At 37.1% G+C, this 121896-nt stretch overlaps 3 protein-coding genes and 1 pseudogene across 3 annotated transcripts; 1 reads left to right on the plus strand and 3 right to left on the minus strand.

The window, feature by feature from the left end:
* Positions 1 to 10850: 10850 nt before the first annotated feature.
* LOC131163110 (V-type proton ATPase subunit a2-like) lies at positions 10851 to 43747 on the minus strand. The gene is made up of 18 exons (XM_058119843.1): positions 43364 to 43747; positions 36861 to 36905; positions 33139 to 33261; positions 32953 to 33060; positions 32499 to 32606; positions 32230 to 32400; positions 31672 to 31809; positions 30536 to 30643; positions 30231 to 30338; positions 29948 to 30096; positions 14745 to 14898; positions 13850 to 14010; positions 13559 to 13765; positions 13135 to 13318; positions 12959 to 13042; positions 12653 to 12846; positions 11532 to 11591; positions 10851 to 11445 (listed from the first exon to the last, which is right to left on the minus strand). Exons 1-18 carry the CDS (start codon positions 43502 to 43504, stop codon positions 11241 to 11243), a joined length of 2448 nt encoding a protein of 815 aa, XP_057975826.1. The 5' UTR covers positions 43505 to 43747; the 3' UTR covers positions 10851 to 11240.
* A 12145-nt stretch (positions 43748 to 55892) lies between these two features.
* LOC131163111 (vacuolar-sorting protein BRO1-like) lies at positions 55893 to 111774 on the plus strand (annotated as a pseudogene).
* Positions 111775 to 112949: 1175 nt separating this feature from the next.
* LOC131162851 (loganic acid O-methyltransferase-like) lies at positions 112950 to 113599 on the minus strand. The gene is made up of 2 exons (XM_058119457.1): positions 113492 to 113599; positions 112950 to 113297 (listed from the first exon to the last, which is right to left on the minus strand). The coding sequence occupies exons 1-2, from the start codon at positions 113597 to 113599 to the stop codon at positions 112950 to 112952; spliced, it is 456 nt and encodes a 151-aa protein (XP_057975440.1).
* A 26-nt stretch (positions 113600 to 113625) lies between these two features.
* Positions 113626 to 114903, minus strand: LOC131162852 (loganic acid O-methyltransferase-like). The gene is made up of 3 exons (XM_058119458.1): positions 114796 to 114903; positions 114480 to 114524; positions 113626 to 114063 (listed from the first exon to the last, which is right to left on the minus strand). The coding sequence occupies exons 1-3, from the start codon at positions 114901 to 114903 to the stop codon at positions 113626 to 113628; spliced, it is 591 nt and encodes a 196-aa protein (XP_057975441.1).
* Positions 114904 to 121896: the final 6993 nt, after the last annotated feature.

Here is a 121896-nt window from a genome sequence, read left to right on the forward strand (position 1 = left end):
ACTAGAAATGTGTTGATATATATATAAATTTTTGGAATGGTTGAAAAGAATGCATGTATAGTAAATAATTTTGGCGGCATATAGAGCACTAGTAGTTTTATCAAATTACAAAGTATGGTTTAAGAATTCCGATGGACCATAAATCGCTCGGTACCGTAGCTACAGTAATGAAGAGTTAGTGCAACCACACGTCTCAAGGAGAGTGTTGGCATTGAATAGTTGATTGTGCCAGTGAAGTGTAGAGTTCCCCCTGGAGTCTAGACCCGCATGGGAAGGCCATTCGTACTAGCAGAGATGGAGTATAGTCGACTTAACTTGGTGGTAGGCTGACCAAGGTTAAGTCCAGCTTACGAACCGCACAACCCGTCATAGGGGGAAGCATGTCGTTTATCCATTCGAGGAGAGTTCTTATATTCATATTTGTATATTTAATCAGAGTATAACATAGTAGAGTATAAGAAAAAAGAGCATATTTAACAAAGTATAATAGAGCAAGAGTATTTCAGAGATTACAATTCACAGAATATAGTTGCAAAATGTTTACAGTACACATCTTATAGTTGCAAAAGTATTAACAGCTTACAATTTATAATATTTATATAGGTGTGAGTTATAGTTTTCGTGTGAAAGTTAATCATAACAAAGTATTAAATGTATTTTATTCTGTAGTTTTTCGTGTAAATGGGGCGAGGTAAACTCTCCGCCGAGGGCTTGCTGAGTAAGACGAGTGTCCTGATAGGTAATAGTTGTAGCTACGCCCAAGCTAAATGAGCAAGGTTACATAAGATATCAGAGCAAAGTGGCTTTACATATATAGGCGTGTAATCTTCCCAATCCTCAAGAACTCTCACTTTTAAATAATGGTGCATGTGTGAGTATGGTCTATAAATGATTTTACAATTGCGTTTATTAACAAATGGTTATTTTATGTATACACTAAACTCATTGGCACACACTAATTATAATTTATTCCATCCTTATTGAGAAGTGTCTCACCCCATCATTATCAAATATTTTTCAAATGTCCTGTGGAGAGAGACGAGAATCAGAGTAGCGTAGCGGAAGCGTGGGTGGGGTTAGAAATAGTAGTTTAGATTAATAATTAAATTTGTTATTTATGGTTTATCTCAGAACTTCTAAGAATGTATTTAAATTTGTTATTTGAGATATTCTTGTAATAAAAAGTTTTTAGTACTATGGTATATAAATATTGAGGTCTTCCACTGTATAATGATTTGGTATCAGAGATTTATTATTTTTAAATAACACTCCGGACCCCAGTTTCGGGTTTGGGGCGTTACAAAAGAAATAAAAACTAAATGGTCATTAGACTTATTTTTTAAGGGAAAAAACATGTAAATATTGTGAAGTGATCAACAATAGAAAGATGGTATTTGCAACCAGCTCTTGAAACATAAGGAGCTGCGACCCATACATCAGCCCATAACAATTCCAATGGCTTGACAGATTGTGTATTACTACTAAATGAAGGAAAAGGAAATTGATGTGCCTTTGCAATAGGACACTCAATATATACAGAGGAAGATTGATTGGGAACATAAGACGAACAATTTTGATGCGAAACATTAGAGACAACTGGAAGGGCTGGATGACCATATTTGATGCCAGCAACTTAAGGACGCCTTTTCACCAAGATGAACTGAGGAAGAAGACAGAGGCAGGGAGGAGGGAAACTTGTAGAGGCCATTATGAGTTGGTCCGCTGATGAGGAGCCTCCCTATCAGCATGTCCTTCACAGAGAAATGTGTATCATGAAATTCAAAGAAACACACCAATTGTCAGTGCAAAATTGTAAGATTGAAATCAAGTTTTTGGTGATAGAGGGTACATGAAGGAGATTATGAAGTTTAAAAGAAGAGGAGTTGATGGAGAAAGAGTATTCACCGATATTTTGAATGGTAGACCTATACCATTTCCAACCCGAATATGCTCGTTGCCACTGTGAGGTTATGATGAGAGGTTTAGATGAGAAAGGCCATGAGTTATATGGTGGGTGGCAGCACTGTCAAGATACCAAGTTGAATCTGTGATGGCTGAAGGTGAGGTGTAATTGGTAGAGAATAAGGTGGGTGGATCATATTGGTAAGCATAATCGAAACGATAATAACATTGCAAATCAACATGTCCAGGTTTGTTAAAAACTTGGCGAGTGGGTCGCTGGGTGTTGTTCTGAGAAGAGGGTCTGTAATTGGAGGAGAATCGTCCTCTGGAGGAAGGGAGTCTACCATGGCCTCGACCATTTTGTCCTCCATGAGAGTAACCACGGCCTCGTTGATCTCTTGAGTTGGTGGTGCTGAGATTCACTGATGGTTCAAATGGAGAAGATGTGGGGATACGGAGGGCATGGCTTAATCTGCTCTTATGGATAAGAAGAAGATAAGGAGTTCATTGGAGGATATGGGCTCTGCTCGAGTTGTAACAGAGGTGATGAAGGGCTCGTAGGTTGGACCTGGGCCATTCAGCAGGTAGGTGACATATTCCTTGTCCGAAAGAGGTGCTCCAGTTGCAGCAAGAGTATCAGCGAGCATCTTCACCTTGCTGAAGTAATCAATGATTGATTAGTCACCTCTCGACAGATTTATGAGTTGAAATCTGATCTGGAATTCCTTAGCTTTGAGAATGTAAGCTATAGATGGATTCCAGAGCTGTCCGCAGCTGGCATGAGGCACCTGCAGAAATCACATGAGCAATAATCGGCTTAGTTAGAGAGGTAAACAGAATACTCAATATGAGTTGATCAGATCTTTTCCAAGTGAGATAAGTTGGATTTATTTTGGGGTCTGCAATGCTCTCGGAATTGTTAGGAGTATATGAACAAATTCCCGAAACCTGTGAGAAACAAATAGAGAAAGAATAACACCAAAGAAAAATTCAATCACACGCACAAGACAATATTTACGTGGTTCGGCAATTTTGCCTACGTCCACGGAGTTGCAGGGATTTCAATATTATCAGGAAGAAAGCACAAAGAGTATGGCGATACAATTTTCTCGCTCTCGCTCTCTCTCGCGGATACAACCACTCTAACCCTAATCACCCGAAAGCACCCTTTTTATATGTTACGCCTAGGGTTCCGTTCCGAATGGGCTCCAAAAAATTTTCCCCGAGGGCGTTGCCCCCGGACCCCCACGAGTACGGCTTGTACCACGGCCCAAGCCGCAGCGCTCATGGACTAAGCCTTAGGATAGAAATCTCTAATTAAACAGAGGTCAAATCGTCATCCAAATTAAGACACAACTAGGCTCCACAAAAGCCCAACAGGAATGAAGCATTTTGGGTGGAGTTTTTCCATCCACGAAGAAAAACAAGTCCTATCCTCTGAGATAAGATGTGATTTGAACTCTCCACAACATATAGTTTCTAGAGTTTAGTTTAGTAGTCACTAAGTGAGGAAAGGAAGAAGATGACGATGAGTGTGTGCCATGGCAAAGGATTAAAGATACTACTTGTCTGGCAGCTCTAATACCATATCAGAAAAGAGAAGAAAATGATGCTCAAATACTAATTGAATTCCCTGTAATTACATTGTGCCTTTTGACAACTTATATAAAGCATGAAAATATAGCCAGCACTAACAGCTTAACAACTGAAGAATATATACAGCAGGTGAAGAAGAATATTGTTGGTTACAGGGGGAATATTGGTTATAGCTGAGGTGGCTTGTGCTGCTTCTTCTGTTGCTGAGTGGCATCATCTAGACTAGTGCTAGGGTGTTGGTGTTGAGTGACATATATCAGGAGAGAAGGGGAGGAATAAACGATAGGGAAAAAAATATGAAAGGAGGTTACAGCGACATGTGGCCAGCCACTGAGATCCATTCACCAGGGGGAGGGAGGTCAGGCGAAGACGAGAGTGTTAGGACCCTGTGAGCATCCAGAAGAGAATGACACCAAGAATTTTACGTGGTTCGGTCAAGAACGACCTACGTCCATGGAGCACGCACCAACTATTCAATAACTCACCGGAAAAATGTTACAATTCTCTCTCTCTCTCTCTCTTCCTCCCTTCTTCCTCTCAGCTCTCTCTACACTCTCTGTGCTCTCTCTGCACTGCTGTGCTATTCTGAGTTATTGTGCTATATAAAACATCTTCCACAACCCTCCTTTTATAGGGCTAGGATTAAATTACAATTAAGATAAAATTTAATCAAGAATGAGAGTTACAACAAAGAGATAAATTGCACCATAAATTCCACCGCGTGAAATTAAATTCACCACGCGTTTTCTGACTCAGCTCAACGTGTCTCCAGCTGTGTTTCTGGCTCCATCTCTAACAATCTCCCACTTGGAGACAGAGACACCTCCTCAACCAGAGTATCATGAATAAATGATGTGCTCATAATATATGTCTTCAAGCATGAAGACCAACTGAAGTTGAACACAACTTCAGCTTCTCTGTAGTCGCCACCTTCCTGTCTACTCGATTCTTGCGGACTAATCTGATGGTTGTCTTCACAACTAGTGTAAAAATGCCGGTGTAGTCAATCCCTTCCTTCTGTTCAAAGTCTTTGACTACCAACTGAGGCTTGTACCTTCTAGAGCAGTCATGCTCCTCTTCGATTCTGTACACCCACTTGTTATGAAGGCCTTTGGGCAACTTCCACATTCTATTGGAGGTGAGGGACTTCCTCTCATCCTTCATCGCAAGCTCCTACTTGCTCATATCTGCCACCTGACATGCTTCATCGTAGCATTCGGGCACTCCTCCATCTATAGGAAGTAAGTAATCAATATACCTTTTGTCTGGTATATGGGACCGAGTAGATCTCCTAAGCTCCGAAGCTATAGTAGGAGATGGTGGTGCGATGATCTGCTCCACTGGTTCCTCTACCTAAGGATTCTCGGTATTATGCTGATGTGTCCCAACACATTCATGGGTGTTTATCTGGAAACTAACCCTCTTCTGTTTCCTGACTATACAATCTTCACACATGTCAACCTGCACTGACTGTAGACCACTCAATTTTTCCTTTGAGTGCATCACCTTGAGTCCCTTCTCGCTCATGTGATCAAGTCGTTGGTGCCAGATGTTGCTGTCGTCATTTCTTGCAGCAACTAAAATAGACATTGAGGCATTGGAGGTTAGAAAAAGTGTTCCGCTTTTCTTATCTCGCACAATCGTTAGTACACCCTTTGAGACTTTCTATTCATCGCCAATGAATTTCGTCGTGTATCCCTCATCTGCCAGCTAACCAACTGAGATCAAATTCTTTCTTAGGTCTGGAATATACCTGACATCCTTCAGTTTCCATACTGACCCGTTTATATTGATCTTCACAACTCCCTTGCCGGTTACGTCGCAAGGTTGATTGTTACCAAGGTACACCTTACCAAAATTACCTGGTGTGTACTCCTCTAGGCAATCTCTGCAGCATGTGGCATGAAATGAGGCTCCGGAATCTAACACCCAAGACTCCTGCTTGCTCTCCGAAGAGCAGATCAACATCTCATCATTATCGGAAGCAATATTTGCTTCTGACTTTGCCCTCGTCTTGAATTCTTTCTTCTGACTCCTGCACTGGTTCCTGTAATGACCAGTCTTTCCACAGTTCCAGCACTTAATAACTTTAGTGCTCTGGGAACCTGTGTCCTAAGTACCTCTGGGATTTCCGAATTGAGACCGCTTGGGCCTAGATCTGATGCAGTTGTTTGATCGACCATGCCTATTTCCTCTGCCTCGATTCTCCATGTTCAAGGCTGAACTCGAATTGGAGCTATGATTCGGCTGCATTCTTATTTCCTCCGTCAAAATCATGCTGACCACCTCATCGTATACAAGCTTCGATTTTCCTACGGAGCTACTGATGGCAGTGACGACACCATTCCAATTTTCAGGCAACTGACTGAGAATCAGTAGAGCTCGAATCTCATTATCAAACGTTATCCCGATTGAGGCGAGTTGATCAGACAACTCATTGAAATTATTCAGATGCCTACTGAAACTCTCACCTACAGACATGCTCATCGTAAATAGTCTTTTCATGAGATGTACCTTGTTTGCGGCTGAAGGTTGCTCGTACATATTTGAGAGCGCATCCATCAGAGACTTGGTGGATGTTATATGCTTGATATTAAACGCCACAGATTTCGACAACGTCATTCTGATGGCTCTGAGGGCTTTTCGATCAAGCAACTCCCACTCGTCCTCGTTCATGGATGTTGGCTTACCCTTCAACAATAAGTGCAATTTCTTTCCAAAAAAATAGTCTTCTATCTGCAACTTCTAGAAACCGAAATTGTTCCCGTTGAACATTTTGATTTTTGAGCTCTTTTCATTTGACATCTCGATTTACTAATCTGAAGATGGAATTAGCTCAAATGGATAGCATAGATGGATCCGGAAAGATCAAAAACCCTAGAAATGGTTCGAGTCGCTCGAAAAAAGGACCCAAAAAGACCCCGAAAAGCTCAGTCAAAGTTTTCAGTCAAACCTAGTCAAACTGCTAACGTGGCAGTGGGGTCCACCTGCTGACGTGGCTGTGGGTCCACCTACTGACGTGGCACGCAGTGGGACCCACTTGATGACGTGGCAGTGCCCTGCTGATGTGGCCCTGCTGGCATTTGCGCTGTATGCGCGCTGACATGGCGCTGAGGTCAGACCCGGGTCAGGAACCGGATCTCGGGTTCACTCGAATCTGAGTCACCTGCAGGGTCGAGTCGGGTCGGGTCAAGGAGGAATGGGCGAAGAAGACGCGTGCAGTGCGTGAGGAGATGTTCGCCGGCGCGTGGACTGCGCGTGAAGAGGAGTCTTGTTGCAGCGAGACGCTTGGGGGCGCGTGGGGGCTTGTCTGAACTCCGTTCGAGCTCTGGCGGACACCCTTCTCTTCGTCTCGGCGAGGTGAATACGATGGTGGCCTCAAAACACACTTTCGATCTACTAGACAGAGCTCTGAATTTCAGAATCACTTCCGATCTGGATTTTCTGCTCCAACCAGACTCTGATACCACTTGTTAGGACCCTGTGAGCATCCAGAAGAGAATGACACCAAGAATTTTACGTGGTTCGGTCAACAACGACCTACGTCCACGGAGCACACACCAACTATTCAATAACTCGCCGGAAAAATGTTACAATTCTCTCTTTCTCTCTCTCTTCCTCCCTTCTTCCTCTCAGCTCTCTCTGCACTGTTGTGCTATTCTGAGCTATTGTGCTATATAAAACATCTTCCACAACCCTCCTTTTATTGGGCTAGGATTAAATTACAATTAAGATAAAATTTAATTAAGAATGAGAGTTACAACAAAGAGATAAATTGCACCATAAATTCCACCACGTGAAATTAAATTCACCACGCGTTTTCTGACTCAGCTTAACGTGTCTCCAATTGTGTTTCTGGCTCCATCTCTAACACAGAGAGAGAGAGAGAGAGAGAGAGAGAGAGAGAGAGAGAGAGAGAGAGAGAGAGATAGTGAGAGAGAGAGAGAGAGAGAGAGAGAGTACTGAGACTAGATGCACAAAAAAAAAAAGGCCAAAAAGTGCCCCTCGCTCTCTACCCTCTTCCCAAAAATGCCCTCCAAAATTACAAATCTCAGTTGTGATTTGCTTGTTTTACTATAAATTTTTTTAATCACATTTAATATAATAATCCTGATATCATGTTAAGCTGATAAAACATGATCAATCTGAACCCATGGGTATCAAGGATATACCTGAAAACAACTCTGATACGTAAGCAGCGGAAAACATAAAATTATATATATATCAAGTCATCGAACCAACACAATACCACAGTTCTACCAAACTTGTCAAATACATATACACACCCCAAAAAGACCAAAAAGTGTCCTAAGGTCATAACCTAAAAATCCATCAGACCCTAGCAAAATGACTTACCCTTTTGACAGGGTAGAACAATCGACCTCTAACGCTATGGAGCTCTATCCTCTCTTCTATCTAGGTTTCCTAAAATGTTCATATAGTTGGGGTGAGACACCTCTTAGTAAGGGAAATAAACTAACATCAGTGTATGTCATCATGAGTATTTTTGTGTTATACATGTAACAGTACATAAATCATATTTAGTAAGACTGTATGTATCATATCTAGATAAAACATAATTTATCATAACATGGTATAACATACTAAGTTTCTATACATGAAAAACATCTTATGTAACTGTACATGAAATAACACCATGAATGGATGGCTAATTGGTATCATGTCTTACCCCCACATGACTAGATTGTGTGGCCCGAAGGTGGGACCCAGTAATGACTAGCCGACTACACTAGATCAACATAAGTCTATAAGTACGATGGGTCTGCCCCTCCTAATCCGAATGCCAGAGGGACGCCTGCACTACCATGAAACCACATCAACTATCGATCTCCCACAGTCCCTTACGACATGTGGTAGCACTAACATATATATGATCATGATCATATAGTTACGGTACCATGTTTCGTGAAAGCCTTAACCAAGCCATCCGAGTTCTAATAACATATAGTAAGTTTCATATAATGATTTATAATTGTTTCATAATAATATCTGTCATACTGATATTTTCATGAACTTTTGCATATCATATAAAATCACAGCCCTTATACCGGCATTATATATCATATAAAACCACGACCCTTACGCCGGCATATTATATCATGTAAAATTACAACCCTTACGCCGACATATTATATCATGTAAAATCATGGCAAATCACAACCCTTACGCCGACATATTATATCATGTATAGTTTTGGAATCCTTGTACTGTTTCAACATCATGCTTTAAACATAGTTCATGTATCGTTTTTAGTATCTTCCTGAAAACATTGATAATATGCTTATTCTAAAAACATAATATTCTAACATTACATAAAATCATAGAATTTCATACTCATGCCACACAAAAATGAATAATGTTGTAATCATAAAATGTGCACAAAAATCATGTCCCCTGCTAAAATGATTTAAAATCATTTTCCTGTTAACAATAGTATTTCCAAACTCAGTTTTATAACATACATAATTTTTCTAAAAGTAAAAGTTGAATAATAATAAATAATTTCATGAAATTACTAACTTAATTTATCCTCTTACTTGACTTATTGAAAAGCCCACAAATTACTCCAAAATTACACCTGTGGTGTTCCTAACTCAACACCCTGAAATTTACATTTCCCCCAACAAACCTTTAGTATAAACTCATCTAATACCTTTCCTCAGTCCAAAAATACCAAATTGCTTAATAAAACTTGAAATAATCAACTTACCCAAATTTTGGGATGGTGTCCAAGTTAGCCTAACCAACAAATCACTTCAGTAGATTTGTAGAGAATCTTCTCAGGAGTAACGTGACAACTTTGGATCATTGAACTGGCGAAGAACGGAGCCGGAATCGAAGAGAGAAGGTGAGAGAGACGTAGGAGAGAGAGAGAGAGAGAGAGGGAGGGTTTTCCTGAAAATTTTAACGCTAAAAATCCGGAGTAGTTATATTTATAGAATTGAGACTCGTCAACGAGACACGTCACCTCGTCGACGAGTCCTTGAAGATAGCTCATCGACGAATACTTACTCCTTGTTAACGAGTTCCTGACCCTAGAAAATAATCTCGCGGTAAGTTCTCATCGACGAGATGCGTGTTCCCATCGATGAGCCTAGGAGCGCTGCTCGTCGACAAGCACTTCTTCACTCATCGACGAGACCCTGCTGAAATCCCTTTTTAAAATTCATTTTCTCTCCTTTCTTTATTATTTAATTACTATAATTCTTCGGGTCTCTACATGTTAAGCAAGGGCAATTATATATATATATATATATATATATATATATATATATATATATATATATATGGGTTGACATGGTTCGGTTAACTGAACAATTATCCTTGAATCATTAACTGAACTAAAGTTTCAATTTACTAGAAAATGCAAGCAAACTGAAACCGAACAATCTAAAATGGTTAATTGAAATTCAATTAACCTGTTTTTGGACTAATATCCATGTTTTTGGGCATGAATATTAGATCAATACAATTTTTTAAAATTTAAACCATCAAAATTTTTATATAATATTATATATAATAAGTATTTTTAAAATATATTTATAGTATATCAATTCAATTTGGATAATTGTGGTTTTTGAATGGACCAAATCGAAATTGAATCAAATACTGAAAAAATATAAAAAAGTTCAAACCAAAAAAATGGTTAATTGATTTTTCGGATCGATTTGGTTCGGTTTTGCAGTTTAGTTTGGTTTTTCAATTTTTCTTGCCTATCCCCATATATATATATAGGATCAAAATGCCCAAATCATAGGTTTTGAATCTTTTGAGTTAGCCTAACCCAAGTGACACTTGTAGATTTTTCGTGTAAATTTCTTATTGATCCTAAAACTACAATCAAATGTTGACAAAAACAAACAATGAAGCATAAACAACTACAGAAATAGAAATAGGTCATATTTGACTAAGCTCACCAGCAATAGGACATCAGTTTGACTACCTCACCCAGCCAATTATTTACTCAAGACTCAATTTTTTGGTGAAGCATTTATAATTTTTTGCAAATAATAAGAATATAAGAGAAAAGTATAGTGGAGAAGATTTTTCATCATTTAGCAACATTTGTCTCTAGCCAAAAAAAAAAAAGAAAAAAAAAATCATTCTTTTAGTTTTAAGTTTTGTGTGAGGCATTTGTGCCTCCCCTCCCCCCCCCCCCCCAACAAAATTAATAAGGATATAATAGACATGTCCTTTTAACTGTAGATTGTGTTAAAATGCAGGAATTTTTAACTCTCAATTTAAATGTGTATGTAGACAAAATGTAATACAATCATATACTAAGATTTGTCCAAAATTTAAAATACTCAAACATAAGATATGCCATAAAAGTGAACCATCAAACATAAGTCCGGATTTCATTACAATAGAGCAAAATATATTTAAAACGTACACAATGTAGCACCTTCTTGAAACCATTAAGTAGGCACTTACAAATACTCGCCTTCATAGGACTAATACAACAATAACTACAAATTTCCATCACCGTCACCAAACCCTTTTCCCCAAGAAAAAGAAAAAACTAAGACACAAGGGAACCCTAATGATAAATGAGAGGGGCAGGGTATTGAATATATATATATATATATATATATATATATATATATATACCAATGAAAGAATTGAACTATCCGTGCGAGAACAAATTTAATGTTATCTATTTCATTTTCTATGTATATTATTTTCAATGTTCTACCTTGCAACTAGGCTTTGCCAGCATATCATTCATCCTCTTCACCAAGTAATGAAAACGAGAATGGGTAAAATTTGTAGCCATCTCCCTCATAGAACTTGTTCTGGAACTCCACCCAGTGAAGCCGCAGAGCATGCAGGAAGGCACTCAAGGTTTCCATCACCAGCAGCACACCAACAGTCGCAAAAATGAATACGATTATACCAACAATGAGGATAAGAATATTGTTGAATCTGCAGTCATTAGCAAGAAACTAAGCTTTCACAAACATACCAAGTCATATCCTCTTCAGCAAAATAATGCTGACACAAAAACTTACCCCCAGGCAAGAAGTAGAACTTTTTCGTAGAATACACTTGACAACTCGGAATGGGCAAGACTGAACAAAGCCAAAAACCAAACCAACAACGTTATCAAAATTAAATAACCAACTAAATGAAATACCATGCCTACATGTCACATATACACCATGACAAAAGAGAACGGATGACAGACATACAAAGGGACAGATTATAATTCCCTTACAAAATATTTTTCTGCAATTTCTATGGAAAACAATCAAGTCAATAATTTTTTTTTTTTTTTTATGCATTGTAAGATTGAAATAAATCATTTAGAAATTATAAATATCCCGGAAGACAAATTTAGCAGTTAAAATATGTCATTTAACAAGTGGATGGTCGCTTTGCTCCAGTTTCAGCACCTTCAAAGCTGCAGAATTTAATCAAACCCAAACCCCATCCTTCAAATGTTCTTGCCATGTTAGTTGTAACACTTGGAGCACAAGGCTCCCGAGCCATACCTGGAGTCTGGGTAGGGCATGACATACACAACCTTGCCCCTGCATTTGGAGAGGCTGTTTTCATGAGTTGAACTTGTATCTTCCAGAATAGGATGCTACTCCCTTACCATTAGTTCAGGGCATGCCTTTGCTCCTGCTATATATTAGTTGACTGACTAAAAAGAATGTGGTACTTTCTAGGATGCTTGCCCCACTTTGACAAACTAACAAATTATTTTTGAAGATAAATTTATATATCAGAATTTGAATAGACTGTACTCCTCATATACTTTGTAATTGAATAAGAGAAAGATTTTTATGCACACAAAACTTTCAATAGCATGTATATAATGTAAATGATAGCATGCGTATCAGTAATTCCTTAACCTATTGTATCTACTTCCGAAAATAATCCAAACTTGACACTCTACGGATGTTATTAATACTAGAAATTGACTTGTGCTTTGTGCATACTCGACAGCTTTAGGACTGTTAACTCTTTTTTTGTCTAAGGAATTAAAAGTTGATGTAGGGGAATCTTAGGACATTAAAAAACCAGGCCAAATGTCACTGTGGGATGGGGAATCCCCATTCTAGTCGTATAGATTCCAACAGTTGTAGCATTTTTGTATAAAATTGTGAAGTAGCTGTCAACCTACCTGAGGGCCCATAAACGCAGATATGAAGCCGTATTTGAAACTGCTCCCAGAACGAACTCTATTGTGTGTATAAGTTGGTGTACAAAAACTTCACTGAATTCAAATTCCTCATGACTATGCAGCTCAGGATCCACCTCCATTTCAAATGAGTCAGCAGTGCTGTGAAGCAATGCATAGGATTGACCTTGGTGCCTCTGGAAAAACATTAAGGTACAGGAAGACAAGGAAGAAGATCAAAATTCAAAAGAATATTTGCATTTCAATCAATTGAATTCAGAAAAAAAAAAAAAAAAAAATTGACCATACTTCTTCATGTTGCTTCTTCAAAAGAAAAGGCTTGGGAAACAACATCCATGGTACAGCAACAAGGGCCAGAACTAACAACATAAGCTGGTAATGGAACAGAGTGAATGGTTTGAAATTGTTCCAGTATATTGTATTGCTGGAGAAAAATTCACGGATGAGCTATAAAGAGATTAAACCTGAAGTATTTTCTGGCCAACAAAAAGCTGATTTTCACCCAGATCATCAGTAGGACTCAGGAACATGTATATCATTACATGATACAGATCAGCTTGTGAACCCGTGCACCATTTCACAATTATTAGTAGTGAGAGGTAGCCAAATAGGCTGTTTAGAAATATCATCTGTGGAACAAATTGGTACCTGAAACAATGCATCAACGCTTATTATAAATTGATACTCTGTACTGCCCAACTTACTAATATTACATTAGAACACACAATACAACATCATATCGCACATGTTCAACACACACAATAAATAGAGAGGTCAATGATGACAATAGCTTAAGAATAATTTTAGAGAAAACATGAATAATTAATGGAAAAAGGAGCTCAGCATAAATGCATGCATGGAAGGATCCAGCTGAGCATTATAGAGTACCAGATATTAATGTTATTTCCAAAGAACTTTGCATTGAAATAGCTCAATATGATTCCAAGGTTCATCTGGGCTACTCCAAGTAGGATCGACATCTTCATCTTCAATGAGTTAAGGAATGGTAACTCACTGCGGGTACCGTGCCACTTAGGATCCACACCGAAGGGATATGTGGCACGCACCTTGATTAAGCCCACTGTAAAAGCATCCCTGAAAAGAATATAAAAATGAGTAAAGTTTACAATTGAGGAAAATATGATACAAGCGAACAACTCTACATATCTTGTCTATCACCTGCAGGAAGGGTCACGGCAATCATAGGCAGAGGGGCCAAATAGTTCGAATGGGACTGAAAAGAATTCATTGTATATCAATCCTGTGTATATTGAGAAAACTGCCATCATCAAAATAACATAACGGCCACCAAATGTCATCTCCATGATGTCTCCAAGCTTCTGTTATCAACAAAATCAAATAGGATAAATTTATATATTGACAAAAATAATAGAAAAGTGCAAGAAACAGAAAGATGATTAATCAAATCAAATGTATGTGAAAATCTGCATATAATTTCACCCACTATTATATTTGCACACAGGCATTGTTTTTTCAGAAAATTGATAGCCAATAGGGACGGGCATGTTATCAATGACCATAAAAAAAATTTAAGGGGCCATATATCAATGTGCATACCCATATTTTCTCTTGCTTTGATTTCATCATCAAGGTTTGCTTCTAACTGTGTCCCACATTCACTTGTGCTACTTATCATGATTTTATACCATATTAGCAGTTATAGGTACATGAGTTAGGCAAGACAATTCTCTGACCATACTATCCTCAAGATTTCTACATAGATCTTCCTCCATTTAAGTCCATGACAGGTTGCAAGGTGAAAAACCACAATGAGTTTTTTTTAGTCTTCCACACATAAACCTTATGCTCATATTGCAGAACATAAGAACGTCCATATCAGTGAAATCATTTTTAACAATAGATGTTGAGAAGAACAATTTAAAGAATTACACAAAATGCAACAAGGAACTACAGAGATCGAGAAAGTGAAAGAGATAACTAAGTCCACACTCCACATGAACTTGAGAATTGAACTGAATGATGTTTCCAAAAATAGAAATTGCAGAGCTTACAAGTCAGAATCAATCACCAAGCAGCTATGTGTGGCAATTACCTGACTGGAAAATTTCTTCTCCCTTATTATGAAATATAGTGTTGCAAGTAACAAGCATATACCATGACCCCAATCACCAAACATTACAGCAAATAAGAAGGGGAATGTAACAACTGTGTATACACCAGGATTAGCTTCCTGGTATTTGGCTACCCTGCAAAAATATCACATCTGTTAAATACTTCTATAAGAAGACTATTTGGAAAAAGATGACTAAACTGGTCAAGTAATGTATGAATAAACAAATTCCACGGGGCTTAATGGAGATTAACTCTGCAAGGACTACTGCCTCATGTACTGCTCAAGATATGAACAGCCTGTAGTGAAAAAGGTAAACAATTAAACAGTGGTCTTTTTACAAAATGAGATCCATCAACATCAGGTTTGAAAAGAAAAATACATTGGTTTACTTTGATATGATCAGCAATACTGCCAATAAAACTATGCTGCTACTCAGGCTTCTTACATGTACCATATTATCAATATGCACATCTTTCGAGTCTGTATGTTGTTGATATAGCATGGCTTCATCTTAGCATCATTTCATTGCATAGTTTTGTAAAACCTCGTTTAACAGTTATTCCTCGCTAGTAGCAAGAACCCATTGCAGAATATATTTCTCTCAATGAAATTATTTCTTGGTTTTCAAGTCTTCCCAAACAAAATTTTTTTCAACTTCCACAAAAAATCCATACCACATACAAAAGTATGTCTTAAAGGCCTAAACATTGTGTTTGGCCAAAATATTCTTATTCTTTGCATTAGTTTTTACAAAATTGCATTAATGTGCGCCTATCTTAAATATTTGACAAAATTATACTTATTTTGCTATGTTTTTTTTTTTAATAAAATCTTTATTATTCTATGTTACTTTATACAAAATTATTTTTAAATGGGTCTACTCTAAGTGATATATTCTTTTAAAATAAATATTTATTTTTAAATTTTTTTAAACAAAGGTATCTTTATTTGGGCATACCCTAAGTACAATATTTTATATTTGACATACGAATGACTATTAATGTCTACCCATGGCTATGGCGATATTGTTATCAATTTCCAGTATCTCATGTAAGATGAATTTGTATCATGCATGAAAGGATATCTTCCAATAAAAAAACTATCAAACTAAAAAGTCATATTTGAACCATGAAATTTTGATAAGAATAACAAGTAAGAAAGCAGCAAAATATTCCTCCAAATATTTTAGTACTACAAAGTGTACAATCCAAATCTACAATTTAAATTAAAAAAAAAAAAATCAACTAATAAAATTGCAATAAAATAATAATAGGAAAACAATATGCTGGCCTACAGACATCTCCTAAAAATTAATATCTTCATACATGGATGGATTATATATGTGGGGGCGGATAGAAGATTTGCCCATTGGATTGGGCATGGACAAGCCTTGATTGGGCATGCTTTCGATTCTAAACAAATTCGTATTATGTTCAAAAATGTTTTTGCTTTCAGATTTATTTTATTTTGGTGCCAAAATAAATGGGACAATGATATTAGTTGAACTCAAATCAACTTAATTCTATTTGTAATTCATGCCTTAAAATTCTCTTTCGTTCAAAATTAGATAAAGAGGAATTCTGAATAATCACAATTACATCTCTCATTCTCATTGTGAAAATCTATATTATACATAAAAGTACAAATGCAATAAGAGTGAAGAACAACATTGTGCTTGGAAAAATACCTTTAATTTTTTCAAAATACTGGCAATTATATATAGCTGTCATACAATAAATATTATATTTATGCACCCCTTTTGAATATTCTTATTACATATGCCTATATCAGTCCAACCTACTAATACACCTGTTTCACAACTGTCTAATCGCAACTTCACTGGAATTTTCTCATGTTGACGAGGGCTGTCACCTTTAACTTTTTAATCATACAAAGAGAATAAATATTCTAAGAGAATAAATATTTTAACGTATGATGGAATGTTGATTATTCTGAGATTGACATTTTAAAAAGAGATTATCTTTTTCACTATTTAAATTTATATTAAAATGCATTGAGTTGATTATGGAATGTCAATATTTAAAAACATATAAACTATAGATTGATTTTATGTTAAAAATGTCTATTGTATAGATAATAGGAAGAACAGTGGCAGGGATGTGTTGCTTAAGATGAGAGTGGAAACTGGCAAAATGTGGAAGTTGCTTAGGGTTATTTGAAAAGGTTGAATGGGAGCATCCATATAGATGTTAAGGAACTTGCTCAAGGCCTCAATGTCGAGAGTAAGGAAAGAAGACTTTGACTTAGAAAAGAGCTTGCTGATGCTATTTGCATGGAAAAAAATCACTTGGAAACGAAAAAAAAAAATCCAGAGCTTTATGGCATAAGGAGGAGGATCAGAACATTCTTCCACTGAATAGTAAATGTGCGTCACAGATTCAACACTTTGACCAGATTTGAAATTTCCGCCTGGGGGGGGGGGGGGGGGGTGGAATTCAGTGGCTTGAAAAGCCCTTCAATGTGTGAATCTATTAAGCCCTTAAAGATTCTAATGGAGATAAAGCACCTGGCCCTGACAGTTTCATTACAGCCCTTTTTCTTTTTCAAGCAAACTGGGGACTCCTTAAGCAAGACACTCTGAAATTTTTATGATCTTTCCATAAGCGGCAGATTAGTTAGCAGCACATCTCCACATTTGTTATGCTAGTCCCCAAAAAAATTGGGGCTTGCAAAGTTAAGGACTTCCGCCCTATTAGTCTGCTTTGTAGCGTCCATAAGATCCTATCTAAAGTCCTTGCTAAGGAGCTGAAGAAAGCAATCCCATACTAGCAACAGCATGCATTTCTAGCATGCGCTCACCCTCAGGGATCCCATAATCTTTATCAATTCAGCCCTGGTTGCTAATGAAGTTATGGATGCTTATACAAAGGACATGAGAGAGGGGGGGGGGAGTGGTCTGTAAGCTAGGCATGGATAAGGCTTTTGATCATGTTAACTGAACTATTCTCCTTCACATTCTAAAAAAGGAATGGCTTTTGGAGGTCTTCAGTGTAGGTGGATCCAACAATGCATTTCAACCCCAATTTTTCAGTGTTTATCAATGACTGCCCATCAGGCTTCTGTTGTTCTTCAACAAGTCAGGGTGATCCCCTCATACCCTTAGTGTTTATTTTGGTTATGGAAGTGATAAGTCTCATGTTCAATAAAGCTTTAGAGGCCTTCTAAAGTTTCAGTATTGGATTGAATGGGAGTGAAATCGAACTTTTCCATCTCTTTTTTGCAAACAATACCATCTTTTTTGTGAAGAGCATCTGCAGCAAATCCTTTATCTTACATGCATTCTTCTTGAGTTTGAAGCAGTCTCTGGACTAAAGGAGAATTTTTAGGAAAAAATGAATTCATTCCTGATAGAGGTCATATATGTCTTTTAGTATTATTATTATTGAATGTGTTAGTATGTTAATTAGTGAGTGTTAAAAAGGGTATTATTGTCATTAGAATGTATTTAAATTTGTATTATAAATAGAGGGAGAGACCTATCTTCAAGTTAGGTCATTCATTTTAATCAAATCTTAACATAGTATCAAAGCATGATCCTATCTAAACCCTATTCCCTCAGCCGTCACCGGAAAACACAATTCCCACGGCTATTCTTCCCTAATCCACCTCCATCCCATACTAAGTCACAAAACCAACCATATACTTGTAATAAGAACCCCCCCCCCCCCCCCCCCAAAAAAAACCCACCACACAAAACCCCATCGCCGGCATGTGAGTGAAGTTTTGGCCACTTTTCTCCTCTCTTTTTTCCCCCCTTCTACCATGCTCTGATTCCTTCTTTAGACTATATTATCAATTTGTTGGGCCAATTTTTAGCTAAAAAATTCAACCTTTTTCGACCATGCACTCATGGTATTCCGCTTTTGTTAAGGGTTTGTGAAGGCTTCCTTGTGAGTTTTTTGGAGCCATGGCAGCATTCGTATGTTCAATTGTGAGGCTGTGGCAGTTCTATATCCGTTGGTGAGTTGTTCACCTTGTCCATAGTTGCTTTAGTGCTTCACATGGTTTGTGATTGTTCCGATTATTGATTGTTCTTCTTGTTTTTGGTGTGGTTGCTGATTTGTGAGTGATCTCACAGTGCTATATCCATTTGTGAGTTGTTCACCTCGTCTGTTGTTGTGTCGGTACTTCACATAGTTTGTGAATGTCCCGATTAGTTTTGATTGTTCTTCTTGTTTTTTATGATTGCTGATTTGTGAGTGTTGTGATAGAATCTATAAATCCCAAAAATTTGTTTCCTACATCACTACCAAAAATAACAACTCAAAAGTTGGATGGAAAGACCTATGTTTAATGGTCTAAAGCTGTTAGGGTTTATTTAGCAGGATTAGGGAAATATGACCACTTACTCCAATCTGGTTCTTCTGATGAGAAGACAAAAGATGTGTGAGTTCAGGAAGATGTGTTGATTGTTTCCCATGGAGTTCAAAGGAGCCACATATTGCACGGATGTGTATGCATCTAGATACGTGCAAGGAGATTTGGGATTATGTCAAACTTCTATACTCCGATAACATTATACGTACATGTGATTTATCCCTGGAGTACTTTAAGTTACAACAAGGAGATAGGAGCATTGCAAATTATTTTGGAGAGATGAAGCGTATTTATGAGGAGCTTAACATCGTGCAACCTATAATTGCCGACATTCGAGAGATGCAAAAGGAGAGGAAGCAAATGATAGTTCTTCATGGTCTAGCGGGCTTAAGACCTGAGTTTAAGGCAGTTCAGCTCCAAATACTCAGTAGTGTCAAGCTGCCATCATTTGCTGATGTCTATTCTCATGTCCTTTGTGCTTCCCTTAGCACGCATTCTCCTGCTCGTGCATCTGGCTCTGAGAGGATAGCCTTTGCTGCACAAAGGGATTCTAGTTCTCTACCAAACAACTACAAAAGCTATCGCAGTGGTTCAAGTAGTCATAGCGGTAGAGATAGACGAGACAGAGGTACTCCTAACAACGCGCACTCATTATGGATGGAATAATCATACTATTGAGCAGTGTTGGGATCTTCACAACAGACCTTCACATGTTGCCAATGCAGCCACCATTGACTTCACACCTTTGGGGGCAGCCATTGCAGCCACCACCAACTCCTCACCTTTGGGGTCGAGTGGGGGGCAATGCACTATCTCTATGTTAGAGTAAGAGTATTCCAAGTTCCAGTAGTATCAAGTGTCACAACAAGCTTCTCTTCCCGTTGCATCTCTTGCCCAAACAAGTAATCACACAGTATGTCTGTCATCCAGTACTCCTTGTCCTAGTCCTTGGGTCATAGACTCCGTTGCCACAGATCATATCACAGGTATACCTTGCTTTTTCTTGACTCTTCAATATTCTGCAAATTTACCTTGTGATACTGTTAAAGCTTGATATACATTGTTAGCCCACAACCTAATATCTTTAGCTTTTAGGTAAAGTGGTAATCTAACATGGTATCATAGCAGGTTACTAGGAAGTCCTGGGTTCAAGTCTCCTTGCCCACGTTTATTGTATTATGTTTAGAAAATTATTTTTATTGCGTGTTTATCTCTCCACGTGCTGTCAGACTACACATGTAGGGGAGTGTTAAAGCTTGATATACATTATTAGCCCACAACCTAATAGCTAGCTTTTAGGTAAAGTGGTAATCTAACATCTCTACAAAATAATCTACAATGCTCTTATCTACTTGTTGTAACTGAAAGTACTCCTGGGATAAATCATAATACGTATAGAAGTTTGACATAATCCCAAATCTCCTTGCACATATCTAGATGCATACACATCCGTGCAATCTGTGGCTCCATCGAATTCCATAAAGGGGAAACAATTAAGGCATCTTCCCTGAACCCACATGTCTTTTCTCTTCTCATCAAAAGATTTAGGTTGGAGCAAGTGGTCAGATTTCCCTAATCTTGCTAAATAAATTTGAATAGCTTTAAACTATTGAACATAGTTCTTTCCATCCAACTTTTGAGTCGTTATTTGCGGCAACGATGTAGGGAACAAATTTTTGGGATTCATAGATTCCATTCCAACACTTACAAATCAGCAATCACACCAAAAACAAGAAGAACAATCAAAACTAATTGGGACAATCACAATCTATGTGAACCACCGACACATATGGACGAGGTGAACAACTCACCAATGGATATAGCGCTGCCACCATGGTTTTAAATCGCGGTGGCAGGTAGCGTAACGTAACAGTAACGAGTGTAACGGGAAGCGGAAGTAGCGGATGTTACATAATAGGAAGCGGGTGTAACGGCTGTGAATTTTTTTGAAGCACGCACAACCTTGTGCATATTAGTGTATTTGCATGTTTTAAGCTTTTAACCCTTCTTAGAAAGAGTTTTAGTGTATTTTGGATCCTTTAGTTCGAGTAACTAAGTTATTTGGTAAGGGCAACAAGTTTACATTTGTTTTAAACCACCATTGATAGAAAAATTATGTGTGTGTGCATATTTATACTTCTCATTGTTCTTATCTGTGATAAATTCTTATGTGTGCTAAATTAATTAATAAAACAAAGTACATTATACACTTCATTAATCTATTAGACACATAAGACATACGAATAATTCAAATATAAAATAGATAGCAAAGAAAGAAGGTTGAAGTTGAAAAATATAGAACATAAATATCACATTACTAATATTATCAAAATAAAATATTTTCCTAATAAGTTAGTATTTTCAAATTGTTAATTAATGCATCTATTGTGCGTATTTAAAGAAATAGTAAATTTTGTGTCATCGTCATCCTCTGTATAATCTTTTCCCCCACTTGCCACTTGGTATATTGAGAATGGTATATGAAAGAGAGGGAAAAAGTGAGAAGAAAAGGTAAAAAATAAAATAATTTTTTTGTGTAACAGTCCTGTAGCAGTTACATAACGGCCGTAGCGGCCTTTACGTAACAGTCGCGGTCCGTAACGGTTGCTACGGCCGTGATTTTTCTTCCCACCGATTTCGCGGTGTGTAATGGTATCGATAACCCAAAAAACGTTACATAACGGTCGCGGCCTTTATTTAAAACCATGGCTGCCACAACACTCACAACCAGCAAGCACACCAAAAACAAGAAGAAAAATTAATAATCAAAACAATCAAAAACCATGTGAAGCACCAACGCAACCACGGACAAGGTGAACAACTCACCGACGGATATAGCACTGTCACAGCCTCACAACTAAACATATGAACGCAGTCACGACTCCAAAAAAAACTCACAAGGAAGCCTTAACAAACCCTAAATAGAAATTAACGGAATACTGTGAGTGCCTGGTCGAAAAAGGTTGAATATTTTAGCAAAAAACTGGCCTAACAGCTTGATAATATAGTCTAAAGAAGGAATCAGAACATGATATCATGAAAAAAAAGTGGCCAAAACTGCTCTCACGTGCCGGCTCGTGGGGGTGCGTGGGGGGCTCTATGGCGATGGGGTTTTGTGGGGTGGGTCGTTAGGGGGTCTGATTATGCGTATATGGTTGGTTTTGTGATTTAGTATGAGATGGGGGTGGATTAGGGAAGAACAGCCACGGGAATAGTGTTTTCCGGCAACAGCTGAGGGAAATAGGGTTTAGATAGGATCATGCTCTAATACCGTGTTAAGATTTGATTAAAAATGAATGACCTAACCTGAAGATAGGTGTCTCCCTAATGACAATAATACCCTTACTACCTCTCACTAATTAACACACTCAATAATAATAATAATACTAAAAGACATATATAACCTCTAACAGTTACTCTTGCTGATGGATCCACTACTACAGTCAAGAAAATTGGGATTGTAACTATTATTTCTCTTCCTTCAATTTTATATATTCCCAAATTTCCTTTCAATCTTATGTCCGTTAGCAAAATTACTAAATCCATGAATTGTTTAGTAAACATTCTTCCCCGATTCTGTGGTTATTCAGGATTTGAAGACGAAGAGGACGATTGGCGGAGGGCGTGAAGCTAGTGGACTCTATCACTTTAAGCCGCTATCTCCTTCTGCCGCTTGCACTACTGCTGCCACACCTTTCCAAATTCATTGTCACCTGGGTCATCCTTCATTGGAAAAGTTAAAATGTCTTGTTCCTAGTTTGAGTTCTGCATCTAGTCTCAATTGTGAGTCTTGTCAGTTAGGAAAACATCATCGTGTTTCTTTTGCTTCCTGGGTCAATAAACAGGCTGCAAGCCCTTTTATGTTAGTTCATTCAAAAGTCTGGGGTCTTGGTAGGGTCGTGTCCAAGTTGGGTTCCCGGAACGTTGTAACCTTTGTGGATGATTATTCAAGAAAGACTTGGTTATATTTAATAAAATATTGTTCCGAGTTATTTCATGTATTTTGTGCCTTTTGTTCAAAAATAAAGACTCAATTTGGTTTGCCAATTCGAATACTTCAAAATGATAATACTAAAGAGTTTTTCAGTGCACAATTCACTACTTATATCACTCAGTTTGGTATTGTTCATCAATCATCCTGTGCCCATACTCCTCAACAAAATATGGTTGCAGAGCATAAAAATAGACATCTTCTTGAAATCACTTGCACTTTACTTTATCAAATGCATGTACCTAAAGTGTTTTGGAGTGATGTTGTACTTACTTCTTGTTATCTGATCAATAGAATACCATCCTTCGTTCTTAGTGGTAAAATTCCCTATTCCATTCTCATTCCTAATTCACCTTTATTTTCTATTCCTCTTCGTATATTTGGATGTGTGTCCTTTGTTCATCAACTAACTTTTGGGGTGGATAAGTTGGATCCTCGTGCAATAAAATGTGTCTTTTTGGGCTACTCATATACTCAAAAGGGATATCATTGTTAAAGTCTTGTCTTGCATCGCTTTTTTGCTTTTGCCGATGTTACCTTCTTTGAGCCTACACCTTACTACACCCAGTCACTGAGCACTTCTAAGGCTCTAAGCTCAATGTGTCTCTTCCTTCGCCTAATCTTCCAGATTCTACGTTGCTGTCCTTGCCCAACCAACCATTTGAGTCTCCATGTAGTTCGAGTCCTTTTCATCACCTTGATCATCCTAATTTGCAAGTGTATTCATGACGACTTCAAGGAAGAAAGTCCCCTCTAGCTTCCACTACCACGCCTTTGGTTTCCTCGTCTGATGATCATACTTCCCATGATATTGATCCTCCTACTGCTGTTCGGAAAGGTAAACACACATGTACTCAACACCCCATTTCCAACTATATTTCTTATGACTCCCTATCACCCTTATTATTGTTTTGTCATTGTTTTATTATCTACTACCCTTCCTGAACCTGTTTTGGAAGCCTTAGCCCATTCAAGGTGGAGGGATGCTATGGTTGAAGAGATGAGTGCTTTACATGACAATGGTACTTGGGACTTTGTACCTCTTCCTCTTGACAAGTCTATGGTTGGTTGTCACTGGGTTTACACTATGAAAGTCAACCTTGATGATTCTGTCGCTTGTCTAAAGGCCCGTTTTGTTGCTAAGGGATACACTCAGGTGTATGGTTTGGATTATACTGATACTTTTTCTCCGGTTGCCAAACTTACATCTATTCATCTCCTTGGCTACTACTTGTCACTGACCTTTGCATCAATTAGATGTGAAAAATTCCTTCTTGCATGGTGACCTTGAGGAGGAGGTTTATATGGAGCAACCACTTGGGATTGTTGCTCAGGGGGAGTCAGGCTTAGTGCGTTGGCTCAAGAAGGCTTTATATGGTTTAAACAATCTCCCAAAGCATGGTTTGGTTATTTCAGCGTTGTAGTACTTGAGTTTGGTCTTTGACAGTGTGATGTGGATAATTCCATGTTTTATTGTCATACTTCATCTAGTATGATCCTTTTTGTTGTTTATGTTGATGATATTATTATTACAGGTGATGATGATAAAGGTATTCAGAGTCCCAAACTTTTACTACAGACTAAGTTTCAAACCAAAGATTTGGGATCATTGAAATACTTCTTGGGTATAGAAGTATCTAGATCTCGTATCAGAATTGTTGTGTCATAAAGGAAGTATGTTCTTGATCTGTTAGATAAAACTGTCTTGTTGGGATCTAAAACGGTTGATACACCCACAGATCCGAACAAGAAGTTAATACTGGATATGGGTGATTTGCTACCTAATCCTGGACAATACCGGAGACTTGTTAGAAAGTTGATCTCACAATTACTCAACAATATATCTTTTGCAAAAAGTGTTGTGAGTCAATTTCTAGATTCTCCAAGGATAAGTCATTGGGATGCAGCAATTCGCATCTTGAGATATCTCAAAGGTGCACCTGGGAGAGGTATTTTATATCGTGATCAGGGTCACACTTATATCCATGGATATATAGATGCAAATTGGGCTGGATCACCTTCTGATCGGAGATCCACCACCAAGTACTGTATCTTGGTTGGTGGTAATTTGGTTTCTTGGAAAAATAAGAAACAAACTGTGGTGGCAAGGTCAAAGTGCTGAATTAGAATATAAAGCTATGGCTCACACTACCTGTGAACTTGTCTGGTTGAAGAACATGTTGGAAGAATCCCGCATTCTTAGCCTATGAAGTTGATATGTGATAATCAAGCTGCACTTCATATTGCCTCCAATACGGTCTTTCATGAGTGGACAAAGCACATTGAAGTTGATTGCCACTTTCTTCGAGAGAAACTTGTGCAAAATATTATTACAGCTGTTTATGTGAAATCGGGTAAACAACTTGCTGATTTGTTTACCGAAGTGTTGGGGGGTGCTCATGTTAAATTCATTTGTAACAAGCTAGGGGCTTATGACATTTATGCTCCAAGTTGAGAGGGAGTGTTAGAGGTTATATATGTCTTTTAGTATTATTATTACTAAGTGTGTTAGTATGTTAATTAGTGAGAGTTAGTAAGGGTATTATTGTCATTAGAATGTATTTAAATTTGTATTATAAATAGAGGGAGAGACCTATCTTCATGTTAGGTCATTCATTTTAATCAAATCATAACAATTCCAATTGAGGTCAGCATTAAAGGGACTTTCCTCGTCAGCCTCTAGGGCTGCAAGCCGGAAGGTTCCCAATTTCCTACCATGGTCTCCTTCTTGGAGCTAAATTCAAAGACAAAGGAGTTTGGACCCCATCATTAAAAGATTTGGAAGGATTTGTCTAAAGGTAGGAGACTTACCATAACAAATCTCCTGGTTTATTATATATGTCCCTCTTCCTTATGCCTTGCTTAATTGCTAGAAGGTTAGAGGGAATTCAAAAGCAGTTCCAGGAGGAATTCAAGCATTATCTTGTCAAATAGGGAGCTAATATACAACCTATCAGGTGTGGAATCCTAGGAATCAAATCCCTCTCTGCATTCAACAAAGCCCTTCTTGGGAAATGGCTTTGGAGATTCATGAAAGAGAAAGAATTAGTTTTTGGATAGGAACCATCGCTTCAAAATGTGGTTGTCAGCATCATGGTTGGATCACTGAACCTGGGTGAGGAGCCCATGGTGTTGGAGTTTGGAAATCCATCAAGAAGGGGTGGGATATTTTTCCTACCTTGTCAGCTTTCAAGTGACGAATGGGGATAATATTCATTATTGGCATGATATCTGGTAAAGTCACTCTAGAGCCATAGTGTTAAAATTCCCCTCCATTTTTAGTTTGCCCTGTAAAAAGGATGCCCTTGTGGGTGATCATCTTCAAATTTCTGACCGAAGGATTTCAGGAACATTCCCTTTATTAGAAATGCTTTTGATTGGGAAGGCTGTCTTATTGATTTTATGGTAGTTAATAAAAAGTCCAAGTGCGTAACTCTGCTAATGATTCCAAATGGATCCTGGATAAGAACAATAGATTTAAGATCAGATCTTATTATAAGAAACTTCTCCACAGGCAGAAATTTCTAGCAACTTTCTCCAGAAGCCCATTTGGAAAACTGCAGTCCCACAAAAATTGTTTTCATTGGAGGCAACTCTTAAAAAATCCTCACTGCGAGTAACCTGCAAAAATGGGCACTGTCTCTCATTAACAAGTGATTTTGTGTTAGGGAAGTGCTGAATCTATAGATCACATCCAGTCAACACTGCTCCTGAAATCCTTTGGGACTCGGCTATTTCTCCGACCAGACAGCACTGTGTTGCAGTCAAAACAGCAAAAGAAGAGCTGGGGACCAGGAAAGGTATTCGTTCCAGCAAGAAGAGGAAGAAAGTTTTGTCCCTCATCCCCCTTTCCATCCATTGGTTTGTTCGGGGGAAAGAAATAAGAGAGCTTTTGAAGGATCTGCCATAGATGCACATTAGTGAAGACCGATGGACTGATACTTTGACCAAATGGCATGGTGGTTTATTTTTTGTTCAATCCCTCATAATTCTTGGTTTGTTTTTTTTTTTTTTTCTACAACCTGCAATGCAGGTACAACAACAACAACAAAACCAAGCCTTAGACCCACTAAGTAGGGTCGTCTATATGAATCCTTTTCCGCCAATTTATGCGATCATGGACCATTTCTTTTGATAAATTCAAGGATATTAAATCCTCACTCACTATCTCCTTCCAAGTTATTTTAGGTCTACCCCTACCCCTTCTATTGCCCCCCACAGTAACTAAGTCACTCTTCCTCACAGGTGCACTATAAGGCCTACGTTGCAAGTGTCCATACCATATGAGTCATCCCTCTACACCTAACTTACCACGAATATGTTCATTCCTTAATTTATCTTTCAATGTTATACCACTCATCCATCTAAGCATTCTCCTTCCCTTAATTTATTTATACTTGCCAGGCATCCCCTAACCTTGAGGCCCTTTTAACTTTATTTGGTGGCGTTCTCTGATCATTCTATTTTTTATCAGGAGGAAAGAGACAAGTGTGGTGCTTCTGGTGGTTTACGTAGATGGCGTCATTATCACTGGCAAGGATCATACATGAATTTCAGATTAGGACTGTTGGATCCAGAAGAATTTCAGATCAAAGACTTAAGCACTTTTCAATATTTTTTTGTTATTGTGGTGGTTGGGTGTAGCAAATGTCTGAAATTGTCAGAAAGGAAGTATATGCTGGCTTTACACAATAAGATTGGTATGTCAGAAGCTAAACCAGATCATGGACCCAAATGAGAAATTATCATGGTATCGGCCAGATTCAGAAGATGAGCATCATGAAGTTGATCAGCAAGTTGATACACCTAACAAATTGTAAGGCCTAATTTTCCTTTGTTATTGGAGTTTTGAGTCAGTTATGGAAAATCTCAAGCAGGCCCACTGGGATGCTGCATGTATGATTCTTCGATATCTCATGGGTTCTCTCTGTAAAGGGCTGGTATACAGGGAGTCCTCGATGCAAATTGAGCTAGTTCAGTTGAAGATACTGTAGTTCTGCTGGTGGTAATCATGCCACCATCCATATGGAAAAAACGAATTACGATTGTAAGATCCAATGCTGAAGCAGAGTATCAGGCTATGGCCCATATAATGCGACTGAGATCTCTTAGGTCAGAGCTTGGTTTTCATTATGACAAAGCCAATTTGTATGTATAGTGATTAAACCAGAAATGACGAAGATTGTACTAGTCCATTTGTGAAGTCTGAAAATCAACTAGGAGATTAATTACAAGAGCCTTGCTCAGACTTGATTTTTATAACTATTGAACAAAGCTGGGGTGGGTGATATCATGCATCTCTGGCTTCAGGGGAGTGTTACAACAAGTAAGGAATATTTTTATCCTATTGTAGACAGGTTTCTTGGTCATAAATAATGCAAACATTGGGTGTGGCTGGTCTGGGAGAAATGATAATCCCAGGCTGGAACCTGTTGTTCCCTTCTTTCCTCTCCTCTCCTATTTTCTGGTTGAAAACCTTTCTTTTTCTTTTTCTTTTGGCATCAGCAAGGAAGAGTTTCATTAAAGGGCATCAAGGGGATGCCACCAATGCGCAAATAATAAACACTAACCTGCTCTGCAGGGTGTAAAAAAAATCAAGAGATACAATGGTAATCCATTGGCCTTTAAACACATGTAGGGGTGTTGTGTTCCTTCAAAAGCTTTCCCTCCACACCAACCAAAACATGGCAAGGGGAATGAGGAACAAGGCTTTATTCCTCCGCTTACAAGCATGGATTCCTTTCCAAGCCCATAACTCTCCTTCCACTGTTCTAGCAGTAGCCCACTGACTGAGGAAATGGCCAGATCCCATAGGGCTTTTGTCCAGGAACAGGCCAAGAGGATGCGATTAATAATTCCATATTTTCTAACCACAAGAAGCACCTGTTTACAAAGGGCAGCCCCTTTTTTGAAGGTTTTCCGTGGTATGAATTCTCCCAAGAGTTGCCTCTCGGGCAAAGAATGCAACTTTAGCGGGGGCTGCTATTTTCCCAATGAGCTTCAAAGGAGAGATATCTTTCTGCCAAGGAGTGAGTTTCCGATTGAAGGATCTGACCATGAACCTGCTGTTATTATCCAGGGCCCACTTGGGAACTTTCTGGCTTGAAAGCCTCATTCATCTCTTATTTGTCTAGCATAGATTTCTCAAGTGTATAACAGTTACTATGTGACTTTATTCTCTTAATTAATATTCTGCTTTATCAAAAAATAAATGTTATTACATGGTAAGGATAGGAATGATAGCTTTGAACTCATTTTCAATGACTTATCATTTTATAGTTACTGCATCCTCTATACAATTAGCTGTCGTATATGCATTTTAGTCACAATATTTTGTTCTGAATTACACATTTTATGCCTACTAACTATTTCAAAAGTTTCATAAGAAATTCCCATATTATACTACTAATTTAATTTCTATCATTTTTTAAAAAAGTTGAGAGTAAAAAACCAAAACCAAAATTAAGGCCAAAATAGAAATTTAAAACTTTGAGCAAGTTTGTTTAACAAAAAATTTGAACTCAATCTCAGAATAACTCAACCACATTTTCAGCAGGATTAATATAAAAATACATTTTAAAAAATAAGTAAATTTTACTTTCCTGAATTTGGCAAAAAATTCTTAATTTAAACTAGGATTGTTTCGCTAAACTTTGTCTCAATGTGAACTCCTATCAATATTCCGAAAACAGAAGTCAATACTTATGCCAGGACATTAGAACAGATCTAGAAAGCCCTTAAAAAATTGGAATTAGCATATAGATATAATGAGTAGTTCCTTAACAAAATGTAAATATTTAGTTATATAAATAAATATATATATATATATATATATATATCTGAAGTGACTCACCCATAAGAATCCACAATTTCTTGAAAAGCAGAAGTGAATTTGTTAGTTTGAAAATAGGTAGGTGGTGCTTCCTTCGTATGCAAAACCTGGAATATGGCTCCAACTTGTGAATTGCTATCAAATGTTGCCTGCTGCAATGTGTGCTGAATCTGGAAAAGAAGAATGAAATTCAAGGTGGTTAATTAATCTCACAGCAAGAGAGAGAGAGAGAGACAGAGAAGAAGAAGAAGAAAGCAGCACTTATAGCTGATGAAAGATTTAACCAGTTATTAATAGAACATACCTTAATTGTGGCAAAAACAGGACACCACCCTTCAGCCACAAGACACTTTTTTGTCACATCAATGCTGAGCATATTAAGTGTGTGGTAAATGGATTTCTCCTTCTTCACCTTTATAAATAGAAGCAAAGTTCAATAATCAAACAAGATTTTAACGTGCACTCATTCATCTTAGCAAAAGATAAATCTTGATCTTCTTATGCATATAAATGCATGAAAATACACACAAGAGGAGAAAGCAGACAAAAGCCTGTGCTTCAGCAGCAGAGGCTTAAGAGTAAAGTGCCCATAAACTAACAGTAACTAACCAAAAGATTCCACCGCTCAAATTCATAGCCAATTGTGCGTAACAGATTAGTCCGGTGCAGCAGTCCAACATCAATTGTAGTCTTCAGTTCTGAAAGTTTGCCGGACACCTTGCAATCGAAACAACTACAAATTTCAGACTGCACTCTAACTGCGAAGATAAATTTCAACTCACCTTTGTTAGCATTGGTAGTCTTCAGTTTCTCTTGTTAATTTTCAACATTGTGCCAAAGTAATTTAATATCCAAAATTCATTTTTGTGGATTAAATAATTGTGCACACAATTTTATTTAAAAAAATTTAAAGCAAATTTTCATGTGAATTTAATATCAAATTAAAATAAATGTCCCCAATATTTCTAAAAATCAGGAAAAATAATAAAAAATATCCACACACACATACACATATTCTTTTAATTTTTCAACCTTGGTAAAGTTGCTCCTTTGTGACTAGTTGGTCACATGTTTGAGTCCAAGAAAACAGTCTCTCTTCATTAAAGTAGAGGTAAGGCTGCATACACTGTGACAACCCTCCCCATACCCTTGGCAAAGCTGGGAGCCTTGTGGCCCAAGGGTATGCCCTTTCTCAACCTTTATGTAAACAGGAATGTTCTTGTAGTACAAAACAGTGAACCTAAAAATATAATAATTAAGTAAATAATTATAACTAATTTCTATTTTTATTATAATTTTTTTTCTTGCATTTTCCTTATTTTTAAAAAGGGTTTATTCAAAACATATTTATCTATTGTTAAAAATTATGAATGAAAACCTGACGTGAAAACTAAAAATCAAAAACAGAAACTAAAAAATGAAAATGAAAATTTATTTGGTTAATATTCCCAAAATTATAAAAAAAAAATGAAAACCTAATTGAATGCATGTTCATTTTTATCCAAACAGCCCTAAGATGCTATATTTGTTAATGTAAATAGAGTAGACGAAGTAAAATACAAAAAGATACCCCTAAGTGCATTTCAAAGATTAGAAAATGTTTCAGTAAAACAATCGCAAAAGAATTCATTTACTAGCTCCAAACACTTGCAAACCTATACAATATAACAAAATCACATTGGACAAAGTGAACTTATATTCTATGCCAAAGTAAAAATACCCCACCCTAAAGGAAAAATTCACACCTCCGAGATTGCCTGAAACTGCTTTCCCAGGTCATCTGTAAATGGATAACGATTTGCTCCAAACGCTTCGCATATTTTCAAAATTTTGCTCCTCGCCCTTTCTCCAGAATAGAAGGCAACAAATACATTTTTCTCAACCTGTAGACAGGGTACTAGTCAGTTTGCAAATAAATGGGGTAAGAGAGAAGCTTTATTTTCATACTCATGAATTAGATAAAACTTCAACAGGAAGTAAAAAAATACAGAAAGTTACAACACAAAAATGTGCATACGCATGCGCACTGACTCACCTGGATTAAATTAGAAGTGACAACTAGTTCAGAATGTTAAGAAAACTCTGTGCTACAAATTGGTGCTTTCTGGCTCTGGTTTTTCTTCTTTCTTTTTGGAGGAGGCAAGAACTTTTCTTTTAAAAGAAATTTCTGCTATGATTTTGTGTGTAGGTGTGTGGGGGGGGGGGAGGGGGGGAGGGGGGGTTGTGCAGCTTAATTAGGGAAAAGGGAAGCATATGTTAGACCACATACTCTCCATTAGCAGCTAAAAATTTTAAATATCAACCTTTTCTCCTGACACAGGATCAATGACAGGTTCTTCAATTACTGCTTGCTTGAGAAACATGTTACCCCTGGTTGCACGAAACAGAATCCTTTCAAATGCCATTGATTTTTCTCTGGGAACAAGACCACTCACAGACCCAAGTTTAACGTACTTAGAGGGATCCGTCATTTCCTACATAGCATTGAATCCTCAAGTATCACTTGGAGGAATATTAAAAAGTTTCCAGACGATACTGAAAAGTGAAATACTGCCAGTGTGAAGCTACATACTTGCTCCAGTAAAAGAGGACTGTCAATCGATCCTTCACCATCTTGATGCGCTTGTTCTCTTTGCTGAGCTGTAGCACTACTTTGAGCAGAATAGAAAAACTCACCAGCCTGAAATGAGAAAAATGGCACACAATTTCACTTCCCAACTCAAAGGATGGTGGAAGATTGGAAGAGATGCAATGCAAATTGATGCAAATCATGGAGCCAAATCTATTATCTAAAGATAAATCAGACCTCAAGTAAAAACAAGAAATTGGCTTCTCCCTCCAGCATGCAAGGAGATGCAACAAACCCGGTATACACACACACACACACATAATATATGAATTCAGTTGCTGTTTGACAAAAGCAAAGACAGAAGCAATATAATGCCACATAGAATGAACTCCTAATTTCTCAGCAAAAAGTTTGACAGCAGATGACCAAAAAGCCATAACAGCCAAATAAGCTTTACCTTCTGCAGAACAATCTTATATTCTAGTAGCTCATTATATGAATGTTGCAACTTTTCATTGTTTGTATTTATCTCTATCAGCTCAGCTTCAAGTTCTCCAAGTTTCACCTACATGAACCCCCACAAAATGTTGATACACAAAATATGACAAGCTTCAAAGCCAACAGTCATCATAATTTGGCATACCTCCAAGCTGTCTATGCCAATATCAGCACCTGTCATTGACTTTGCTGTGGGCAACAAACCAGCCTTTATCATTTGTTCCTTAAAGAAACGTAACTTGCGCGCCATTTCGCCACATCTTTTAATCTGCATGAAAGAATTTTAGAATCACACAAATGTTCACATTAAAAAGTGTACTGAGTTTTTTTTTATTATTATTATTTTTGTATCACATTTTTTAATCTAGATGAAAGAATTATAGAATCACACACACATTCACATCAAATAATGTACAGAGCTCTTTCATTAAAAAAATTCAGAAATTTTAATATATATATATATATATATTACAGCTGTATGGAAATTTATAGCTTAATGCATGCTTTAAAAAGAGGAAAGAGCACTTAATAACATTCAACAATGGACAAAGTAGAAATCAAATAGATTTTTTCTTAATTAGGAGGATAGATCAATTATCATGTCAAGATTGTAAAGTTATATTAGGGGAACATTTTGTTGATATTTATGTTGGATGTTTCAAATTAAAAAAAAAAAATCTATTTAATAAATATTATATAACAGTCATCAGTTTTATTTTAATTAAATATACGTTAAATTTTAATATATTAATTATTTTTTATATTTAAAAATATTAACTACTACTTTAACAGTTTCGTAGTTATGATGCTGGAAGTAATATTCGAAATCACCTATATAAACTGCTATCCAGTTTCATTTCAAGGTATGTTTTTCTTCTTCAAAATAACTCTATCTTCTATTCTCTCTTGATATTTATATTACGTTGGGTAATTAAATGACAATACGTCTCCTATCGCTCTGGTGTTTGTGAGTGCGCACAAAACCAAGCCAGCTGAGTAATCCTGGAGGTCATACGTACAGTGAATATATGCACCGAGAAATGTTCTCTGTAGGTGCAAAATCAGCTTTAAGGGCAATGGTCCATCCACGCCTCAACTTCTAATAAGTATTCGTATTTTCATTTAATACTATTTTAATTAAAAAATATTTTTCCTTCTATTATATTTCCAACACATTTGACAAAACATAAGTGTTAGCTATATGCATTTAAAAATGGAAAAGAAAATGTAAGAGAGCTATGTAAGAGAAGTAGATGGTGGAACCTTAAGGTTTGGTCAAAAAACGGATCTTCCCTTAAGTTTCAAAAATTTCATGTTCCTCCCTTGAGGTTTAGGAAAAAGACGCGTACCTCCCCTGATATTTGGTAAAAGACAAGCCTAGGGAAGGGATATAAACCTAGGGAAGGGATATAAGTGTCTCAGTTATCAAATGACAAAGGAGGTCTGTAGGATTTTTTAAACTTGATTGGAAGTTAGCATATTTTTATCAAATTTAAGGACAGGTAAGAGGAGGTCTACGTCTTTTTGGCAAACCCGGACACATCAGTGTCTTTTACACTAATAAGATAAAATGACAAAAGAAGGCAATTTTGGACAGTAGAAGTTAAGGTGGACTTATACAATCTTTGGAATAGGATTGGGCTAGTTTTATAAGGGTAGGTTAAAGGAAGATGCATGACTTGTAATAAGACTTAGGAGTGGGATCAAGCCATCCAAAAGGTAGTAAAGAGTGACAAAAGGAATGCAGTTTAAAACCTTTCTTTACTTATAAATCTTTCTTTACTCATTTTTGAAATTTGCAACCCCTAGTCTTTTTCCATGAACAGAGAAAGAAAATACAAACACTAGAAGACAAGAAATCCTCAAAAAAGAAAATTGAAAAGGACTTTTTTTTTTTTCAAAAAAAAAAAAGGAAAAACCAAATGGCATACCAGCATCCAAAAAAAAAAAAAACCTTAAACAAATGCTACCTAAGAAAACCCCTTTTCAATCCCTTCCCACCATAGTTAATAGAGCACTATCAATTAGCTACTTCCTGTGGTCCCTTCTTAGCCTCACTTCTACAGCCGGACCTCCTTCTACTGTGGGTCAACTAACAGCAAAACCCTTCTTATCCAACAACTATTGAAATAGAGACCCTTTCTTTTGTATCATGTTGTTTGGAAGGCTAAAGATTATAGGACTTTTTCATTTGGATCCTAACTCTTAACAAGATTAATACAAATGACTTGTTACAGCAAGGAGGCCTTATAAGGCTGCTTTGAATACTTTTTTTTCTCCTGTTTCAATGAAGCATAGGTGGCTCTGCAAAATGTTTATGAGTTGTAACTTTTGGGAGGTGTTAGGATTCCCAAATCGGTCGAGATGTATATTTAATGTTCTGTTGACCTTTCCTTGTTTTCCCTTGTTACTTTAGGAGCAATTATGGAAGTCCATTAAGGACTTGGGTTAGGATTCATACTCCTACAAGGAGTATGATTCCATACCTTATATATATGTAACTCTAACGGGCTTTTTCATTCAACAATAATATAATTTAGAGCCTTTGGCTAATTTGGAGGCAGATCTCCTTTCAGTGATCAACCCTATTTTTTCTTTTATTTTCCATCCATTCAATTTCCTCAATTTCGCTATGATAAGACCCTAGGGTCTTATCAAAAGGGGCCGAGGACGGACTTTATGGATTTATGCCCGTGTATGCAATCTTTTGGGAGCATTGGCTTGAGAGGAATACAAAGATACTCAAAGTGCAATCAACTTTCCCTTCTTTGTTGTGAGATAGAGTCAACTTTTTTGCTTCTTTAAGAACATATTCATCTAGAATTTCAGTGTGATATCGTTGCCTGATCTTCAAAGGGATTGGAGGGCACCGTTGTTGTAATTAGGTGATTTGTGGAGGATATCTTATCCTCCATCTACTATACTTTTGTTTGATTATTAATGGATTTTTGTTATCTTTAAAAACAAAATGGCAAAAATGTAGGAATATGGAAAATTTTGTAAGTATAAAGAAAGCCAAAAAAAATCCACTCATGAAAATAAACACTATTCAATAATGGCATGAAATGAAAATACTTGAAATAATCCCTTGTCAAGAGGAAAGATTGACATAAATTCTTCCACTCATGAAAATAAACTCAATTTGATATGATAACATCAAATATTTATGTAAATTTTCTAAATGCATACAACAACAACAACAAACCAAGCCTTAAGTCCCACAAGATGTGTTCGGCTACATGAATCCTTTTCTACCAATTTATATGATGAGCAATTTCCTCCAACAATTCAAGGGCTAATAAATCTTGTACTCATTATTTCATTTTAAATTATTTTACATCTACTCCAAACCCTTCTACTACCACTAACAAACACCAACTTACTCCTCTAGTGCACAATTTGGCCTATATTGCACATGCCCAAACCATCTCAACCGCCCCTTCTTTATCTTATCTTCTACAGGTGCTATGCCTAACTTACATGTTCATTCCTTAATTTATCCTTTAATGTCATACTACTCATCTACCTTATTATTCTCAATTCTACAATTTTTACCTTTTGGGTATGTTGTTTCTTAGTTGTCCAATGGTCTTGTAGCTGTCTATAAAACTTTCCTTGTAATTTTACGTGTATTCAACATTCATAAAACATCCTAAAACACTTCTCCATTTTACTAAACTTAATTTAACTCTATGTATTAGATCTTCCTCAATTTCTCCTTCAACTTGGATAAAAGATTCAAGGTATCAAAATTTTCTAAACGCATATTGATTAAATGCAACATATATTTAATGGACACAAGTAAATAACCATGCAGGCACTTCTTTGTTCATTCACCAATAATAAATAAGGAGAAATTAAGTGTACCTGAGTCGCATATGTTCGCTGGAATGGGCTCTTGTCAGCATTGAGCTGGAAAAGAAAATACAAGAAAAGAATAAGTTCAATCAAATGGGGAAAAGGTAAAACTGCTGCAAAAAGAGAATGAAAAACAAGAATACCAGATAAAATGTTCCAATAGTTTTTTTGATAAAACAATATTTCAATTATAAGTTAGGCAGCATATAAATCCACAATCACCAACACCAAATTATCGCATTAGATGCTCATACATAATTTAAAGAGCCTCTCTTATGCAATAATGGTTGAAGACTGAGTTGCTGAAGGCCAGCCCATTTCAAAACAATGCCTGCAAAAACTTACTTTTGGTACTCATGTGCACAAAATATCTTTATTTCTTGAGCACTTCGTTTATTTTCTGTTGATTCCTTTCAAGAATCAGATGGAGCCAGGATTTCCTGACGTTTCCTAACTAGCAGAAATGGATAAGAATTTAGAGTTTGTACGTCTCTCAGTTCAAGTTTCGTGCCTTGAAAAAACATTGCTAGGGAGAGGATAATGTTGGTTTATTCCCTTCCATGTGGAGGAAAGCCCAAGTGGGCTTTATTAAAAGCCCAAAGCCCAGCCCTTTTAGTGTGAAAACTTAAAGGAAGTTATAAAAAGAGAGGGGATAAGGGAGGAGCCGTCACTTCTCAAAAGAAAGAGAGAAAAACGTGATTTTTCTCATGCTGCTCAGATTTCATCAAGACTCCGATTCTGCTTCGTCTGTGGTCCGATTGAGCCGAAATTTGGAGGAGAGGTTCACGACTCAAGGAGCTACAATCTGAACGGTGGAGATCAGATTTTGAGTTTGGGAGTTGGGATTTTTTGCCATGAACAGTAACTGCGATTTTGGTATATTCTCTCCAACTCTCTTTGCATTTGTCAAGATCGTCGATATCTTGATGATATATTTGTAACCTCTAATTGAGATTAGAGAAGACTTGGTGTACCTATTATTTGATTGATAGTGGAGATTTCAACTAGATTAGGTCCCGTGGTTTTTCTTCCTCACACTGGGGAAGTTTTCCACGTAAAAAATTGATTGTGTTCTTGTGGCTTGGTGTGATTGATTATTTTTTTTTTTTTTTTCAGCACATATAAAAGTAGAGATACACTATGTTTGCTTGCATATAGGAAGAAAAATTATTCCACTGTGATTGTTTGTTGATATCTCTCCCAACAAAGTGGTATCAGAGCTTGGTTCACCAACATTCTCCCTAGTGTGCACGTGCCGGGGGAGACCCCGATGGTTGCCTTACCGGGAGAGACCTCGATGTGTGAGAGGGAGATTGTTAGGGTTATCCCACATCGGTTGTGGAAGGGGCTGGTGGTCAGTTATTAAATGTGAGGGAAAGCCTCACCCCATGAGCTAGCTTTTGGGGTTGAGAAGGCCTAAGACCACCCAACACTGGTATCAGAGCCAGGTTCACAGATTGTCAAGTTGGCAGTTTGAGTTATGGAAGCAAATACTAGTAGAATGATTAATCTCAATGAATTATCACATATGGAAAGGAAAAATGGAGGATCTTTTTTATGTAAAAGATTATTACCTACCGGTGTTTAGTGCTGAAAAACCAGAAAAAAAGTCTAATGTGGAATGGACTTTGTTACATCAACAGGTGTGTGGGTATATCAAGCAATGGGTAGATGATAATGTTTTGAACCATATTAGTAGAGAAACAAATGCACGTTCTCTATGGAGTAAGCTTGAACAGTTATATGCTAGAAAGACTGGAAATAATAAGTTGTTTCTGATTAAACAAATGATGGCTTTGAGGTACCAAGACGGGACTCCTTTATCTGATCACCTAAATACCTTCTAAGGAATTATTAATCAATTGGCTAGAATGGATATTAAGTTTGATGATGAGATACAAGGTTTATGGTTGCTTGGTTTATTACCGGACTCGTGGGAGACGCTCAAAACTTCAGTGTCTAACTCCGCTCCAGAAGGTGTAATCATAATGGATATGGCCAAAAGTTGTTTGCTAAATGAAGAGATGAGAAGAAAAACACAGGGATCCTCTTCACAGTTAGAGATCTTGGTTACTAGAAAATAGGGGGAGAAGTAAGAGCAGAGGTCCGAAGAACAGAGATAAAAGCAGAAGCAAGTCCAACAAGTTTGCAAATGTTGAGTGTCATCATTGCTGGAAAAAGGGACACATCAAGAAATATTGCAGGCAATTGAAGAAAGAAAACAAAAATGAGAAAGGGAAGGGAACAAAGAATGGAGATGACAAAGATGGTGATGATAGAGTTGCTACCACCACTCCTGCAGAATTCTTCATTATTTATGATGATGAGATGATAAATGTTGCATACCATGAAACCAGCTGGGTGATTGACAGTGGTGCCTCCATTCATGCTACATCTCGGAAGGATTTCTTTACATCCTATAGATCTAGTGACTTTGGAACAGTAAAGATGGGAAATGATGGCTTGGTTAGAGTTATTGAAATTGAGAATGTGTATCTGAAGACAAATAATGGCACGAGTTTAGTTCTTAGAGATGTGAAGCATATTCCTGACATTCGTTTGAATTTGATTTCTACAGGTAAGCTTGATGACGAAGGGTACTGCAACACTTTCAGTGATGGCCAGTGGAAGCTCACTAGGGGTGCTATGGTTGTGGCTCGAGGCACAAAGCACTCTGCATTGTACGTTCTGCAAGCAAAGATCTCCAACAACATAGTTAATGCGATGGAGGATAATGGTACAACAGAGTTACGGCACAAGAGACTGGCTCACATGAGTGAGAAAGGATTAGCTCTACTGGGGAAGAAAATTCTACTATGTGGACTAAAAAGTACACTTCTGAAAAGGTGTACTCATTATTTGTCAAGGAAGCAGAGCAGAGTTTCCTCCAAGAATTCCCCTCATTTGAGAAAGTCAGAGATACTGGATTTGTTACATTCAGATGTGTGTGGCCCTATGAAGACGAGAACACTTGGTGGCTTGTGACCTTCATAGATGATCATTCAAGGAAGTTGTGGGTATATACCTTGAAGTCAAAGACCAAGTATTGGCTGAGTTCAAGCAATTTCAAGCCCTAGTTGAGAGACAGACTGGGAAAAAATTGAGGTGCATCCGGACTAATAATGGTAGAGAGTGTTCTGGTCCATTTGATGAGTATTGTAGACAGCAGGGTATTCGGCATCAAAAGACTCCTCCGAAAGCTCCTCAATTGAATGGCATAGCAGAAATGACGAACAGAACACTAGTTGAGAGAGTGAGATGTTTGCTTTCACAAGCCCGGTTGCCAAAATCCTTTTAAGGGGAGGCACTGAGCACTGTTGTTCATGTGTTGAATTTTACACCCTGTGTTCCTCTACAGTTTGATGTGCCAAACCGAGTTTGGACAAGTAAGGATGTTTCCTATAATCGTCTGCGTGTTTTTGGGTGCAAAGCATTTGTGCATATTCCAAAAGATGAAATGTCCAAACTTGATGAGAAAACGCGACAATGTATATTACTTGGCTACGGTCAAGATGAATTTGGATACAAGCTTTATGATCCAGTTGAGAAGAAAATTGTGATAAGCAGAGATGTCGTGTTTGTAGAAGATTAGACGATTCAGGATATTGAGAAGGCAGAGAAATCTATGTCTCAGCAGGGTGACAGTTTGACTGATATGGATCCAGTTCTTTTGAAGAATTTTCCATCTCAAGTTGAGAATGATGTTCAAGATGACCACCAGGGTAGAGGTGATGTGAATGTTCCCTTATAGGTTCAGGGAGATGTTGAGACTAATGAGCAGTTGACAGTGCCAGAGATTCCACCAGAGATTCCATTCAAGAGGTCAACCAAAGACCGACATCCTTCCACTCGATATTCAGCAGAACAATATGTGTAATTGACTGACGGGGAAGAGCCCCAGTGTTTTTGCAGAAACCATGGACGATGAACACAAGACAGAGTGGGTTAAGGCCATGCAAGATGAGATGCAGTCACTGCATGATAACCACACCTTTGAGTTAGTGAAACTGTCTAAAGGAAAAAAAGCTTTGGAGAACAAGTGGATTTACAAGAAGAAGCCAAATGAGTTCTCTTCACGGCCACGATACAAAGCTAGATTGGTTGTAAAAGGGTTCGGTCAGAGTAAAGGTATTGATTTTGATGAGATCTTCTCTCCAATTGTAAAGATGTCATCGATCCGTACAGTAATCGCCTTAGCAGCAAGTCTTGACTTGGAAGTTGAGCAGATGGATGTGAAAATTGTCTTCCTTCATGGTGATTTAGAGGAAGAGATTTATGTGAAGCAGCCAAAGGGTTTCAGAGTGAAAGGGAAAGAGGATTATGTGTGCAAGTTGAAGAAAAATCTATATGATTTGAAACAAGCACCGAGACAGTGGTATAAGAAGTTTGAGTCTGTTATGGGGGAGCAAGGCTACAAGAAGACAACTTCAGATCACTATGTATTTGTTCAGAAATTCTCTGATGATGATTTTATTTTCTTACTGCTTTATGTGGATGACATGTTGCTTGTTGGCAATAATGTTTCAAGGATTGACCAGTTGAAGAAGCAATTGAGTAAATCATTTGTTATGAAGGAATTGGGGCCAACAAAGAAAATTTCTGGCGTAAGAATCAGTCGTAATAGGAGTGCCAAGAAGTTCTATTTGTCACAGGAGGATTACATTGAGAAAGTGCTTCAGAGGTTCAATATGGACAAAGCCAAAGTGGTTAGCTCTCCTCTTGCTACCCACTTCAGACTAAGTACAAAAGAATGTCCTTCTATAGATAAGGAAAATGAAGACATGGAAAGAGTTCCTTACGCCTTAGCAGTAAGAAGTTTGATGTATGCAATGGTTTGCACAAGACCAGATATAGCCTATGCAGTTGGTGTAGTTAGCCGATTCTTGTCAAATCCGGGAAGAGAGCACTAGAATGCAGTGAAGTGGATCATGAGGTATCTTCGAGACACTTCTAGTTTGATACTTGGTTTGGAAAACGGACAATCATTGTTAGTTGGCTACACAGATGCAGATATGGCTGGGGATGTGGATACTCGTAAGTCTACTTCCGGCTATTTGATAACTTTTGCAAGTGGGGCTATAGCTTGGCAATCGAGACTTCAAAAGTGCATTGCTCTTTCTACGACAGAGGTAGAGTTTATTGCAGCAACGGAAGCAACTAAAGAGTTGCTATGGGCAAAGAAGTTCTTGAGAGAACTTGGTTTCAAGTAGCAGAGGTATGTGTTGTTTTGTGATAGCCAGAGTGCTATTAATCTTACTAAGAATTCCAGTTTCCATGCAAGATCGAAGCACATTGATGTACAATACCATTGGATCAAAGATGCGTTGAACGATAAGTTATTAGAACTTGAGAAGGTTCACATTGATGATAATGGTTTTGATATGCTGACAAAGACACTACCAAGGGAGAAGCTTGAAGTTTGTTGTTCGATCGCTGAGATGGCGATTCCCTCCACATAGTTGGAAAAGGGGAGATTTGTTGGATTATTTCCTTCCATGTGGATGAAAGCCTAAGTGGGCTTTATTAAAAACCCAAAGCCCAGCCCTTTTAGTGTGAAAACCTAAAAGAAGTTATAAAAAGAAAGGGGATAAGGGAGGAGCCGTCACTTCTCAAAAGAAAGAGAGAAAAACGTGATTTTTCTCATGCTGCCCAGATTTCATCAAGACTCCGATCTCGCTTAGTCTGTGGTCCGATCAAGCTGAAATTTGGAGAAGAAGTTCACGACTCAAGGAGCTACAATCTAAACGGTGGAGATCAAATTTTGATTTCGGAAATTGGGATTTTTTGCTCGTGAACAGTAACCGCGATTTTAGTATATTCTCTCCAATTCTCTTTATATTTGTTAAGATCGTCGATATCTTGATGAGATATATTTGTAGCCTCTAATTGAGATTAGAGAAGACTTGGTGTATCTATTATTTGATTGATAGTGGAGATTTTAACTAGATTAGATCCCGTGGTTTTTCTTTCTTACACTGGGAAAGTTTTCCATAAAAAATTGATTGTGTTCCTGTGACTTGGTGTGATTGATTATTTTTCTTATTATTTTCAGCACATATAAAAGTAAAGATACACTATGTTTTCTTCCATATAGGGAGAAGAATTATTCCGTTGTCATAGTTGTTGATATCTCTTCCAACAGATAAAACATCCACCGGAGAAAGGGCCGCATAAATTTGATTAATAGAATTAATTCGTTCCAGAAGGCCATTGTAGAATTAGTTCGTAAGAAAGAGATCAGATAAAAAATTACATGCTTTAGAGCAATGGTTCTTGATCCTCACCAATCTCCAGTGGAAACAGTAGAAAATGAAAATAAGGATAGAATGTTACCCAAAAAAAAAAAAATCTGAGCCGAGAAATTCAAAAAAGAATTAAATAGCGCGTAAAAAACCTAGCTCGAAGATCAACATAAATGCCGCAGCGTGAATTAAATTTGACGAAGAAAAACAAGGACAAAATCGAAACGAAAGAAGATGTAAATGCTAACGAATTGTGGGCGTAATACTCACGTCTTTGAATTGAAAGAGGCCAAGTGCTCCGAGGTAGGAGATCGTGCGGTGAGCGGACTCCATTGGAATGATGAGTTGCACCAGCTGCATCGGCTCCGACCGCAGCAGATCCATCGTCGGCCAACACCCTCCCTCCTGCATTCTGTGTAGGATTCACACGATTGTATTCTAATTATAGCCGCCGGCCACACTTGGTTGGAGAGACTTTTCCCTTGGCTGACCGGCTCTCAGGCTCCGGCAACAATGCGATTTCTTGGTTCGCGTCACCAAACTCTATTGGTGCTGAGGACTCTCCCCCGGCTATGTTTCATTTGGTTCTTCAGCGACCTCGCGCGTCTGTGGTGGCGTCTGTGGTGCGTTAGAACGAGAACAATGTGTTCTACGATGTCGTCTATACGATAGGTATACGGTATACGACTTGTTTGGATTAGAATCATTTTAGATAGAATAGCACGGCTTTTGGCTTTATCGTTGGCGCGCTCACGCGCCATGACTTGGCATTTGCGAATGACAAACGCGTACTTAAAAGGACAAAAACGCGGCCGTTTTATTCTCTTCTTTTTTATTTCTTAGTTACCCGCCCAATTAACTGAATTCGGTTAATTAATCAAATTAATTAAAAAAATTTGATTAAAAAATTTCATTAATCAAACCAACTGCAATTTCATATTTAATCGAATTCAAAACCTACTAAACTGAACTTCGGGTAAATCAGTTAATCGATTTTAACTAATTTAATATTTTAATATATATTATATATATTTTTAATATATAATATATATAATTATTTATTATTAATTTATACTATTCGGTTAATTTGATTAATCGAATTAACCGAACCAAAAAATGAAAACTAAAATTCAACAAAAATGAAAATCGAACTGATCGAATTTACTCGATTAATTTAGTTTTAATCGAATTATGTTCACCCCTACGCTAGAGTATTGTGAAAACATCTCCTTAATGAACTTTATCTTTGACTCTTTAATAAATAAAAAATTACAATGACGAAATGAGTGAATGTTGATGTTATTGAGTAATCGAATGTTTTAAATGATTTTGGTCTTTAAGAGTAATAATCCAATTACATTTGAGTCAATTTAAATCTAACATAATTAAACTATTTCTAAAAGCATAAAAACCAAATTTTAATGTTCAATAATGTGATAAACTTTTTAATACTAATAACATCATTACAAACACATTATTTAATATTTAAACTCCTCCTATATTCCTTTAGTTTAGCTATTTGCAAACCATTGTAGTAATTACATCTCTTTCCCTCCACTCTTTGTAAGCTATTGGAATTTATTACCCTTCAATTTCGAACTCTCGTACTTATCCATATGTTTTCATACCCAAATTGATAGTTTTTTTAAATGATAATTTTAAATTGCATAGTATCCTTACATTTACCTTTCATTGTCCAAAAGTATAAGAAGTTATTGTATTTTTCCTTCCGAATTGTATGTCCCCATTCTTATATCTAGTCATGGCTTTCTTTCTTCATCGAAAAAGTCCTTTACCAAACACAAACCTCAAATCGCATTGACAAACTAAAAGAAATATCTTTGTCATAACCGTCCACATCCTTACTATTCTTCCACTAAAGTCATATGTTAAGATGATGAACAAAAAGATAGAGACTCTGAAATTATAACTATAATAAGAGGAGATGTATCCAAACGTGATGGTGTGCCTTCACTTCTTTATGATAACTTTAACTTATAAGATAAATATTTTAGATGTTATTTATTTTTTTTGAATGTCTATTTATTGGTTCTAGTTTGGTTCTTGTTATTTTACTTTAACTTCTTCTATCATTGCTCAATTGTGATGTATCTTTATTTAACTTTAACAATATTAACGACAACTATTTTTTTTTGTTAAATTTGAAGAAAGACATTTTTCTCTATTCAATATTCAACGTTACAGGGTTGTATATAATACATGAGGCAAGGAACAAGATCACAAATTATTCCTAAACATCTGCTCTATAATAACTGTACAATAATTGAAAGATGGAAAGTGTAGATATTTCTCTAATACTCCCCCTCAAGTTGGAGCATGGAGATCCGTAATGTCCAACTTGCGTGATAAGTTTTGGAAAGGTTCAAGACCCAAAGCTTTGGTGAAGATATCAGTAAGCTGATTGTGGGTAGGAATATGCTTAGTGCAGAGGAGGCAAGCCCATAACGGAATATGCTTAGTGCAGAGGAGGCAAGCCCATAACTTTTCACGAACAACAGTGTAGAGACCCAAATAATTATCGTAATTTAATAATAGGAAGAGGAGAGAAAAAGAGTTGAATTTAGGGATTCAACAGGGGTCTCGTCAACCAATGCAACACGTTCGTCAACGAACACGCTTGATGAGATCGTCAACAGGGACACGTGTCTCGTCGATGAGAAGTTACTGAGAGGCTATTTTTAGCTCTTAATTTCGTCGACGAAGAATAAGCATTCGTCGACGAACTCCCTTCGTGGTCTCGTTGACGAGAGCAGGTGTATAAATAGCCTAAACTTGATTTTTCTCTTAGAAAACACGCGAGAACCCTCTCTCTATCTCTCATGTTCGTCCTTTCTCTCTTCTTTCTAAGATTTTGAGCTGGTCTTTTGCCGGTTCGACAATCCAAAGCCGCCACAACACTCTTGGGAAGTTTCTCTTCAAGTCTACCGAAGTGGATCGTTTGTGGGGTTAACTTAGACTCCATCCCAAATTCAGGGTAAATCTTTTTATTTAATATTTGACTTTCCTACAATTGTAGAAAGTGTAGTACTCGAATAAATACTAAAGTTTTGTTTAGGGAGATATTGTTTTCAGAATGTTGAATGGGGAACGCTGCGGGTGTAAATTCGACATTGTAGGGGGTTTTCAGTAGTCAGGTAAGGGAGTAAACTAAAACAGTAATTTTTCATAAAAATTATTATTATTTAATAGCAGAATAGTTTTTAGAAAGCATGTATTATATATGAGTGTATTTGTGAAAATGTATTTTAGGAAAATACTGCTGTTACACATGAATGTATATTTTTAGTATGAAATGTCAGGAAATGTGATTTCAGAATAGAATTCATGATTTTATTCAGTTTGTGTGGCATAAATATTATTTTACGCATATTATATTATGTTAAGTCAATTTTACAGAAAAGGCATGTTTGTAGTTATTTTCAGGAACAACATGATAATACAGCAAATCATGATTTCAGAATATATAATATAAAGTACAGTTATTCATATCAGTATGTATGATATATTCGGTGCAAGGCCGTGATTGATAGCCGACGCAAGGCTGGAATTATGAATGTTTTCAGCGCAAGGCCGTAGTTATAAATGTAATCGGCGCAAGGTCGTTATTAATCTATTTATGTTCAAACAGTATATTATCATATACTATATGTTATCAGAACCCGGATAATAGTTCAGATCAGTTATCAGGAGCACGATACCGTAGTTATTCAGTTCAGTTTAGTTCAAACTTGTGCTAACTGCCCCTGCTAGTAGAGGGGGTAGGAGATGGATAGTCAATGTGACTTTCAGTTTAGAGTTGTAGATGTCCACCTGACAGTTCGGACCAGGGTGCAGCGGGCCCATCATACTTACAGACATTTTTGACTTGGCAGTGATCGGCCAGCCATTGTCGGGTCCCGCCTTCGGGCTGCACAACCCGTCATGGGGGATAATACATGACATCGGCTAGCTATACATTCCGGGTAAATTTCAGAATTACTAGTTATATCAGATAATTTTATGAACAATGAGATTCAGTATGATATAGTATAACTATGAAATTATATGTTTATTCAGTTATGATTTTATCAGTGTTTTCAAACATGTGACATGTACTGTGTATCTATTATAGCACGTAAATATTCATATTTCCACATAACTGTATTTAGTTTATTTCCCTTATTGAGAGGTATCTCACCCCAATTTAAACCATTTCAGGGAACCTAGAAAGACAGGCGGACCGAGCCCACCAATGAGACACTCCATACTACCCTGCTAGGAATGTGAGTTTAGAGCTAGGATTAGTTGGTTTTTTTTTTGTATTAGATCCTAATTTTATCTTTCGATGTTTTGAAGATTGTATATATTTATACAGTACTTGGTGGAATGTAGGTAACTCTAGTATAATGTATCTTATGGTATGGTGAATGAAACTTATATTTACTACTGCTTAGGTTTTCGCTGTGTATGACAGGTGTATCCCCGTTACCCACGAGTTCGAGTTGACATTGTTATTTGATAAGTTAATGGTATCACGGTATTACATGTGATTAATTATGTAGTAAATTAAGCAGGTCGTTACAGTTTGGTATTAGAACCTAGGTTGTTAGGTTCTATAGACTCTAGAATGCAGCAATAATAATACCAAAATATAGGATAAGGGAATTTGAGGTCTAGTTTTGTAGTCTAGATACAGGACTTCCATGATGGTTTGTGTCTCTTTCCTAGGGTGACGATTTCAGGAAAGTCATGGTAAATTATTGACGGGTTGAGTATCTAGGTTGCAGGATTGAACCTTGAATTAAAATTAGAGGTGATCAATTAGTTAAGGATATAATATACTAGTTAGATGATATGTAATGGTAACATGGTCCTAAGCTAAGTTTATTGTCTTTTCAATATGGACCCTAGTGGTAGTAGCGCCCATGGTAGTGGTAATGAGGGTGTTGGGCTCTCGGGCGTTGCAGGTGGCGATTCAAACACAGTATTGCGCAATGTGACTCAGCAAGTCATGGATGTAATTTTCAGGAACTCCAAAGAGCAGAGTGGTTCATCTATAGGCCACTGCAGTTCGATTGAGAAGTTCATTAAGATGAATCATCTAACTTTCTTATGAGAAATTGATCATGTAGCCACTAAAAACTGGATGTAGGAGATTGAAAAAGTATTTGCAGTGCTATAGTGTACTGGCCTTCTACATGGCAGGGACTCAGATTTATGCAAATTTTTTTTTTATTAGGCTCGAATTCATGCATTCGTGCACGAGTGGAGAAGAAGACAAAGCCAGAGAGAGAGAGAGAGAGAGAGAGCCGCTTGGCCGTGCTCTACACAGAGAAGAAGACACGATTTTGTGGGAGGCGATTCCGGTGAGGCAAAGGAGGATCTGATGTGAAAAAAGAGAGCACCAAGAGCAAGCTTTTGGGTGGAAGTAGGGGCTCGACGGCGACTGGTGTGCAACGGCGATAGCTTAGAAAGAGGAAGAGATTAGGGTTGTGGCAGCGGCTCGGTTAGGCTCTGATACCATATTAAATTTGAAGAAAGACATTTTTCTCTATTCAATATTCAACGTTACAGGGTTGTATATAATACATGAGGCAGGGAACAAGATCCCAATTTACTCATAAATGTCTGTTCTATAATAACTGTATAATATTTAAAGATGGAAAGTGTAGATATTTCTCAAATACTTTTAGATATAATCAATAACTACGCCTTTATGTTTAGGAGTCATGAACTCAAGTAGCTGCTTGGTGAAAGCCTTGTGGGAGATGAAAATGAATCATAGATTTAAAATTAGGACCTAATTTTTGTACTTGTTTTGAGGTAAAAAAGGGGTCTTGGACTTGCCTACTAATTGTTTGTAAAAATTAAAATGATTTTATTATATTCTAACTTTAACGACCTGCTAAATTAATTAAGATTTTTTTTATACTAAATACTATGAAATTTACACTGCTCTGATACCTTCTGATTTAAATCTAATCATCAACTTAAGCTGCAAGAAGCTGAATATGCAGAACATAACCACACATATATTACAATACCAGAGTGTTCTTCAAAATGTACATATACGACTATTCCCAAAATACCCTTAATTGAAACTAGGGCTATACAAAAATAATCTCCCATAATACTCACTCTATTGACTAGGCAGCATTGTAGCCCCTCTACCTACAAGCCTGATCTGCTCGCCTAACTGGATCACCTGAAAAATATCAATTTATTTGGATGAGACAACGCTTAGTAAGATGAAATATGCCATTGCTAGTGTGTGACAAGTGAGCTACATGCTTGTAAAATCTGATTTAGAAAAATATCATAAATAACACAACTGAATAAAACCTATACACTTGCTGCAAAATAAATCATACCTAGGTTGCTTAACATAAACTGATTTTTCTAAATATTATTTTCATAATACTACTTAAATCTATAGTTAAGACTATTTTTTATAAAGTTTATCATACATATATATAATAACTGAGAAAATCCCCTAGATGGATAACAGAAAGTCATAATTTAACCCCTCATGATAGGGCTGTGTGGTACGTAGGCGGAACCTAACCTAGGTAGCCGACCAGGGTAAGTCAATTGAACTCCGACAGTCAGATCGGCCCCCTCAACCCATATCTGATGGGGAGCCTATCCACAACATAGGCACGATCGACTTATGAATGCCACACACTATCTGAGTAATGTGGTTGCACTCTAAACTGAATATAGTTACGGTACCGTGCTCTACTGGCTGAATATGGTCCATTAGGGTATGATACTATATATATATAACTGATATTTCTAAAATACTGCTTTTACCATGATTTGTAACAACTGAAATAACCATAACATTATATAAACTGATCTAAATAAACTGTAACAATTGAATATCTGAGACATCTGCATAACTGAATAACTGAAATATGTGATCAGCTGTTGTAGCTGAAAATTATATAAACTCTGTGCTGATCTAATATTAAACTTATGGCACACAACTAAATATCAATATTATCAAGCTCTGAAAACTGTATATATGGTTTGAATAATAATTTGCTAAAAAACATATGATTTGTACTGAATCATAATAGAATTGTCTAACATAACATATTTCCCTTACCTGATTCAAACTAAAATCCCCTTCTATGATGGGTCCTACACCCGCAGGGTTCCCCACTTAATACCCTAAAAACAATATTTACCAAAACAAAATATCACTATTTCTTCGATTACTACATTTCCTACAACTACTGGAAAGCCAAATATTGCATTAAAGACCTTACCCTGAATTTGGGATGAAATTCAACTTTATCCCACCAACGATCCGCTCCAGCAGACTTGGAGAGAACTTTCCCAAGAGCGTCGTGGTGGCCTCATATCATCGATCTGGTGACTAATGGAGCCAGAATTGGAGAGAGAAGGGAGAGAAACCATAGAGAAGAGAGAAAAGGAAGATTTTGCTAAGAATTTCTCTAAAAATTTGAGATTATGACTATTTATACTCTGACCTTCGTCGACGAGCCACGTAACCTCATCGACGAGGTCAAGAAGGGGGTTTGTCGACGAATGCCTTCTCCTCGTCTACAAAATTTAGAATTTGGGAAAAAACAACCTCTCGGTATCTTCTCGTTGACGAGACGCACTCTTGTCAACTAGCCTAAAATGCCACGTCGTTGACGAACGTGAATTACTATTCAATTTTTTTTCTTTATTATTTAAATACCATTATTCATTAGGTCATTACATTCTCCCCTCCTTACAAAATTTCGTCCTCGAAATTTACTATCCATACGATTTACCATCCCTTAAGAAAAATGGTTTACTTATTTTATTATTTGCCTTCACTTATGACGGAAGAATACCGTGGTTACATAAGTAGTTCTGGGAAATTACAATTATAAAAGAAAATTTTCCCCAAAACCAAAATACTACCTATCCTATATTCTACATTACAATTACACTGAACTAAACAAAGTAAAATTATTATCTTAACATATACATCGCTGCTGTAATTCACTAAACAAGTGGGGGTATTTCTGTCTGATTTCATCTTCAAGCTCTCAAGAAACTTCTTCTATCGCCTGATTCTTCCACAAGATTTTCACTAGTGGTATTTTTTTACTACACAATTCTTATTATTTTCTATCTAAGATCTGTACTAGGGCTTCCTCATATGCTAGAACATCATTGAGTTCTAATTCTGTGTAGCTGATAATATGTTAGAATACACACTAACACTATCTTTTAACCAACTTCAAGAGGTTATTCCACATTATCATTTATAAATGACTTTTCTTTTTCCCCTCTTTCCAATGTAGGACAAATCCACATAACATTAAATACTTCTCATGAATACTTTAGAAAATTCATAAATGATAGACTTTGAAAACCCATAAAATTGACTATTTTAGAAAATATTTCAACATGAAGTGTCTAGGAGAGTTCAAAAGCTACAAATGCAAGAGCCTGGTATTCTACCTCGGTGTTGGAACGTGCGATGGTGACTTGCTTTTTAAAACACCATGAAATTAAATTTCGACCAAAATAAATAGCAAAACATGTTCTAGATAGTCGAGTATTAAGGCAACCCGCCCAATCGACATTAGAGTAACCAACCAGAGTTTAACAAGGACTCCACCCAAAGATGTAATGGAACACTAGAATGAAGCAAGAGGGTGAGATCAGTTTTAGTGATATCACGATGTCTTCTCTTTGCAATACCGCTTTGACTAGGAGTGTAAGGACAAGCAATACGTTGAACAATACCACACTTATGAAGACAAAGGTAAACCGGTTATTGGTAAACTCCGTGCCACCATCACATTGAAGGGATTTAATGTTTCTGTCAAATTGAATAGTTACATACTTACAAAAATGGACAGATATATCAAATAAATATGACTTAACCTTTAAAGGAAAAATCCAACTAAAGCAAGAAAAGTCATCAATAAATACACAATAATATTATAGGTGGAGAGCCCCATAAATTGCAATGTATTCTTTCAAATAATAAGCAACATTGATCAAAATTGGAGAAAGACAAACGATGATTTTTTTTTCCCAATTGACAACCAAAATAAGGTGTAGAATCAAACTTGCCTTCATTAGAAATGGTAATATCCCCATGCTTATTAAAAAAAGAAACAATGTGAGAAGAAAGATGTCCCAATCGGGCGTGCCAAATATCAGATGTAGCACGAGAAGTACATAAAGAAAAAATAGATAAAAAATTTGCATGAGTGCAGTCAAGAATGTATTAGGATTTTTCTAGAGTTGGGGGAGCAGTGCAAATTTGGGAAAGCCAAACTAAAGATAAAGCTAATCAAAGTATCTTTTTCAAAATATTTTCTTATTGTTATATATATATTTTTTGTAGTTATTCAAAATCAAGTTAAAGTTTATACAACAATAACAATTATAGTTGTTAAGTTAAAAAATATATATTCTTGATATTATATGAATGAAATAGTGTTATGGTTATCATTATTTATTGGACTGACAATTTGATTTTGTTGTAATTTGTATGTCCATATGTCTACTACCTTTATAATCCTATAGTGATTTGATCTTTTAACTATAATGAATATAATACTAAATTGAAAATATCAGTTGAATTTTTAAGTTACCATAACTACTTTTTAAAAGTATTGAAAGTTAGCAAAACTTTGGAACAATAATGAGAATTAATTTTTGTTGCATGAAATTTTTAAAACTTATTTTCTTCACAATTTTTTAATAATTTATTCATATTAATTTAACTTTTACTTTATATTAAGTGTAAAATATGTATATCCTAATAATATAAAGTTTACGACTTAGTTTATAAATAATTTGCTTTGTTATTGATGAACATAAATATATTGAATTTAAGATATATATATATATATATATAAATAATAATAATATAAAGTTTACGACTTAGTTTATAAATAATTTGCTTTGTTATTGATGAACATAAATATATTGAATTTAAGTTTTATATATATATATATATATATATATAAATTTTTTGTAACAAGATGTGATTTCATGTGCACCGTGATACCACATTTCTCCCATTCCCCGCTTCTTATTTATTTGCAACATTATTTGATATCATTGCCAAACTTTATAAAAACATAAATCAAAAATAATATAAAAAAAAAAAAACCTAAAAATCAATAATCTATTTATTTAATATTTATAAAATTAAAATAAATTAAAATTTTAGGTAAACTCAATTTTTTCCTTAAATCAAATTGTAATGTAATAAGTAAACAAGTTCAAATAAAAAAAAATAGTCAGGTTGTCCATTTAATTTTGAGCAAAAGACTTTAAACTTTCTGACATTAAGGAAAAAGACATTGATCTCTCGTAATGTGTAAAAAATTTCAGGGACTTCTCTTGAAATTTGGCAAAAAGACACAAACTTCCTTTTGTATTTTACAAAAGACAAGCCTTTTCGGGGGTATAAGTGTCTCAAAAATCAAAAGGAGAAGTATATAACATTTTTAAAACTTGGGTGGTTCATAAGATTTACGAAACCTCAAATGAAGTCATTATCTTTTTGTCAAACCTTAGGAGGTAAATGTATTTTGCCCTTTAATTTTTAAAATAAATTTTAATATTGATTTTAGTAGTATTTCACCCAAGCTACAATCCAGTCCCCAGACCCAGTAGAGAGCCGGTCCAAATTCAGCAACTCTCAAGCTCATTGGGCCATTCATCATAATCGAGAATCCAAATATGAAGTAGGCCATATGCCTTCAAGCCCAAATCCATCTAAAGCCACAAGCCCATAGCCCATTGTTCCCATTTACATAATCGCAATTTCACAAATTCACACTTCTAGTTTCCTGTTTCACAAATCAGAATGCACGTTGAGGCATCCATGTGTTAAGACTTGTTACAGGATAAAATTAGCGGGGCTACTCTTTCGATTTCCGTTGACTTGAAAAGGGAAAAAGAAAAAAGGCTTGAAGGATCCAAGGTGTACTCTGAGGGATTGCTCCGATGCCTAAGTAAGGAAAATGTTTTAAAGAGACTAAATGCAACAATAGAATGAGTGTCGAATGACTTACGTTGGCCTCTTCCTTACATCCATTCTTATAATGGTTAGGGTTGACCTTGAAGTTGATTTGTCTTTATGGTGCGGGGGCGTGAATCACTCTCGAGTCATAAAGTGCCCACATGTATTACTCCGCCCGTTTAAGTTACCGGCGTGGATCTCTCCTCCTCTTTATTGGATGGGAGTTGATTGCTCCTGTTAGTAGGTCTGACTTGGGGAGTGATGACTGGGTGTTAACTTCCTCTTATAAATTGAGATATTTTGGGGCACATCAAGACTTAAAGAGTGAGAATACAATTATCTTAATTTTTAATTAACATTTAAATTTAGGTGGTGAAATTTTTCTTACATTTTACAATGGTTGTAAAATGAAAAATTACATTTAGGTTGTGCCGTTAATTCATTATATTGTATTAAAGGCAACTAGTTTATAACTTGCCAGTTAATTTGTCAAGTTCGGTTATAAATTTTATGTATTCGTTTATAAACATGTTAACCTAAATTCTATAAGTTTAAATTTGACCAATTAACAATGCTTCGAACCTAATCCAATGATCTATTTTGTCACTCCTGAACTCCTCAAATTTTAGAAAATGCCCTATAGTCAACTTAACCTCTTTACTCTTGGAAATCTAGAGTTCGAACCATGAATTTGAATTTATGCCATGTTTGGAGAGACATTATATTTGAAGTTATATTGGATTTGGATAAAATGATGTATTGAATTGTACTGAAATTTGTCTAAATCCCTAATCCACCCGAATCTAAATCTATGGTCTGAAATCCATACTTCCAAACACTATCTTAAAGAATTTGAACAGTATCTTTTTTTTTTTTTGTGTCCAAATCTATACAAATCCGAGTGCGAGATCGAAAAGACTTGAGATATGACTTAGCCAAGGGAAAGATTAGTTGTAATATATTAGTCATAATTTGTTATATAAAAAATTATATTAATATCATAAGCAAATAATAATGTGAAACTTTCTATGAGTACATAACAAGAAATAGATAAAAAATAACTATTTTTTTTTAGTTTTTATTATAGAAATGTGTACTCATTCTTTATTACATGTCGAATGAAATAATAATGAACATATAAAGAATAACTATTACCTACACTTCTAAAAAATTTCGTTGTATGTCATTTTTTATAAAGAATATTTATCTCGCAAACCAAATGAACCTAACATTAGTAAACTTTTAATTAAATATTTTGTATGATCAAACTCTTCAAATTTTTTTGTGCTCAAATTCTTAAAAGGGTTGTTATCCTTTTAGTTTAAAAGTTAATAATTGTTAATATTTTATTGACATTTTTTGTGTACTTTGATATTTTAGTTTAAAGTTAATAATTGTTAATATTTTATTGAAAAAATGTCTTTTTTATTATTTACTTAATAGTGAGGAATTTGATTGACTGTAAAATTAAGTGATAATGAAAAGACGATATTGTAATTTTTTAAATCTTAACCAAAAAAGAAAAATTCTCAACTCAACCTTAAAAAAATTCTCCTAAATAAATAACAGCCACATTTTATACTAATTTATGCATCAGGATGACCTCTTTAATTCTTTGACATTTTACTTCAAATTTGTAACTAGAAACTCACTTTCAATTTTTTTGTTTGGAAAATTTTTCCCACATTTCCACGTGGACGCAGACTTAGGGGCGTTGCTGCCAACGCGCCATACTCACCGAGGTCCACCCCCGAAGTCGCGCCTGCTCTCTGCAGCTTCCTCAGCAAAGAAGAAAATAAAAATAAAAAAAATAAACTCCATGGAGCTCCGGTTCCTGATCTCATTTCCAGTCGTCACCGCAGGTCCTCTACCCCATCCTACGCCGCAGCATCAATGGCGGCTTCGGCCTCCTCTCCGGCCACCACCAACATCATGCTCGCCATTTACGAGAAGAAGACCGTGCCGGTCGATCTCTACCGTCCTCTCCGCCAGTACATCTGCTTCACCTACTCCGAGCCCTCAAAGACGACCTCCAATTGGTCAAGCAAATGGGATCTGATCTCGAGCGCCCCGCCGATTCTCCTGCCGCCCGCCGCGACCTCCTTCAGAACTACTACAAAGCCCTCTGCGTCATGGAGACTCGCTTCCCGATCTCCCCTGACAAGGACCACATCAACGCCATTACTTTCCAGTGGCACGACGCCTTCAAGCAGAAGCAGAAGGCGTCGCAGCAGAACATCCACTTGGAGAAGGCCGCCGTGCTGTTCAATCTTGCGGCTGTGCACAGCCAGATTGCGCTCACGTATGATCGGTTCTCCATCGAAGGCCGGCGACAGGCGTCCCACGCCTTTATTGCCGCTGCGGGGGCTTTTGCGTTCTTGAGGGATAATGCCGCCATGAAGGCGTCGATCGGAATCTCGACGACGATGGACTTGTCGGTGGAGTGCGCGGGGATGTTGGAGAGGCTTATGCTTGCGCAGGCGCAGGAGTGTGTGTTTGAGAATACGATTGCTAAGGGGAGCACGCCTGGTGTTTGCGCTAAGATATCCAAGCAGGTTAGTGTTTATCGTTGTTGCCCTTTTTTTTTTTTAAATTGCTGATAAATTTCTAGTTATGCGCTGAGATTTCTCCAACGATTTAGGTCTAGGCTTTGCAAGTTGTAAATTTTATTGAATTGCTAAAAACGCGTCATGACTTTTATGCTAACAATTGTTTAAACAGTGTAAATTTAGCTTAGCTGAGCTGAGCTAAATTGATTAAAGTTTGTTTATAGTAGAGCTCCCAATTATATATTTTGAACTGTTTCTGTTCGCTCACATCAAATATGCTTGGTTTTATTGATCCTTATTCCTAAGTTATCAATTTCGTGTTGAATTCTGACAGATATTTAGTGGGTAGGGTAATCATGCCGTAGGTATCTTGAAAATGACTTTCTTGTTTGTGTTTGCCTTCTTTGGTAATCCAAATTTGTTCCAAAATGCTTTGGATGTTGCAGGTTGGGCTCTACTATGAAGAAGCTTTTGCAGCGCTTGTTGTTGCACCTCTCAACCAGCATTTTGATAAAACTTGGATGTCTCGTGTGCAATTGAAGGCAGCCTTGTTTCATGCAGAAGCTTGCTACAGATATAGTTTAGAACTTCATGAGAAAGAAGATATTGCGGAGGAAATAGCTAGGTTGAAGAGTGGAATTAGTGCTTTATCTGAAGTGAAAAAAGCTTCAAAGGGCGCTGCAGCACAGATTCTAGATGCAATTAATAAGTTGGAGGCAAATCTAAATCGTAACCTGGAGAGGGCTGTAAAAGAGAATGATAGAGTTTATCTCATGAGGGTTCCTTCCCCAAATTCTTTGCCGCCTCTTCCAGCAATTTCCTTGGTGAAATCGATGCCAATGAATGAAGTCTTGGATGCAAGCAAGGAGAAGATGTTTTCGACTCTTGTTCCTGACAGCAGTGCGAAAGCTCTTTCTTGGTACACTGAAATGGTTGATGACATCATCAGAACACAAGCTGAGAAACTGCAAGAAGGGAGTGAGCTAGCCCGAGTAAGGCTCAAGGAAATGGACCTTCCTGATTCTATTCTTGCTTTGGAAGGGAATTTTACTCTTCCCGCAGATCTTAAAGAAGACGTGGAGGCAGTTCAGATCAGTGGGGGACCAGCTGGTTTGGAAGCTGAGTTACAGCAACTTCGGGACCTAAGGAGGGTGAACCAGGAATTGCTTGTTCAGACAGAGGAACTCTTGCAGAAAGAATCCAGGGAAGATGCTCAGTTCAGGAGTCAGTTTGGAACACGGTGGACGAGGCCCCAGTCCAGTACTCTGACAAAGAACTTGCAGGATAGGTTGAATAGATTTGCAGCAAACTTGAAGCAAGCTGCAGAGAGTGATGCACGAATTGAGCGATCAGTTAGAGATCATTCAGCCCTTATGTCAATTCTTGATCGTCGTCCAGTATGTTCTAATTTTTTGCTTGTCTCCTGTCTGTTTTGATGTTTTAGAAGTTCGTGGTGCAAGGTCCCTAGAGCCACAGTCATGTTGTGTCATGTAGGAATAGTATGCATGTGTCATGTGAACTTGTAAATTTAACCTGCATGTATCAATGCCGGTTATCTGTGTGCAAGTGATTATTTTTATGTGATCTGTGAAGACAACCCTAAGAATGTATATGGCATGTGTAGCCGGTGGACTTTCAAAATAACTTTGTCAATTATTTCTTTATTTTTCTGTTTCAATGGAGCTTCTGTACTCTGGAACTCCCTTGCCAATCCTCTCAGGGATGTTTGTTTTATAAATCATTTTCTATAATAAATGTTTACCTATTGACATGCCGATGGATTTGGTTGGTTTATTTTATTTTCCTCCATGAATCTAAGTGAATTTTTCTTGTATCAGATAGAGTCTGCTCTTCCAACTCTGGCAAGGCATATAATGTCCTTGGATGCCAATGAAGATGCTATAGTGGGAGCCCTCAAGCAGCTTGGTAATTTCTTATCCTAGGACACTACTTTTTTACCTGTCCAAGCTGTTTACTTCTTAGTTATTTACGCTTGTTTGCATCTTTTTTTTGGGGTATTGAAATTGTGTGGCCTCTTCTCAATTTCAACATTCGAAAGTAATAAATTATTATTTTGGTTAGTTTTACTATTCTGCCGGTTATTTTCTTATTTTTTAAAATAAAAAAATAGTTGGAGGAGCATTGGCAGAGAAGGGACACATGTGATGCCTGTGCCTAACTTGTTACTTAGTAAATAGTCTACTACTTTTACTCTCAACATTTTTCTGTTTTTAAAACCAAGGATTTAAAACCTGGACAAGACCGTCCGATTCAACCTGGTTTGACTGGAGCTGGATACGCAGCCACCGGTCACCATTCGAAACCCAGACTTGTGCTAGATGAGTATTAACTCGGTTGACCTGGTCAGCACCAGTGTGAACCAGCCTGGACTGGAGGCACTTGCACCTCCCTCCCATGATCTGCCTGATCACCTCCACCAAAATTAAATACATATAAATAGAATGGCGGCAGGTGGGGCAAAAACCTGGGACACTGCCCCTTCCCACTAGACACAGGGTCACATGCCAACAACCATCACCTTTGACCAAATATCATTGCTGTCAATAGTTACATAAGAATTACGTATAAAGTATAACCAACCAGTAATGCACATGGATTAAGTATGCTTTTACCTATTTTTTAATTTAATAATAAATAATTAAATCATACTCTGCCTTCTAATATTTGTGTTACCTAATAATATAAAGATAGTAAATTTCAAGAATATTTTAGAAAAATAAAAAATAATAAATTTTATCTATTTTTTTAATAATTGTTTTCTTGTAATTAACTAATCCACTGGTTCGATCGGTTGGACCAACCCAGTGCCCTTACCGGGTCAATCACTGGTCTAGTTTTTTAAACTATGTTTTGAAACATTCTTTTCTCTAACAAAATATTATCTGTGAAATAGGAAAAACAGGTTAACTCATAGAAGAAAGAATTTTATACATCCTAATCATATTTAACTTCAAATTGTTGTATATTCAAATGCATAATCAAAACAACCACCAAGGGTGTGTGTGTGTGTTCTTTTTTTTTTTTTTAAATTATTATTTATTGCTTTACAATGGATACAAACTACAGAGATCGGGAATACCTGAAAGTAGCTGGTAACTATTTTTGTGCAGCTTCATGAACTCATTTTGCCCTTTTGGCTTCCTTCTTGACCTTGCAATTTGTCCAGGGGGTATGCGTTAGGTCCCTTATTGTTGATTAATAAGCAGGTAAGTGGGCTTTGAATGGAAAAAGAGTTCACAGGAAAAAGGATGATACAAGCCTTCTGGTCATTGAGGTTAATTGTATGAGACAATGAACCACAGCTAGACCTCCTTAGTGTCTGCAAGACAAGAATTGCATGGTTTTGGGCACCGAAAAAAATCACCCAACAGGTGTTGGGACTAAACAAACAAATTCCTGAAACCTGTGAGAAACAAATAGAGAAAGAATAACGCCAAAGAAAAATTCAATCACACGCACAAGACAATATTTACGTGGTTCGGCAATTTTGCCTACGTCCACGAAGTTGCAGGGATTTCAATATTATCAGAAAGAAAGCACAGAGAGTGCGGCGATACAATTCTCTCGCTCTCGCTCTCTCGCGGATACAGCCACACACACGGCCCTAATCACCCGAAAGCATCCCTTTTATATGTTGCGCCTAGGGTTCCGTTCCGAATGGGCTCCAAAAAAAATTTTCCCCTATTTCCCTTCTAGATGACCAGGACCTGTCAACCTTCCAAGAGTACTGCCATCCACCCTTAGGTGAATCCAGCTGCTGCTATTTTGTCCTCAGACACTGGTAATGAAATTCCTGTCAATAGAATCCAACTTAGTTTCCTGCAGACATCTCACGTCTCCTTTCCAGTCTTTCAAAGAACATTTCACAACAGACCTTTTGGCTTTATCATCAAGGGCCCTGAGATTCCAGTTAATGGGTTTTTTTCCAACAAATGTACCCTGCTGCAGCCAGCCCCTTCAGGATCTGGAAAACTCCCATTTCTATCATAGTTAATAGAAAACTCCCGTCATGCCAAACCCCTACTCTTTTCTTTCTTTCTTTGCTTTTTTTTTTTCCTGCTATAAACATTCGTCCTAAGGTTTTTGTCTGCTTTCCTCTCTTTCTTCTCAGTATCCTCAAATAAGCTCATAGCTTTGTCCTCAAAACCATCAAAAGAGACTCTAAGTCTCCAATGGCCTTTTCACCATATTAACCTTCCGGAGAACCCATTAGACATATGGTCCATAAACGCATCAATCTCACTGTTTGTGCTTCTGAAATCCTCAAAATTTGGTGGTTCTGAGTCTTTTGAGTTTAAGTCCAAGAGTGTTCTTCATTCACTGGGATCAAGGCTAGGTTTGGATTGATTTGCTGCAAGTTGGGGGATGTGAAGCAGTTCTGAACCTCCTGACTGTGGGCTGGAGTCCTTGGAGTTGGAGAGGCATCTGAGTTGGTCCCTTCCTTCTCAGAATGTGTTGCTATTTATGAGTTACGGAGGAGTGTTAGGGGAAGAGATTCCAAACTCCTTTGGAGGATCAGTGAGTAGGATGGGCCCTGGGTTAAGAGTGGGGATAGTAGGGAATTCTGGGCCTTTGTTCTTGAAGAAAAAGGCAGAAGGCCTAGGTTTTGGGCTGGAAGGGGGAGGTGAAGCTATTGAGCATGTAGAGTTTCTCACCAGAGCCTTTAAAACAACTGAATACATTGAGTTGTATTGAGTGGAAAGGGAGTCCTTCTAGTTGGAGAGGCATCTGAGTTGGTCCCTTCCTTCTCAGAATGTGTTGCTATTTATGAGTTACGGAGGAGTGTTAGGGGAAGAGATTCCAAACTCCTTTGGAGGATCAGTGAGTAGGATGGGCCCTGGGTTAAGAGTGGGGATAGTAGGGAATTCTGGGCCTTTGTTCTTGAAGAAAAAAGCAGAAGGCCTAGGTTTTGGGCTGGAAGGGGGAGGTGAAGCTATTGAGCATGTAGAGTTTCTCACCAGAGCCTTTAAAACAACTGAATACATTGAGTTGTATTGAGTGGAAAGGGAATGGGTGGGATTTATTGAGTAGAAAGGGAGATTTATTGAGTGGAAGATTTCCCTAGTCAATTGAAATGTTAGATGCCAATTTATAACAAAGTCCATATGGGTCTTGGCAAGTCGGTGTCTAAAAACATGGCTCTTCTAGCTAATTGGCTATGGAGTTTCCCTCTAGAAGAATCGCCCCTTTGGCATAGAATAATAAGAAGTAAGATTGGGTTGGATGAGGTCAGGTGGGATATCAATGCTAGTTTAAGATGCTCTTTGGGGAGTCCATGGAGATCCATTTCTCAGATTTATCTTTCTTTCATCCCTCACACTAAACTTGAGGTGGGAAGGGGTTCTCATAGTCGTTTTTGGAAAGACCCTTGGCTGGGAAATGCACCATTTTCTACTTCTTTCCCTCGTCTATTCATTTTAGTTCTTACCAAAATAAAGCCATTTTTTTTTCTTTGTTGGCGAATTGAGTTGTCCTTTGGTGTCTTGGAATCTTCATTTAAGGAGACCTCTAAATGATAGGGAGACGGTGGAATTGTCATCTTTGTTGTCTTTATTGAGTGGGAGTAATCTGTCTTTGGGGAGGGACGTTTGTTCTTGGTCTTTGGACTAGTCAGGTGTGTTTTCTTGCAAATCTTTTTTTTTTTTTTGAATTTTTTATTTGTTCCAACTCTTCTTTCTTGCTTTACTCCTCTACTTGGAAGGCTAAGGTTCCCCCTAAAATAAAGACTTTTTCTTGGTTGATTGTGCTTAATTAGATAAATACCAATAACTTGTTGCAAATTAGGAGATCTATGAAGTCTGTCTCGCCCGATGTATGTGTACTTTGTTACAAGAACTTTGAGACAGCTTCTCAACTTCTTTTGCAATGTGAATTTGCTTAGAGTATTTGGAATATGCTTTTTGGCGTTTTGTGAGAAAGCTGGGTTTGTCCTTCCTTGGTGGAAGACCTTTTAGAAATATCCTTCTCAGGTTTTGGTAGAAGAAAGGACAAGACAACTTTTTGGAAGTGTAGCTTATTCTCAGTACCATGGGGTGTATGGATGGAATGTAATACCTGGATATTTTCTGGGGAAAAAATTAAATTAGATGTTGGTTTGGGAAAAATAAAATATTTGGCCTCTTTGTGGTGTGTTAGGCATGGATTTTTTTAAAGAGGCAAACTTTCAGGAGCTGCAAGGAGATTGGAGGAACATGTGACTGGATGATTTTTTTCTTGGGCATTTTTTATGTTTTTGTTTAGTCTTGGAGAGTCTCAGTTTGTCTTGGGAGATTTCTCGTTCTCCCTCTTGTAAATTCTCTTTTATTAATGATATCTTCTTTTGTTATGAAAAAAAAAAAAAAACGATAATAATCTATACACGCGCTTACACACTCATATTGACACTTATTATATTATTACTGTGCAATTTTGTTAATGTGATATAAACACCTATTATCTAATAAACGAATTGTAAAATTGGTACAGGTATTATTGATATTTAATAATATAAAAATTACAAAATAAAATAACTGGTTAAGATTTAAAATATACTTATGCACAAATTAATAAGTAGACAGTGAAGTTATAATCAATATGAGCTGAATGTTAAATGAATAAAAACAGTTTCATTTTTACTTGTATTATGAAGTACTTTGATAGTTTTATTAGAGAGTGTGGTTTGAGGTATTTTCCTATGGATAATGCTTTATTCTCTTGGTGAAGGGGGAGGGGGGGAGCGGTTGCGAATAGGTTTGGTAGTTACTTGTTTTGTAGTTAGTGGGAAGATAAATTCCCAATCCTTATATAGTTTCTTTGCCTAGGCTGATGTCTGATCATTTTCCTATGTTGTTAGAGTCCAATAAGTTTAAGTGAGGCCCTATTCCATTTCAGTTTGAAACTACGTGGCTTGATCATTAGCCTTCCAGTCAGGTCATGTGGCAGGAACAAGTTATTTGGTGTTTTGGGTGAAAGTTGGGTTTGTCCTGTATTGGTGAGGAATTTGTAGGTTTCAGGAGGAGGAAGGATAGGGGCTGCATTATGGACAAGTGGTAATTGGTATCTTTGCAGTATTGTGGGGGTTATGGCTGGAGTGTAAGGCATGTGTCTTTTTCGGGAAGAAGCTTGCTTGGCTTCTGGTTTGGAAAAGATTCACTATATGGCCTCTTTTTGATTTGTTAGTTTTGGGTTTTTAGGGGAATAAGCTTTCCAGATATTCAGCGAGATTGGAGGAATCTGTTGGCTTAATTTTTCCTTTTCTTTGTTGTTTTTTAGTTTTTTTCTTCTGGTTTGTTCCAGATTTTTATGGGGAGATGTCTTATTCTCCTCCTTGTAAATTCTTCACCTGTTTATGAAATTTCTTCTTTTGATATTAAAAAGAAAAAAATCATTACCATTCTTATTCTTTGGTTAGGAATTCTTGGAGTGAGGGTTATGAGAGTGGTTGGACAGTGTTTAGGTTTTATGAAAATGCTCAAGTGTCTTAAAGTGGGGTTGAAGAAAATGGAATACTAAAGTTCTCGGGGACATTGGTGCTCAGAAGTCTCACATTCTAAGCAAATTTGTTGGATAGGAAAGAGGAAGAAGAACACTTTTTTGGAGTGTGAGGAGAAGACGGTGCCGTTGAAAAATGAGTTAGAGAAGGTTGACCTTTAGGGAAGCGAGGATTTGGAGGGAGAAGACAAAGTTTTAATGGGTGAGGAAAGGTGATTGCAATTCTAAATTTTTCCATAAGTTGGCTAATAGCAAGATTAGATGGAATGTGGTTAGGGAATTGGAATTGGGGGCAGAGGGGAACTGAGGTGGAAGAGGGTGAGATTACTTCTCATTCTTGTCTAATCAATAATGAAATTACAGATTTTTTTTGTGGATGTTTGTAGACCTATGATTGAGGCATCGGGAGTTTGGATTGGGATCCTATTTCTGGTGCAGAAACTTAGTTGGAGGGGCCTTTTGAGGAGAGTGAAGTGAGGGCAAGTATCTGGGATGAAGGAGTAAGGCTTTGGTCCTGATGGCTTTTATATGTCTTGCTTTAAGGATTGCTAGGATTTGATTAGGGAGGCTTTAATGAGGATATTCAACAAGTTCTATTTATGGAATTTTGTCAAAATTATTAACTCCACTTTTATACTTTGGTGCCTAAAAGAGCCCATTTTTAAAATTGTCGATTTTAGGCTTATTTATTTAGTTTCTAGTGTGTATAAGATTATTGCTAAGGTTCTTGCTCACAGGCAGAGTTTTGTGATAAGGGATACTAGGCCTTAGGCTCAAAGTGCTTTTTTAGGCAGATTGTATATGCCATTTTAGTAGCAAATGAGGTAGGGGGAAAGAGAAGGGGTTGTGTTTAAATTGGATTTTTGAAAAATTTTATGATCAAGTAAGCTGCAATTTTTGGATCGTGTTTTTTTATAGGAAGAGATTTGGTATGAGGTGGCAAGCTTGGATGGGGGTTGTTTGTTCAATGGTTATTTTCCAGCAATTATTTATGGGTAACCTAAGTTGTCATTTATGGATGAGGGGAGTTGGACAGGGGGATCCATTATCTACTTTCTTGTTTGCCCTTGTGGTTGATATCTTAAGTAGAATGGTAGAGAGGGTGGAGGGATTGGTGTAGGGAGTAAGGGGGTTGTGGGCTCTCATCTCAGTTTGCACACGACACTATTCTTTCTTAGAAGATCATAGTTTTTTTTTTGAATGTGCGTACTTTTTTTTTGAGAAGGTTTGTGTCATTAAAATAAATTTGGAGAAGAATGGGATTGGACGTAATTGTCGGAGCGATCTTTGAGTTGGTTTCTTTAGCTGAGTGTGGTATTCTAAATTGGCCTTTGACTTATTTAATGGTTCCTTTGGGTGTTACTTGCTAGGTTTGTTGGTTTTTTGGATCCTGCGGTGGAGATGGTGTCTAAGCACATGGATAGGTGGAAGGATGTTTTATTTTCTTTAGGTGGTCACATGAATCACATCACACTCATTTCAGGCTTGCCTTTCTTGTATTACCTTTTATTTATTAACTATTTTTAGAATTTAGGTAGGGTAGCTAGGATTTATAAGATATTTTCTTTGGTTTGGGGTCGGCGAGAGGAAGGATCGTTTGTTAATGATGAGATTCTGTAGGTCTAGGGGGGGGGGGGGTGGGGGTGGTGTTTGGGTCTCGGTAAGTTGGTGTTTGGAAAACACTGTTTTATGGGTAAATGGTTTTGATGGTTTCCTTTAGAGGAAAATTCCCTTTGGCAAAATTATTAAAAATAATTTTCACATGCAGGTAAATGGATGTGATGAATATTTGGGTTTAATATGTTCCTTCGAGGCTCCTTGGGTGTATATTGCAATTCGTTCTTTCTATTCCTTATGCCAAATTCGTTGTGGGTAATGAATCTTGCATTTGTTTTGGGAAGACATATGGTTGGGTGATTCTCCTTATTTCTTATCCTCGTCTCTCCTTGCTGCATAATGGAGTTCTCTTCTTTTCTGATTTCTAATGGGGATAATTTAAATTGGAATTTCCATATTTTGTAGGTCTCTTAATGATAAGTTGGTGAAGGAGCTTTCTGTGTTGTGTTTAGTGGTGGGTAGTTGTCTTTCCAATAGGAAGGATTTTTGCTCGTGGGTTCTATATTCATCAGGGTCTCTCATGAATCCCTTTTATTTATTTATTTATTTATTTATTTTTTTGTTTTTGTTTTGTTTTTGGTTTTGTTTTGGGCATATAATTTGTGAAAACACGCCTTTTCCTCTTCATTGTAGTATTTGGAAGGCCAAAGTCTTCTCTAATATTAAGTCTTTTATTTGATTGGTGGTTTTTAATGGAATTAACACCTGTTGCAGAGTAGTACTAGTAGCCCTCCGAAGGCAGTATCTATGGATGTTTGTACTGTGTGTTTTGACACTTCAGGATCTGCATCCCATCTGTTTGTGCGCTTTTCTTGGGAGAGTTTGGAATAAGTTGTTTGTTTGTTTGTTTGTCATTTTTTTTTATAAAGAAAAACGGGTTTGCCCAAAATTATTGAAGGATTTGTTGGCAATATCTTTTATAAATTTGGAGAAGTGCTGATGCCCTGGCTTTATGGAGGTGTGGATATTTTCTTTTTCTTCTTTTTGTTTTGCAGGATTTTTGATTGGTACAGAATGCTCCTATATTTGTAAGGAAGAGATAACTTGTTCTATGCTCTGGGATGGGATTCATTTTTTGACTTCACGTTGGTTTGTTGTGGCTGGTTGTTGTGAAGGGGTGTGTTTTCCGGATTTACAAAGAGACTGGCTGACCCTGTTATTTTGATTGTAACTTTTCTTCTTTTCGTTAAAGGAGGATTTTTTATGCTCCTTTTGGTACATTCTTTCACCTTTAACGAAGCTGATCAAAGAAATTCTTCTCCTTAAATGGAATATCTTCTTTTTTTTCTATCCAAAAAAAAAATCAGCGAACTGAAAAATCCAAAAATTACAAGGGCTTTATTTATTTATTTTTCAATAAACAAAGATTTCTACTTAGAGAGAGAAGAATGTACATGAGAACATTAGGAAAGGAAAGGAAAGTAAAAAAGAAAAGAAGACAGGGGAACAAGAAATCCTCCCTTTACATCAATAGAAACTAGTTACAAAGAATGCAACCTAAACAGAGAGCCAAACTCAATGTAACAGGGCCAACCAATCCTGCTGCAAGTCTTCCAGAGAAACATGATGGGAAAAACCATTCCATTTTCCGATGTCCACAGCGATGCAAGATATACCACTCAACTCCAAAGAAAATTGTTAGATATAACACACCTTTGAATATTCTAGCATTCCTTTCAACTAAACACACCAAAGTAATAGCCATAACAGTGCAATGCCATAGAGATTTCCTATCCTTTCCTTTGCCAAAACCTCTGAATGTAATGGTATGAAAAGCCTTCGAAGTGTACAGACCCAATTTTCACCAAATATACCAAATAACTTATTCAAAATAGCCAACATGAAAGGGCAACGAAGAAACAGATGTGCACAAGTCTCTTCACTCATAAAAAGGACTCAGGGGACAGGGCCTTATTAGGTCTTCTCTTCTGAAGCAAATTTTTGGTATTAATTCTTTCAAATATTGCAGTCCAAATAAAAAGCTTTTATTTTTGAGGGAGCTCTAGCTTTCCAAATCAAAGTGTACAAAGCAAAAGGATCCTAGTAGAATAACAAGTCAAGTAGGTGAGAAAAGATCTACAAGAGAATTCCCCAGAAGGATCTAAACTCCAAACCCTATTATCACTCCCTAAACGAACAAAAAAAGAATCGAGCAACCCAGTCAAAAGAACCATTTCATTAATCTCTCTCATTTAGATTTCCCCCAAAATGGAAGTTCTAAGAATGCTCATCTTCTTGCAAAAGAAGAAAAGCAGAAATTGGGGTGTCATGAAGATTCGATAAACGAAAAAGACAAAGGAAAGTACTAGCCAAAGGCATCTCCTCTCCCCAATGATTCTCCCAAAAGAAAATACTTTTCCCATTGCTCACTGCATAATAGACTTTAGGAAGGAAATAATCATAAATCTGAGATACAAATTTCCAAGGACTTGAATAAGTTCCCACTTTAGCATCCCGTCCATTTTGTAGCATTCCAAATTTACTGCAAATTACCTTATGCCAAAGAGACTTAAGTTCTAAAGGTAAGTGCCTCCCTTCCTTTTAGCCCTACAAATAGTCTACCAACCTACAAGATCATGTTTACCACAAGAAATCCCTCATTAATTTCTCAAGCCTCCATGCCAATCTCACAGAGATTCTAAAAAGAGAAAGGTAATGCAAAGGGATGGAAGATAGACAAGTGTGATAAGGGTAGTACAAGCACCTAAAGTGAAGAAAGCTCCTTTCCACCTGTCCAGTCTCCTAGCCACTCTCTCAAAAACAGTGTCCTGGGAAGAGTCCGCATTGGGATTACCACCTAGGGGGGACACCTAAATAAGTAGTCGGCCAAGTCAAAACAGCACCAACCAGCTAGGCTAGCAAAAGGATCCACATTAAAACCCAGATCCACCAGACAGCTCTTAGAGAAATTAATTTTCAGCCTGGACACTTTTTCGAACACCTGTAAGATAGTCAACAAATTAGAGAAGCAGCTTATGTTGTCTGATATAATTGTATATTTGTCAAAAATTGGCTGTTCAAACATCACACCTTTAAAACTCTTTCTAAATCAAGAGTTTTATTTAATGAAAGTTTTTGTTTTTTTTTTTTCAAAATTTTGTGATGTACACTCTAAATTTTTGTTAGAATTTTACAAAAATGAGTCTATATTGAGTTTTAGTAGGTGGAGGGTTTTGAATCTCAATTTCAATTTCAAGGAAGTATTGTTCCATAATTTTCAACAAATTTTATTGAGGATTAAAGATTTTGATGGATGTGGGGAAATTTCAAAGGAACTTTTTTCATGAGATGGAAACTGGGTTTTTTTTTTAAAATAATAAATTTGAGGGTAGTGGAAAGTGGAAATTTGTGACAATTTTAAGGAAAGTTAAGACTCTGGTGTGTATATAGTCTCTCATATTCTTTAATTTTGCATTTTGATGTTGGAACTATCGAGTTGTATATATACATGAAGTTTTTCTTTTCTTTTAGTTTTGTGGTTTGTTTTGTTGTTCTCATTTTCCAGTTTGCATATTTTTAGATTTTTTTATTTTTTATTTTTGTTTGCATATTGATGCTAGAATGCTTGAGTTGTGCATAATCCATGTTTATAATTGGGTGATTACCTAGTTTGGTAAAAATGAGAGACTTGTGTAATGACTGACAAAATATTGTTGTTCTGATGAATGCACTTGCATCTCATGGAAGTGTTAAAAGGCACCAGTAATAGGCATCTACAAGTTGAACAAGTGCAATCATGTGCAATAAAATATATTTTGAGCAGCTTTGCTTCATAACCGGCTTGCAAGATATTTGTGTGTGTTGAAAAATGTACTAGTAGCCTAGTAAAACAAAAGTATAAAACACAAATAATATCTAGATTTTTTAGCCCTACAAAGTTGTTTGATGGTTCAGATACAGTAAAAAATGAAAATAAATAAATAAAATAGTTGGGGTGAGCATGTTGACAAATTATAGAAATTGCTGTACAGTTTTTGAGAAAAGTAAATAAGAAAAATTTATTTCAAAGCAGGAAAGTGTAGGAGTTAATACAAGTCATGGTGAATCATGCTTATTTAGTTTAGTCCTGCAGTATTAGCAAGAGCCTGTAAAATTAATCTTTCCATGGTTTCATCTTCATCTATGCAGAGACAATTGGAGGCTCTTGGTGCTCAACGGGCAGGCCTTGAAGATATGCTCAAAGAGATGAAAAGGAAGGTGCACTTAACATATTAATGATGCTCTTTATTGGTTTGTCTACTTGCCTGCAAAAACATTCGTGCATGGTTGTGCAATTTTGCACATCCACAATGTGATTATTCGCACACATGCTTATCTAGCTGAAACATAGAAGTGTTTATCAAGTAGTTATGCATTTTAGGATAAGTTGCCAACAAAATTGATGCATTAGATATTTGATTATTAAAAATAACTTGAACGTCCAACAATGTGAAACATAAAACCAGGATTCCTCTATTAGAGGAGATCATAGTAGTTAAAGGCGTGCCTAGGTGCAAGGCGCACTGAGGCGATGAACTGCTCCTTCCTTATCCTGAAATTTCTGCTCTCCTGCTGCTCAGCCTTCTTCTTCATCTTCTACTTCTGAACTGCTCTTTTTTGCTGCTTTATTTGGAAACTGAGCTGTTTTTTTCCCTGGAAGCATTTCTTTTTCTTGGCATTTCTGCATCCGCTATCTGGAATTTCTGGCATTTCAGTCAGAGCTGCACTGGTGCTGCTTTTGCTGTTTTTTTTTTTTTATTAACTTTTTTATTTTCTGTTGCTTATTTCTGCTTCTATTTTGTGTTACTTATGGCATGAACATTGCATATTATTGAAAATTTGTGTTAATATTCATTTTTGTGTTCTAGTATAAAGTATTTTGATATTTTAAAACTCGAATAATGCGTTTACCATAAAGTATCCATTATATATGGTATTTTACAGACAATTAGCCTTACCTTAGTGAGGCGCATGCCTTCCTCTCATGCCTTTGTGCCCAGGCTCCAGGTCTCCTTTGTGCCTTGCACCTATGGAGGAGATCATGCAGCTTCATAGAATCCTTGGTTTCCTTTCTTATTTTGCATCTTTGAACATTATATGAACAGGTATTATGGTAGTCTGTGGTGATACATATATAATTCCTTTGCAAGATTTGTTTCTATATTCTCTTAGCCTGTGTTTGGGAGCTTGGATTTCATTGCTTAGATTTGGATTTGTGTGGGTTTGGACAAAACATTATGTGAAATTGTATTGAGTTTCTACCAAATCCACACAAACCCAAATCCAAAGCCTATTGGCTACCTTATAGTAACTTACCGTTGTAATTTGAACTGCTTGATGCAGTGAGACGTACATCTCCTTGGTATCTTTTTGGTTTAAAAGTAACTGTGGATGAGGTCACGAGGCTTATTGACTATACACTTTGGATTTATAAACCACATGCCTTTTGGCTAGTGAGAATGATTTACCTGGGTTTTTATATATCGCCTTCTAGCTATGGCTATTGTGATTTCTTAACGTTCTAAATTATGACCAACACAGTAACACCTTTAATAAAACCATTTATGACACAGAAAACATGGCAAGGCAGAGTGCCAATGATCTTCAGATTAACCACCTCTTGGTTTAATATTGTCTCAGTATACCCTTTGCGTTCTTGTTCTTAATCTTATTCTTGTTGCTCCACTTTGTGGAGAAGCAGGGGATTGGATGTGGCTAATGGAGTGTTTTTCAAAGAGGTTCAAGTCAATGCTTTTTTTGGGTTATTTTCACTCATTGGTCTACTGGCTTGTTTTGGTCTGTCTACAAAGCTGTGTAGTCATGCGACCAATAGGGTAATGTGGTGTGGGGTGTGGATGCAAACTTACAGCTAAAATTTTCCACTCTGTGAACAAAGTTGTAGAATTGATTTGAAAATAATTTTTAACTGTGGCATTATGTTTGTGCTTGAAGCACAAATGTTCATGTTGAAACTGTTATTGTGATTTTTTAGATAGGAAAGTCTGGTACAATAAAAATAATCTTAAAATTTTGTACTGCTTATAGAAAAAAGCTATTTTGAATGATTATTGCACAGTTTTCAACGTATAATCATTGTTGAAGAGCTTGACTTGCTAAAAAGGGCACCCTTGGGCCATAGGCTCCCTGCTTTGCGAGAGTAAGGAGAGGGTCATCACAGTATAAGCAGCCTTACCCCTACTTTTATGTAGAGAGGCTGTTTCCTTGGACTCAAACCCTTGACCAACTGGTCACAAAAGAGCTTGACTTGCTAATAGCCCTTAGAAAATATTTTTGCACAATTTCTAAGACATAGTATCATTCTCGAAGAGCCTGATTAGCTAAGAGTTCTTTGGTTATCTTCTTGCCTTGTAAAATGTAGATGCTCACTTGTGAACCACAAAATCACGACTGACACATTATACTGTTGTGGTGTCTCCTATCCAAGGCCAATCTTCATTTCCAAAACCTGTGGATTATAAATAATTTATGCCCACTTTGGAATAATGAATTTAAGTGAATTTTGTAAGGAATAACTTGAAGCATACTACAAAAACTGGATTGCATTAAATATTCATCAAAGACATCTCATTGTAAGCGTTTGGAAGGGTTTCTATGAAGGCACAAGCAGCATGTTAAAAAAACCTGAGTTTTGTGCTTCCTTTTGGATAAGAATAATGTAAAAACAGCTATTCAAAAGGGTACAATAGGGGGAGAACAAGATGGGTTTAAAAATTTTTTGTATTCCCTGTAGTGGGTGTTTTACTTGTCATGTGTTTATCAGTCCACATACTATCAGGCTGAATCTGTGGGGGAGTATTAAAGCTCGATTTTCATTGTTGGCCCAAAATCTAACAGCTTAAGCTTTTAGATAAGGTGGTAATCTAATATGGTATTGGAGCTAGTTATCAGGAGGTCTTGGGTTCTAGTCTTGTTGCTCGAATTTATTTTGTGATGTTTGAAAATTATTATATTCCCTGTAATGGGTGTTATTTCTCATTTGTTTATCTCTTCATGTGCTGTCAGGCTGCACGTGTGGGAGATATTAAAGCTTGATATATATTGTTGGCCCACAACCTAACAGCTTAAGCTTTTAGGTAAAGTGGTAATCTAACACTCTTGAACCTCAATCTTTCTGAACTAATCGAGAGTTGCATCTTAGATCAAAATAACTTCATAAAATTATAACCATCTCTTGGCATGACTTAATGAATTCATTAGTATTAGAATGACCAACATAGCTTACAAATTATATTTGATTTTTTTCAGTTATATTTATAATTTTCTTAACTTCTTTAATTTTAAAAACTAATGTAATTTATTTACAAAACATTATCTAAAAAGTAATATTTCCAAATGGCTAGTTTCAATGCCTAAGGCTTATACCTTGCCTCACAAGCGCCTCCTAAGGGTTAAAATGCCTCACCTTACTTCTTTGCCTTCCTGAACATTGGGTGGAATGACTAAATCGCCCAGTAGAGATGTTTTAGTTATTTGTTTTGAAGGAGAAAAGTTTGTTAAGAAATAGGAAGAGAATATGGATGAGAAGAAGTCCTCCAAAGGAAAAGAAAAAAATTACATAGGCACAGTACTGCAATCTCTCTGCTAGTCATTCAAAGAGATGCTCCTAGAAATACCAAAATCTGAAGCCCAACTTTGTCCTAAAGCAAACAATTTGATTTGACCTGATCACTAAACAGTCCATCACTGATCATTCCTATGCTTCCACAACACTAAATGAACAACAATGAAACACATTGCTACAATAACATCCTTTGCTTCTTATGTTGTCAATACTTCAGTTGTATAGTCTCACACATTTTCCAGACAAACCCGAATGTTAGTGATGTCTAAAGAAAAATTAAACAGAAACTCCAAAGCTGTCTGGCTATTTGTCAATGAAGAGAGAGGTGATCACATATCTTGTTAAAAGCTTTACACATCAAACAGATACCTAGCCAAGGGCCCTGTTAGGAATTCTCACTTGCAATGAATCACACAAATTTATATTTCTAAAAGTGCATATCAAATTTCAGAGTAAAATTAGGATTTATATGAATCCAAAAGCTACTGTCACCCATACTTGTGTGTGCAAATTGAGTAAAGCAGGTGAGACTAGACCTATTGGAGAGTTTTCTTATGAATGTGTATATATTCCACTAAGTCAACAAATTGAATGGTTGAAGATGAAATTTACTTGCCTGAATTCATCAGGTATTTGGTGTCAAGCTGTCTGTTATTTAGGCAGTTGGAGGGCCACAAAGCATTTTCAATCTTTATAAATTGAAAAATGTTTTCTTGGGGGGGGGGGGGTGGGTTGGGGCTTTATTATTTTCGCTTTTTTTTTTTGTTTTGTTTTGTTTGTTCTTTTGTTTTTTTTTGTTTTTTTTTTCCTGTTTTTTCCCCCTGCTATGAGGATCTTTTGTCCTCTGCTTGATTGTAATTCTCTCTCTTCTATATCTTAATATATTTCTTTTGCTATTAAAAAAATGTAGTTTTGGGGGGGGGGGGGGGGCATAGTATATTAGTTAGCCTATGGTTGAAATAATTTTAAGTATTTTCATGTGTTAGTGCGTAGAAAATTTTCATTGACATTTATTTTGTTGAAATTGTAAGTCGACTAGTACGGGTCATTTTGGTATTTAAAATTTATAACTGGAAGTATTCCCTACTAGATTGTTTTGCATGAGATCCTCTGCTGTATTGGGATATCGATTTGTCTATTTATTGCTCAACATGTCTTTCTTGTGAGTGATTTCACTACCACTTGAGTGCGGAGCAGGGGCATTTTTTGTTTATCAACCTTGTTTTTTAGGAAATATCAATGGTTATTTAGTCTTTTAGCATTATTATTATGTGTTAGAGTTTTGCTAGTAATAAGTGTGAGTTAGTAAGGATATTATGGTCATTACAATTGTACTTACATTATAAATAGAGGGAGAGACCTATCATTGAGTTTAGGTCCCATTTTACCCAATTACTCAACATGGTAACAGAGCGTGATCCAAACTAGACCCTACTCTCCTCAGCCTTCGCCAGAAAACACCGTTCCTGTGGCTGTCCTTCCTAGATTCACCTCGATCCCATATTATTTTACAAAACCAACCATACACCCATAAACAAACCCCTTGACAACTCACCCCACAAAACCCCATCACTGAAGGGCCTCCCATGCGCCCCCATTCACCAGCCAAATGCCGATAGAGCCAACCCCACACGTCGGCGCATGAGTGAATTTCTTGCCACCTCTTTTCTTTTTTCTTTTTTTTTTTCCTCTGCCATGCTTTGATCCCTTCTCTAGACTACGTTGTCAAGCTGTTAGGTGAGTTTTTTGCTTAAAAATTCAACCTTTTCTAACTATGTACACTCGACATTCCATTAATGTCATGGTTTTAAATCGCGGTCGTGGGTGTTGCAGGATGTGGGAGACACGAGTGTTACGTAACGGGAAGTGGGCGTAACAATCGTGAATTTTTTTCACGCATGCACAACCATTCCAAAATTGAAAAATAAGCATGAAATCCAATAACACTAAAAATGTGTCAATACTCAATATACAAATACATGAATTTGAAAAATGATTGGTATCAATAGTTGAATACATGAATACATTATTACAAATTTATAACATAGCACATCTCGCCACCAAAAAGAATGATGTGGAGGGTCTTCATAATCTACATCTCTATCTTGAGATTGGGATTGGGAATTATCTCCCCACCCTTGTGGAAATACATAGTTGAATATACCCTTGTTTATGTTATTTCGTTGTTGCTCCTGAAAATCTACTGGTAGTGAAAATCCAACTAATAGAGGAGATGCATAATCTCTTCCTTGATCATATCTTGAATAATATCCATAAGTTGGGACTGGGGCTGGCTCTGGGTAGTGTGTAGAAGAAGACTCACCAGATCCCGTCCCACTTGGATAATGATGAGATGCATAATATGGATCTTAGTGTTGAGGTGGTGGATATGGTGGTTGAGATCCATATGATTATGATGAGGAATCATCTAAACCAAAGTCGTGAAAACTATGAACCACGCTATATGAATCTTTAGCAGAATCATGATCTCGGTGTCAGTGACTTCTTCTAGTTTGTGCACCATGACTCCCACTAGGGCCACCACTAGAAGCACTTTTCATCCTGGGTTGTGTAGATTTGTACTCTGGAGGAATACCCAAGTCATAATTTTCGTGTATATCACGTAGTCCATAACGACTAGGAGGATATGCATCCCCTACAAATGATGTCCCTGTGTTATACCCATAATCATATTCTACACTGCTACTACCACCACCGCCATCACTCTCATGACCATTACCACCATCATCATCACTTGGTGGGCTCAAGCCAAAGATTGTCATTACTTTGTGTATGTTCAGGGCTTGAACTTGGATCATACACGTTTATTGGTGGTTGATCACCTCCTTCTGCAGTACCACCAACTTCATCATCTAACCAATTTGAGTTGTCCTGACCATCGAGTAATGGCACCTCTCTCTCCTCTAACCATGGACTAAAAGGATCATCTTCTTCGAAAATATAGTCCAAATTGATAGGGTTGAAACAATCTTCTATTTCCTATTGGCTTCTTCTCATTGTATGTCTTAACTTTAACCTCATGTTGTAATGCACGAAAACAAGTTTTTGTAGTCTCATGTACTTTAGTCTAATTATTGTTTTCGTATGGATGAGGCTAAAGGTGCTCCAATTACACTCATAGTTCGAAATTGATGTGATCTGGCCAAGAACTCTGATTGCTATTCTTTGGAGCTCAGGAGCACACATGCCATAATGAATCCACCATTCGACTACATGAATAATTAAAGAGAGTTTTATGTCAGTATAGCATATTTTTCAAAAGTAAAATTTAAAATAAAAATGACAAAATAGATCCATTCATCCTTTATTTAACTATATTTACCAGGATTTATTTGTTTCACTGCCAATGTCTCCTGCCTATGCCGCGATATACCAACAACTAAAAAATGATGATTGTGAAGTATAATTAATTAATTTGGTATATTAATATATATTCTAGAAAGTATTGCATAGCTTTAAAATAAACGAACCGCACTCCTTCGTATATTATATGTCAAGAGTCCATTGATGAGAAAGGAAAGCTCAAACCCAATTCCTACAGTGATGAATATAAGTGCAATTGAAAATCTTGGGGAGTTATCCATTTGGGTATTGATAAGACCATTCACTATTTCTTGAGGCTCGATCTCTTCCTCGGATGAACCATATAGCCAAGAGAAAGCATGAACTAGAATAGAAGAGCTTGCCCCACCCATGAGTCAATATTTCATAGTAGCATCATTAGACTGTACATCTTTCTTGGTATAGCCAGATAATAGGTAGGAGCATAAATTGAAACATTCTGGAGCTACAAAGATAGTTATTAAATTGTTAGCATTGCATAAAAGCATTCCTCCTAGAGTAGCTGTTAATAACAGCGTGTCTACCGATTTCACCATAGTGGCTTTCTCGAAATCATATAGAATCTTTACGGATTACAATTTTAGTACAACATTCAAGACCTTTTTGTAAAGTAAATATTTGTTTTGTATATATATACATATTTATTTAATATTATATTATTAAATATAAAAAAACCAAGATACTTTGTGATGTCTTACACTTTTATTAAAGTGATTTCTTACACTTTTATAAAACTGATCATGGATTGATTTTAATTTTTTATTAGATTAGGATTTTTACTGTATAGATAATTTTTGTTAGAATTTAGTAAACTAAAAGTTAAAAAACAAATTTCAAACGTCATCAATTATTTTCAACAACCATTAATTTTGAATAAAGATTTTATAGTGGCTCTTTTGTTCTGTCTAGATAGATATTGAAAATGTATATTATTATTGTGATAAAATATATATTATTATTGATTTTGGGAATGCCTAGTCCCAAAGTCACTGAATGGGTAAGTCACGAATCCCTAAAACAGACTATGTAATGTACTTTATCTGCTGGGTTATGGGCGGGCATTTTACTAGAGGTTTCTATTGTATCAATCTACCTTTGTGTGATTCCTGTTGAAATATATACTCGAGGGGTGGGTGTAGGGCGGATGATTTCAAAGCGGACTCCCCATTCATTAGATAGAGAACCGATTGTATGGGAAATACTTCAGGAAGTTATGCAGGGGTGTTCGGTATTGCTGAATAGAGCACCTACTCTGCATAGATTAGGCATACATCATAGTAGTTAAGGCGTGCCTAGGCGCAAGGCGCAGTGAGGCGATGAGTCTGCCGCCTCATACCAGGTGGGGCGAGGCGACCTGCAAGAGGCGACACCAGGCGAGACGAGGCGCAGTGAAGTGCGAGGCGCAGTGAGGCGCGCCTTGTGTATTTTTAAGCCATTTAAAGGAGACAAATAGCCTAAGCCAGACTCATATCCCTCATTCGACTCAAACAAACAGAGCCCTAGCCCCTTTCGATCCTTCGAAGCCCTTCGTGAGTTCGTTTGCGAGCCTTTGAACCAGCTGGAAGCCTTCGCGACTTCATCTTCGAGCTTCGACCAGGATCGTGAGTTCATCTTTGACATTTTGAAGAAGCACGACCTGCGCAACTTCGTTTCGAACCAGCCGGAGCCCTCGTGAGTTCGTCTGCCTGCCTTCGAAGCTGTCGTGAGTTCGTCTGACTGCCTTCGAGCACGACGTGAGTTCGTCACGTCGCCTTCAACATTTCGAACCAGCTGGAGATCGTCTTTAAGCCTTCGAACCTTTGTAAGTCTTCTTCTTCTTCTTCTTCTTCTTCTTCTGCTGCTGCTGCTGCTGCTTGCGTCCTGCTGCCTGCTGCCTGCTGCCTGCTGCTTCTCTTCTCTTCTTCTTCTTCTTCTTCTTCTTCTTCTGCTGCTGCTCCTGCTGCCTGCTGCTTCTCTTCTTCTTCTTCTTCTTCTTCTTCTTCCTGCTGCATGCTTGCTGCGTGCTGCTGACTGCTGACTGCTGCCTGCTCTTTTTCTTCTTCTTCTTCTTCTTTATATGTAAGCTTACTGTTTTTTAATTTATAATATTTAGTTTAATTAATGTAAGCTTATAAATTATAACTAATAACATAATATTTATTTTTTTCACAGAAATTTAGCTACTGTTTTTTAATTTATAATATTAAGTTTAATTAATGTAAGCTTACAAATTATAACTAATACATATATTTATTTTTTTTACAGAAATTTAGCTACTGTTTTTTAATTTATAATATTAAGTTTAATTAATGTAAGCTTACAAATTATAACTAATACATAATATTTATTTTTTTTACAGAAATTTAGCTATTGTTTTTTAATTTATAATATTTAGTTTAATTAATGTAAGTTTATAAATTATAACTAATACATAATATTTATTCTTTTTATTGAAATTTAGGTACTGTTTTTTAATTTGTTTGGAAATGCATTATGTAAGTCTTAAATTTTAAATATATGATGCATCGTTTTTTCAGTTAGGATACGGGATACCAAGTCTAAAATCTTAAATGGGTTCTAGTTCTGGATGTGAAGCCTCGTCAAAGAAAGATCCCGCATGGAAGTATGCACATTTGGAGGATCAAAAAAATAGAAATAATTTGACTTGCAATTTTTGTGCTAAAGTCACAAGGGGAGGAATATTTCTAGCAAAACAACATTGTCGGAGGATTTCGAAATGTGAAAGAATGCTCTAAGTGCCCTGCTCATATATGTGAGGAGATTAAAGAGTATATGTTGAAGAAAGATATGGAAAATGAGGAAAATGAGTTATTGCCCGACTTTGATGATATAGATCATTACGGTGAAGATGAAGAAGATGAAGTTCAAGAAATTGACATTCGTGGCAAGAGAGTGTTTACTAGTGATGGAAGTAAAAGATCATACCAATCCAACTTGAAGAAACCAAAACAGAAGGGGCCTATAGACTTGTTTTTTACTCCCGATCCAAAGAAAGCGATTCAAGCTAGGAAAGAAGGGAAGATGAAGCAAACATCAATAAATGAAGCGTGCAAAAAAGAACTTAGAAAAAAGGCAATGGGAGATTTTGCTAGGTGGATGTATGATGCTGGGATACCATTTAATGCTTTACGTTTGAGCAGCTTTGCAGTGGCACTTGAATCGATTGGACAATATGGTCTTGGAATAAAGCCACTTAGTTATCATGAAGTGAGAGTTCCTCACCTAAAGGAGGAAGTCAGTCGAATGAAAGAGTTGTTGAAGATCCATAAGGAGGAATGGACAAAATATGGCTGCTCAATTATGTCTGATGGTTGGAGAGATTTAGTTGCTAATAAGGACATAATCAACTTTTTAGTGAACTCTCCAAGGGGATCAGTATTCATCAAGTCTATTGATGCTTCTAATATTGTCAAGAATGCAGATAGAATGTATAGATTACTTGATGAGATGGTTGAAGAAATTGGAGAATCAAATGTGATTCAAGTGGTAACTGACAATGCGTCAAACTATGTTGCAGCAGGTAAGAACTTATATTAAGAACTACTTTCTATAGTGTATATATTGTTTATTTTAATATTTTAATGGCTTCATTCCTTGATTTTTCAACAGGGAGATTGTTGGAAGCAAAGAGGCCACATTTATATTGGACACCGTGTGCTGCTCATTGCATTGATTTAATTTTGGAGGATATTGGGAAGATGCCTTCAATTCATGCAACTTTGAAAAGGGCAATTTTTTTGATTGGCTATATCTATAATCGTGTTGGCGTTGTCAACTTGATGAGACAATTCACTGGAGGAAAGGAGTTGCTAAGACCTGCAGTTACAAGATTTGCAACTGCCTTCATCACCCTTCGTTCAATCCATCTTCAAAAGAATAACTTGAGGAAGATGTTTACTTCTGAAGATTGGAATACTACTAAATGGGCAAAGGAGGCGGCTGGCAAAAGAGCAGCTACTATTGTTTTGATGCCTACTTTTTGGAGTACCATCGTCTATGCTCTTAAGTTAACAGGTCCACTTGTTCGTGTACTCCGTTTGGTTGATGGGGAAAAGAAGCCTGCAATGGGATATATTTATGAAGCAATGGATAGGGCTAAGGAAGCCATAGCTAAGGCTTTTGGTGAGAGAGAGGATAAATTCAAGGAGGCATTTGAAATTATAGATACGAGGTGGGGATGCCAACTCCATCAACCGTTGCATGCAGCTGCACACTACTTGAATCCAGAATTTTTCTATTCAAACCCCAACATTTTGCAAGATGAAAAAATTATGACAGGTTTGTACAAATGTATTGGAAGGTTACTGCCAACTATTGAAATGCAAGATAAAGTTTCAAATGAGTTGGAAAAATACAATGCCGCTAGTGGCGTCTTTGAAATTAGTTTGGCAGTGAGACAAAGGAAGACAAGAGCACCAGGTAAAGTGGCATTTGTACTACCTCTTCATTTTTGAAAATTATTTTTGCTATTTACCTAGTAGGTATTCAATTAAAATTTATTTTATAACAGCGCAATGGTGGATGGCATATGGATCAACAACTCCAAACTTGCAAAAGTTTGCTGTGAAAATTCTTAGCCTCACGTGTAGTGCTACCAATCTACTGCTTTTTAGAATCATTATTAACCATATTACTTTAAACTTTTTGCAGCTTCATAGCAAAAGGAGAAATAGGCTATCCCAGCAACGCTTGAATGATTTGGTATTTGTGAAATATAATCGATCCCATTGATGATAGTAATGAGTGGTTGATTGGTAGGATGGATGGTGATTCTGATGAGGATGATGAACTTGTGTTTGAAGATGATAATTTGACTTGGGATTTTGTTGCTAGAGCCGCTGGACTAAATAACCCCCCGCATCACACTAGATCAAGAATAAGTACAAATATGCCATCATCGTCTAAAGGAAGAGGAAGGGCTTCATCTAGTAGTGCAATCACTGCTAGGGGTCGGACCACAATGTTGGAACTTGTAGATGAGGATGAAATCCAAGTGGATAGTGCAGAGGAGACGGAAGAGGAAAAAGATGTTGGAGAAAATAGTTCTAATGATGAAGAGGAAGATGATGATATCTTCACCGACCTGGTTGATGATGAGTGATGAGTGATGATTGAGGAGGATTTTTAGATTTTATATTTTGAAATCTTTTATTGTACTCTTTTCTTTTGATGTTGAACTATGTTGAATTGTTGATGCTTTTGGGCTTCGTCTTGGCAATTTTATTAAATTTTCAATTTTTTTATTGAATGTTTTGACATTTTAAATTCTAATATCACTAGATATTCATATGTTCATATATAAATTACCCCAAATAGATATTTTACACCATTTTAATAATTGTGCGCCTCACCTTCGTGAGGCGCGCGCCTTCGCCTCGCGCCTCGCGCCTCGGCTTCAAAGACCCTTTGCGCCTCGGCTCGCCTCGCGCCTCTGACTACTATGGCATACATGCATTCCAACCCATTTTAGTGGATGAACGTGCTATTTGTTTACATTCTTTAGTTTGTAAGGGATTCACTGCAGACTTTGATGGGGATCAAATGGCTGTTCATGTGCCGTTATCTTTGGAGGTCCATGCAGAGGTCCGTTTACTTATGTTTTCTCATATGAATCTATTGTCTCCAGCTATTGTTGATCCCATTTCCGTACCAAGCCAAGACATGCTTATCAGACTCTATGTATTAACAAGTGGGAATCGGCAAGGTATTTATGCAAACAGGTATAATCCATCTAATTGTAGAAACTATCAAAATGAAAGAATTTACGATAATAACTATAGGTATACAAAAGAACCCCTTTTTTGTAATTCCTATGGTGCAATCGGAACTTATCGGCAGAAAATAATCAATTTAGATAGTTCTTTGTAGCTTCGGTGGCGACTAGATCAACGCGTTATTGCCTCAAGAGAAGCTCCTATTGAAGTTCATTATGAATCTTTGGGTACCTATCATGAGATTTATGGAGACTATCTAATAGGAAAAAGTTTCAAAAAAGAAATTCTTTGTATATATATTCGAACCATGGTTGGTCATGTTTCTCTTTATCGAGAAATCGAAGAAGCTATACAAGGGGTTTGTCAGGCCTACTCATATGATACATAATCATAGAATTCTATGATACTGGTGGGGATTCGTGTGTTTTTGGTTCAACTAGGATCATAGTTCCTGAATTTCTATGTGAATCAAGATTGAGAAAAGGAAATTTTCCAATCACTAACTCAATCCCATTGTTAAATTCTACTCAGAAGAATATGGAGGTACTTATGGCAGAACAGTCCAATTTGGTCTTTCATAATAAAGTGATAGATGGAACTGCAATGAAACGACTTATTAGTCAATTAATAGATCACTTCGGAATCAAGTAAAAACTCTGGGTTTCCAACAAGTTACTGCTACATCCATTTCATTAAGAATTGATGATCTTTTAACAATACCCAGGATGGCTAGTCCAAGATGCTGAAAAACAAAATTGGATTTTGGAAAAACATCATCATTATGCGAATGTACACGCACAAAATTACGTCAATCCATTGAGATATGGTATGCTACAAGTGAATATTTTAGCGATGGTTTCATTAGATATCTTACAACTAGAATCCCTCTTTTTTCCGATCTAGTTCCTACACCATCGTGAACCTCAGTTAGATTCAAGCATGATACACTTTTTAGTTATTGGGAGAACCCAAGTACTCTTTTTCGGATCCAGGAAACAACTCTCAGAGATCTTTTTTCCTTTTGGAAGATACAGGAGCGAAACAATCAACATATTGATATTGGAAAACACAAAAGATTCCTCCAATGTATCATTTTTGGGTCCAATGGAATTCATAGGTATAGGAAGAAGCCCTATCAAATAGAGATTTTTTCTTTCGACCATATTTCGATTGTTAATACGATATATAAGGACCGCTCCTACAAAGAGTACTACACCCATGATCGTGAAATATCAATTGCTTGTTGAACCTTGTGAATTGCGTGAAAGTAGGATACTCCAAATTTGGGGGTCAAAGAGTTTTATAAAACGTTATTGGTGGAGAAAAATGTGAATGAAAGATCCCACTGAATTGAATTGGGTCCATGAATCTAAGAAATAGTGAGAATTCTTGATCTCTCTCAATTTGAAAATCCAGGATTTGAATTGATGTCCTTTCATTGATTCCTCCTAAATTGCATTGATATATCCTAAAGATTTCATTTCAATTGGAATTTGGTTATTCACCATGTACGAGGATCCCCACTAAGCATCCATGGCTGGTTAAAGCGCCCAACTCATAATTGGCGAATTCGTAGGTTCAATTCCTACTAGATGCACGCCAATCGGACCCTTCAATCCAATAAGTCTATTGGAATTGACTCTGTATCAATGGAATCTCATCATCCATACAAAACGAATTAGTGTGGTATATTCATATCATAACATATGAACTGCAAGAACTAGCATTCTTATTGAGACTTGAATTCATAAGGAAGAAAATTTATGGATGGAATCAAATATGCAGTATTTACAGACATAAGTATTCGGTTATATCCTTCTAATGTCGAATCAGGTGCAACTAGGACAGAAATAAAGCATTGGGTCGAATACTAGACAATCTGAAATTTTTTTGAATGATATTCTAGAAATGAGTATTCTAGAAAAATTCATAGAATTAGGGGAACTCTTCTTGTTGGACGAAATGATAAAAGAATATTCGGAGCCACATCTTAAAAAATTTCGTATAGGAATACACAAAGAAACGATTTCATTATTCAATTCAATAGAACCAATAATTAATAGCTCGAATTTGAGTATCTATATCGGGTACAAACTTGGTTATCACTTTTTAACCCCATCAATGACTTCTCGAGCAACTTCAAGAGAGTGTGGGGCACGATAAAGAAATTGGGGGTTAAAAAAATATCTTAAAACTAAATTTTCAAACATGTTAATTAATAATAGTGTTTTAATGCAACTATGCATAATTTAAAAGATAAAATAATAAGAAATTGTATTTTATTTACACTTACCAGTAGCATGCAAATCTTGGTGCAATTGGGAACTCCATTGGTTGTCAATAATTTTCGAATAATCTTTGTAGAACCAGCAATCTTTTTGAATGGCCAACTTTGTCCTATCAAATGCCTTGTATATGAAACCCATGGTTGGTTTTTCATCACCATCAACTAATATAAGAATTTTCACTAAGGGTTCCTATACTTTAATTATATTGGAGGTCTTTTTCCAAAATTCTTTCCCTAAGATAATCTTTTTTGCATCATACGCTAGGCTTGATTTTGCCATCCCAAACTTTGGGTTTTACAAGCATCAGATGTGAACATTTTCCTTAATGCTTGTTTATGCCTAACAATAGTCTCCAAGGCAATAAAGTTGGTGGCAGATTGAGTGATAGCAGGGCGAAACAACTCTTTATTATTTGTGAATTTCTTCATGAAATTCACTGTCCTTGTGTGGTTGTAAATAAAAGAGGTTATTGCTCTTGCATCTTTTAAGACCTTCTTAATGTTACTTTTCTTACCAATATCTTCAAGAATAAGGTCTGTGCAATGAGCTGCACATGTTGTCTAGTAGAGATTGGGCATCTTTTGCATTTATAATTTCCTTTCTGCCTTCATTGTAGCTTCATTATCAGTCACTACTTGGACAATATTCTCCTCTCCAATTTCTTCAACCACCTCGTCCATTAATTTGAAATGAAATTATAGATTTAATTATTGCTACTACTTAATTAAAAATATACAAGTCCATAATATTATTTGTATATACAATCAAGCTTAGAAAATTATCCGAAGTAACATTCAGCTGTTCGGCTTGGCACATCAGAGACATCAACTAACTTATGAAACACGGTGCTGCTATTGCAGTAAACTAAAAAGTTTATGATGTGTTTTGTAGTTGGTCCTGACCAATTATCACACATAATGGTTACACCTCTCCCCTTCCAAATGCTAGCAAAATAAAATATATAATATTTCATTTCCCGATACTCTTGCTCCAAATAAATTTGAGATACCTCAGAGGGTGATGGAACTTTCACCCTCTTTCCAACCTCTGCAGCAACATCAAGAATAAGCTACATAAATGCAGAGTTAGCTACATTTGCTGGAATCCAATTATAAATTAGGAATTTTCCAATTGATTTTTCTAATTTACTTCTTAAACCTTTCAATACCTTAGAGTTTATTTTTGATTGTTTCGCACTCTTGCTTCTTCCTAAAATAGGATCCATTGCCCTTAGTTTAGCTTTAGGGGCATCAGGATTGATCCATTGTTGTCCACTACCTCCAACTTCTCGAACGCTATAAGATCGAGGTCCACTGAAACCATGGCCACCACCACTGCCAGAGTCACCTCCCTCTTCATAAATATTACCCCCTCCAGTTGTTCTTGCTCGAAATCTCTGTCTCTCCTCCCATTGTTGCTATGACCGTATGCTTTCTTGTCGAGCAAATCTCATTCTTTCTTCTTCCGAGTCTTCTTCATTGCTCAAATTCTCAACATCTCCTTTAATTTGAGCTTCCGCTTCTTGCCTTTTTTGTTCATCTATTTTCTTCTCAGTGTATTATTGTAGATGTTTCATCATTTGTTCTCTTACTTGTGTGGCTACATTCAAGTATCCAATCACTTGACCTTTTTTATGTGCCAAGTGTTGTTTCAAGCGTGTAATGCCTCCTTTAATTATCTTCCCACACAACTTAAACATAATACTATGTTTGTTACCGTCCACTGGAGTACCAAAATGCCATCCAATGTCCTCACTAGGTAAGTTCTCATTTCCTTTTTCATGTGGCATCTTGAAAGACTTGATTTGATGATCTCTACACAAAACGTATAGAAAAGACAGTTATAGTCCTTATAAAAAAATGAAAATTAGATATAATATAATTAGTAAGTACTAATTATTTAAATATTTATTACACAAAAATAAAATATAATCTTTGGTTAAAAATAATTAGTAGTATTTATCTAAAATTTTTAAATAATTAAAAATTTAAAATATTAGATATTTCATCTATTAATAAAATAAGAGTCATAAAATAAAAAACTATTAATTATTTATATACAATATATTTATTTTAAGACCATTAAATTTATTTCTCAAATCTTAGCAATTAGGAATTTATGATTTTAGGTAGATCTCATATAATAATATATAAATAAAGTTAAGCCTAATATAATATATAAATAATATGATATAAATTAGTAAAGGGATATATAATATATAAATAAATCTAAACTTGATATAATATATGAACAATATAATATATAAATTATATACTAGTTTAAGATTTAAGTAAACAACCAGGAAATTGAGGGAAAAAAAAAAAAAAAAACAAAAAGGAACCTGAAGAATGAAGAGTCAAGAGAGAGACAGAGGGTGCACTAGAGGAGGAGTCTCGAAGAGTCCACTCCAAGACTTGAACTCTCGAAGATCAGTAGGGAGATGGGGCTGGCGGAGCTGCTGCAGGGCTGGCGGCTACTTGTGGAGCTGCTGCAGGGCTGGCCGTGACTCGCGGAGATGCTGCAAGGCTGGCCATGACTTGCGGAGATGCTGCAAGGCTGGCCTGTGACTGCCGAACAGGCTAGGACAAAGCTTCAAGCCTTCGACTGCTTGAGTGGGGGGGGGGGGGGGGATCTAATCCTTTGACAGTTCGACTGCTTGAAGGGGGCAGATAGCCTTCGAACTTGAAGAAATTAGAGAAATGGAGGAGGCGGAGTGCTGGCCAACTGCAAACAAAGTGTCCTTATTCTTCAGCTTCCAACAACAAATCAAAGGTAGGATTTCTTGATTTCAGTTTTTGGAATGGTAGATCTGCCAAGATTGAGTGGTTGGGAGAGGAGGAAAGCAGGGAATTGTGAGAAAGTTGGGTGGATTTGAAGGAGAAAAGTCGAATCGAAGTGGCAGCTGCCGTGACGGTCCGTAACGCAGCGTAACAAACTTAATGGTCCGTAACGGCTGTGAACCCCCCCTCCCCCCCCCCGGGGGGGGTGGCAATATGTTTGTAATTGTTTCGATCTCCCAATTTTCCATTGTTTAAAACCATGGTTAATGTCTGTTCAAGGCTTGTGAAGGCTTCTTTGTGAGTTTTTTGGAGCTGTGGCAGCATTCATATGTTCAGTTGTGAAGCTGTGGCAGTGCTATCTCCGTCGGTGAGTTGTTCACCTCGTGCGTGGTAGTGCAGCACCCAAGGAATGATTGATGCTTTGTGAAGCTGTTTATGAATTATTATTGAGCTTATTGGATGTGAAACAGTGGGATTTGCTGTGTTTTTTGATTCCCTATTCTAATTCCTTTCATATACCAAAATATCAAGCTGTTGGGCATGTGTTTTTTGCTCCAAGATCCAATCTTTGTTGTGACAATGCACTCATGGTAATTCTTTAGTTGTTGTTCAGTGTTAGTAACGGTCATTGATGACCTTGGGGCAATGGCAGTGCTCATACATCTGAGGTTGTTGGTGATTTGTTCATGGTAGTTTCGATGGTTCACCTCTCCAATTGTTCCAGTGCTGAGTGTTGCCTTCTTGGGGCTGCGTGTGAGTTTCTTATGATCATTGGTCTGAGTTTGTGAATGTTGGGATGGCATTTGCAAATCCCAAAAGTATGATTCCTTCGTTAGTCACTTGTTTGAGTGAACCGCTTACTGTGAGGAGGAGTATTCAAGGTTTCTATTATATCAATTGTCTCAACATGCATCTTATCACATTGCTTCTTTTGCTCATAAAGGTAGTCTTACAATCTACATTTCATTTGGTATCCTTCCTACTAGTCCTCACAGTATCAATTTTTCTGCCCATGACCATATAACAATTGCAACCAACTTCTTTTTTGATCTCCAATATTCTAAAAATCTCCCTCAAGTTACTCTTGTTGATGGGTCCACTATTGCTATTAGCGGGATAGGAATAGTAAATCCTACTCCTTCTATCTCTCTTTTTTCTACTTTATATATTCCTAAATCTCCTTTCAATTTTATGTCAGTTAGTAAGTTTACAAAGTCACTAAATTGTTCTGTCACATTGCTTCCTGATTTGGTGGTTATTCAGGATCTTGAACAATTGGCACAGGATGTGAGGCTCATGGACTTATTACTTGGAGTTGCCTTCTCCAGCCATTTCTTGCACAGTTGCTGCTACACCACTTCAAATCCATTGTCATCTTGGTCATCTGTCCTTGGACAAGTTGAAACAGCTAGTTCCTTCATTGAGTTTTGTGTCTAATCTTGAGTGCGAGTCTTGTCAATTGGGCGAGCATCATCGTGTTCCCTTTGCTCCCCAGGTTGACAAACGGGTGGTTAGTCCTTTTATGCTTGTCCATTCTAATATTTCGGGTCCTAGTCGTGTGACATCAAAGTTGGGTTTCAGTACTTTGTTACATTTGTTGATGACTACTCTAGGATGACTTGGTTATATTTAATGAAAGATCGTTCCGAGTTGTTTGATATCTTTTGTGCTTTTTGTTCCCAAATAAAGACTCAATTTGATATGTTAGTCAAGATACTTCATAGTGATAATGCTGAGTACTTTAGTACCCAATTCAGTACTTATATGACTAACTCTGGTATGATCCATCAGTCCTCTTGTGCCCACACTCCACAATAAAATGGAGTTGCAGAGCGGAAAAACAAATATGTTCTTGAAGTCACTCGTACCCTATTGTATCAAATGAATGTCCCCAAAGTCTTTTGGAGTGATGCCATGCTCACTGTTTAATTAATAAAATGCCATCCTTTGTCCTTGGTGGTAAAATCTCATATTTAGTTATCTTTCCTAAGGCTCCTTTGTTCTCTCGTCCTCCTTATATGTTTGGTTGTGTGTCCCTTGTTCATCAGCCATCTCCAGGAATGGATAAGTTGGATTGTTGAGCTTTCAAATGTATTTTTTTGGGCCATTCCTTTACTCAAAAGGGATGTCGATGTTATTGTCCTACTTTACATAGAATCTTTGTCCTTGCTGATGTCACCTTTTTTGAGTCTACACCATACTACTTTGATTCGTTGAGTTCTGTTGACCTTGATGAGTCCCTTTCTTTTCCCTGCCTTCCAAATCCAGACCTAGTATTTTTTCCTAATCCTCCTACATTTTCATCCAGTTTGAGTGCTTCTCGTCGTTTGAATCATCCCAATTTGTAGGTATACGCACGACGACCCAAGGGGGAAGTGCCTCCTCTAGCTTCTACTACTGTGCCTCTAGTTCCTTCATCAAATGATCTTAATTCTCATGATGTTGATCCTCCAATAGCTCTTCGAAAAGGTAAACGCACTTGTACCCATTATCTGATCTCTAATTTTGTTGTTATGATTTCTTGTCACCCTTTTATTACTGCTTTGTTAGTACTCTGTCTTTTGTTGCTCTTCCAAGATCTATTTCTGAAGCCCTATCCCTTTCTGGGTGGAGGATGACAATGGTTGAAGTGATGCATGCATTAATGATAATGATACTTGGGATTTGGTACCACTTCCTCGTGATAAGTGTGTGGTTGGTTGTCGCTGGGTGTACAATGTGAAAGTCAATCCTGATGGTTTTGTGGCTCGTCTGAAGGCCCTTGTTGCTAAGGGAATACTTAGGTGTATGGTTTGGATTATTCGAACACATTCTCCATGGTTGCTAAACTTGCCTCAGTACATTTGTTCATTTCTTTAGCCATTACTTGTCATTGGCCTCTGGCCCTCTACATCAGTTAGATGTGAAGAATGCTTTCCTACATGGTGATCTTCATAAGGAGGTATATATGGAGCAAACCCTTGGGTTTGTTGCTCAAGGGGAGTCAAACTTAGTATGTTGGCTCAAGAAGTCATTGTAAGGATTAAAACAATCTCCAAGAGCATGGTTTGGCCGTTTTAGTGCTGTAGTACTTGAGTTTAGCCTGGTGTGTAGTAGATCACTCTGTATTTTATCGTCATACTCTATTGGGTAGTATTTTGCTTATTGTATATGTGGATGACATTGTGATCACTGCTGGTGATGATCTTGGCATCGAGGATCTAAAGCTTTTTCTACGGAGTAAGTTTTAGATCGAAGACTTGGGACCATTGAAGTACTTCTTGGGTATAGAAGTGTCGATATCTTGTACGGGAATTGTCTTGTCACAGAGGAAGTATGTTCTTGATCTTTAGATGAGACGGGCTTGTTGGGATCCAAACTTGTTGATACACCCATGGGTCCCGATAGTAAGTTAATTCCAGATATGAGTGATTTGTTCCCTAACCCAGGTCGGTGGTACTTTAAGACTTTTTGGAAAGTTGAATTATCTCACAGTCACTCGACCAGATCTATCTTTCCCAACAAGTGTTGTGAGTCAGTTTCTCGATTCCCCGAGAACAAGTCAATGGGATGCAGTAATTCGCATTTTGAGATATCTAAAAGGTGCACTAGGGAGCGGTCTCTTATATCAAGATTAGGGTCACACTCGTATTCAGGGATATACAGATGTAGAATGGGCCGGATCACATTCCAATCGAAGATCCACAACGGGTATTGTGTCTTTGTTGGTGGTAATTTGGTGTCTTGGAAAAGTAAGAAACAAACTGTGGTTTTCAGGTCGAGTGTTGAGTCAAAGTATAGGGCTATGGTGCACACTACATGTGAACTTGTTAGGCAGAAGAACATGTTGAAAGAACTGGGCTTTCCACATTCCCAGCCTATGGAGTTGATGTGTGATAATCGAGTTAGTATTCATATTGCCTCCAACCCTCTCTTCCTTAAGCGGACAATGCACATTGAAATTGATTGCCACTTTATTCAAGAGAAACTTGTACAGAAGCTCATTACGACCACTTATGTGAAGTCTGAGTTTTGGCTTGCTGATTTTTTTACTAAAGCCTTGGGGGGGCACTCGTGTGAAATTCATTTGTAACAAGCTATGAGCATATGCTATAAATGCTCTAGCTTGAGGGAGAGTGTTAATGTGTATTTAGTCTTTTAGCATTATTATTATTATTATTATGTGTTAGAGCTTTGTTAGTAAGAAGTGTGAGTTAGTAAGGGTATTATGGTCATTCCTATTGTACTTACATATATTATAAATAGAGGGAGACACCTATCATTGAGTTCAAGTCTTCCATTTTACCCAATTTCTCAACAAGAAATGTGAGATGGTTTGCTGTTGGTGTGCTTTGAAGAATGGTCGTTGCTCTATTATTGTTCAACTTTTTCTTTTTTGAAATAATATATTTGAGCATGTTGCGTGTTTTCTACTTTTTTAGCTTGCAGAGGAAATGATGTATCATTATCAATCACCTTCCTCTTTGTGCATTTTGTTATTCCTCTAATAGCTATGCTTTTTCCTTTTTTTCTTTTTTGTGTTGAGCATGTGATTGGTAGGCTTATCTTATGTTTTGCTTCAGGATGATATACTGCCAAAGTTGATGACATCTACTGGCTCCAATGAGGATCTTTTCAGGAAGGAGATAGCAAAGTATGATCACATTTGTGGAGAAATTGCACAAAATATTGAGGCGCAAGAACAATTATTGTTGCAGATTCAGGTTTATTTCTTTTTCCTGCTTTAGTTTGATTTTGTGTTGCTCTTATATCCAATTATTTTGAGAGTTTAGTCATCTACTTTCAAATTTTGTGTGACAATTTCACCTGTTGGACATTAATTTTGACTGGAGAATGTAGTCTGTTTTAGATTACTTGGTGCTTTAAAAAAAAAAAAACTAAAATTAAAATGATGGGTTAGTGTTCAGTTGGCAAGGGAGATAGACGTAAGGCTGCCTTTGGATGATCTGTAGTTTAACAATGCTGCAGTTTAATTGACGAAAATGGACCTTTTACTTAGGAAAGAGCCTAATAATATTTGAACAATTAGTCTTGTAAATATTTTTTCCCCCTTATCTGTTTTGTTCTTCTTATTCTTTTCCTCTTGTTAATTGGTTGTGAAAGCCAAAATTCCTTTTAAAGTTAAGGCTTTGTGTGAATGACCATCCTTAATAGGGCAAACCGAAACAATTTGTTGCAGATTTGAAGACCTTATACGAATCTGTGTGATGTGTTATGCCAGTGGATTACTGCTTTTCTATTTTTCATTGCTTTGTGGTCTAGAGTTCATGGAACAAGCTTTGGTTTATGTGGAGTGTTGGATTTGCTCTAGTTCATTGGAAGTTTTTTTGTTGATTGATTTAGAGGTTTTGGGAGGTGTAAGGATGTGGGAGATTGTGGTAGTGTGCAGTTTTTGCTCTTTTGGGTGCTTTGTATTGGGAGAAATGCTTGTATATTTGTCATTTGATTTTGATCTTGGATATGATTGTGTTTTTTTCTCTGTGTGGTCTTTTCTTTAGATCTTTTTTTGGAAATGTTGGATGTTGGTGTGTTTAATCTTCAGCATGTCTTTAATCTTCAGCATGATTGGAAGCTTTGTTAGCCTCATTTTTCTTTCTTTTCTTGTATGCACTTGTTTTCTTCTTCCTCTTTTGTTTTTCTGTTCTTTTTTTAAGGAGGATTTCCTATCCTCTTTGTACATTCTTTCTTCTCTTAATTTCTCCTCTCTCTCTCTCTCTCCATAAAAAATAAAATAAATACAGGAATCAAATCATGAAGATCGTCATAGTAAATTACTGTTATATTGTTCTGTTTCTATGATTGGTAGTATTTTCAATATGTTAGCCCTCGACTATTCTGTATGTTATCTGGATGAGGGTTTTGTGCTAATTTTTGTTGATCTTCTAGTCCTCATAAGCAGTTTATTCCAGTTATGGTTATGATTTATGGTAATTTCTAGGATGCATTGCCTGTTGGATTGGGTTTCAATAATAATTTTGTTGTAGGTATCTGTAAATATAAATTTGATGACATAGATTGGATGTACTAAAAGCCCGAGAAGGAAGGGGATTTAACAGGATGTATTTTTAAAAGTTCCTTTGTGGTTATCTATCTGAAAATTAAACCCTCGATCAAATATTTAATTGTTCTGTTTATTTTCATCATCTACCTGAAGATAGAGAAGCGACTCATGAGAGATGGGCTGGATGCGACCATTCCATCTTTCAAATTTCAGTATATTAAACATTCATGTTTTATTCATTGTCTACCTGAAGATAGAGAGACGACATGAGAGGTAAGTCCTGAGAGATGGGCCAGCGTGCCCCTTTGATTATGGCAACCCATCTTTCCGATGGAATTAATTGAATTATTGTGGATTTTTTTATTTGTTTCAGGGAGAAAGTAAGGCGACATGGGATGCGATGTGATGCCATAGATTCTGGAAAGTTATCTTTCTGATTATGATATTTGAAATGTAGTGGATATTCCGTTTTGTGTCAGGGAGAAAGTGAAGTGACAGAGCTTGAATCTAGATAATAAAACCTTGAAGTCCATTTGTTCTTGGTGTAAACTGGTTTCTTCAGATTTGTTGGGTTGTGGTCATACAAAGTTATGTCAGCCTTTCAATATGTATATTGGCAACTATTTCAGATCTGAAAGGAAGGTTTTTAGTCTGAACTTTTTGAGAGACTACTTTGTTCGTCTAATGGAGTTTGCAGGGAGAAGCATTTCGTTTCCTGTTTCTGGATTTAAAGGAACTACTATGGCTGATTAACAGAATTGATGAGTTCTGGTGTGGACATTGTTATATAGAGAAGGGTTCAAGGGTGGTGGGGGGGGGGGTGGGCACGGTTTAAGGAATGAAGGAAGTTTTTTCATTGTTAAACTGCTTTCCAATATTGGGGTTTGTTTCTTGTGCCTGGAAAAGATGAAGGGAGGTGGTGTGACTAATTCTGTTAGAATAGCAGTAGGAAGAGAGGAAATATGAATGTCAGGGATTCTTTTGTGAGTGTGGCTCGAGGAACGTCAGAACTTGTGAGAAATCAAGGCAGATCTTGCAGCATCTATCTTATGCTGACATTCTGTACTAGTCTCTGATGAAGGATTTCAGGACCTCCAGCGAAACTTCCATCAGAACTGGTTGTGATACAGTGGTGAGATTTCAGGGGAGAATCCAGGACAATAGTTTGGATTTTAAGGGGAAGATCTTTGATAGAGGAGGATACTATGGGAATTCAAATATTAGGAGATTTGGGCCTTCAAGTATTAGGTCCAATTGGAATGGGCATAAGCCTTGGGTTACAAAACAAAAGTTAAGTGAGTTGGATGAACCCAAGACAAATAATCATAAATCTTGGCTGAGAAATGGCGGGATGGGTCTGAAACAAGTAACATAGGTTTGGGCTTAAAGGGAGTTAGTGAGTTAGGAGCTGAAGATGCAGAAGGGTCGGTTTCTTTATTGTATGGAGGTTTGGCAATTTAAGTAACAAGGGGCTGGTGATATATTTCAAAGTGGGTCAGGTAAACTTGGGAATGGGTTGGGAGGTGCTGTTTCTATTTCTTGCCTGAAGCAAAAACTGAGATGAATTGATGCAGTCTTGGTGAGTCTATAAAGAAATTATTCAAGGGATTCAAGAAACGGGGAGAACAGGCTGCTGCTAGTTCTGGGGAAGTTTTGGATGATGGTGATACAAGAGAGCGTCCTGGTATTTATGGTATGCAGAATACTGTCCCAGTTCAGTAAGTTATATCTTCAATATTGACTGCTTTGGATAAAAAATATATATATACACTCATGAGGAGGTTTTAGAGGATGAGCTGGAGAGTTAGTGAAAATGATAAGGGTCTCTTACTTGATCAATTGATGGAGGAAATTGGGTCTCTTACTCGATCAAATGATGGAAGAAAATGGGTTAAATTGGTGAGAGTGAGTATTTGAATTCTCCTCAGAAAATTATTGAAGGGTCTGCTGAAGGCATATTAAGTGGGAGAAATCTTTTTGTTTTGCAAGAGAAAGTGAGGGATGATGGAACTGGAAGCTCCTCTAAAGAAGCACAAGTTCCTGTTCTCCATTTAAAGAAGACAGAAAACCAATTAGAAAATGTAATTGAGGGAACTTTGGCTTTCATCTCTCATTTGGGACGTCATATAGCTGTCTCTATTGTGTGTATTAGAGGTTATGTATGTATTTTAGTATTATTATTGTTGTGTTAGTATGTTAATTAGTGAGAGTTGGTAAGGGTATTATTGTCATTAGAATGTATTTGATTTTTATTATAAATGGAGGGAGAGACCTATCTTCAAGTTAGATAATTCATTTAATCAAAATCTCAACACGATATCCGAGCATGATTCAACCTCAACCTTATCATACTCAGCCGTCGCCAGAAAACACATTCCTGTCGCTGCCTTTCTCAAATCCACCTCCACCCTTCATTATTTCACAAAACCAAACATATAGCCGAAAACACGACCCTTCGAAGCCTACCCCCACAAAACCCCATCGCTAGAAACAGCCCCACACGCTGGCCAACTGCAGGCAGTGTTGACCCCACATGCCGGCGCGTGAAAGTTTCTGGCCACCTTTTTTTTTTTTTCCCTCCGCCATGTTTTGATTCCTTCTCTAGACAATATTATCAAGCTGTTGGGCGTGTTTTTGGCTCAAAGATCCAACCTTTTTTGACCATGCACTCATGGTAATCCGTTAGTTTTTGTTCGGTTTTTGTAAAAGTTTCTTTGTAAGTTTCTTGGAGCAGTGGCGGTTTTTGTAAAATGTTGTGAGGCTGTGACAGTGCTATATCAGTTGGTAAGTCGTTCACCTTATCTGTGGCTGTGTCGGTGGTTCACATAGTTTGTGATTGTCCCGATTAGTTTTGATTCTTCTTCTTGTTTGACATTGGTGTGGCCTCAAGTTTGCGAGTGTTGGGATGGAGTCTATGAATCCCAAAAACATATTTCCTACATCACTGCCACAGATAATGTCTCAAAAGTTGGATGGAAAGAAGTATGTTTAATGATCTAAAGCTGTTCGAGTTTAGTTAACAGGATTAGGAAAATCTGACCACTTGCTCCAGTCTAATCCTTATGATGATAGGAGATAAGAAGTGTGGGCTCAAGAAGATGCCTTGATTGTTTCCCTATTGTGGAATTTGATGGGGCCACAGATTGCAAGGATGTGTATGTATTTAGATATGTGCAAGGAGATTTGGGATTAGGTCAAGCTTCTGTACTCTAGTAACATTACACGTATGTATGATTTATCCTAGGACTACTTTTTGTTACAAGGAGATAGGAGCATTGCGGATTATTTTGGAGAGATGAAGCGTATTCATGAGGAGCTTAACGTTGTGCAACCTATAACCCTCAATGTTCATAAGATGCAAAAGTAGAGGGAGCAAATGATAGTTCTTTGTGTTCTGGGGGGCTTGAGACCTGAGTTTGAGGCAGTCGAGTCTCGAATACTTAGTAGTTTGTCATCATTTGCCGATGTTTATTCTCGTGTCCTTCGTTCTTCCTTTTGAACACATTTTCCTACTCTGGCATCTGGCTTTGAGAGAACAATTTTTGTTACACAGGGTGATTTTGGTTCTCTACCAAACAACCTCAGAAGTTATCGAGGTGGTTCGAGTGGTCAAGGTGGTAGAGATGGACGGGGTAGAGGCAATCCTTGCAAATGCACTCATTGTGTACAAAGTAATCACATTATTGAGTAGTGTTGAGATCTCCAAGGTGGACCTTCACGTGTTGCCAATGTGGCCACCACTGACTTCACACCTTTGGGGGCAGCCAATACAGCCACCACCGACTCCACATCTTTGGGGCCGAATGGGGGTCAGTGTATTGTATTCGTGTCAGAGGAAGAGTATTCCAAGTTCTAGAAATATCAAACATCACGACAAGCTTCTCTTCCCATTTGCACCTCTTGCCCAAACAAGTAATACCATAGTATGCCTGTCATCTAGTACTTCTCGTCCTAGTCCTTGGCCCTTGCCATTGATCATATCATAGGTATACCTCATTTCTTCTCTACTCTTTAATATCCTACAAATTTACCTTGTGTTACTTTTGCTGATGGATCTCCACTGCAGTCAAGGGAATTAGGATTGAAAATGCACTTCTTCGATTTCTCTTCCTTTGGTTTTGTATATTCGCAAGTTTCCTTTCAATCTTATATCCGTTAACTAGATTACTAAATCCATGAATTGTTCAGTAACATTCATACTTGATTCTATGGTTATTCAGGATTTGAAGATGAGGAAGACAATTGGTGGAGGGCGTGAAGCTAGAGGACTTTTTCACTTTGAGCCGCTAGCTCCTTCTATTTCCTGCACTGCTGCAGCCAGCAGTGCAGCCACACCTACCCAAATTCATTGTCGTCTTGGTCATCATTCACTGGAAAAGTTGAAACGTCTTGTTCCTAATTTGAGTTCTGTGTCTAGTCTTGATTGTGAGTCTTGTCAGTTGGGAAAACACCATAGTGTTCATTTCGCTTCCTGAGTCAATAAATGGGCTGCAAGCCTTTTCATGGTAGTCCATTCTAATGTTTGGGGTTCTAGTAGAGTTGTGTCCAAGTTGGGTTTCTGAACTTTGTAATCTTTGTGGGTGATTATTTAAGAATGATTTGCCTATATTTAATAAAAGATCGTTTTGAGTTATTTCATAAATTTTGTGCCTTTTGTTATGAAAATAAAGACTAAATTTGGTTTGCCTGTTTGAATATTTCAAAGTGATAATGCTAAAGAGTATTTCAGTTCACCATTCACTACTTATATGACTTAGTTTGGTGTTGTCCATCAATTATCTCGTGCCCACACTCAACATAATGGGGTTGCAGAGAGGAAAAATAGACATATCCTTGAAATGTACCTTAAGTGTTTTGGAGTGATGTTGTACTTACTGCTTTCTATTTGATCAACAAGATGCTATCCTCGGTTCCAAGTGGTAAAATTCCTTACTCCGTTCTATTTCCTAATTCATCTTTATTCTCTCACCCTTTCATATATTAGGGTGTGTGTCCTTTGTTCATCAACTAACTCCCGGGGTGGATAAGTTGAATCCTTGTGCTATAAAATGTGTCTTTCTAGGCTACTCATATACTCAAAAGGGATATCATTGTTATAGTCCCGTGTTGCATCACTTCTTTGTTTTCGCAGATGTTACCTTCTTTGAGTCTACACCTTACTACACTTAGTCCCTAAGTGCTTTTGAGCTCAATGAATCTCTTCCTCTGCCTAATCTTCCAAATTCTACTTTGCTGTTCTTGCCGAACCAATCATCCAAGTCTTCATGTAGTTCAATTCCTTCTCATCGTATTGATCATCCTAATTTGCAAGTGTATTCACGACTGTGGCTCCAAGGAAGAGAGTCCCCTCTAGCTTCTACTACCACACCTTTGGTTTGCTCGTTCAATGATCATATTTCCCATGATGTTGATTCTCCCGTTGTTGTTTAGAAAAGTAAAAGCATATGTATCCAAACATCCCATTTTTAACTATGTTTGTTTTGATTTCTTATCACTCTCCTATTATTGTTTTGTTACTACTCTATCATCTATTGCCCCTTCCTAAATTTGTTTTGGAAGCCCTAGCCCACTCTACGTGAAGGAATGCTATGGTTGAAGAGATGCTTTATAGGACAATGGCACTTGGACTTGGTATCTCTTCCTCCTGACAAGTCTATGGTTGGTTGTCACTAAGTATACACTGTGAAAGTATAACCTAATGGTTTTGTAGCTTGTCCAAAGGCCCGTTTTGTTGTTGAGGGGTATACTTAGGTGTATGTTTTGGATTATTCTGATACCTTTTCTCTGGTTTCCAAACTTACATCTCTATGTTTGTTCATCTCCTTAGCTACTACTTGTCACTGGCTTCTGCATCAGTTAGATGTGAAGAATGCTTTCTTGCATGGTGATCTTGACGAGGACATTTATATGGAGCATTCACCTGGGTTTGTTGCTCAAGGGGAGTCAAGCTTAGTGTGTCGGCTCAAGAAGGCACTATATGGTTTAAAACAGTTTCCCAAAGCATGGTTTGGTCGTTTCAGCGCTATAGTACTTGAGTTTGGTCTTCGACAGTGTGCAATGGATCATTCCATGTTTTATCATCATACTTTATCAGGTAGGATCCTTCTTGTTGTTTATATGGATGATATTGTTATTATAGGTGATGATGATAAAGGCATTTAGAGACAAACTTTTTCTACCAACTAAGTTTCAAGCCAAAAATTTGGGACCGTTGATATACTTCTTGGGTATAGAAGTATCTAGATCTTGTATGGGAACTGTTTTTTCATTTCAAGCCAAAAATTTGGGACCGTTGATATACTTCTTGGGTTATAGAAGTATCTAGATCTTGTATGGGAACTGTTTTTTCATAGAGGAAGCATGTTCTTGGTCTGTTAGATGAAATTGGATTGTTGGGATCCAAACCGGTTGGTACACCCATGGATCCTAACAGAAAGTTAGTGTCGGATATGGGTGATTTGTTGCCTAATCCTAGAAAATACTAGTTACTTGTTGGAAAGTTGAATTATATTACAGTCGCTTGGTTGGATATATCTTTTTTGCAACTGCTGTTGTGTGTCAATTTCTAGATTCTACGAGGACAAGTTATTGGGATGCAGTAATTCACCTCTTGAGATATGTCAAAGGTGCACCTAGGAGAGGTATTTTATATCTTGATCAGTGTCACACTTATATTCATGGATATACAGATGCAGATTGGGTTGGGTCACCTTCCAACCGGAGATCCACAACTGGGTATTGTATCTTGGTTGGTGACAATTTGGTTTCTTGAAAGAGTAAGAAACTAACTGTGATAGTGCTATGGCTCACACTATGTGTGAACTTGTTTGGTTGAAGAACATGTTGGAAGAATTGGGTTTTTAACATTCTCAGCCTATGAAGTTGATGTATGATAATCAAGCTGCTCTTCATATTGCTTCCAACCCAATCTTTCATGAGTAGATGAAATACATTGAAGTTGATTGCCACTTTGTTCAAAAGAAACTTGTGCAGAAGCTTATTGTCACTTATGTAAAGTCTGATATGCAGCTTGCTGATTTGTTGACTAAAGCTTTAGGGGGTGCTTGTGTTAAATTTATTTGTAACAAGCTAATAGCATATGACATTTAGCTCTAGCTCGAGGGACGGTGTTAGAGGTTATTTATGTCTTTTAGTATTATTATTAGGTGTGTTAGTATCTTAATTAGTGAGAGTTAGTAAGGTTATTATTGTCATTAGAATGTACTTGATTTGTATTATAAATAGAGGGAGAGACCTATCTTCAAGTTAGGTCATTCATTTAATCAAAATCTGAACAGTGTCAGACTCCAAGATTGATGTGTGGGTAAGGCTGAGACTGAATCAAACAAGGAAAATAAATGGGACTTAGATTCTCAAGAAGGTATTTTACCCATTCTTAATTTGTTGAGAATTATTGATAATAACTTGTGCCAAAGAGAGGAATCTAATAAGGGGGAATTCTTAGCAGTTTACTCTCTGGGGACTGAGAGGGACAATCTTGACTTGCAAGACCACCTTGTGGGGAAGGGTTTTAGGTTAGTCATTCCTTTAGGAAGGATTGGAAGGCGGTTGTCACTCCTAGGACCTATGAGAGGAAGAAGAAAGGTGGAAAAGGAGTTGAATAAGTTTACGAGCGCTATTAATTATAAAAAAAAAAAGAGGGGGGGGGGTTAGTGTACAGGCAAAGTGGGTAAAATAGTTAAAATATTAAGATAATAAGTTGGAAAGTGATAGGTTTAGGGGATATGAGGAAGAGAGGGCTCATTGAAGTCTTGTATAGAAATGCTCTTGATATTTTTCTATATAGGAAACTAAGTTTGAGAAAGTGGATGGGGGGTGGTTAGTGGTATTTGGGATGGGAGATGTAAGGAGTGGGAGTTTCTTTCTTCCCAAGATGTATCCAGGGGTTGGTCGTGATCATCTAGGACACTTGCTCGTTGATTATGTTTGTTGACATAAATTAGAGATAGGATTAGTGGTGGGTTGTTTCTATGTCTGGTCTTTCTAGGTTAGTGTTTAGGTCTTTTTTTGGGGAGACCTTTGTGCAGTTTTTGTGTTTTGTTCCCTTATATGTTTACTTGGGGGGCGGGAGATTTCCTAGGGGGAGGTAAGTTTTTTTCTAGCATGGCTAACTTTGATAATTTATTATGGAATGTAGATTAAGAGACTTTAAAATGGATAATGCTTTATTTTTTTAGTCGGTGGGTGGAGAGAGAGCGGCGACATGTCATTTAGATGGGTTCTTATTTTGTGGAGAATTAGAAGATGAATTTCCAAATTCATGTTGTGCACCAGGCTGCCTTTATTTTTTTTATTTTTTTATTCATTTTTTTTTAAAAAATATTTGGGAAGATGAATTTTCAAATGGTAAGAAGAGAGAGTAATAAGGGAGTTGGAGGTGAGGAAGGGGGAGATTACTGTAATCTTGTACTAAGAGCTAGGGAGCTTATTGATTTTTTGCAAGTGCTTTTTCTGAGGATGAAGGTAGGCCAATGAGGGTTGGAGTGGAATCCCATTTCTATGGATCAACAACCTTGCTTGGAGAAATGGGAAGTGAGATTAGGAAGGCAATGTTTGAGATGGATAGGGATAAGGCTCCGAGTCCTGATGGTTTTAATATGGATTAATTTTTATTTTTTATTAATTTTTTTAAGATTGGGGCGTGATTAAAGTAGATTTATTGGAGGCTTTGAAGGAGTTTTTCTTTGATGGAGTTAGGGGTATGCCTGTTACTTCCACTTTCATTACTTTGGTGCCTAAGAAAAATAGATCTACTAATGTTGCTGATTTTCGGCCTATTAATATGGTTACAACATGCATAAGATTATTGCGATGGTGCCTAAAAATAGGCTAAATTTGGCATTAGGAGTTGGGATTTCTTAGGCTCAAAGTTCTTTGTGGATGGCTAGTGAGGTTGTGGAGTATGTGAGCAGGAGTAAAAGGAGAGCTACTTTGTTCAAATTGGATTTTGAAAAGGCTTATGATCGAGTTAGTTTGAAGTTTTTTAGATAAGGTTTGGAGAGAGAAGACTTTGGAGATAGGTGGATGACTTTGATGTGGGGTTTATGTAATGCTTCATTCTCATGGGGAGTATAAATCGTGGCTTAAGGCTTCAAGGGATGTTAAGTAAGTAGATCTATCGTCCTCGTTCTTGTTTGTCTTGGTAGTTGATTGTTTAAGTAGAATAGTAGGTAAGGCAGCTGATAGAAGGCTTGTGGAGGTGTTGGGGTGGGTAATGAGAGGGTCGGAGCATCTAGTCTTCAGTTGCTGATGGCACTGTATTTTTATTAGAGGATCGCAGCAGTGTTTTTTAAATGGCTTACCACTTTGCAACTCTTTGAATGTGTTTCAGGGTTAAAAGTTAATTTAGGAAGAGTGGGATAGCTGGTATTCATCTGGGTGTGGATTGATCTTTGGAGTTGGCTTCTTTACTGGAGTATGCAACTTTAGATTGTCTTTTGATGTATTTAGAGCTGGAGGTTTCTTTGCGTGGTATTTTATTTTATTTTATTTTTTTTGTTGTGGGGTGGGGGGAGTTGTGAGTTTTTGGGCTGTTGTGGTAGAGGAGGTGGCGAAGCGTCTAGGCAGGTGGAAAGGTGCTCTTTTTTCTTTAGTGGTTGAATGACATTCATTCTTGTCTCAACATTTTGATTCATTTTTTATCCATTTTAAAATTTCCTCAGGCGTGTTTATAGGTCTATAGAGAGAATCATAAGAAGTTTCCTTTGGTGGGTGGGTGTGTTTTTGAGGGGGAGGATCATTTGGTTAGATGTGAGGTGGTTTGTATGTCTAAAAAGTGGGGAGGGCTGGGTCTAGGGAATTAGGTGTCTAAAAACATTGCCTTAATGAGTAAATGGTTATGGGGGTTTCCATTGGAGAACTCTGGCGTGAAGCAAGTAAAAGTAAATTTGGCTTGTATGAAAATTGGCTGGATACTAATCTGGTGTTTAGATATTACTTTGAGAGTTCCTGGAAAAATATATCTCATCTTTATCCACATTTTATTTCTAATGCAAAATTTGGTGTGGATGGTAGGCTTCACATTTGTTTCTAAGAAGACTATGGGTGGGAGATTCGTCTCTCTGTTTGTATTGTCTTTCGTCATTACATAATAGGGCTGTTTCTTCTTTTTTAATTTGTAATGAGGATGATTTTTCTTGGAATTTCCATTTTTGTAGAGCTCTGAAGATGTAGACGTGGTTGAGGTTGTCTTTGTTGTTGGAGGGTTGTTATCCTTCATATAGGGAGGACATGAGGAAGTGTAGATTGGAATCTTTGAGTTCTCCTTATAAATATTTCTTTGAGTTTTTTATCCTTGAAAACTTGTCTTTTTCTCTTTATCATAGTATCTGGAAGGCCATAGTCTCCTCTAGAATTAAAAAGGCTTTTATTTGATTGGTTACTACTTGGTTATTCTTAGTAGAGTTAGCAATTAACAGCAACAATTTATTAGAGAGTAGGAGGCCTTCTAAGGCTTTATCCCTGGATGTGTGTGTGCTCTGTTTTTGTAGTTCTGAATTTGCCTTTCATTTGTTTTTGCATTGGTCTTTCTCCTGGAGAATTTGGAACAGACTACTTGGTGTTTCTGGGGAAAGTTGGGTTTGTTGGGGCTGGGGAAGGATCGGTTGGCTATTTCTTTTTTCAGGGTTTGGAAAGAGTAAATACATATCTTCTATTTGGTGATGTGGGTTGTTTGCTCTGTTCTGGAGGTGTTTGGATGGAAAGGAATACTATTATTTTCAAGGAAAAGAAGACTTCTTGGTATTTGACTTGGGATAAGATGCATTATTTGGCTTCATTATGGGCTATTTCTGCTTGGGTGTTGCAAAGCATTGTCTTTTCAGGATGTTTAGTGTGATCAGTTTGCTGTTTTGTATTATTTTTTTTTTTTTGGTTTTTTTATTTATTTATTTTTTGTAATTTTTTTCCTTTTAGGAGGATTTTTTTTTAGAAAAAAATTTCTCCAATCTTGTACATTCTTTCTTTAATTAATATTATTCTTTTTTTTTTTGATAAAAAAATATTTTCTTGTTTTGAAAATATGATTTCCACTGAAGTGAAGGGAAGCTGCTGTATAATACTTCATTTCTCACGCTTAAGGATGCTTTTTAGCTACCATTACTCTTCTGTCTTTTGGAATAATAAACAAGCTATTGACTCTGCTGATTATTGATATTAAGATGGCTGGATCTCTCTTAGAGTCATTTTGGTGTTTAGGGAAAATGAGATCTTGAATTGGTGTTACTTTTTTGCTTTGCATCACATATGTAGGTACTTGCATAGACAGCAAGCTTAGACTTTGTTGACAAACCTTTCAGAGTAATAGTTGCTTGCTTTTGGATTGTGAGATGCCATTTTCAAGAAAAATGTTGGACATTCCATCTGTCACTCTCGTGTTATGCCATAATTAAATTTGCTCACTGGATAATCTGCTATGGTGTCATCACCGGCATGCAAACGCATGTTATACATGGGCACAAACCTTATTATCAAAGTGCTCTGCAAACTTGTCATGCTGTTTAGATTTTCATATAAGAAACCTTTTTTCTGGAAGTAAGTGCTTTAATTTATTTATTTATTTTTATGAGAAGGTGATGGGGAGGGGGGGTTCTAGTGTAATTTGATTTCACTTGCAGTATTTAATTCCTGATAAAAAAAATTATGTGGTTTGTTCCTGTTTCTGGCCTCCATTGATAGGGTTTAATTTTCTCGAGTTTAATTTTTGATGCTCATTAGAAATCATAAAATGTCAATTGAATGCTTCCTTTTCCTAAAATTATTCTTTGTCCCATATTTTCAGGCTCAAAATGAGGAGTTTTCTGCAATCTTTAATCTTGAAGATTATAAAGGTAATTTTTAATTCTGTTATTTAGTTGATTACGTTTTTAAAAAATGTTTTTTGTGATTGAACATGCATTTTTATGTATAAATTATAATTGATCTATCAAGAGTTTGAATGGTGGTATGTTTGTATATGTACAATTCTTCTTTTACATTGATGTAATGGGACTTCTTTTTCCTTCAAAAGAATTGAGGACTTATTTTGCAATGGTGATTTACAACCATTGCTATAATTGAACTCATGCTCCTTGGGTTATGCTGGCTTGGATATGGACCATGATTTGTGAACCATGTTTGAGGTCCCTTGCTGGATTGAGTAGGGAACTAGGCAGACTTGCTTCCTCACTTAATTATGAAGAGGGATAGAAGCATTTGGGTGCTGTTAAGAGTAATGAATGAAGCTTCTATGTTGGAATGTTTGGGGTTTGGCGTGCACTATGAAGTGGAGTGGTTAGGGATTTCATTAATAGTGATATCTTTTTCATCCAGGAATCTAAGGTTGACGTGGTGCATAGCTTCTGGATGAGGAGTTTTTCGGAGTCGAGACATAGAGATTGGGAGCTCACTCCTTCCTCTCAAGCATCTTGGGGACAAATTATCGTGTGGGTCATTGAGGTAGCATTTTTGTAGGATGGTCTGGTGGGGTCTTTAGCTTTTTCCTTCCTCTTAAAAGTGAAGTGTTTTGGAGATTGGTGATCCATGTCGGTTCATTAGCCTGCAATATCTACCATGCAGGGCTTTTTTTTAAATGATTTAGCCTGTCTCTTTGGCCTTTGTAGTACACATTGAATGGTTGGGGGATTTATATGTCACTCCCCTCACTAGTGTAAGATTAGGGAGTGTTAGGGTGATGAGCAGTATGGGGATGTTTGACTCTTTCATTCATGATTGTGGGTTTAGGGATATAGTGTTGAGCAATGGCCATTTTACTTGGGTTGTTTACGGGTTAGAGTGTCTTCTTCCCACATTAGTCAGTTTTTGTTTATAGATGTCTAGGAAGACTTTTTCCCAGTGTTGCTCAGGAGGTTATTGTTCATCTGACTTCAAATCCTTGTCTGGTGTTGTTTTATGCTAATCATGAAGTGGGGCCTCACCCCTTTCAGATTTGAAAATACATGGCTGATGCATAGTCGAATATTACTTGGTGGAGAGTGGGTCATGCTTGGGGGATGCGCAGGGTTCAAATTTATGAACAAGTTGAAGTTTGTGAGAAACAAGTTGAAGTTGTGGAATAAAGATGTGTAGTGATGTAAAAGAACAAAAGAATATGCTTCTTGATGAGATTGAAGGCTTGAGTAGGTGGGAGGAGTGTGGTCTGGATGGTGAGGGTCACCTTAGTAATGATTTGGATTTGATCCTGTTTTGGAGGTGCGTTAATTGCAGGCAGAAGTCTATTGTCGAGTGGATGGAAGGGGGCGGGGGGGGGGGGGGGGGGGTGGATTTTAATACCAATGAGAGGAGGAATAGTTGTGTTGAAGAACTTGAGTTAGACTTGGGGGGTGTGATGTGTGACTCCAAACATGTTGAGGAGATTATGGACATTGTAGGAGTTTGTAATTTGTGTACTGAGGGTTTCAAGCATAGGCTGATTTTAGAGGGCTTCGGTTGGTGTCCTATTGGTGAGGACCTTGCTAGTTGGTTGGTGATACCTTTTGATATTGAGAAGGTGAGGAGGGCTGTGTTTGAATCTTGGCTAAGGTTGTGTTTAAAAGGTTGCGAGAAGTGTCAGGGGATACAATTACTTTGTGGTAGTCTGCCTTCATTAAGGATAGACAAATTTAGGATGCTGTCTAGGTTGCTAATGAAGTGAAGGATGTGAGAAGGGGAGGGAGGGGTGTTTTATTTAAGTTGGTTTTTTAAAAATCCTATGATATGGTGAGTTGGGGCCTTTTGGTTTATTTTACGTCTAAGAAGGGCTTGGAGGTATTTGGACTAAAGGGTACTTCACCTTGGCAACTATGTCAAAGTGAATGGTCAACAGAGGCAGCAGTTTAAGGCTTTCTGGGGTTGAGACAGGAGGATCCTTTATCTCCTTTTCATTTTCATCCTTGTCGATGTGTTGAGCTGAATGTTGGGACATGCTTAAGGCCTTGATGTGATTTAGGGGCTTAAGGTTGGTAGGGAGGAGGTTGTAGTTTCTCACTTTCAAGTTGCTGATGATTCCCTTATTTTCCTTCAAGACAATGTTGTGAAGTTCCAAGAGGTTTTGACTTAAAATTTTTGTGAAAATTTTGGGATTGAAGATCAACATGTCTAAGAGTGGGGTTGCGGGCATGAATGTGGGCGAAGGTGATTTGGAGGATTTTGCTACCTTAGTTGATTGTACTATTTTAGACTAGCCTCTTGCATATTTGGTTCTCTCTTGGTGTAAATCCTAATTTCTTCTTTTTGGGAGCTTGGTGGTGGTGAGATGGGTAGTACATTGGAAGGTTGAAACTTTGGGGGGTTGATTACTCTTATTAGTGCTGCTCTCTCCAACATTCCCTTTTACTAGTTCCAGCTCTGTGGCTGCTGTTTTGGAGAGGATAATGAGTGATTTTTTAAGCTTGTGTATTGGGGAAGAGGAGAGATCATCTTATTAGTTGGGGAGAAGGTTAGAAGACTTCTTAGGTTGCTTCTATTCTCTTACTTGTTATTGAGCTGGAAAAGGGAGTCCTGTTTGGTTTTGGGTGGATGCTTGGGTGGGAGAGGTTTTTTTTTGGAATCTTTGTTCCCTTGTCTTTCAGATTGTCTGTCTTGCACTGCCCCATTTAATGCTTTTTGTTCTTTAGAGGGAGGGCTCTCTCTATTTAGATTTTCATTTTTTAGAAATCTCAATGAGAATGAGGTCAAGGATACGACCATGTTGTTGAGAGTGTTGAAGTCTCTTTTCTTGAATGGGAAGTGATTAGAGGATTTGGATTGGTGATTGGATTGGTGATCTTCTGGCTTGTTCTTCACAAAAGTTTTTCTTTCCCAGTTGTTGAAAATACTGAACCGTTCTTATTTGGAAGGCTAAGGTTCCTTTCAAGACCAGGGTCTTTATCTGGATTTCAGTTCTTGGTATGCTTAATACCAAATGATTTGCTGTGGGTGTGGAGGCCTTACATGGTCATAAGTCCAGATATTTGTACCTTCTGTTTGGAGGCGAGTGAGACCAGTGCCACTTGCTACTCTTTTGTCAGGTTGCTAGGCAGCTTTGGGCTTTTCTTTCTCAGTTTTTGAGGAGATTTTGACGGTGCATCGGATGTTTGATGCTTTCTTGTTGGTGCAAAACAGAGGTTTTGGAGGAGTAATAGGGGAATAGATCTATGGATATGTGCCCTTTTTGGACCTTGTGAATTGGAAGAAATGCAAGGATCTTCAATGGCAAAACAAATCCCTTCTATTTTTGTGATAAGAGTTACCTTCCTGACTTCTATTTGGGCTTATTCTTTGGGTTTCTTTGAAAGGAATTTTGTTGTCGGAAGGATTCGAAATGGGCCCTGATGTAATTGTTTTTGTTTCTTTGCTTTTATTTGTATTTTGGAGGATATCTTATCTTCCTTTCTCTGTAATTTTCCTCCTTCTCTATTAATATATTTCTTTTTTCTATCCAAAAAAAAACTACGCATCTAAAGAAATTCTGAATTTATCAGTCCCGTTGTAAATGCAGCCTTGCTTTTTTATAATAAATGTTACAAATTATCAGTTTGAAATTTATTTATAAATAAAATGAACAGTTTAATCACTTTTTTTTTGGGGTTTGAATTGTATTAAAGAAACATAATTCAAACCATCAGTTTGAATTTTATTTATAAATAAAATGAAAAGTTTAATCACTCTTTTTTGGGTGTTTGAATTGTGTTAAAGAAGCATAAAGAAGTGTTGGAGAAGTTTCTGGATGTTGGTGTTTTACACTTCGACACATGATGCCATTTGTTGTGTTCATGGTCTTAATTTCCACTCAATGTTTTAATATTGTTGAAATTTCAACTTCCCGCATCCATCAAAACCAAAATGGTGGTCGACTTTCCATCATACAGACCTTTGATATTTCTAGTAATCATCCATAATTTATTGAAATTTAAGAATTTCAACAGAATTTGTCAAAAAATTAACAATGGAACAAAATTTCCTTGAAATTGAAACTTGTGATTGAAAACCTTTCAAATTGGCATTTCTGTATTAATAAATGTTTTTTTATTGAAAACAAAGAAAATCACAAGGATAGGAGAAAGATAGCTTTAAGACTCTTGAAATTTTATGTGAAACTGAACTTGTATAAATTAACTAAACATTTTATTCTAGTTTTCATCTCTAAATTAGTTATTTTTGCCTAAGCAATAATGTTTATCTGTTTTATGAATTTCATTTATTTTAACTGAAAATGTTTAATATGGTTATCAATATTATACCTTATACACCAGATTCTTGTCACTTGATGTATTTTACATATGCTATTTTAGTTTTAAATCTTGCATATATTTTAGTTCTAAATCTTGCATTTTCTAAACTCTCATAAATTTTTTTAATGTTTTAGGAATATTTTTCATAATTTTATTTTTAAAAATGTTGAAATTGAAATTGAAATAGACATTGAAAATTTATTTTATTGAAATTTCCATATTTTTGAAGCCTTGGAATTTTAACTGAATAAAACTTAAAATCTTGAATGTGTTTAAATCAAGTTAAAGAAGCATCAATAAGTGTTAGGAACATCTAAGTGTTGGCTTCTGATACCGACAAACACATTTGTTCTGGACATGGTTCCTTTGTATTAAGTGTTTCTGCCACGTACATCATGTCAGCTGATGGTTTCGACTTTCAAGTCAGTTTGGTTATGAATGACCAGTAACGAGCAGGTGTCACTGTACCTGTTTCTAAACCATCTTACATCTTTCACGAACTCATGAATGACTGTCGAGTCTCTGTTGGAGCCCCTCCACATAATTTCTTTAATGCCAAAAATAGGCGACTGGCATATGGCTCAAAATTAGGGCGTCTCCTCCCCCCATCTTTCTCTCAGTTTCCTATCATGGCTTGGCAAAATGATGCTTCTGTGGGTATCATAATTGATTACTCATTTTTAGTTGTGTATAATTGTATAAACTTACCCACGCCCTCTGTTCTTGATTTTGCATGAACTATATACTTTGACAATTCTTTTTTAGCATGCGTTTTCAAATTTAAATAAAATTTATTCCTCATTTCAGGCTGCCATAGCAAAGTATCGAGAAATCAAGGAGAACATAAATGAGGGACTGAAGTTCCATGTTACTCTCCAGGTATGGAATTGTTCATTCGTTGCTTTTTAGGCTGCACTGCTTCAAATACAATATTATTCCAACTCTTATTCCATTGTAAAACTGCAATTCATTTTAGCTGCATAATGAATTGACTTGTAACTATCTTTGCTCATGTTTCTCGGCTCGGGTACACAAGTATGCACATTATTTTTTATGCTTATGTATCTTCACTTGCCTTTTGTCTTTAGATAACTACAATATTCATACAGTTGGCACATGCAGTAACATAAATTTAGCTGGATCTTTAAATGGGAGTGTATGTGTGTGTGTATTACAGAATTTCTTAGTTTGTTGAGATTTTTTTTGAGGTGACCTACTTATTGAGTTAACTTTATATGCAAAATGCTTCTTGTTGATCAGGATGCAATCACGAATGTGAAGCAACAGTCTAGTGATTTTACGATGACCAGAAACATCCAGTGCAGAGAAATGATTGAAGATGTACAAAGACAAGTAGGAGGTCTCAGTTTCCAGGATGGAAAAAACACTGGTGCCTACAGCAGCAGCAGCTACCCCGCAGTGGGAACTCAGAGATCCACAGCTCAACAGCAAACAGATCCCAATGCATCTCGTCCACAGGCACCATACTACCAGCCTCCCGAGCAGCCAACAGTGGCTGGGTATGGTCACCCTCCTCCTTACACATCTCCGCAACAGCCACCTCCTTACCACATCCCACCTGCTGGTGCTCCTTACCCACCACAGGCCCAACAGCAGCCGCTACCAAGCCACGAGTATGGCCAACCCGCTTATCCTGGGTGGCGAGGTCCATACTACAATGCTCATGCCCCACAACCGACAGGACCTCTTCCCAGGCCTCCTTACAACATTCCAGCTCCTTATCCTCCTCACCAAAGTGGTTACTACAAGCAACAGTAGTGTACCATCCATCCTTTGCCTCCCGTTGGATATGTATAATTTGATTGATTGTGATGCAATACTTTTGAGACTTCGATCTATTCTTATTCGAATGGAGTCATCTGGATCGCAGCTATACATTCAGCTCTGTAGGTTTGAGTAGTACATATTTTGATTGCACGGTGCAGCTTTAGTTCGGTTTGTATCAGTTTGTAAATTGAGAGCACCTGGGTTATTATGTGCTTCATCCTTTCAAAATTGCAGTGATTACACAGCAACAACAAATTGTTGGCATGGAGAACTTGGTGCATGATTTAATAAAATAATTAGCAGGAATGCAATTTGATTGCCAGCTTTCCTCTTGCCGTGTAGTTCTGATAACATTTGGATCATCTACCAATACCCACGTTTTATTCACTTCCAATGATGTCTGATTTCAATACTTGTTCAAATGCTACCATAAATGTGCCACATTGTACTTGGATTTGTATTTTAATGTTAATATAAGAGAAAAGAAGACTAACAGGTTTCAGGAGCGTGTTCTGCTCTTAACCCCATCGGATTTCCATCCTCCCCCTTTAAAATATCACTTTCCCTGAAGCCTTCCTCCGGAGTTACCGCTGCATGTTAGGCGCTGAGCCTGGTAGCCATTATTCATGACAATTTGAGTTGACCATGGTCTAGTTTCTGCGACCGTAGAGGGCTGGAGATGCCTTCAAGCAGAGTCATCATTTTTCATCTCAAAACTGGAGTGCAGGTTGTCGGAATTTTTGGTGTCTGTTGTTTTCTTTGGTCGCCAGAGGCAGTGATGGGGTTGCGGGTGTTGCTGATGAAGGCAGCCACCTTTCGTGGGGAAGATTTTGTTTTTGTGGACAGTGATATAAAATAGAATCTTAGGGGTAGCAAGTACAACACCCCCTTGCCCTCTCATGATTTGCAACAGCAAACAAAATTACTCTTTTAAGAATTTTTAGGCATTTCATTCTCGAGGTGGTCTAAGATGTGAAATTAAAGCATTTTCATACGGACTCGACTTTGGAAGTTTGCCCATGTGGAATGAAATTTAACCGAACAAGTTTGAAAAGTTATACGTGATTTTCCGCAATTCCAAATCGAAGCTTCAATTCAATGTTCTCAAATGTAACATGAATGAATGTTTTTATTCTGTTTTTTCTTTTTCTTAACGAGAATGATACATGGAATACCTTCATACAGCTGATGGACTCCATTTTTAATTTGACTTGTCTAATGAGCCTTTAAATCTGAATAAATAGATTGTCGCTAGGCATAACAAATCATGACCATACATTTGAAAATTACAATTATAACATTTTAGTTGGACATAAATATACTGGCCTGTTTCTAGAATTGATATATCATTTTATTTCTGAGAAAATAAACATTTTACACAGCCTGAGGGCGAATTGCTTCTTATTATGTATCTTGCCTATGTAGAGCAATTGTATATATTTCTTGGCTTGGTGCTTCAACTGGTTAAAGTTTTACCTATGAAATTAACATCTTTAGTCATTGAACTTCATTTCGTTGAACAAGTAGAAAGAGATTTGCCACCGTCTCAATGCTAGTAAAGCACAGCATCCTCGAGTATTCTTCGAGCTTCGTCAAGTATCTCTTGAAGAGTTGATCAATGATCTTGGGTCCAAAATGTTTGGAAAGGAGTCCTTCCATCCCTGCTCTTACATGTAGATTGCAGAGTTGTATATCCTGAGTACTGAGTTTTGGTGGAAAGTGTATTTCCTCCATCCTCTCAATGCTAAAATGCCCATTGCTTGTGACCATTTGTTTCAATTCGGAGGCACTTAGGACGTAAATTGGTAGATTAAATGAGTCCAAAAGAGCTTCCCTTATTGAACCCTGCATAGCAAACTGTGGTTCAAAACATAATCACTTGAAAGAAATGAAGTTGCAAACCTATAAATCAAAGAGGGACAATTTGGCCTTACCTCCAAAGCCATGTCTGCAAAGGCATGTCCTAGACATCCAAAGACCTAGACAAGAGTCGAATCAGAAGGGGGACTTCTCTCTGGTCAACATGGTACGAGAATCACCATCAACCCATGGCTGTCCATCTCTACTACTCTTGCAATAAGGAAAGCCTCCTTGTCCTTCAAAAATTCAGTAGTGTAGGCCTTTTCCACTCCTTGAGAACTACCCATGTAAGTAATTCTTCCTTTATTCCATGTTATCCTTTATTCCATGTTAGGGAGTTCACTTCAGTAACTTCGTCTTTTCGTAGCCAATGAAGCGCGAACGAAGAGTGAACAAAATTTGTGAAGGCCTTGGGGAACAGACTACCATGGAAAGAGCCAGGGGCAGCTGCAGCCATGTATTGCCTGTCGAAAGGAAGGGATCTGAAAAGAGAGTTGAAATCATTGCTAACTTGATCATTGAAGAGGACAAGGAATTCAGGTTGTTTAACCTCAAGATCATGGTTCTTGGATTTGAGTTTCACTAATTCTACTATGGTCGGGATGCAGTTAATGGTGTTGGAGCCAACCAAACATCTGAGATCTGCAATGCAGAATACGTGTGGGCTGATTGCCTTGGAAGTGTTTTGAATTTGGAGCTTCTCCTGTATGCTATTGCTTAACACGACCTTCACCTGGTGTAATCCCTCTTCCTATAATCAGAGATATGTATAAGATCAAAGTTCATCTTGGTATCACTGTTGCTACTTAAGAACACCATCATCATCATCATCATCACTTGAAGTATGCTCGAAAATTGGATGACTGTTGGAATTCAATTAGTTGTGTGAAAATCTTAATGCATTTGTTAAAGTAATTAACAAAATGCAAAGTAAATGTTTGACACAATGCTTCAAATTATTTCCATTGATTCTGAATTTTTCTTCACACCGTATTGTGCCAAAATATAGACTTATATTACATTCAGCATTCCTTAGCCACCACTCTTGAGTTGCAGTCATGTTGTTGTGTTGGTGTGCAGGTAGCAATAATAAATTACTCCTGAGCTGCTACCATGATGCTGTGTTGGTGTGCAAGAAGCAATAATAAATCAATCTTGAGTTGTTACCATGTTGCTGTGTTGGTGTGCAGGCAGCAAATACAAGAGCCCATACTGCATGAGCAATAATACATCACAAAAGCCCATATTGCATGTTGGAGTCCTTGACCATGAGTAATAAAATAAATGTTAATGTGTTGGAAGCAATAAGAAAATCCTAAGGAGGCATACATCACTATGTTTGAGAACTTTTTTTAATAGCCCCCCGCGATTCAAGCAGCACTTGACAGAAGGTGAGGCTTGATCGTAATAGCAAAAATCAAGAAGTGGAAAGTGGTTTTATAAAAATATCATCTATTTGATCTTTACTGGAAATAAAGGATACTTGAAGAGTTTTGGCAGCTACACGATCTCGCACAAAGTGATAATCCACTTTTACATGTTTAGTGCGAGAGTGTAGAATTTGATTAATCGATAGGTAGGTAGCCCCCATGTTATCACACCACAATGTTGGAGGTTTAGACCAAAATATTCCAAGCTCTTTTAAGAGGGATTGAATCCATATAACCTCACAAGTTGTATTGGCAACAATTTTATATTCAGCCTCCGTGGATGATCTAGCAATTGTTGGTTGCTTTTTCGAACCCCATGACACTAGATGCGATCCAAAGTAGACACAAAACCCACCAGTGGATTTTATATCATCAGAGCAGCCATCCCAATCAGCATAGGAGAAAGCAGAAATGTTGTTTAAGGACGAAGGAGAAAAATGAAGATCAAAGTTGTGGGTGAGTTTAAGGTAATGTAGGATTCTTTTGACCGCCCGTCAATGAGGTAGTCGTGGACTATGCATGTATTGACAGACTTTATTGACAGCGAAAGAAATATCTGGTCGAGTGAATGCTAGGTATTGTAGGCTTCTTATGACACTACGATAGAGATGAGGATCCTTAATCATGGATCCATCAAGTGTTGTAAGCTTAGTAGAAGTAGACATTGGGGTGGAAGCTGGTTTTGCATTGGACATATGATCTAGGACGAGAATGGTTGACCTATGTCCTACGGTTTCAACCCTCACACAAGCAAGCATATACACTTAATACACTTTAAATTAAGAATTCAATTATTTGAACATAAACACAACAAATCATGCTACAGTTCACATTTTGTTGAATTTTTAAACAGTGTATGATGCCGTCCAGAAAATAAGTCCCAAGATTTCTTTCACAAAGGAATTAAGTTAAATGCGAAAAAGATGCTATTTCAATATTTTAAGAATAAAGTTCTATGTTTAGCACAACAATATTCCAAGAATTGATTTTAAACTAGCAAAATCAATATTGAAATCTAATGGTTCAAATGTGCTATTCAAACTTAGAAGTTGAGATTTCAAGCAAAGACTCACTCAAGATTAAGTAAGGCTTCAAACAATGTGAATTAATAGTGAAAACCAAAGGTTCAGGGTGACTTTAGTCGCTTGACCCTGACCTTAAGGGTCAGTCACCTGATGAATTTAGCAATAGAATTCTGGAGTGGTAGTAGCAGGTTGGTCGACTGACTATTGGGGTCTGTTGCCTGACCCAGGTTAGTCTACTGACCGTTAGGGTTAGTAGTCTGACCTGCTACGAGTTTTAAAGAAATGGTTGGAATTCAAGGGCTATTTCTCAACTAAGGCTTATGGGCTTCAAATAGGAGTTCATAACCAGTTTAAGGGTTAAGAAAAGGACAATCTTACCAAAGTAAATTGTTAAATGATTTAGTTTGATTCACCACGAACTCAGAACATATCAGAGAATTCCTAGATCAAGCTATAGCACAATGAAAGTAGTAAATTACTATAGGTGTGTAATATTTCAAACGAAGGCTAATTTTCCCAATCTAAATGATGGATGACTTGACGATATTATATGCAAGTTAGAACTTGTTTGAAGTCCTTCGTGCACACTTTGAAATATGGATATGTATGCAGCAAATGAAATGATGGATTGGTGGGCTTGGGGTGTAACTTGGTGATGGCCGTGTGGGTGATGGAGGGAAGTCATGAAAGTGGGATAGGATAGTGGTCTCTCACCACTTGATCTCTAGGGAAAACGATGTAGCCTCTCACTACACAATCACAAGGATTGGACAAAACCTGACAAGCTTCACAAAGGAAAACCCTTTTCAATTCAATATCAATACTTAGATGCTTTTATAGGTCTTACAATGAAAATATATAAAGAGAATATATAAAGACTTAGCATGGGGAAGGGGGAAGACAAGACATTAACTAGCTAAACTAGTATGGGGGGACAAGACAATAAATACTACAATTCCCATACAAGCATGGGAGACAAGAAAAATTAACTTTCATAACTTACAAACCTATTAAATAATTTAACTTACTAGACACATTTAATATACTCTTACAAGTTACTAAGCACACCCTTGCAAGCTAAGTTGACTTAGACTTATTACAACTTAAACGTGAACATATGTCAAAGAAGGGGCCCAAATCTGTGTAAGGCCTAATGGAGCCATGTGTGGCCCACAAGGCCATATGGGGCCCACATGGGTCTTGAACTCGGACTTGCTTCGGCATTTCTGCTGGAGTCTTTCTCTCACCAAAAAGTCTTCAAGCATCTACAAAATAATCATGAGCTGATGTGGACATTTGGAAGTTGTCCATGTGTCAGCATATCGGCATAGGAAATGTGGACATTGGGAGGCCGTCCACGTGTCGCAACATCTGAAAATGACATAGGTAGAGCATGCTAATCCCCATCAACATGTTAGTGCGATACAGTAGATTAGTAATGTATTTGGATTGACACGTGAACAACCATGAGAATTTCAGTAAACTTCAATACCTATAAAATAATGAAGCTAACCAAGATTTTTGATCGAAAATGATGCACCAAGAGCAAGTATAAAATCCGAAATAAGAGAAGCACTAGATCCTATAACTAAAATATTGTCAACATAGATTAACACAAAGACCACATGTGATGAATTACAAAATATAAATAATGAAGAATCTAATATGGACTCAGTAAAACCTAAAGAAAATAGTTCGGTGCTCAATTTTGAAAACCAGGCTCGAGGGGCTTGTTTAAGGCCATAAATTGCCTTTTTTTTTTTTTTTTTTTTTTTTTCAGTTTGCATACTTAAGTGGGGAAGTTAGGATTTACAGAACCTTATGGTTATTGCATATACACGGCCTCCTCCAGATCACCATGTAAAAATGTATTTTGTATGTCTAGTTGATGTAACGACCAGTTTGAGGAAATAACAAGTGAGAGTAGAATCCAAATAGTAACTAGTTTGACAACAGGGGAAAAAGTTTCATTGTAGTTTAGGCCTTCTTGCTAATCAAAACCTTTGGCTACAAGGCGAGCCTTGCGTTGTTCCAAGGACCATCAGCCTTCCTTGTTGTTTTTAGGATCCACTTGGGTCCCAAAACATTGAAGGAGGAAGATGGAGGAACTAGATCCCAAGTATGATTTTGTAACAAAGCTTGAAATTCAATTTTCATGGCTTCACGCCATCCATGAAACTTGGAAGCTTCGGTGTAAAATTGTGGTTCTTCTAGAGTTGGGGAGGTGGTGAGTGCAAGGGAGGGTTTACTAGAGGGCCAAAGGATTGTGTCATCTATGCGAGTGAGAGGACAGTGAGTATTGACCTTAGAACAGGTAACCATGGGGTGATTATTCTACATTGGGCTAGCAGAAGGTGAGTGATCATGGTGGGGCAATGAAGACCTAGGAGAAGAAGTCAAAGACTCAGGAATTTAAGTGGGTGAATGTTACAAGGTTGAAGGAGTTGGGGAGAAGTGGGTAGGTGTAGGTGGGCCAAACTCGGGATGTGAAGGATCGGGAGAAGACATGGCACATGGTATGGGCAATTGAGGGGAGATGGTCCATGTGGATGTGGGCTAGGAGGGACGAAGAAGACGTGAAGTGGTAGTTTGTGAAAGGGTAGTTGGCTATGTTGAAGCGAAAGGGAAATGTGCCTCATTGAATTGCACATATCGAGATACATAGACATGGCCTGATGAAACATGAAGGCAATGATAGCCTTTGTGGTCTAGGATGTAGCCCATAAACACACAGAGTTTGGATCATTGATCCATTTTATGACGATACTAAGGCCTTAAGTTCGAGCCAAATGAGCGAAGGAACTTGTAATAAGGTGGATGACAGAAGAGAGTTTAAAAAGGTGAGTTATGATTGAGAATTGGAGTGGACATTTGATTAATTAGAAATACAGCTATTTGAAATGCCTCAGACCAATATTGAGATGGCATTGATACCTGAGTTAAAAGTGAAAGGCCAGTCTTGATAATATGTCAATGACATCGATTTACACTTCCATTTTGGGCATGAGAATAAGGACATGTAATACAATAAACAATGCCACATGATTGAAGTAATTTTGACGAGGGTGAAATTCCCCTCCCTAATCATATTGCACTATCAAGACATTTGTTAAAAAAGAATTACTAACATAATGTAAAAAGGCTAAGGAAAATTTAGACACAGTAGATTTTGATTGTAGTGGAAATAACCATATGTATTTGGTAAAATCATCTACAATGGATAAGTATAATTGACACCTAGCGGTGGATAATACAGGGTAGGGCCCCAAACATCAAGAAAAAGGAATTCCAATGGTTGCGTAGATCTAGAAGCTGATAAGGGGTGAGGTAAGGCATGTGTTTTAGATTGTAAACATGCTGCACATGAGTGATTAGTGTTGGGAGTAGTCACAAAGAGTTGAAACTAACAGATTGTGAGAGAGGTGATCCTGTTTAAGGGATGACCAAGGCGCATATGCCATGTTTAAGGGCTTGTTCTTTCACCTAGAAAGACTTGAGGAGGAGCAGGGGTTGAGGTCGTGACATCATGAGGCAGGACATACGAGCCATTTTCAACGGTGCCTGAAGTAGGACCTTCTGGTTGTGTGTAGCATTCACAAAGAAACAATTGGAGTGAAATTCAAAGTAAACAGAATTATCAAGATAGAATTGAAGAATTGAGAGTAAGTTTTTAGAAATTAAAGGAACATGAAGAATATGAGAAAGAAGAAAATTGCTAATTGAGGAGCGAAGATGAGCTAAACCCATGTGTTGAATTGGTAGTGATAAGCCATCTCTAATACTAACTTGGTCAGATCCTTGATAAGAAGAAGAGTCTAGATTGAGGTTATTGAAGTCTGTTTTGAAGTGATTAGTAGAAGTCGTATCTGGGTTCCAAGCATTGTACTAAGGTGGTGGTGTGGGCACGGACATAAAATTGGCTGTCAAAGAGGATGAAGCTGGTGCTTGATATCTCTAATTAAATCTATGGTAGCAAGAGAGGGTAGTATGCCAAGGTTTGTGGCATACTTGACACAATGGTATGCTATTTGGTCGATTAGAGAAATAACTTGAGGGACCTCTATTTTGACCCTATCCCTGACGAAAGGTTCGACCCCTTTGTCCCCTATGTAATGACTGAAAAAATGGGGGTGTTTTTGTGGTAGTAAAGTTGGCTATCAGTGGATTGTCCATGAGAAGAGTTTGGGCTTGATGGTTGAGGCAAGATTCATGGTTTAATAAGTAGTTATAGATCTGATGGGGATATAATTGATCGAGTCTATTTGTGAGAGAGGTAACCAAAGAATCGCAGTCGGTGCCATCCAGTAAATACATAAAGAATTCAGATGGAGAGAGAGTTTTACTAGTTGCTCCAAGTGAGGCAACAAGTGTCTTAGCTTTGTGAAAATATTCCGTAATTGATTCAGCCCCTTTCTTAAGTGTAGCAAGTTGGTACTGCATTTGCATAACATAAGTCGAAGACTAAGCTGCAAATATATTGTGCAAGGTGGTCCAGACTTCATGCGAGGTGGTGCATTACAGAACCTGCGCGAGAACATGATTGGACAAGGAAGAATTGATGGTCGAAATGATAAGTTGATCAAGCAAAAGCCATTGGGTGTGTTTTGGGTTGGGAATATTATCAATCGTTGGTGGAGGTATGACAGAAGATCCATCAACACAGTTGTACAATTGGTTGCCTTTAAGGAAGGAAACTATTTGGGTTTTCTAGAGTAAGTAATTTTCAATATTGAGTTTAATAGTAATAAAATGACTAGCTAAGTTTAGAATTGTGGTGTTGATGGGAGGAGGTGTTTGCGATTTGTTGGAGGTGTCTAAAGAGGCCATAGTGGTTGAAGAATAGAGGAGAAAAAAAATGGTGACGGACTTTAGTCCCTTAGTTGGCTCTGGATACCATGTTAAAGTAATTAACAAAATGCAAAGTAAATGCTTGACGCAATGCCTCAAATTATTTCCATTGATCCTAAACTTTTCGTCGCACTGTATTGTGCCACAATACAAACTTTTATAACACTCAACATTCCTTAGCCACCACTCCTGAGTTGCAGCCATGCTGCTGTGTTGGTGTGTAGGTAGCAATAATAAATTACTCCTGTGTTACTGCCATGTTGTTGTGTTGGTGTGTAGAAAGCAATGATAAATCAATCCTGAGTTACTACCATGCTGCTGTGTTGGTGTGCAAAAAGAAAATACAAGAGCCCATACTGCATGAGTAATAATACATCACAAGAGCCCATATTACATGTTGGAGTCCTTGATCATCAGTTATAAAATAAATGTTGATGTGCTAGCAGCAATAAGAAAATCCCAAGGAGAGGCATACATCACTTGTAGTGATCCTAAATAAAAAAAATAAATTAAATTAAAATTAAAAAAATTAAAATTAAATTAAAATTAAAATTAATTTTTTAAAAAAATAAATAATAAATAAATAAATAATTATTAATTAAATTATATAATAATAATAATAATAATATTATATTATAATTATATATATATATAACCTTCCTAAAGCTAGAGGCTTCAGGAGGCTTCAGGAAGGAAGACCTTCTGAAAACAAAAAAAAAACAGCAGTGCTCATCTCCTCGTTCTCTCTCTCCCACTCTCCTCCACCTTGTCTCCGTTAATCGGTAGACCAAAAATCTGAAAATACCATTGGGTTTTGCTCGCTGCCACCAACATTTCTACTGGAGCGGATCTGTTGTGGGAGCGGCGTAGGCATATCTCCTGGGGTAAGGCTAAATCTCAAACTTATCTCAATTTCACTTAAACTATAAGCCCCATTAACAAACGAAAATTGCCAGGAGACTCGTGGGGAGATTCTCTACAATCTAATTGGAGCGAGTTTTCAAATTGGAGTTCCGGGGTACCAATCCTAAATCGGGGGTAGGTTTGATAATTTAGACTTTAATTGGGCTATTTAGGGTATTCAAAACTTAGGGAAAATTTAGGGAAAATTTTTCTAAGAATTATGACGGATAATATGGTAAAGTTTGAATTTCAGGATTTCAAGGTTTTTGAACACTTGGGGTGTAGATCGGGGTGTTATCAGATTTTTTTTATTGAATTAGGTAAGGGGATTAAGTTAAGTCAGTAATTTTATGAAAATTGAATCAATTAAATTGTTAT

The sequence above is a fragment of the Malania oleifera genome, chromosome 8 (assembly GCF_029873635.1).
Source record: "Malania oleifera isolate guangnan ecotype guangnan chromosome 8, ASM2987363v1, whole genome shotgun sequence".
NCBI classification, from domain to species: domain Eukaryota; kingdom Viridiplantae; phylum Streptophyta; class Magnoliopsida; order Santalales; family Ximeniaceae; genus Malania; species Malania oleifera.

Bases quoted from the DNA above. Each gene is read 5' to 3' on its own strand.
- LOC131163110 (XM_058119843.1), bottom strand. From the start codon at position 43,504: ATGCAGGAGGGAGGGTGTTGGCCGACGATGGATCTGCTGCGGTCGGAG. The intron at 36,906-43,363 runs GTGAGTATTACG...TTTCTTTTCCAG, and splicing joins GCCTCTTTCAATTCAAAGAC to CTCAATGCTGACAAGAGCCC. The intron at 13,766-13,849 runs GTGATAGACAAG...TATTCTTTTCAG, and splicing joins TGCCGTGACCCTTCCTGCAG to GGATGCTTTTACAGTGGGCT.
- LOC131162851 (XM_058119457.1), bottom strand. From the start codon at position 113,599: ATGGGTAGTTCTCAAGGAGTGGAAAAGGCCTACACTACTGAATTTTTG. The intron at 113,298-113,491 runs GTGATTCTCGTA...TTTGCTATGCAG, and splicing joins TGGACAGCCATGGGTTGATG to GGTTCAATAAGGGAAGCTCT.
- LOC131162852 (XM_058119458.1), bottom strand. From the start codon at position 114,903: ATGGGGGCTACCTACCTATCGATTAATCAAATTCTACACTCTCGCACT. The intron at 114,525-114,795 runs GTATCCTTTATT...TTGCTCATGCAG, and splicing joins TAGCTGCCAAAACTCTTCAA to TATGGGCTCTTGTATTTGCT. The intron at 114,064-114,479 runs GTAACAACTCAA...CTCTGATTATAG, and splicing joins CACACCAACACAGCAACATG to GAAGAGGGATTACACCAGGT.